The following is a 144,179-nucleotide window of genomic DNA, read 5'->3' as shown; positions in this document are numbered from 1 at the left end:
TTGCTCGAGTTTCATTTTCCCCTCTCTCTCTCTTCATACAGTGGTCGAAGTGGGGAAAGAAAAGTAGGGGAACTGTGGGCGGAGAATCAGAGGGCAGGAATAACCAGAGGATTGGATCAGTGGGCGGATCCAGAGGTGTGGCCAGAAAGAGCAAAACATCCCAATTTTTAGTATTTGTTTGACTTTCACTAACCTGTTACAGCTTATAATGTTAATTAATTCAACCAATGGATACACATAATTATTTAGGGTTTAATATGAGTTATTGACTTTAAAATACATTCACAAAGTGGGACATGTTTCCAATCACAGAATGTGCCAAATATGCTTAAAAGTAGAAGCACAAGCCATTTGTCTCCGAGCCATGCAGTTTTGGTCATACTCACTTTCCTCCCTTTTTCCACCAGAGCAGTTCCAACATGAATAGCAAAATATCCTAGTTTTGAGATACCTGCATCTCCTCCGGAGGACCACGGAGACAAGCGGCGACATGACCGTCCAGGAGGGGACCAGTGGTGCTGAGTGGGCAAAGGAAGAGCGAAACCGCCAGGGTAAACCCCGGCACTAACAAGGTTTTACAGAGGACCTTACCCGCAGTGATGACAAAGGAAAGCCGAGCAGACGGGACGATGGAAGGAGGGAAGGACCTGTGTTGGACATCTGCGGGGGGTCCTGCAGACTGAATAACCCCCCTGTTGATCCCCCTCTAGGTTGCTGGACGCCAGGGATTATTCCTCGGCAGTCCAACTGTGGAAGGAGGGGGAGGCCTGGCCAAGATACTCAGGGGCCGCCGGAGGTGTGGTAAGGCGGACGAATGGGGAGGGGGAGATAAGGCCAAATGACTAGAAATCGAACAGACAAAGACTCACCGGCATGTATAATCTGATATAAATATGAATAAAATGCTGAACAACAACTCGATACCCAGGGGCCCCACAATGTCTCTGCATGCTTGCCTTCAAACATCTACTGTTTGGAGGGCCAGGGAACCGGAAATGGTCATGCTCTTCGAGTGTGTTCTTACACAGAGGCTTCTCTCAATGATGGGAACTCTTTACACTCGTTCTCATGGTTTATGTAGTTTTGTTAAGTGTGTTTGGTGTCGTGGTGCCTCTTTATTCCCTTTTTTTTTCTCTTCTTTTTTTTTCTCTTCTCTTTCGTGGGGGAGGAGTGGGACAGAGGCAGACAGGGACAGGACCACCACAAGGGCATGGAAAGACAAGTAATATCATTGGTAGGTCTCTATGGCACTTAGGTCAGTAACTTGGAACGTCCAGGGACTTAACTCCCTGCACAAGCGCCAACGCTTGTGGAAATATTTAACAGATCATAATATCCAAGACGCACCTCAAAAAATCCGAAGAACACCGCTTAAAACTTAAGGCATACCCACTAATCTACAGATCCTCCCATGCTAACAAACACAATGGGGTGGCACTGCTGTTTCATACGGGGGTCCCCTTCCAGATGCAAGACACCAAAGCAGACAAACTGGGGCAATACATAATGGTCAAGGGAGAATTGAGGGGCAGGCTCTGCACGTTTGCGGTTCTGTATGCACCCAACCTGGGACAACAAGACTTTTTCCTTTCCTTTCTCATGACCCTAGAAGATTTTGCTGAGGGGGATATCCTCCTCTTTGCCGACTTTAACCTTATATGGGATCCGGACCTAGACACTTCCAACTCTAATTGAACGGCAACAGGGACCTTTGGAAAGGCACAGCTCCAATGCCTGGGGCTGATAGATACTTGGAGGGAAGGTAACCCCACTGTGCACAATTATACTTTTTTCTCCCACTCCCATAGAACGTATTCCCGTATTGATTATATATTCCTTAGCCAATCTCTGATACCCTCGATATTGCAAACACACACACCTACATCCGATCTGTCTGTCAGATCACGCCCCGCTAGAACTGACCCTTACCTGGCCAAACACGCGCGATGCAGTAGCGGTCCGTGGAGGGAGTTCGGTGGGACAGTGAGGCGGGGCGGGGGAGGGGCAGCGTGGGGAAATGTAAACACCGGAATATGGATGAACGGTAAGTACACATTTGAATAAATAAAACGAATTTCGTTGCGCGCGCTGCATCGCATTTTGCGATGCACCGCGCGCAAAGGAATTCGTTTTATTCATTTAAATGTGTACTTACCTCCGTTCATCCATATTCCGGTGTTTACATTTCCCCATGCTGCCCCTCCCCCACCCCGCCTCACTGCCCCACCGAACTCCCTCCACGGACCGCTACTGGCGCGATGGTACTTCCCCAACTTCCTATGTCGGGACTGGGTGCTCCGGGATGAGCTTAGACACACTATCAAACAATTCTTTGCGCAAAACTAACCCGAGCTCACATCCCACGCCACCACCTGGGACGCCTTCAAGCCCGTCATCCGGGGCAAATGCATTGAACTGGCTACCACTCTGAAGACCCAACAGAGGGAGGAGCGTCTCCTTTTGGAAACAGAATTGCGATCCGCGGAAACAGCACATAAGACCTCCCCATCGGCCCCCGCACTGAGAAAAGTCACAGCCTTAAAAGGGAAATTGCAGGCCATATATACCAACAGGGCAGAAAAGACTATCTTACGGCTTCAAGCCAGAAACTATACGGGGGGGACAAAGTGGGATCCCTGCTTGCACGCCAATTATGGATCAAGCAAGAATGGGAGTACATCAAGCTTATAGTGGATGATGCTAGCGTCTCCCACAACACAGAAGAAGGGAAGGCACATGCCTTCGAAACCTTCTACCGCAAGCTATATACCTTGGACGACCCCCAGCCCCAAGACCAACTGACTTATCTAGATTCCACAGATCTCCACCAGGTTCCCAATTTGGTAAATGAGGACCTGGCTCAACCTATCGCTCAAGAGGAGGTGCAAAAAGCGATTGACGCACTTAAACTATGGAAAGCGCCGGGACCCGACGGATTCACGGCTTATTTTTACCGTACCTTCGCCCCTGAGATAACACCATTTCTAACTACTTTATTTAATGTTATTGCCTCAACACAACAGGTCACCCCTTCTATGAGGGAGGCGATAGTAGCAGTGATCCCCAAACCGGGCAAAGAACCCACGGCATGTTCTTCGTATCGCCCAATTGCCCTCCTGAATCTTGATGCCAAAATCTATACAAACATTCTAGCCACCCGTCTCGAGTCGGTGCTCCCCAACCTCATCGACCCAGATCAGTCTGGCTTCATTAAGGGTCGACAAACCCACCACAATTTGAGACGCATTACCCATGTTATAGAAAAGGCTCAGAGGAAACATATTCCAGCAGCTCTTCTCTCGCTAGACGCAGAGAAAGCATTTGACCAGGTTGAATGGTCTTTCTTATTCCAAGTCCTTCGGAGATTTGGCTTCCACGAGGCTTTCATTGGGATGATCCACGCCAACTATCACGCTCCCAGTCAATGGGGTTGCTTCTCCCCCATTCCCTCTGGCTCGCGGGATGAGGCAGGGATGCCCGCTGTCCCCACTTCTTTTTGCTCTGAGCATTGAGCCGCTGGCGCACAAAATTAGGCAAAACCCTGCTATCACGGGGATGCAAATCGGATCGGACGATCATAAAATGTCACTATTTGCTGATGATGTGCTTCTCCCAATTACAAACCTGTTGTCTACCCTCCCGGCCGTTCAAGGGGAATTAACACAATTTGAGCAGTCATCAGGATTCAAAATTAATCTGACCATGTCTTTCTAACTTAACTTGACCCTTCCCACTGAAACCTGGCGACAGATAGCGAGAACCTCACCGTTCTCTTGTGTGACTAAGGAGATTACCTACCTAGGCGTCTAACTCACCCCATGCATATCAGATCTTTACAAAGCCAATTTCCCTCTGCTATTGCAACAGTTAAAGAGCGACATGGGCAGATGGAATGCAGCATATATCTCCTGGTTGGTCAGAATCAGCGCTATTAAGATGAACGGCCCCCCCCCTGTCTCCTTTACCTGTTCCAGGGACTCCCCATACCAGTGGACAGTGCCCTCGTCAGGGACCTTAAACAAATGGTAACTAAGTTCATTTGGCAGGGGAAGAAGGCTCGTTTGCTCTACCCCCTGCTGACACGTCCGCGACGAGAGGGAGGTCTGGCTTGGCCTGACTTTCAGGGGTACTACAGGGCAGCCCAGCTTCGGGTGATCACAGAATGGTCGCTTCGTGACTTGGAGAAGCACTGGCTCCATATAGATCGCCAAATCACCGGCCGCACTATATTGGATTTGCTTTGGAAACCCAAAATTGACAGACCGGCTAATGCATACATCAGTACGTCCACCTCCACCACGCTAAGGGTTTGGGATACTCTTACCTCAACACCACAGCTGACCACCTTCCCATCCCCCTACACTCCCATCCACTACAATGCGGCCTTCCCCCCAGCTCTTCATGAGGGTCCCTTTGAGGCAAGGAAAGAGGGAGGATGCCGCACGATTTTTTATCTGTAACACAAAGGAGAGTTCCTCACATTCCAAGAATGTAAGCAGCAGTTTGCGTTAAATAGTAAGGAACAATTTCACTGCTTACAGCTCAAACACTGGGTGACGCAACCTTCTGTGCGGCAGGCCGCCACCAGAGACTTGCTCCCCATCGAAAAACTTGCTCAATCAGGATCTACCTCCAAGGGGTGCATTTCCTTCCTTTACGCACTTATACAAGCCCTAAACCCCCGCACCGCCCCAAGATACAGAAGCTTCTGGGATGCCATGGCAGGCACCCCACCCAGGGACAAGCAATTGGAGCGTCTACACAACGATATCACGAAATGTAACCGTTCAATGTACTTACGGGAAGCGCATTATAAGGTTGTGTACGACGGTATCTATACCCTCAGAAACTACACAGAATGTTTCCCAATACCTCAGACAGATGCTAGAGAGGGTGTGGTCTCCTGGGTGACTTTAGACACATTTGGTGGGACTGCCCCCTTATTCAACCTTTCTGGAAGGAGATCCTCTCCCAAATTAAGCATTATTTTAGGATACCCGATCCCTCAGACCTTTGAACATACCCTGCTAGGGATACGAGACCCCCTTTTAAAACGTCAAACACGAAGTGATCACTCTGTTATGTGGCTGTGCCTGGGGGCTGCTAAAATGACACTTGCAGCTGCTTGGAAGTGACCAGAAGCACCCTCGCTAACCTAATGGCATGCAAGACTGTGGGGGGTATTGGCTCTCGAGTGCATGGCAGACATAGTGGATGACACCAGAAAGGAATTCAAGAATACATGGTCCCACCTCATTAGCTACCTCTCTGAAGGCCTTCTGCTAACCGCCTGCTCACCACAGATTAGAGCTCTCAACATGTTCCTTATCTAGGGACCTAGACGCTTACCACACGCGATCACCACTCGGGAAACACCATGGGAAGCTTAGACATTTAGCCCTCCCGCTACACCTTTCGTATTTTGGTACCATAACACTACTGTTTTTGTTATATTTACTGTTATGTTATAACTTTCATATTCTTCTGTAACGCCCTCAATAGGATGGGCGATTCGTAAGCTGTTGATGACTTGCACACGACAACAAATGATGTATGTCTTTCTTATAGGGGTGTTGCGCCATAGAACTCGTGATGAAGATGATACTCTCAGTTGCTTTCTATAGCTTTTGGCCTTTCCCCTATATCTGTCGTGATTATATGTTGCGTATGTAATGCATGTTTAAGGAATCATTAAAACCAAATAAACAGATTTTGAAACAAAATATCCTAGTTTGCAAATGTTTTCTATATAATTATGTGTCTGCCATAGTTGACACACAACACAACATTTGATACATATTCTGACAATTTTTACTAATAAATTGTTTGTAGCTGAAACGGATCAAAAGTTACAAAATAAATGTGACTTTGGTTGCTGCAAAGTGGACAGCCCTTCACAAAGGTTGACTGATCACTGCTGTATTTGTATGATACACTGGTACTAATAAGGAAAAATCTTTCCACAGACTGTTAGCATGTGTAAAGTGTCAAAATAATAAAGTATCAGAAAATATACTGCATTACGCTGCAGCCTTTTTTTGCTGCATAATTTAATCAACACTGTGGAATACTTTTTTGCTGCATAATTACAGTGAACCCAAAGCAGGCAGGACATGTTTAGAAGTGCTTGTACATGAAGCAGAGAGACTGTGAAGTTTGCAAACTTAGTTTGGTGTGCTTGCAAATCCCGCATTGCCGATCCCTGGTGAGTTGCAGCTACTACTGCTGAAACAAGGCCAATGGAGGTACAAATGGGTGAGGCGGACTGGCCTCAAGGGCAGGGCTGGCTTTAACGCTGGTGGCGCCCTGTGCAACAATGTTTGTAGGTGCACCCCAATGACCTCCTCTGCCATGGATTCCCTCACTACCACCCTTTAACAGTGCCCCTCAAGTCTCCATAACTACATTCTCTCTCAGATGCATTTAATTTGATTTACAGTGCCGCTCATACCAGTGTGGGGCGTCAGAGCACTTTACATCACACACATCACACAGAGACAATCAATTACACTGTATACATCACTATATAGGAAATGTTACATAAGACAAAGGACTACAAGGTGTAGGAGTCACATGACAACCATACTAGTAGGCAATACAGTTTAATAGTGATTGGTCTGGAGAAATACAAATTGAGAATTTAAAATGTAATACCGTGGTTGGAGGTTCTCTTTAACAATCAGAATTGATTTCCTTTTTTTTTATTTTTACATTTCTTTAATTTTTATATCAACAATCAGTCAAACATTGAGCAATATGAGAGAGCTAAAAAGATAAACAAGTTCAAGACAAATTAAAACAAAGGATAAACAAACGGCAATAATACAGAAATAAGGAAAGAAGATACTTTAAATCCAATTAATAATTGGATCCCAAATTTTTATGCCTTGCATTTTTTTCTTTATCCCCTTAAGCCTATACATAGCTATTTCAATGTGATAAATATGAAGTAGTTTACATTGCCATTGATGGAAGGTTGGGGGTTCATTATCGATCCAGCGGGAGGTGATGCAGAACCGAAAAACAGACATACAAATGAATAGGAATGCTTCTTCAGCCATAGATCTTATCCCGGACTGATCTGTTTGAAAACCAAAAATTACCAATTCGGGAGATATTTTCACAGCAATACCTAAAGTATTGTTAATAAAAGATTCAATATCAATAATAAAGCGGGAAAGTTTCTCACATCTGAAATACATATGGATAGAGTCCGCATCCTCCTCCGCACAGCGATTACATCTTGAGTCTCCCCCAGCCTTCCATTTTGCTATCTTAACAGGAGAATAATAGAGATCAAAAATAGACATGTAATGTTGGCTTTGAAGGGATCCATTAAAAAGTACTTTCTTAGATATTTCAATTGATCTTTCCATGTCGATATTTGGTACATCTAGCTTCCTTTGCCATCTATTCTCAACCAAAAATAGATCATCTTCAATTAAAATAATTGTCATTTGATAGACTGGGCCAATTTTCCTTGTTTTCCTAATGATCTCCAATGTCTTGTTAGCATTCATACAGGAATGAGCAAGAAGGCCTTTTGAATCTAGGAAACTCCGAATCTGAAAATACTTTAAAAAGTGATGTTGTGGTAGGCCAAATTTATTCTGAAGGGCGGAAAAAGAGGAAAATTGGGTATCTTGATATAAATCACCAAGAGTCTGTATACCTGAGAGAAACCATACTCTTATAATTTGATCGTGGAAAACAGGTGGTAAAGCAGAATTATTGAGCAGGGGAGAGTAATAGCTAATTGAACCCAGACCAAGATTTTTTTTCTTGAATTGTCGCCAAATTGCAGCACAGGCTAAAATAATTTTAAATTTAGTTTTTTTATAATAACTGGGTTCAATAATTTTCACTAAACATTGGGGGGCCATCTGGCCCAATAAGAGTTCATAGACCGATGGGTAAAGAGAATTTTCAGTGAAAGTATCAGAGAAAATAAGTATGCTGAAAGATCTTATTGAGATAAGCCAATAATACAACCGGAGGTTGGGGACTCCCCAGCCCCCTTTCAATCTGGGTAGAAAACACCATTTAAGCGCTCGACGAGAGCGAGGGTACCCCCACAGGAATCTAGAAATCATCCTATCAATTTTTGAAAAATAGAGTGCAGGAAACAAGAGAGGTATTGTTCAAAATAAATATAAAAACTTGGGAAAAATTAACATTTTAATTATGTTGACACGACCATAGAGAGAGAAATGTAAATTATTTAATCTCTCCAAAGTTTTATTAGAGGAATTCAAGATAGGTTCAATATTCAAACGTACTATCTCATCAACCCTGGGAGAAATCGTAATCCCTAAATATTGAACCTGAGCATCAAAAACTATTTCGTTAGGTCGACCAAAATCAGAGTGAATTAATTGGGTTTTGGCCACATTTAATTTATAGCCGGATAAGAGACCAAATTCTTCCGCAAGAGAAATAATTTTAGGTAATGCAAGTCGAATATCTATGGTGGTAACAGCTACGTCATCTGCATATGCAAAAATTTTGAATAGATTGGTGTTAATTTGTACTGGGATAATATCTGAAGCGGAAGATAAATTGCGGAGGTATGGTTCTAGGTATAATGCGAACAGGAGGGGCGAACAAGGACAGCCTTGCCTAGTCCCCCTAGTTATTACAAAACCCCTAGAGAGAGAGTTAGTGATTCTGATAACCGCTTTGGGGTGAGTATATAAAGTTTTAATTGCATTGATAAATGCGATGGGGAAGCCCATCCAGAGCATAACAGACCATAAAAACTCCCAAGAGACCCTGTCGAACGCTTTTTCAGCGTCCAACAGGGCCACCGCAACTGGAGATTCGGAGATCTGAGCCCAATCTAATAATGCTATTATCTTTTTGACATGGTCTGTAGTATCTCTTTTCGATATAAAGCCGTGTTGTCTAGGAGATACAAGGGTAGGCATTAAGGGATTAAGTCTATTGGCAAGAATTTTAGAATAGATCTTACTATCGGTAGAGATAAGGGAAATAGGTCGATATGAACCTAATTCTTCAGAATTTTTACCTTTCTTTTTAAAGATTACGATGATAGCATGGGACCATGATTCCGGTGAGTTACCTGTGAAAGCAGAGCAGAAAATCCTAATCAGCTCCCGCTTTAAAATTCCTTTAAATTTCTGATAAAATTCTAGAGGAATAGAATCAGGGCCCATAGCTTTTCCAGCCGGGAGGTCAGTAATAGCTAATTCAATCTCTTCCCAGGTGATTGGGATGCTAAGGCATTCAAAGAAATCAGACGATATTCCAGTAATATTGATCTGGTCGAGAAAATGTTTAATCATAGGGCCGGATACTATATCAGCTTGATGATATAGCAATTGATAAAATTCATTGAATGCTGCTAATATGTCAGTTTTCGAGGTTTTGAGTTCGCCATTAAGATCTTGAATTCTAAAAATCTCGTTAGCCGTGGATTTTTGACGTAGCCTTTGTGCCAAAACCTTCCCAGTTTGTTCACTAAGTTCATAACTTTCTGTCCGATGTTGATTGTGATGTGCAACAACCTGGTCGGCTATATGAGCATAAACGGAGCTACGTTTAATCGAGAGATTTTGTTGGGATTCCTCTATATCTTTATTTAATTTGATACTCTCCGCAAGCCGTTTCTCTGCATTCTGAACCATATCGCAGTCATTTTTGAATTTGTTGCGCTTATTCTTTAATTGAAAGTTGGCATATTTTAAAGTCTCTCCCCGTACAACGGATTTAAATGTATCCCAAACTACTGGGATTGAAGCTGTGTCATTATTTAAATCAAAGAACTCCTGAATAACATTGGACATGAATCGGACATAGTCAGGTTGTAAAAGTAAATTCCGTTGAAATGTCCAGGTTGATTTATATGTCAGTCCAGCTGGAGGCAAACTAAGCTTTAAACAGAGAGGATTATGATCGGATAACAATCTAGGCAGAACTTCAACCTCGATTTTATCCAAAAAAAACTGTGATAAAAGAATATAATCGATACGAACAAACTTATTATGTGGGGCGGAAAAAAATGTAAAACCAGGGTCGTCTGGGTGGGTCATATGCCAAGCATCGAATAGAGCATTATCTAACAACAGAGACCTTAACGCCCTAAAAGACCGTGGTTTCAGGCCACTATATCTTGAGTTTTGTCTGATATCAGAATCAGCATCAGAGTGGATATTAAGATCCCCACAAAAAATAATGGAGATATTGCTGAGAGCTAGCTCCTGATTTAAATAATTAAATAATTCGGAGTCATCAAGGTTAGGACCATAAACCGAATAAAGTAAAAACCTACACTGAAAGACAAGCAGTTCTGCCATTGCCCAACGGCCCCAATTATCAGCAGAAATCTTGATAACTGCCCCCAGATTCCGACGCATAAGTATGGCTACGCCTCGTTTAATGCCAGTCTGCCTGGAGGCGGTTAACAAGTCAAATCCAGGAAACTTAAGCAAATCTTTTTTTTCCCAGGATAAATGTGTCTCCTGGAGACAAAGTATATCAGTCTGTAACAGATGAATCATTCTAATCAGCATAGCTCTCTTTTTGGGATCATTAAGACCATTAACATTAAGAGAACATATTTTAATTATCTTATGCATTGAATAAAAAGAAAAAAACCAAAAGAGGAATTGCAGAAATTATGGTCTATCACACATAACTTCCTATAGACTAGGAGACCACTAAAAATACAGCAGAATTCCAATGCTTTATCAGAAAATACATTAATAGAACACAAATCTGAATTAGACTCCGTAACCAAAGAATAACCAATCGAACAATCTTGCTCAACACTGACTGAAGTTGAATTACACCCCCACCACCCCCTCCACCCCCTCCACCCCAACAAACCCTCCCCTAACAGTGTCCCCCCACCCCTACTCCTACCCACCTTATGAGGCACAGGGACAGCCAGTCCCTGGGATCAGCGAGTACCACCCCGCCCCCCTCCCGAATGACCCAAAGAGAAAATAGATCCAAAAATCAACCTAATCCAGCCGACAAACAGTAACAAATTGGCAGTTTTGGCCAAGAAAAAAAAGGCTAACACCTAATACACATAAATCACCTGATACACATGTTAAGAGTGGCAAAAGAAGATGATAAGAACAGTGCTGTAATGACGTTAGCATTCAGTTATAAAGAATCTAAATATTCTTTGGCCAAAATTTCAGAAACAAAAAATCTTGTTTGATTCGTAAAAATAACTTTGAGTTTGGCTGGATTTTGTAAATAAACAGTAGCGACTTTTTCTTGGAAGCCGGCGATTAATTGACGTAGCTGCCATCGCTTGGTGACAGTTGATTGGCAGAAATCCGGCCTGACAAAAAAACTACAACCATTAGCAGAACGTTTTTTGTTGGGTCTGGCCAAATCAGAAATAGCTTCTCGGGCTAAAAAGTTATTAAATCTGACCAAAATGGCTCTCGGGTACTCTCCATCCTTGGGCTTGGATTTACTTTGAAAGGGAAACCGGTGGGCACGTTCAATAACTAGCGGCCAGTCCCAAGAGGTGAGTTCCGGAAATGCAGCAGAAAAAAGATCACAAATAAATTTCCGGATATCTGTACCCCTGAGATTCTCAGGGACGCCTAAAATGCGCAGATTGTTCCTCCTCGAGTGGTTTTCCAACTCAGAAAGCTTGAAGCTGACATCGTCCTGTTGAGCCTTAACCAAGGCAAGTTCCTTTTTTTGTGTAGCAACTTCGTCCTCTAAGATAGAGATCCTGGACTCAACCTCAGACACTCTAGCAGTTATATCAGTACAGAATTTAGTGAAGCGGCGCACAGCATTTTTTACTTTTTGACAGGTACCTTGTGTACGGGCAATCTCCATTTTGGTGTCCGATCTGTGTGCCAACATTGTTTGGTAAATCATGGAAAGAGTCACTACTGAAGAGGGATCAGAAGGATCGGAGGGAGATTCTTCAGGAATGGCTTGCTCATCTAGAGGATCAGGATGTGCAGATAAAGGATCATCAAGACCGTTAGACCTATTCCTGTATGCAGATGACCGCCTGACCCTGTGTTTCTTGACGGTTATGCTAGAGCCTGGAGAAGTCTCGCTTGCCCCCGTCTCATCACCCAGACTGCCGTCCTCAGGGTAATCAGCCCAATCCTTATCCAAGCTTTCATCAGATGTTAAATCGGACATAGAAAAAAATTTCTCAGTGGGGTCCAGAATGATATCTTGAAGAAGAGTTCCAGTGGGAGCGGAGACAGGTGATTCTGTAGGTTTCGCAGGACTAGTAAGAGGAGATACGTTGTCACTTGATTGCTCCCCGCCAATTTCGGTTCCACCTAGAGTGATCGAGGTATGGGAAACTTCAGGTCCCAGAATGCTATGTGGAAGTGTTCTAGGTATAGTTAAAGGATCAGAGGCTTGGATCATAACTAATTCAGAATCGGGGTTTGATGCGATATCATTAACTACGGAGTGTGAAACCATATTGCCATCTCCTTTTTCTGGTAGTGCAGGGGGAGTAGTTGAGGCCAGATGGGGATGTTTGATAGTGTTTTTAACAGCATGCTTCTCAAAAAGTTCGGGCACAGTTTGGGTTATCCCCTTGCCGAGAGGCTCTCCCCGTTTCTTTTTGGCAGAAAAAGTAGAGATAGACTCACCAACTTTGGCGATCCCACGCGTAAGGTTAGTAGTTTCAGACTCCTCTGTATCGTTAGTTGGAGCATGCTTGCTCTTTCCGCTCCGAGTATTCGGAGGTTTCGCCAGCTGATTGATGTTTTTTGGCGGCATTATGTGGAACCGCAAACCAGAGCAGGACACCGAATTTCTGACTCGCCAAAACAAGAATGGAAGACACCGGGTGAAACAGCGAAGCCGGGGGGGCTGGAGGAGGATGAGCCACATGAAGCTTGACAAAAATAAGACGGAGGCAGCCTTGTAACAATCCGGGAAGAATGCAGCAACAGAGTATCAATCGGAGAGAGCCCGGCTCGGCGTCAATGAGGAGGAGCCGAGACCAGCCAGCCGGCCGCGCACCGCAAGCCGCGAGCAGAGAGGAGAGGGAAGCCCAGTCGGCAATGTGGGAGTCAGCGTGGATACAGCAATGAGTAAGTTTGGCGTTTTCCCTTAATTCCTTCTCGGGAGGCAAATAAATCTCGACCCTGAGCCTTTTAACCTGACTGCGAGCCGAGAAGAAGTCTAGATTCATCGGTCAGTCCTCCATGGCGCCGTTTCTCTTCGGGTCGGGGAGCAGAGTTGCGGGAGCGGAGACGACTCACACATCATCAGAATTGATTTCCATCTGAGTAAGCACCTCTTGCAACATTAGGATAATCAAAGATTGGGGAAAAAAACATAACGCTCTAATTTATACCTTGCAGTTTGCATGCAGCTCTTAGATGACAGTTAATAGCTCACTGTTTTATGTTAGGATTTTAACTTATAAGTTGCAAGTATCAAAAGGATCTCTCTGACAAAAGCAGTGACCCTCTGACCTATTTACATTATGTGCACTTTGTGATCTGCATGGTACATGTTCTTTGCAGCAGGCACATTAACCCTTGACACTACCTTTCCATGAGTCAAAACTCCCACTAGACAAAACTCTGATCTCTCTCTCTCTCTCTCTCTAGGAAGAACATTAATCACCAGTGTTATCATGACATTTTTATTGTCTCTGAAAACTTCTGGAGGCCAGTAAGGAGGCAGCAAGTGGTTTTAGAACTATAATATACTTGTAAACAGGATGCCCCCCACCCAAAGTCAGTGCCCGGTGCAGTCACACCGGCCGGCCCTTCTCAAGGACCCTGTGACCTCAGTGACAGAGTCACTGTTGCTCCAGGGTGTGCTGCTTCATAGGCCTGCCCACAGGACTGGAGGTGAATGCATGCGTGCTGATGCTCGACCTAAAACTATCTTCATTCTCCCTTCTTGGGATCGGATCAAGAAATTACGTATATTGAGGAAATACAAGCTACTGTGATTTATTGGACTGAACATGTTGAGACAGCAAGCAATAAACATTAACAGGGAATGATGGATCTAAACAGGACCAATAATCGGATGGCGTGACTTGCGCGAAGAAAGAGGAAGGGAGGAAACCGACAGAGGACTTTGTATTAGGATTGATGGAAACTGTTGATGGACTACTGATCTGGTTGATGTTTGTTCCACGTTGGTGCTGCTGCTTTGGATCTTTGTGCTCTTGGACCTGTAAGCAAACGCTACCTTCTTTAAAAGGAAACGCTACCTCTCACGGCCCCCGCTCCGCGGGAGCCGTTCGCCTGGTGAGGAGTGAGGGAGGACTTCAATCTGCTCCTGGTCACTGACTCCCTGAACTGCAGCGGAACTGCGAGGACCAGCAAGCACAGTGGCGCTGACTCGCCGCAGTTGATCCTCTTCCCGCCGCCGCTTCCTGCCTGGATATAGTGCGTGGTACAAAAGGGGGTGGTGATGGAGGGAGCATCAGAACCAATCAAACACTCACACCCAGTCAACAGATCTGGGTTTGATCCATCACCATTCTTTAGCCCACTCTGCCACCCCAGTTCAGACATGGCCATATACAAATCAGTCTGACCCTGTGCCTCATGGGTACAGTCTAGCCCGAACTGCCAAGCCATGCCTTCCCTGGACCGGAAACAAGCTTCCTAGGACCGGTTTCTGGCATTTCATCCGTCTTCAGCCAGGCTTGCTTGAATACAGTGGCAAAGTGAGCAAGGGACTCACGTCTGAGCATACCCTGCCAACTTATGGCGAACAAAGTGGTACAAAAGGGGGTGGTGATGGACGGAGCATCAGAACCAATCAAACACTCACACCCAGTCAACAGATCTGGGTTTGATCCATCACCATTCTTTAGCCCACTCTGCCACCCCAGTTCAGACATGGCCATATACAAATCAGTCTGACCCTGTGCCTCATGGGAACAGTCTAGCCCGAACTGCCAAGCCATGCCTTCCCTGGACCGGAAACAAGCTTCCTAGGACCGGTTTCTGGCATTTCAGCCGTCTTCAGCCAGGCTTGCTTGAATACAGTGGCAAAGTGAGCAAGGGACTCACGTCTGAGCATACCCTGCCAACTTATGGCGAACAAAGTGCAGCCTGAAAAAACTCTGATCGGTTGATGTTTGTTCCGCGTTGGTGCTGCTGCTTTGGATCTTTGTGCTCTTGGACCTGTAAGCAAACGCTACCTTCTTTAAAAGGAAACACTACTTCTCACGGCCCCCGCTGCGCGGGAGCCGTTTGCCTGGTGAGGAGTGAGGGAGGACTTCAATCTGCTCCTGGTCACTGACTCCCTGAACTGCAGCGGGACTGTGAGGACCAGCAAGCACAGCGGTGCTGACTCGCCGCAGCTGGTCCTCTTCCCGCCCCCGCTTCCTGTTATTTAAACAACAATCTGAACGCGTACGCGGGACACGTGTGGGTCGCCGCGCGGATCGAAGCCCGGGCAAAGGGCGGGCCCTCTAAGGCCCTCATAGGCCGGAGTAGGCTGGGCTGGGGCCTACCCTTTTACATTTTGAGACTGTAATTCATCTTTTTTTTGGTTTGTGTGGGTAAAATGTTGTTTTGTGTTTAGTTGTGTTTCATTGTGAGTAGTTTTCGCACAAGTTAGGGATATTAATAGGAATAATAGCTGCTTTTATACTTCTTTGACAGTGGAAATGACTGCCAAAAAATTAAGGTCTGGGAGGTTGTTGGTGGGCAGAACCTGCTCCAAGACTAAATCTAACCCCCTACGTAATAAGGATGCTCACGTTACGCTGTTAAAAGGTAAATGTCAGTTATTTAGCTTTTGGGAAAGGGGTAAGGAAAAAGTTCCTATAGTGGGGTTTAAGTCAGAAGATAATATTTAAAGAGGTGAAGATGAAGGCCAAATTTCTGTGAGGGGGGATAGCAATCTTGTTGTTTCAAGTGATCAGGCAAATAAGATAGGGGGTGTTTATCTTCCCACTGATGGGGTGGGCGGACCCTTAGCCCCTTTAAAAACACAGGTGCCTTCACCGCAATCCCCCAGGGATAAAATTATAAATGGTATTTTGCCCCTACAAGGCCCACTGGATCCCACGCTTAAAACAGCGGAGGTTTTAGTGCATAGTCACTTACCTCCCCCCGATGAATTATTATCTAAAGAATCTCTCGCTCCGTCTCTGTCTGTGGAAGAGCAAAGTAATGATTTTACGCTCCCAGACTTAGATATGGAGCTTTGTAAGAGATATATTGTAGATGACTCTAGCAAGTCCATAGCTCCAACAAATACCCCAGCAGTAATAGCCCCTACAGGGCTTCAATTATACAGTAGTACCCCCTCTAATAAGTCTCAATTCTTTATATCTCAGTCAAATATTTCTACGAGCCCTGAACTTGATACCACAGATATTCATCTCAATCAGTCTATTAGGTATGATAAACCCGTCTCTGACTCTTTGTCATCCTTAGAACACTTGCTTTCTTCTATTCTATCGTTACTCGAAAAATTTGTTGGTGGTTCCGATTGTGTGTTGGACACTGTAACTCAAATTCTGAAGGTACTTCTAAATAATAAACAGGGGAAGGATTCTAGTTTTAAATATGAGTCTATTCAACCAGGGCTCAAAGGGATGGAAGATAAATTAGTAGAGAATGAGCCTGAGAACGCCCCTCAAGTTTCGGTTCGAAATGAACAAGATGAGAATTACCAACTAACAGATAGAAAGAAAACAGTAGTAACGTTGAGGAACATCCTCGTAACTCCATTAAAAGTTCCTGTAATTAGCTGTGGTATTGAGCCTTATCAAGATTTGGAATTTATGACTGAAGTTGAAAAAAGGTCAGACAAGGAGTTATTCCCTATCTTTAAATCCCAAATAAATGATGGAAAAGAGGGTGTTCTGGATCAACCATATGAGGGGAAAAAGGAAAAAACAGGGAACCCTAAAAAGAATAAAGGAAAAAAGAGGAAACCAACTCGAAGATTTGCAAAGAAAAGGCAGAGGAAAATTAATTTTGAAGAACATTCAGATATTTCCACTTGAAAAGATCTCTTTCAAGGTTCCTTGATTAATACCTCCCAAGATGGGATTCGGCAAGTTAAATTAGATCAAGAGATCCTGTATCCAGCTGTTCAGGGTGTTGATTTGCAGGATCTACCATCGTCCCATAATGACCCACTGCTTAACCCTATACCCCCATATCAGTTGCCTATAGTACTGTAACGGGGGGCTTTCCAACTCTAATCCTTCTGTGGAGTTGACGAAACCTACTAGTTTCATATTAACAGCTCTTAATCCCCTAGCTAAGTCAATGCCTGATACGATTGAAAGAGAAATGGTTCCTGAAAGGTTAAATGACGTCCCTGAAAGGGATAGTATAGATACTCTCCTTTTAGACTTTTTTCCTCTGTTTGATACGGATTGTATACTAAGTAGATCTTCGCTCCTTAAATGTTTTTGGGAGATCGAAGGCCTAAAAATTATACAAACTAACGATATAGATGTAGTAACGACCGTGAAAACAGAGGTTGGGATTTTAACAAGGGTAAGGTTTTATTCCAGACTTACTGTAAATCATATCCTTCAACGGTCAGAAGGCTTTCAAAGTAGAGGGATTCCTCTACTTCCTAGAGAAATCCCAATCTGGAAGATTTGTAAATAAACTCCCGTTAAACCAGGCTATTTTTGATAGCATAGATCGCCCTGCTGAAATTGAAGACCTAAAAATCTGTATTTCTAAAAATGCACGTCATGTGACATATAAAAGTTCCCATTCCTTCCCTACCCAAAGAAACACTGCTGAAGAGAATTCTCAATGGTATTGGTTGCCCGGCGTTTTGTCGAGCAAACCTAATAATAATCCTAAACCATATTCTCGTCTTTTGCAACGATTTGAAAATAATATCGTGGAATGTCGCTGGATTAAACAATAGCCCTGAAAAATTACAATTCCTACACACACTAGAGGCTAATGTGATTTGTCTCCAAGAGACTTGGTGTGTAGAGAATTTATTCGTAGGAAAGGATTATTTTTCGTTGGAGGGTGGAGCAATCTCCTCTAGGAGAGGACTTGCAAGGGGCGGAGTGGCTTGTTTACTATCTACTCAGATAAAATTGAATTTTTCCCACTATATAGATTCTAGTAAACTTTTCCAGGCAGTAACGTTGTTTAATTTCGCCAATACTGAAATCTGTAAACCAATCGTTTTGATAAACGCCTATATCCCCCCAGATGCTTGTTACAATGTAGTTTTAAAGAAGGTTTTCTCCTTTATAAAGAAATTATCTGATAAAAAACCTCTTCCCCATATAATTTTGTTAGGGGATTTTAATTGCAAAATCTCTAACTTCAGTCTAGAGCTATGTAGAAATAAGCACAAAGAGGAAGCCTTGCAGATTCCTCAAGCCCTTTTTCCAGGAAACATCAAAACAAACAACAGAGGGAAATTGCTCCTTGAAGAACTGACAGTAGTTGATGGAATCATAGTAAATGGTAGGCTTCCTTCAGATACTCCGGCGAATTTCACCCACAAATCAAATCAGAGTGAATCTATTTTAGATTACGTGATGGCGGAAAGCACCTCTTTTTCCCTTCTGAAGGATCTTATGGCCTCCTATACATTATATAGTGATCATAAAGTAATAACTGTTACTGTAAATTTAAATCCGCCCATGACGGATCGTTGGTCTTTAAACAGCGAACTTGTCAGTTTTGGAGATAAATCAGGGAGATGCTATTGGAATATTAGGGCAATTAGGAGCTTGGAAAGCATTCTAGAGGTTGCAGTAAAAAACTTGGTGAACTGGAAAGGACTTGAAACAATATGTTTCGCTGATTTCATGAATGCGGTGATCTCCATTGCAAAAAAATCGAATCTAAAAGGAAAAACCAAAGTAGTCCCTAGTTCTGTTCGTTTACTTAATAATGAAATAAACTAATTAGTAAGGGAACAGTATTTGAGTTATTCTCCCGAAAGATATCATAGAATAGTTTTACTAAGGAGAAGGAGGTCCAGGGTGAAGGTTAAATTGAAAAAAGAGAGGGAAGACAATTTATGGATTAAATTGAGGGAGGCTGCATCCAAAGGTCGAGTAAGATTATTTTGGTCACTCATCGGGGAGGGATGTGGAGTAAGATCTAGACCACTTCCAGTTCCCATCGAAGAGCAAATTTGGGTTAACTATATTGAGAACCTATATTCAAGTAATGGAACAGTGGTTGGGGCTAGTAGAACAATTGAGGACAGTTCTTTAAATAGCCCCCCTTCTGAAAAGGACATTGAAATTACTATTAAGGGCTTGCGTTCCTCTGGGGCTATGGGTCCGGATGAGCTTCCCATTTCGGTCCTAAAACAGGATAGTGAACGGTTGAGCAAAATTCTTTTTCCGGTGTTTAATTTTTGTTATTCAAGTAAAACCGTTCTCCCTTCTTGGAAGGGGATTATATTGGTACCCCTTTTCAAGAAGGGTGACCGGGATGCTCCACAAAATTATCGACAAATTGCCCTCTTGGACGCTATAGGTAAGGTCTTCGCAAAATGCCTTTTGAAGTTAATTAATGATTGGGTGGTCAAGGGCGAATTATTACCCCTCGAGCAGACTGGGTTCAGGCAAAGGCATGGTACCCTAGATAACTTAACGGCATTACAAGTTATACCAGAAAAATACATCAAAGTCCGAGGAGGGAAAGTCTATGCAGCCTTCATAGACTTCTCCACAGCATTTGACAAAGTAGATCGTCCTTTGCTGTGGAGGAAATTATCGGACCTGGGTATGCCAACCACGATCCTGGAGCTGGTTCTGGCTCTTCACTCTGCTACCTGGTGTAGAGTTTTATTGGGAGGGGAAAGTTATTTCTTCAGTTAATGGATTAAAACAAGGTTGTCTATTGGCCCCTTTATTATTTTCCCTATGTATATCTGACCTCCCCCATGCCCTGTCCTTAAGTGATGGTATTGCCCCTGTATTAGGGGACAAGCCGATTGTCTGTCTGTTATACGCAGACGATATATTAATATTGGACCTAACTCCAAGAGGATTAAACAATCGTATACAGGCACTACATGATTACGCAGAGAAACACTATCTGAGGATAAATGTGTCTAAAAGTAAAGTAATGTGTATGACGGGAACGAAAAAGCCGAAATATGGGAGCTTTACTTGGTCTGTAGGTGAACAGAAGTTGGAAGTTGTAAAATCTTATGTCTTCCTAGGAAAAACAATATCTGGTAATTTAAGTGATAAGGCCCATATAGCAAATAATATCCGGAAGGCATTGGCACAATGTAAAAGTTTAAGTTCTTTTTATAGATCTACTGGCAGAAGTCATTCTGCCCTTCTGCTAGAGGTCTTCCGTGCCAAAATCCCAGCTTCCCTACTGTATGGCATTGAATTACTTGAATTGGGTAAATGGGGTTTTTTGAACGTTACAGAGGGCAAAATCTTGCGGTATTTTTAACTACGGTTAATACCGCTTGTACCGTGGCCGCTCTTAGGTTAGAATTTGGCCTTCGTAGCAGTTAGGTACAGGGCCTCGCTGGGTTAGTGCGATGGGTCTTTAATATTGTAAAGGGAGAACCCGGTACTCTAAGATATCTTATTCAAAAAGAACTACTGGGATCCCTAAAAGAGCACTCCCTAATTGTAAAGAATTTCAGAATTGCAGTTGATCTTTTACAATTGGATGAATCAGCACTTTTTACACTATCTGCATATCAGCTGAAGTCCACCTTGAAACTAGCTACATGGAAATTAAGTTTTGGGATGGATAGGGAAGCCCTCATCTTAAAGAAAGGTGTTTCCCCGGCTATTGATTCCTGCCTAATAAGGAAAATACAACCCTATGTTACCTGGAACCTTCCTCATGGTGTACACCGCTTTTTGTTTCTATTGAGGCAGGATCGTCTTCCTTTGAATAATTTATTGTCAAGATGGTATGGTTCTTCAGCAATGTGTAATCTTTGTAATAATGCTTCTCAAGATATCACTCATGTACTCTTTGTCTGCCCAGCTCTGCTTTTACATCGGCGTAGGTGGTTGAGACCAATTTGTTTAAAATTAAATATTTTGTCTGCCACCACATTCTTAGACGCCATTTATAATCCCCCCAATGAAATGTTTTGTTATAAAATGTTCAACTTTTTTAAAAGCTTTCTAGATATATACTAGAGGTTCTCAAAAAGTTCTTTTTCTGTTGTTTTTATTTTGATTTTTAATGCATGAAAATGTATTTTCCATGTGTTATCCTTTTATGTGGATCTCATTTGAGTTCCAAAATCATAAATAAATTAATTACAAATTTGATTTGAAATTTGACAACTGATCTGAGAGTCTCCCTGGTTGTAGGGAGTTGTAGTTTTCTGTCGTTATTTTATGCATACTGTGATGTCTCTCTGGCTGCTGTGTGTATTTGTTATAATAAAGCGAAGAGAGAGAGTAGCATAAAAAATAAAAAAAAGACTGGAGGTGAACTTCACTATGGATTGTGCTGGACAGGCATCAAGGTTAACCTACACTTGCCACCGCTAGGGTCCACCTGCTAGTGCTAAGACACCAGGGCTTCTAGGGTCTAGTGGGGCCATCTATGGTCTAGCATGGAAATGTGCTCCCTCAGGAGCGTGGTCTGAGAGACTGGCCATGAAGGCTGAACCTGTTTCCCCAGTTCCAAATCCGGCAGCTCTGACCATAGTGCCACATCCTCTCTTCCACTGAACACCATACTGCCCCACTGAGAGAAACTTGCACTGCCTTCAACTACAACCCAATTGCGCCCGCTATAAACACCTGGATGTAACTCAATTCAAATTACGCCTAGACGAGCAACATGCTGCCTAAAAAATGTAATAACATCCTGGAGAAAGCAAAGTAAAGCATGTGAAATGTAAGCAGGAACAACATGGTTACCAATCCACCCATCAATCAAGCATTGAAGTACCGCCAGGATTGGTGCACTTCCCCACCCAGGGAAAACAATGCTGTTCAAAGAAAAACAAGAAAACAAAAGTAGCGCTTTACTGGCAAACTCTGTAAAGTGGCGCTAATGTTTTTGGGTGTGAATATAATGAATATGGCCACTTTGTGAACATTCTGTCTTGCTTTATTTCGTTTTTTATTTATTTTTCATAGTTTGATCCTTTTATTCCTGAGGCTACACTGTGGAAAACAAAAATGTCAGAAAAAGATGACAAAAGTGTTTTTTTCTGTTTTTGGATCCATTTCACAGGGGAACGAGAGGGTGAAAAACGTTCCTTGAAGTCACAGTTTTCAGTAAGCGAGGAGGAGTGGGGCAGAAAGAGAGGTAATAAGAGAAAGGAAGAGAGGGGGCAGCTGCCAAAGGCAGAACAGAAGTGCACACTGCCCTTGTCTTCTCTGGGCAAGAATGAAAAGAGACCTTTTCCTCCTCTGCCCACCACGCCCGTCCCCGAATGGCCTTCTTTGCCGGCCTTGGCAACTTTGCCGTCCTGGGATGGGATGAATGTTTAAATTAAACAAAGTAGGGGAACGGAATCTACTGCAAAAAAGAATTAGGGGCACCCATGCCCGCCGATCCCGCCCACTTCGACCACTGCTCTTCAACACCACTTTTTAAGTATCTTCTCACCTCCCTTGAACCCCCCTCTATCTAAATTCTTCCTTTCACTTACTTTATTTATTCCCATCCTTTGTCCCTCTTTCTACCTATCCTTCCAACCAGCTGCCTCCCACCTCCATCAGTTTCCTGTCAGCCTCGCTCGCTCTCGTCAGTCACTTTCTTTAGCCCACCCAACTCCCTCCCCCATCTTCTTCCCGTCCTCTCTCAGTCCTCTCTACCCCTTCTCGCTATCTTCCCGCCGCCTCGCAGGTGCGTCCCATTAGTGAGCGCACTAGTGGGCTCGGGCAAGTGCTGTCACCATGAGTCGCCGCCTCCCCCTCTCTTTGAAGCAAAGCGGCAGTGGCAGGCTGAGGCTGCCCGCGGACACCGCACGTTCAGCTTGAGGTCACGGCAAAGTTACTGGGCGTCAGCAGCACCGGGGGCTGCCCGGCTTCCCGCGGCTCGGCGGGCTCCTGCTTCTTTCTGGGGGACGCCACTCGCAAGCGGCCATCATTACTTCGCACTGCAGAGAGGACTTGGTGGCCCTCGCTTCCCGGATCTTCCAGAGGAAGCGCCTGGTCGTTGCTGTGATCGGCATCATCATGGTGCTGGTGCTGCTTGTTGCCATCCCGTTCCTCATTCAGCCCCCCAAGGCTTCGGCTCACTACGAGATGATGGGGACCTGCCGCATGATCTGCGACCCTTATAGCGCCAAGCAGCCCAGCAGCACGGCCGTGGAGGCGCTGCAGGACTTGAGCGCTGTGCCCCCTCCGCCTTTCATCCAGGGACCCAAGGGGGACCAGGGCAGGACGGGGAAACCTGGCCCCAGGGGTCCCCCTGGGGAACCTGGGCCCCCAGGACCGAGGGGTCCCCCCGGAGAAAGGGGGGACTCGGGCAAACCGGGCTTCCCAGGACTGGCCGTTGCCGGGACAACGGACACCACCGGGGGGACGGTGACTACCTCTTTCAGCGGACCCAAAATCGCCTTCTACGTGGGGCTGAAGAGCCCCCACGAGGGCTACGAAGTGCTGAAGTTTGACGACGTGGTCACCAACCTGGGCAACCACTACGACCAGTCCACGGGCAAATTCACGTGCCAGGTGCCCGGGATCTACTTTTTCACCTACCACATCCTGATGAGAGGCGGGGACGGCACCAGCATGTGGGCAGACCTCTGCAAGAACGGGCAGGTGAGCGAGGGCTCCGGGGCTGGAGCAGGAGCGCGCACCGGATGAGCTCGGAGAGCAGCGCCTTGAAGTGCGGGAGTCACAGACGGGGCACTGGGAGGAAGGGGCGCTAGGGCAGAGTCTAGACAGCACAGCAGCAGAATAATGTCCGGACAGTAGGAGTATGAGGCAGCGGGGAGCGCCAAAGTACAGTCTAGAAAGAAGTGGAACAGAGACTGGGTAGTGGGTGTAAGGGCAATGGTGGAACGCTGGGCAGAGGTTCGACAGGAGGAGAGCAGAGACTGGGAAGTGTGAGGAGCAGAGCCTGGCGGTGTGAGGCGCAGCGGCTATAGGAGAAGGGTGTAAGGAGCCCCAAGGAGGGTGGAAGTAGGGGCTGGGGGGCACAGACGCGATTATGTGGAAAGGAGACAGAGTAGGGGGATACACAGGGACGGGGGATGTGTGGAAAAACAAACTAGGTATGTATGCGGAACAGAAGTTAGAAGAGCAAGGCACCGGTAGCAGAGACCGGGGAAGCGCGGAGCAAAGGGCGCGAAGTGGGGGCGGGGTGAGTGGGAAGTAGTGACTTAGGGGGTAAGGGAAGGAGAGACTAGGGAGGGAGGTAAGGGAAGCAGAGGATGAGAGGGTATGGGTAGCTGAGACTGAGGGGGTTCGGGGTGAAGAGACTGAGGGCCTATGGGGAGCAGAGACTGAGCTAGCATGAGGTGTAGAGACTAAGGCGGCAAGGGGATCCGAGACTAAGGGGGTAAAGGGGCACAGACTGAGGGGGTAAGGGGTCAGAGACTGTGGGAGTAAGGGGAGCAGAGATTGAGGGGGTAAGGGGGCACAGACTGAGGGGGTAAGGGGCAGAGACTAGGGGGTTAAGGGGAGCAGAGGCAGAGAGGGGTGACTGTGGGGAGCAGAGACAGGCGGAACGCTGGGAGCAGAGGACGTGATACTATGGGGAGCATGGATTGGGTACGTTTTGGGGAACTGGAGGACTCGACAGCAAAAACTAGGAACGTTTGGGGAGCAGTGACTGATGTAGCGCTGGGGCGCCGGGGGTAGAGAGACTGTCGGAGTGTGGGGAGCAGACTAGGGCAGTACAGAGGCGGAGAAGGAAGGAAGGAAGGTGGGCAAATAGACTTGACTGTAAATTTAAAGTGAGAGAACCGGAAGTCTGTAATTCTGGGGCAGATTTCTGTATAGGCATCAAAGACTGAGAAGGTGGAAACGCAAATCTACTAGAAGAGGCCACAAATCTCTTATCATTAATGGGCCATGGCCCGGGTAGGGGATGCGGCTGAGGTCTTGTGGCGGCGTGGTAGAAGCGAGGAGCTGGAGGCTGAGATAAGAACCAGGTAACTACAACTAAAAAGACTCCAAGGAAGGGAGTCAGAAACCAGTCATCGCTCACATGCTTGGAAGTGAGGTGTTGGTATTTTATATTTTTTTGCTTAATTTCTCTTGCAGTGGCCAGTTGTATTTATAGTTTTTATTTGTAGCAGCAAAGTCAGTGACTTTGTGTTTTGTCTGTAAAAGAAAAAATAATTTTTTTTTTGCTGCTACAAAACAGCATGAATGACTTGAAAAGAAATGGGGCAAATTAGCACATCACTTATAAATATATATTATGGGGTAAATAGGGCCTTGGTGCAATTACCACAATAAAAAAATAAATAGAAATAGCACCAGCCGACCGTGTTTATAATCCAACTCCAAACCCAAATTTAAATTGAAGAGCGCCTATATCTTCCTCTTAATCTTTATTGTAAGATGCAACGAATAACAGTACATATAGGAACTGTAGCATCCCATGGTCTTAGATTTACTAACCTTAATGCATCACCACCACTGGTGGCCTCAACATTTTGAACAGGTGCAGCACCCAGCCTGTGATTGCACACCACCTGGGGAGATCATGTATTACAACTTTTTCGAAGAGGTTGCAACCTGTCTAGAACATAGTTACTTGGTCAGTGGTTGGGCTGTTCCAAATTACAATGACCTATGATTTAATGGCTACTTAAAAAAAAAATGGAACACAAAAGAATCAACACAAACAGCAGGTCTCCAACTGATGGCAGCAGCACTTTCAGAAGGAATGGTGTCAGAATTTGCATATTCACTAATTCATCCACCTATACATTCACCTCAGAAACGTGAGCACCCACTTCAGAAATCTGCCAGCAACTTGCATGTCACTCATGCCTTATCTGTATATGGTCTGTGAGAGAGGCAAGCTGGCTTTTTTACTGCCAGATAGCCCCTGTTTTATGAGGAAGTAAAGCATACACTGCTACTGCCCGATTTGTACCTGTTCTGTGTTGGGAAAGGTTTGTGCGGATGCTACCCCCGCTGCACCTCTCCGCTCAGGTTAAGTAGTTTGCATTGTTTCTGCCCAAAGGGCACCTGATCTATGAAGAGGGAAGTTTCCATTGCTGCTGCTACATCCTATGAAAATCCAAAGGATATTTTGAATGCACTTGCATAACATTCCCTGACCAGTCAGAAGCTTTTGTGGGACCCGGTGCAAACACACCAGGTGTCGAGCCCTAACCCAGAAACGCTGGTTTCAATTATAGCTCCCCAGCTTGTCCAAACTGTGTGACCCTGGGCAATTACTTTTCTTCCCTCTGCCTCCTTTCCCGTGATCATCACAGTTGAGAGCACCTTGAAATAATTCAGTTCAGGATGTACACTGTAGAGCAACCTCTACTGTATATGGTATAATAGACCACAATGCTGCTTCATTAATAACAATAAAGGCCGGATATAGATGGCACTCGACAACCTAATTGCCTCTTGGGTTATCCTAGCCTTGCTTCCAGCACCGGGACATTACTTTCCAAAGTTTCTGTGCGCCTAACAAAAGTTCATTCATTGACTAATAAAATTACTATTTGGGAAAAAGGGGAAATAATGTGACACCACACCAGGTTCGGAACTGCTCAATGTCTAATTAGGAATCCTGGTTTCAATCCTGGCTTCCAAGCTTGACCAAACAATGTGACATTTGCCTCTTGACTTATTCATTAAACTGTAATGGCAGAAAAGGTGTCATCGCTAATTCTAATAGCGGCCCCTCAGTGTGGTGGTATAGTCTAAGGTGCTAAAGTGAAACAATCCAAAATACACTTCGATATGAAAAGGTTCACACCTCAGCTACAAAGTCAGAAACACTTGCAGCAGGTCAGAAGGTCCAGGACGAGCTAAGAGTTGACCTCCTCAGCATCCACTGAGCCGAATTTTCAGACAGGATGCAACACAGATGGGGCTGCTCAGAATTATGGGACCCGGCTGTCACTGCCTCACTATCACTACACTTGTGGTACAGGTAGCGAGGCAGAATATGCTTTGATATTGGACCCACGGCTCACAATCTCACGGCCTATGCACCCCCACTTCCCGCACCCAGTCAGCTGTGAGTATGGCTTGGCAGCATGGCCTGTTTCACAGTGCAGGCTACGATTAAAGTGACTCACCCTGTGAAACATGCTTCGTGTACGGACAGCCTCGCAAATAGCACATTGTGAGGCCACTTCAAGGAGTGAGGCCTAAGAAAATTTGTCCCATCACTCTCCCGCCTTCTTTCTGAGGCTGGTGAACATGCCAAATGAAGCAGGTCTATATTCCTGGGGAAGACGTGTGGCCCACAGGGGCAATATTCAAGCACCGAAACATGTTGATGGAAAGAAGAAGTAGGATCCCTTTCTCTGCCTGCCTGTTTTTAATCATGCGGTAGTTCAACACCAGTAAACATTTTAACTCACCTCATACAAATTTGACATGAGTAATATGTCAACATAAGTGATATAATCGCACCCAAACTAGGTAATCTTTAGCAAGATAATGTGCAAACAGTGAAAGTAGTACTCGTGAATGATTCCCTGTGCAAGATATGCGACCCACTGATGAAGAGTATCAAACTCGGTAGGTGAGTGTTCATCATCCTATATGAGTGCATGAACATATGCTAATTCCATAAGAGGTGTGGCTGTTTCTTCCAAATGTTTTGTACTTCTTGAATGTTTATGTACATTTTACAACAGCCCTTTAACGCCTCTAACTCACTCTTTAGTGTTTTAGCTACCTGTGTTGTAACTGTCCTGTGTGTGTGAGAGAATTGTGTTATTTTCCTTATATTACTGCCACATCTTTAACTTATTATTTGTGTTATAGAAAGTTGAACTGCTGCTATCCTTGTTGTACCTTTATTGTGTGGTGAAGCTACAAAAAGGCCCTGTAAGTGATGCTTGTCGCATACCTAAGTAACCATTTGGAGTACAAAAGTTTTGAGAATAGAGCTGGGAAGAAGGTGATAAAGAAGCTCTTCCATTGCAAACTAATCAGAATATTTGCTGGAAACTACTTAAACACTTTAAACTGCCATGTAAATCAGCTCAGCTCAGCTTTGCACATAGCTCATAGGTGTCGCCAGGTCATCTGTAAAACTGTTCTGAGATTTCACACATCAGTGGTAGGGCATTTGTGTCCCTATAGTTACAATTTAAAAGTCAAACCACAAATCCCAGAATGCATTATGCTGTTGGTAATACTGACAGGACTAACTGAAATTGTCACAGATGTCAAAGGTTATTTGCCAGCATTGCGCACAGTCATTCTATGATCTTCTTTTGAAATATATTTGTTAAACTCACCTGACTTCTGCTGTCTTTTTAGGGTTCAAATGAAAGATATTAATATTACCCAATTTAAGTGTAATTAGACTCTATTAAATGCCTTGGTTACAGAAACCATCACACATGGCTATTGTAAGTTGAGTGCTCGTTAGGACCAGGATGGTGGAAAACGACAACCGGTTCTACTACTTCTATTGCTACTACTTTTACTACTACTACTAATAATAATAAATAATACTACTACTACTACTAATACTACTGCTACTACCACAAAGCATTGGCAAAGCCAATAGGTATGACATTAATTGTCAGCCTTTTGAGTTTGTCATTGTTTTTTTTAGCTTTGTCATGTTTTTTGGGAAAGTTTATTGTTGGAGGAACTACCACACCCTTGCCAGCATGAGATATGGCTAAAAGCAAAAATAAAATGGTTTTGAAAAGCCCACATTGTCATAATAGTACATGGCACTTGAGGAAATTACTTTATTTAGATGTGCTCCTTGTGAAAAACGAAATGCTGTCACTCATAGGTAAATTGGCCAATGGCTTCAGAAAATTGTCCCAAAGCCCCATGCTGTAACAGGTGGAAGAAAAATGTGAAAGACATAACAGACCAGTGGATGATGAAGTCTGGCTGCAAGCCCCTGTAAGTAAGCATATAAATACTGTTAGTAAAATCAAAAGGTCTGGGCTAACAGCAGTCCTGGTAATAGTAGCTACATTTGCAAAATCAATAGGAACGAGCATTGGCAAAGCCAATAAGGCTGCCAGCTTTTTGGCAATTCTTTTGTCATAGTTTTTGCAAAACTTTATTGTTCCGGAAGCTGCCAAGACCTCATTAAATGTAAAAAAGAAAAAGGAAATTGGCTAGAGGTAAAAGTTTTTTTCTGGTCTCAAAAAATACACATTACCATGGTACAACTGGCACTGAAGGGAATGCCTTGTGTGTGGATGTGCTCCTTGTGAAAGGGGAGCATGTTGTAACTCATAGTGACATCAGTCAATGATTGAAGTGGGTTAACATTGCCCCTTGATGCATGCTGGAGTAGGTGTAAGAAACATGTGACTAATTGATGAAGTCTGGTGGAAAAGACCTCTAAGTAACTATGGTATACATACTTTTAGTAAAATTAAGAGGTCTTGGCTAACACCGACCTAAAAAAGTTATCGGTCTGGCTTTGGCTGCTAGCCTCACCTTTGAGAAAAAAGGAAAGAAAGTAAGACAGGAATAAAAAAAAGGAAGGAAGGCAGCCAAAAAGGAGGGAACCCAGACAAAAAAGAAAGAAAGAAGATCAAAAAAGGAATGAAGGACAACGAAAAAGAAGGAAGAGCAGGAGGGAGTCAAAATGAGAAGGAAGGAAGGCAAAAAGGAAGAAAGGAGGGATGAAAGAAGTAAGGCAAAAAGAAGGAACAAGGAAATAAAGAAGGGAACAAGGCAAGAAAGAAAGAAGCAAAAAAGAAAGGAAGAAAGAAGGAAAAAAGAAGGAAAAAAGAAGGAAAAAAGAAGGAAAAAAGAAGGAAAAAGACGGAAAGAGATAAAACAAGAAAGAAGGAAATATAGAAGGAAAGGAAGGAAGAAAGAAGGAAAAAGGAAAGGAAGAAGAAAAGAAAGAAAAAAGAAGACAAAACAGAAAAGAAGAAGGCAACCAAGGAACAACGGAGTGAAAAAGGCAAACATGAAAGAAAAAGAAAGAAAAATAGAAGGCAAAAAGCTAAAAAAGAAAGAAGGAAAGAAGGCAAAAAAGAAGAAAGAAGGAACAAGAAATGTAGAAAAAAGGCAAGACAGAAAGAAGGAAAAAAGTACATAAGGCAAAAAATGAAAATGCAAAAAGGGAAAGAAAGCAAAAAAGAGAGAAATGAGTTAAGGAATAATGAAAGTTAAAGGGAAAGAAAAGAAAAAAGAAAGAAGAAAAGAATAAAGAAAAGAAGGAAATAAAAAGCAAAAATGAAAGAAGAAGGAAACAAGGCAAGAAGAAAAAGAATGGAAGAAGGCAAAAAAGAAAGAAGGAAAGAAAGAAAGAAAGAAAAAAGGAAGAAGGCAAAGAAAGAAGGGATGAAAGGCGGTAACAAATAAAGAAGGATTAAAGGAAAAAGGAAGGCAAGAAAGAAAGAAGGAAAGAAAAAAGACAAGAAAGAATATGAAAGGAAGGAAGGAAAGAGGGGTCACAGAGCAAAATATTGGATACTAAAATCCAAATTATACCCCACCTCAGTTTAAATAAAACTGCTATAAGTGCTAAGCATGATAAAGTTTGGTTTTCTTTCTGGGAAAAGTTTATTGAATAACCATTAGCGAAACCGAGTCCATGAACACAATATGGTATACTGTAAAATAGCAGTCCACTTTGCATGAAATTTACAACAGTATTGGAAGGGGGCTGGAACTGATAAAGCTGGAATGTGCCCTGTGCTCATTTCAAATTCGTCCTACTATCACATAAGGCAACACTGGCACTAAAGGGAAGTACATTGTGTGCCGATGTCCACCTTGTGAAGGAGCAAAATGCAATCACTCCAAGTGACTCTTAAAAAGAGGCTTAAGTAGGCTTACCCACTGCCTCATGCTTTATGCTGTACTAGGCGGAAGCAAAATGGGACTGACACATCAACAGACTAATGGGTAAAGTGAGATGGCTGAAAGCCCCTCTAGGTAAGTATAATACACCTAGACCTAATAATAGGGCCCCCAGGCACTGTTGAATATGATATTGCTGAATACCAGGCTTCCAACTCTTGGTGTCCCCTGTTGCCTTTTTCTTCCAGCACCCTACACTTCCTGTTTCTTTATCTCACACTTGCAGGATGTTATTAATGCCTTTATCACTGGTTTCTTCCCTTTCCCTTTCTCTATTTTCTGCCTTTCTCTCTCTTGTTTTAGTCAGTCTGACGATGAAACATAAGCCCTGGTCCTTAAAAATGACTTCTTGTGACCAACACCGCCAACCACATATACAGATTAGGTACTAATGACTGAACACTAAGCTCTAGCAGGTGGCTGCCCCAGAAACATGTCGAGTTCTGTGAAAATATCATTGATTTCCATTACACTCACACTCCTGATAATGGGAAACCCTCAATCAATATTATTATTAAAACCTGACAGAAATTTGTAATGATTGTGAATTGTAATAACCCAATATCTTTTGTGTGTCTGTTGGGGATGGGGGAGGTTCATTTCTAAATTGCAACATTATTGAAGTGTAGCCTCCTGGTTATGCTTGAAAACAGCAGTCTACAATAAATACAAGGATCAGATGAAGGGAGACAGAGCCACAACTCAAATTTATGTGCATGCAGTAGCCACACCTCTCTACCTAGGTCCTGATTCTGAATGTTCAGGTGCTGGCAAGAGGATAAATTCAATGCAAGTTTACTATTGCTCTGCCGTAAATGGGCACCAGTACCATACACTGACAAGGTAAGTCCCAAGGAATGAAGAATTACCACGTGGTACTGGATTTACTGGTTCAGCAAAGAAAAAGAAGGTCAAGGCACTCAAGACCTGCACCAGTCAGTCTAGTGTGATGTAAATAATCCAGCAGATGGTGCAAAGAGCCGGGAACGTGACCTCCCTACGTCCCCACTTATTGGGAAACCCAAAGAAACAATGAACAAACTGGCTCAGCACACATCTATTGTTATACACAGTTTCTAAAGTACACAATGATAAGTATTAATCAGTAATTAAACTATAACACAGGCATCTCCCAAATGATTCAAATAAGTCATCAGGTTGCGAAAAGTATATTCATCTTTTTTTCCTTTATTGATTTGTTCTGAAATTTCTGTAAAAGCACCACATAGAATTCATAGTCGATGTAACGCGTTTCGTCCCAATGGGACGTCTTCAAGGCTGTGATGCATGTATGTAGTCCACATAAATGTAGCCCAACACACTTGTAGGTATGGTAATTGTTTTAGCAAGGAAAATCTTCACATTTAAAGACGAAAAAAACACGATTGGTGTGTGTCAAACAATTCCAGGAAATGTCCGATATTATATAACAGGACAGTGTGTGGAGAATAGGTCAACAGAATGAAGTAAAGCCGAAATCCCCCAAAACGGTCAGGGATTTACCGGTTGTTAAAGCACACAGAATTCTCAATTCAATGGAGCTTAACGCATACAACTGTATGCCTCTGCCTCAGGTTGTTGGGTGGGTGCAGGGAAGAGGGTGGGTTGAGGAGGGAAGAATCATATAACGTCTGGAAGGGGGAGCATTGAATTAAACTTATTGCCTGGAGAAAAAACCCAGGAGCCAAGGCTTGGCTGCTGCTGTAGTTCAAGCCTCATGCGATTTTACCAGGTGAAACTACTGCCCAAAAAAACAAGGCCATTTTTCCAACACCTGAGAAAACCAGCTGCAGGAGCACTGGCCTACTCTGAACCAGATGGAATGAATTCCATGTGGTAATTCCCCCCCCATGTAACTCATAATTGTCACTCGGTTTTCTGTTCGGGTCCGGAGAGGATATTTCATCAGTTTGAAACAAATCCTCCTACAATGGAGGTTGTTTTGGATGACACTTTGGACTGACACTCTCTTATTTATGGCCAATCCTCGTATAAAGAATGAACACAAATCTGATACACATCGTTCTGTGCTGTGAATAAAACAGTGGGAAGTAGCTGAATGATATAAAGATATCAGTTTGAACCCTGATGAAGTCCTCGTGGACGAAACGCATTAACTGGGCTGAATGATGCAAAGCTTAAAAAAAAATAAAAGAAGAATATACTGACTCCACTCTCTGTTACCCATGAGGAAGGTTGGCACCAGTGCATTTTTGGACATTTTCAGAAGTCCCAGGGCAGACAGGTGTCACTGGGCTTAAATTGTGTCAATCACAGCCTCTGACTTCAGCGTTTTCCCAGCCTGAACACTAAGCCATCCCTTTAGCAATAAACGGGCAGGGGAGCAAAGTCAAACAGTCCAAAGCTAACAGAGGGAAGTTGAGTGGGTGGACAGACTCAGAGCTGGGAGTTCCTGCAACTTTCTTGAATTTTGGTGGGGCCAAACTGCTTGACAAGTTGTTCTATGCTCAGTCCCCGAGTACACTTGGGAAGGACTTCACCCCAGGTCAGGCAACTGGTGCACAAGAAACTCTTTGGTGCTACTGTGGTGTTTCAGGTGAGCTGATGCAGCACCAGTCGAGGAGGTACAGTGTTTATGGCCGCACAGATCTTGCAGCTTTGGCTCTTCCTGATACAAACTCCACCACCAAACAAGCTAATTACTCACTCCTGGGGATTACATGGGTCAGGTGCAGGGCTCTCCATCAATATGGTTCTCCTTCTGCACTCCAGGATAACTTTTGTGATGACTATGGACTGGGGTCTGGTCTCATTTAGCACCTCTTGGCTTCGTAACACCACAGAACTTGGACAGACTTGATGTTTCTCAGTACCTTCTGTCCACAATGGTACACAGTCTATTCACACTTCAGAGATACTTCAGGTTCTCTTGGGTCTCACCCTCAAACTGGACCTCTGCGGTTCATCGTTCATGGCTTTTCCTCTTCATTTGGTCAGCAAAGGCACACCCAATACACCTCGTGAGCATGACCATTCAAAGCTGGGCCCAGGGAGCCTGCACTGGCAGCCTTGGTTGTAGATCCCAGATTTATGGCCCAAACTTGGCAAACAGAGTGGGCCAAGAATACCCAAACCCCGGAGCACAGAGAACTTCTCGTTGCCACTGGTTTTAAAACCTTGGTTTCGGTAGAGAAATCTGGGCATATTGGGTAGACGTTTCTGTCCATCTTTATACTGAAGAATCAAATAGTAGTTGTGTATTCCAACAGTCAGCTCTGAGACTAGTTCTTGTTAGTACAGGCCCTTTTGTTCATTCCTCTCAGGCTCAGCCAAGGTCTTTGTTACAATGTGGTAGAAGGAAGGTGGGAATCTTAGCTACTTGTTGGCCTATGGGGTTAAGTCCTTACATAGAACAATGGGCAGGAAAGGGCAGAGGAAACTCTCTAGCTTTAAAGGAGTTCACTGTCTCTTCTTTTCCACACCCAAAAGTCTAACTCACTGCAAAGGATCCCTGTAATGTCCTGTAGGATTCCTGCAATTCAAATCTAATGTTTGAACTCTCTCCAAAACCCCATGTTATGAACCATTTGGATGTAGCAAATGCAAAATGGATTTCATTAGCCTGTGACCTTGATACACCCATCCTCTAGACATTCTGAATGGTACACTCATGGAACATCCATGCCCCACATGGTTGGGAGGAGGACATTGTGGTAGACCAATTAAAAAGATGTCAAAGGCCAGTAACTAACTCTCTCCTCATTGACAGATTAAAAAGCTTTCTATAATCGATACCGCTGCCAGCACTGTCAGCCATATAGAGCCTGGTGAGTTGATAGTAGTCCGACTTGGTAAGGAGAGTGCACATGGTGTCCTTTCCCAGACCTCAAAGCTCTGCTCTGGGACTCAATTATGTCACAAATGCTTCTAGTGCAGACATATAATTTGCATTTGTGTGGAAGTGTGGGCAAAAATGTACAGCTTGCTATGAAGAACTTTAGGCAGGAGTGCACAATATCCCGAGCCATGCAAGGGACCTTTCTTCCTCCCTCTGTGCATCTTCAGGTTATTTAGGCTATCCTAGAGAGTGCAATGTTCTCCCTTTGATAAGTTTGAGAAAGTGGTAGGATAGGAGCAGAAGAATATTGATTTTGATGTGGTCGTAATTGTGCCCGTTTTATTGAAACTCTTCTTTCAGTATAATACTACTTATGATGTTAGAATTGAGAAAGTGGCAGTTGAAAGGCTAGTGAGGGGGAGGATGTGCAGTCTCCATGAGAAACTATACATAAAAGTTGGTAGTCACAGGGTAAATATTTAAATAATTTCATGAGAATTGCTTGATGAAAACTACACCCAGTCGTGTTCCAGGAACAGGCTGCAGTCACCAAATGGTTAAGGCATTTTTAGAATTGGTACTTAAATTCAGGGCCATTGGAATTATGCAATTGTGCAGCGAAACACAAATAATTATAGATTTGCCACACTTTCCTCATAATCAATCATCTGCCGCATAATCTGCTGCAGATGTTTCTAGCACAAATGGTTCAAAAGTTACTAAAAATGCGGCACCACGTGTTGCAGTGCAGTGGAAGGCCCTCTCCAAACCTGGACTGGTCCTCTTTATGTTGCTTATTGATATATTTGGGTGTTAACCAGGGACAAATAGGGAGCAACCAATGCCCAGAGAGTGTTATCAAGTTTAAAACTGATGAAATAATGAAGAAAAACTATTAGAAAATGTGCCGCATTATGCAGCATAATTTGCCTTTTCGTGCTGCATACTTTTCTCAAACCTGCCACATAATTTGACCCTCTCCTGCCACATAATTCCAGTGGCCCTGCTTAAAATCCAACTGTACCATTAAGAGTATTTAAAATTAAAATACCATAGACAATTCCCTAGAAACCAAACATGAGATTTTTACCTGCTCCCAAACAAAAAATATCTCTTGTTAAATGTAGTAAGCTAACCCAATATTATCCTACGGGTGAGGTAGGTCTCACAGTTGTGAAAAATGAATTTGTCAGTTCTTCACTACCAGGACATGTAAAATGTAAAAGTACATGTCCAACCTTTTAAATACAATGCACCTTGCCCTTTGGGCTATTTGAGGCATACCTTGGGGTGACTTATGTATTAAAAAGGGAGTTTTAGGCTTGGCAACATGGTTATTTTGCCAAGTTGAACTGTTTTAACCCCTTCCCTGCTCATGACGGAACCACTCCGTCATGAGCCATGGGCGCCGTGTGCTTATGATGGAGTGGTTCCGTCATGCTGCGGCCGTTGGCGGCCGCTCCGCCCACGCGGCACTGATTCCCCGCCTGTGCGGGCGAACAATGCAAGTGGGCGGAGTCGTGACGGAACCACTCCGTCATGAGCACAGCTCGCCCGTGACTCATGACGGAGTGATTCCGTCACGGACATGGCGGCGCCGCGCTGACCCCAAACCCCCCTAGCGCCGTGGCGGAATTCGTGCCGCGGCGAAGGGGTTAAAACTGCATGTAGGCTGCAATGGCAGACCTGAGACATGTTTTAAAATGCTACCTTAGTGGGTGGAACCATAAGTGCTGCAGGCCCACTAGTAGCAATAATTTACAGACCCCTGGCTACATGTAGTACACCTTACTAGTAACCTACTAGTACATTAAATGTGCCAATTTGGTGTAAGCCAATTTCACCATGTTTAAAGGAGAGAGCACAAGCACTTTAGCACTGTTAGCAGTGGTAAAGTGCAAGGAGTCCTAAAAGCCAACAAAAACGGGCTCAGAAAAAAGGAGGGTTAAGGCAAAATGTTTACAGATGACCCTGCAGAGAAGGCCAAGTCCAACAGTACAGGACTAAATTCAGTTGAAGGCTCCCAACATTTTACCTCCAGAGTTATTGAGTGCTCCCAGAGTCGTTTGGCTTGCTCACTGAGGTTTAATTCTAAATGAGCACAAAATATAATGGTATAAAACCAATATATTTCAAGGAACTCTAAAATATGGAAAATATGTCATATTAACAGCCCCAAACCACTCTGCAAAGCTTTTCCATCTTCTGCAGAGTTTTTCCATTATCAGATTTGCTAGGCTTATGCAGCATGAAGGACCAAATTAACCGACAAAGTTATTTAACTAATGCTGCAAAAAAATTACAAATTATGTAGTGCATTCTCTGGCAGTATTATTTTAATCAATTTTAGCTACAAACAAGATTTTTGTGAAATCTGCAAATTATGTGGTGCATGCTGTGAATCCATAATTAAGTGATAAATTCTGCAGTCAAAGAACTGCAGAAATCTACTGGCTTTGACCTTTGCCTGTTGTTTTATCAAGAATATATTAAAGAAAGGTAAATAAAACCATAACATTCTAAGAGGATAGGGCTTTTTTTATGTCATCAGTGATGTAACTGACTATGTCATGAGCAATGTAATTTGTAAGATCATTAACAGTGCATTGTGGGGGGGCATAAGTTATAGTTATCTCAGGTAACTATAACTGCAGAATTTCACTGGTTTAGTACGAGGGAAATCTGGGCCTAACTATAATGCCCCAGTAACCTTTGTTTTTTTCAGTGAATTTCAAAGAGCCCGATTCACAGAATTAACTTAAGACAAAATCCTAAACTTACTACTTTTGGTATTCACAGAATGCACTTACTACTTTTGGTATTCACAGAATGGATTTACGACTACTAACTTTACGTCCACACTCGGGCCGGAAATTCCGGGTTGGAGGTGGAGCCTCCAGCCCGGAGGCGGAGCGTCTGTCCCAGAGGCGGATCTTCGGGCACGGAGGTGGTGATTCCGGCCGGTGGCGGAGATTTAGCCATGGCCGAAATTTCCACCTCAGGGCCAGAAGCGCCGCCTCTGGGCCGGAAGCTCCGCCTCCGGGTCGGAAGCTCCGCCTCCGGGCCGGAATTTCCAGCCCGAGTGCGGACGTAAAGGTAGTAGTCGTAAATCCATTCTGTGAATACCAAAAGTAGTAAGTGCATTCTGTGAATACCAAAAGTAGTAAGTGCATTCTGTGAATACCAAAAGTAGTACGTTTAGGATTTTGTCTTAAGTTAATTCTGTGAATCGGGCCCAAAGTTTAAAAAAAAAATCTATTTCCTAACTATAACGTCCTTGTAACCTTTGTCTTTGTTTTAGTGAATATATATATGTATATATACATATTTAGTTATATATTCACTGAAAGAACCAAAGATTACAGGGACTTTATAGCTAGGCTCAGATTTTACACACATAAAACCATAAAAATTCAGTGGTTATAGTTATGTTAAGAAACTATAACTCATGCCCTAAGGTAACTATAACTTGTACCCCGCCGCACAGTTTTCGCATCAATAATTGTTTGGCAAATGTTACACTGATATTTTTAATGATTTAATAGAAGATATCATGACTGATGTTATATGTGGGGTGATTAGAAGTGCATGGCGAAGGCGTGAGTTAAAGTTACCTTAGGGTTTGTGTAATAGTTTCTTGAGATAACTATAACTGCTGGATTTCTATGGTTTTATGTGTGTAAAATCTGAACCTAACTATAACATCCCTGGTACCTTTGTTTTTTGTGCATTTCTAAGGTTTATTTGATTCTATTTCCTAACTACAACATTCCTGTAACCTTTGTTTTTTTCAGTAAATTTCTCTGGTTTTTTAATGCTATTTCTTTCTATACTGTCCCTGTAACCTTTTTGTTAAAAATACATTTCTGGGGTTCTTTAAATGTAAAGTAATATTTAATCACCATCTGCTAATCTAACTCCTACTGTGCATGGGCTGTGGCTGAGTGCAGCGGTGAGTTGGCCGCAGGGCCTAGCCTCTGGCCAGGCCCTGCGGCCAACCCCCTCCATGAAACCAACCCCACACTGCGCACAGCCTTTGGCCATGTGCAGTGGGGGTTGTCTATGGCCAGGCCCTGTGGCCAATCCCCTAAAGGCAGCCCACCTGTGGGCCCCTGGGCGTGTAAGTGACTGCATAGGTCTGTGGGGTATGTTACCAGCTGTATGATTGTGTATGTGGGTGTATGAGTTTCTCAGTGGGTGTGTGAGTGCCTGTGTGGGTCTTAGTGTGGATGTCTGAGTGCTTCTCTGAGTCTGTAAGTGGGTGTGCAAGTGGCTGAATGAGTGTGTAACTGGGTGTGTGAGTGGTTTCTGGGTCTCCGACTGGGTGTGTGAGTGGCTGTATGGGTGTTTGTGTGGGTGAGTGAGTAGTTTTCTGGGTTTCTGAGTGGTGTGGGAGTAGCTGCATGGGTGTGTGAGTGGGAGTTATTGTATGGTAGTGGGTGTGTGTGTGCCTGTGTGGGTCTGTGAGCGGACTTGTGAGTAGTTCTCTGAGTGGATGTATCAATGTCTGTATGGTGTGTGAGTGGCTGTATGGATGTGTGACTGGGTGTGTGAGTATCTGTATGGGTGTGTGGCTGGGTAGGTGAGAGTTTTTCTTTGTCTCTGATTGAGTGTGGGATGTGCTGTATGTGTGTGTTAGTGATTTTCTGGGTCTCTAAGTGGGTGTGAGTGACTGTATGGCTGTGTGAGGGGTTATGTGGGTGTGTAAGTGGGCATGTGAGTGTATGGTGGTGGTGTATGAGCGGGTGTTTGTTAGTGGCTGTATGGGTCTCTGAGTGGTGTGTGAGTGGCTACATGGCTGTGTGAGTGGTGTATCAATGGGTTCACGGTATGGGTGTGCGAGTGGGTTTGCAAGTGGCTGTGTGGGTCTGAGTGGGCATGTAAGTGGCTGTATAGGTGTGTATGTGGCTATGTGAGTGGGTGCATGAGTGCCTTTATAGGTGTGTATGTGGCTATGTGAGTGGGTGCATGAGTGCCTTTATAGGTGTGTATGTGGCTATGTGATTGGGTGCATGAGTGCCTGTGTGGGTGTGTGAGTGGTTCTCTGAGTGGAGGTATGAGTGACTTTATGGGTGTGTGAGTAGGTGTATGGATGTGTGAGTGGTTGTCTGGGTGTGTGAGAGTGGGTCGGTAAGTGGGTGTATGTGTTCTTTTTCATTGGGGTCTGTATCTGCAGATCTGCAGTGGATTCATACAGGTGGCCACACTGAGCGCTGTGGTGGCCGCTGTATTCATTTCCACACACCCCAAAAATAAAATATTTTTTGGACAGTTTTTTGCCCATGAGGCAAAATTGCTCACAGAACCCTTCGTCAGACCCATAGGGACAGCATACTTCTATCCTGACTGCTTCTATCCTATTTAGACTTTACTCCCTCCCGGAACCGTGTTCCAATTCATAAAATGGCAGTTGCAACTTTTCTCTCATGCTGCGGCTAGCCAATTACGGCATTGCAGTTGGCTTGTGGATCTGCGGATCTAGATACATTTTTTTCCTCAATAACTCCAAAACTTCAGAACAAATTTATACCAAATTACTAAAAGCACTTTTCTGGAATAAGATCTAGCTTTCTGCCAAATTTGGTGTAATTACGTTTAGCAGTTTGGGCTGTAGTTGTGTCTAAAATCCTTTTGGGAAATTGCATGTTTAAACTGCATTTTGTGTCCTCCTTTTCTAAGGCCCCCGCTTGACGAATTTCCAGACAACAGCTGAAGTGAGTGACAAACTAGTTTTGAAAATGTTGTGACAATTCGCCAAACGGTGCTAAAGTTATTAGAAAAACAAAAACACTTTTCCTTTGGAAACTTGGGCCTAACTATAACTATATATATGCGCAGTGCTATTTTTTTTGTTTTTTGAATGCATAATCCTAACTCTACCTTAAACTTTGTCATTTCAGGTGGTTGCCAATGTATTGTTATTGTTAGGACTACGTTTACATAGGAAATGTATTTTGTATATTGTAAGTTTGGAAACTTTGGTGCTGTTTGACGAATCTTCATGAAACTTTCTAAGAGAAAGGTTCAGGCAACTCAGTTAATTCATGGAATGTTTTGTGGTGATCCATCAAGTGGGGGCTGAGAAAAAAGAGGGCGTCAAACACATTTTCGCAATGCAATTTTCCATAGGAACTTTAGACAATTCTACAGTTAAAACGACTGAACTAAATTATACCAAATTTGGCAGAAAGCTAGATCTTTACCCAGAAAGCATGCTTTGTCTGATTTGCTATACATTTTTTCAGTATTTTTTGGGAAATTAAGACTCAAAATTTATAGCTATTTAGAGACTTGGGAAAAACTTCCTTTTGGCCTTTGCTGCTGCCTGACTTCACTTCCTTCAGGAAGGGGCTTAAGACTTTGCTATTTTAGATTATCCCCATTTCTCTTGTGCAGCACAGTGCCGAGATACTCCTTCGGTAGCAATTCACACGCAATACCAACTGTCTAAACAAATAAAAATAAATAAATACTGCGGGACCAAGAGACCAAAAGATAAGATCTGACTAGGTGCTGTCAACATCCACAAAGATGTTGCAGCAGTAGTTTTCAGGAGTCGGGGTCTCAGTCCTTTGTGTCCTGAAAAAAAAATATATAGAGGGGTCTGGATAGAGACACCATGACTCCCTAGGCCTCGTGGGGCCATAATAAAAAGAATGTGCAGTGTTGAGGCACCACGGTAAAAACCAAAAATAAAAAATAAAAAAATTAGAAAACCCCAGGGTAGGATAGGGCCTGGGATGTTGGTGCATTCATTATATATAAAAAAGTTGAGGGGTTGGGCCTGTGCAGCCCTCTCTACACCACAAAAAGGCCCATTACCCCCATCCCCCAGGGCTCGCTGACATAGCAATTATTTAGGGAGTTGGTCCCTCCTCCCCGAGTCATGCTATGACCCCCTAGGACTCCATCCTCCAGGGCTTGATGGTAAACAGTGTCCTGGTAACCCTCCCCAGGACACTGTGTTGTTCCCTGCCTGCGAGAGCGCGGGCAGGGATCATTCCTTTGCACCTGCCTGGTGGAAGCTGAAAGGGTCTGGCTGGGCAGGAGCAGAAAAGTGTCTCTCTGCCAGTTCTTTTGCAGGCAGAGAACAAAGGATTGTTCACACCTAGCTTAAGCAGAAAGAAAAGCGGCTTCTACCACCTGGGAGCAAAGAAGTCAAACCGCCTTTCGCTGGCATCTGGTATGGGTGCCGGGAAGGCGACCCGGCAGGGCGGCGGGCCATGGTCTTCGCCTCACACCCCAACGGCTTCCACAGAATTGTTTATCTTACATTTATCATCACACAATATGAAATACAGAGGGTGAAACATAGAGTGCCGAATAATTTCTTTTCCTGTGGATGCAAACAATAATTGACAAACATGAAAAAAAGACTTCACTAAAAGTAAAAAGATAAGGCATGAAAAATAAGGTCTGCATGTCTGTTTTTTTCCCCAAAAATGGTTATAAAATGATGCTAAGTAAGGGTCTCTCTTTTTTTGCTGCAGGTTATGATAGGTACCCCACCCACATTACCCTAATTGGATCTAGTCTCATTTTATTGGGCCGTGCCCAGCTTGGGGCACAATAGAGCTTTAAATAGTAACCAAATTAGCCCATCAAGGGCATTATGGCGCAATTTTTCCTGGGAGCAGTAAATAATAAATGAGTGGCCCGGGCTGCCCATTTATAAAATAATTTCTGCTGCATTGTGCCTTATTGTTTATATTGTTTTGGGTGTCCTGGGCCCTCCCAGGACCAAATTTGCCCAAAACAGGCGTTATGGAGAACACTTTCCTGGGAGCAGTGAAAAATAAATGAGTGGCTGGGGCCACACATTTATTATTCATTTCCGCGGCATTGTGCCTTTTTGTTTAGATTTTTTTGGGTATCCCGGTCCCACCCAGTATGAAACTAGCCCAACAAAGGCATTATGGTGCTCTCTTTCCTGGAAGTAGTGTATAAAAAATGAGTGACACGGGTCACACATTTTTCATTTCAGCAGCATTGCGCCTTATTGTTTATATATGTTTTTGGATGCCCCAGTCCCACCCAGGTCACCCACAGCTTTCATGCTCCTGGCTATCTGCACACATCCCCTTTTATCTAGGTTGACACAGGAGCTGGCCACATTTTTCCTTGGATACCCGGGTCGCACTTAGGTCACCCAACAGCGTTTTAAAATGTTTGGGTCTGATGAAGGGGAGGCTCAGGGCCCCCATAGCCCCACCAGCACCCCTGCCAGCACCCAACCTGGGTGCTGGCGGGAGTCAGTTTGACTTGTTCCCATCTGGCAGGAGCAGTTTTGGTTTCTTCTCCCGCCAGGTTGGAGCACTACTGAGTTCCTTGTCCACAAGACTGTAGGCTGAGAGATATATTTTTGCTCCCACCTGGCAGAAGCCTTTCTGCTTCTACCAGGCAGGAGTAATGAAGTGATCCCTGCCTGTGCTCCTGCGGGCAGGGAACAACAGTGTCATGGAGATGGGATCCCTGGTACACTGTTACGTGGTGTGCACCAAGGGAATGGGTCCCTGGAGGCATGAAATTGTTTGGGTGGTGGTGCCTGATTTACAAAGGTAACTTATACTTTTGAGTAAGTGCACACTATGGAGTAAGTTTACTACTTTCGTATTCACTAACTCTGAGTGTAAACTTACGACAAAATTGTAAGTTACATGTTTCCACCCCCAGAGTAAAGAAATTGGTTTACTCTTGTGTGGGTGGGTGATATTCCTCCCTAAACCAGTACCAGACCCTCCCTAAACCCCTTTTACTCCTCCCTAATCCCTTCCCCTTTAAGAGTTAATCTGCCCCTTTTTCCGCCCACTCCGTGTGTCCCTCCCACATGTACTACTAAAATCTATACTTACATGTGCAGAATCTTCATTTAGGGCACAGAACTCCGCCCACGGAAGTATAGTTAAAACGTATATTTTGTAGTACTTTTTGCTGTGAAGTTTGTGACTCAGGCACCTATGAGTGCCCATATATGCCTGCTTTCAGCAAAATATGGTGTTGATAGTTTACCTTTTCACTCTAGGTTGTTAGGGTGGTATCTCATTCACTGTGGGCATTCACCCTCATTCCAGACTGATTTGCACCATCGTTGTAGTCCTTGTGCAGGGTTTATGGCTTATTATAGAAGTTAAATCCTGATTCAAAATCTCAGTTTCCCATTTCTGACAGGTGATCTGCTTAGTCCCACAAGCACTTCCTGTCTCATGAGTGTAGTTGTCAACCAAAACTCTAAACTGCAACCAATAACGTTTGATATTATGGGTCCTTGAAGTTTTGGTGTCCACTGGAGACAATCTATTAGTGTTCATACACAAGCAATAACAAACAACCCTGCATAATTTTCCAGTTTGTAACCAGCTTAATTCCTATCTGACCTTGGTACTCAGACACTGGCTACTGGAGCACCGTAGCTCCATTGACTTGGCATAGAAACGTTGTAATTTTGGGATATACAATTTTTATTTTTAAGGTTTTGCATATTTTTAACTGTCTTGGCTGAAAGTCTTTGAGTCGTCCCACTTGAACCAACTGTTTCTAAGATACCAAAGCAAAGCTTAGAAGTATCATAGTCAACTTGATACATTGTCACATTCTCATCTTTGTCACATTTACTGAACATAAGCACAGCCCAAAAGAAGAGACTTGAGATGCAATAGTTCAAAAAGACAACTTTCCTTAGAAGGTATTATAAATGTCTTGCAGGACACAATGCCCTGATTATGAGATAAAAGATACAGCGAGAAATAAATACAGGCTCAATCAGTGCTGTATTAACGGGACTTGTCCAGCTGGACAGAGGTCAATTTTTACTTATATGTCAATCAGCAATTATGTACCAAAAATCTTTTTTGAAGTAGGACACAAGCCTGTATCCTGTAAAAACAAAGGAAAGTGTGCAAGGTACAGGAAAAGCAAAAACAAAGGCTCAGGCAAGGGACATGGTTTGTCATAAGAAGAAATTACAACATACAAGGACAAACAAATTCAAGTGAACAACTTTATACTTTTGTAATAAATCAATTTTTAGCATATAGGTTGTTTTTAAGGTGTCGGCGACATTTCGATCCATTGGGGGAATACAAGGATCATCATCAGGACAAAAATTAGTTGCCTGTGAGGTGGAGCCTGAATAACCTAGGGCAACATGGAAAAGAGGGGGAAAACGTATAGTAAGTACAGGAGAGCTAGCTATGTGAAGGACAACTTAACCATTGCTATAATTAGTGAAAAGGAGGGATGGATATTGCGGTGACAAGGAACGTATAGAGTGCTCAAAGGGTTAAAACACATTGAATTGTACGTTGGGCACATGATGAAAAAGAGTAATTTAACAATTATGTGTTAACATTGAAATAGTTAGACACGCTGGTATTAAGGCATGAAACGGTTGGGAGCAAGAGTTGGTCGGCATATATGCGTGACGAAATTCATGCGGCATATTAATTGAAAACAATCGGAACATGCATGAGTCATGAGTATTGCGGTCAGGAATTATTGATGCCATAACGAAAACAGCTCGAAGAAAATTGGAAGGAAGTTAAGGCGGTATAATGGAATACAATTAATAGAATTACTCACTAACCACAGTCTGGAAAGAGGGAGCAGGATAAAGTGATTGAATCAGCGGCAAAAGGGCCTAAAGGAATAACAGAGCAGGGGAGTAATTTGTGGAGACAGTAGAAGTAGGATGAGTAGAATGAGAGGGGAACGCATAGAAAACGTACTGCCTAGGAGGGGGAACAACGGCTCGTCCGATCGGTCAATTGTGAAGGACAGAACGGGGCCCACTATAGAGCTACGAGCTCAGGGGATGAATTATCCGTGCCCGTGAAGGGCAGTCGATCCTGAAGGGAGTGAAGGAAAAGACGAAATAAGGGCCAGGTCAGAGGTGCCGATGAGAAGGAGAAAAACGGTGAAAACGTGAGCTCACCGTAGTAGCGATCGTAGATGAGACAAGCCGGTTGTCGGTACTCTTCGGAGAAGGATAATCAGAGCCAATGTGGGGCGAGATGAAAGGCAGTCGATCCTGTGGGGGAGTGAAGGAATGAATTAATTAAGGGCCAGGTCAGGGGTGCCGATGGGACGGAGAAAAACCGGTAAAGACGTGAGCTCACCGTGGTGGAGATCGTGGATGAGATAAGCCGGGAGTCGGTGCTCTCTATTAGCGGCAAGCTGGTTTCCGTCAAGGCGGGAGCCGAAAGTGGTGGTGGAGATCGTGGATGAGATAAGCCGGGAGTCGGTGCTCTCTATTAGCGGCAAGCTGGTTTCCGTCAGTGCGGGAGCAGGAAGTGGTGGTGGGCGGGAAGATTAAATACCCGGGGTGCAGCGTGATAGGTGGAAAGGGACAGTGTGAAGGATGAGAAACAAAGGAAGGACATTAGATGTTCGGGGATAGAATCCTCCATATTAGAAAGAGAGGAAAGTGATAATGAGAAATAGAGAGAACACATTAGAAGAGACAAAAAAGAAGGCATTTCAGTTTAACATAGAGGAATAGATGCAATTACAGTAGAGCATTTAAAATTCTATACAGACATGACTAGGAATGAATAGGCAGGTTAGATGATGGTGGTGCGGTCCTCAAGACATTTAGGTCCTGTATTTAAACTGTCAGTTTTCAAAATCCATTTCAACTCCTCCTTATTAAGCAGTTTGGCAATGTCACCGCCCCTCGGTGGGAGTTTAACAACAGAGATCACAGTCCAACGTATTTCATCTTCGAAATGTTTACTGTCAATGAAATGTTCAACCAATGGGGCATTTAAGATTTTGCATCTTATTCTGCTGCGGTGTTGGGAAATTCTTAGCCGTACTTTTTTGGTGGTTTGTCCGATGTAAATCTTATTGCATGGACAAAAAATCGCATATACAACATTGTTGGAATTGCAGTTAGTAAACATTGTGAGTTCATTCCTAATATTACCAAAGACAAGCTCCACCTCACAGGCAACTAATTTTTGTCCTGATGATGATCCTTGTATTCCCCCAATGGATCGAAACGCCGTCGACACCTTAAAAACAACCTATATGCTAAAATTGATTTATTACAAAAGTATAAAGTTGTTCACTTGAATTTGTTTGTCCTTGTATGTTGTAATTTCTTTGTATGACAAACCATGTCCCTTGCCTGAGCCTTTGTTTTTGCTTCTCCTGTACCTTGCACACTTTCCTTTGTTTATACAGGATACAGGCTTGTGTCCAACTTCCCCCAAAAATTTTTGTACATAATTACTGATTGACATATAAGTAAAAATTGACCTCTGTCCGGCTGGACAAGTCCCGTTAATACAGCACTGATTTAGCCTGTATTTATTTCTCGCTGTATCCTTTTTAGTTCTAGGGACCACTGTCTCCAAGGGTCCCTGCCCGACCTTCTTTGGGTGCCCTTGTTGTTTAAAATCTGATTATGAGATAGGCATAGTGGTAATTAACGCATGCATTTATTGAATCCAACACATGCAGTTTTTAATTGAAGTAAAAAGTGCATGTGTTAATTAGCGCATGTGCTAAATATCTCATGGCTGTGTTCCATGTGCGCCATTTACCGCATGCACTATTTACCAAATGTGATATTTACCAGATGTGAAAAAAACACATGTGGTAATTAACACCTGATTACAAGTATGAGAGCTCATTAAAACCAAGTGGAAAATACCACCGTAAAATACCAACAGTCAAAAGCAAGTGGTAAAAATTCCTGAAAGCGTAGGAAATGAAAGAAAAGCAGTAAAACAATACAAAAAAACATACATGCACTGTTTGAGCTTAAAAAAACATCTTATGCACACAGGGCCAGACTTACATAAACATCCATGGACAGGTGAAGCTCTCACAGGTTGATTACAGCAGCTCACACTTTCATTCTGCAGTACACTACCATGGCCACAGGACTGCTAGGTCAGTATATCATGCTATGCCAGATCTATGTCCTGTTGCAACAAACCATGCAGCATGAGGATGGAAAATAGGCCATCATTCAATGACCTCAAATGGCACAGTAATGAAGGATGAGAGTCAGGACTGACAGAGTAAGACAGGAACCCATAAACATGAGTCAGCTTGAGACCCAGAGGATGACAGGCTAGATATAGGCACCGCACAAAACATATTTTCTTTTATGGATATCCTGGAGCCCAACATAGGGATCCACTGGCTGCCCCCTTCCTGAAAATGTTAGCAGTATTAAAATTATTTGCAATAGACACTACTAAGCAGACAGCAGGATGCGTGCTTCAGAATTCTGAGTCGAACTTTAGCCAATTCAAAGTGATACATGCCTTGCAGAGCGGGAGTCGGCAGCATATACAGTTCCTCTTAGACACCCATAAGGCCAATGCAAGCAAAGCAAGCATCTATGCTACAGCAGGATTTCTTGACATCCTAGGGTCAATTGACTGCACTCATGTACACCTGATGGCCTCACGTAGACAGGAGCAAGTGTGCTGAAACCGTAAAATGAAGCACACTATTTAAGTGCAAACACTGTGTGATATGGAACTGTGTACGCTAAACTGCTGTGTTAGGTGCTCTGAATGAATCCACAGTGCCATGATCCTGACGAGAAGCAACATTAGTCACACTGTCGTAACACATCACTCTTAAGGTACTGGGCAGACAAATCAACCCTTCATCATCAAGGTTACAGTGCTTTATGATTGCTCACTATACATGTCAACAGTACCAATCGATTGTTTTTAGCCCCTATGACATCACATAAAGAATCAATGTGAATATGTGTAACAAACTAAATTAGTAACTCTTCATAATCATGATGATTCTCAGTTTAGGCAACATTTTAACAACCAATGCACTTCCATTACAACTTTCATGTCCCTTACATTGGTTTCATCCGACCTCGAGACCTTCTTTCATGCCTTCCACTTCAGACATGTTGACTGAGGATGGTAATCATTTATTCTTGACACTGCTTGGAGTACAGCTGACATAGAGAACTACCAGGAGTTTCCATGTTTTAAAGCTTGTGCTTGGCAACTCACTTAAGTGCCTAGGGGCAGATTTATGTGGGACTTGCGCCCCTTTTACGCCACCGTTGCGTCACTTTTGTGACGCAGCGGCGGCGTAAACCCTGTGCCACGTTGCGCCCCATTTACATCGTGACGCATCTATGGAGATGCGGCACGGTGTAAAGCCCTGCGCCACGTGAAACCTGCGTCAGGTTTCACGTGGGCGTTTCGGCACAGGGGGGGGCGTTCCGTCACAGGAACGCCCCTGAAAAGTGACTCGGTGAAATCTATAAGATTTCACTGAGTCACTTTCCCAACGCTGATGCATCAAAACCCTGCGCCTGCTTGAAGCAGGCGTAAGGCTTGACGCACCATGTTAGGGATAGGGTAGGTTGGAATAGTGCTGGAATTGCGTCGCACTTGCGACGCAACTTCAGCACTGCGCCAACCTTACGCCGGCAGATGCGTCACGTATCTGCTTGTCCTTGCGCCACGATGCACCGCATTGTAAATGCGGCGCATCTTCGGTGGCGCAAGGGCAAACTTGCGTGACGCATCTTCCCTGGAGCATCCATGCTGATTTGCATGGATGCGCCAGGGAACATAAATCTGCCCCCTAGAATTTTAAGGTTTGGCACCTGTTTTAAAAAAATGCTTTTTAATTGCGTTTTCCACAAAGAAAGAGATACCGTCAGTACAACCTGTTACATTTTTACAGGCATTAGAGGAGTATACCAAAGATAGCCAGCTATAAACGCAATCCAGTGTCGACATTACTGACATAAAACTGAACCTTACCCATAAATAGAAAAATCACCATGAGACAACTTACTTCATGTGATCTAATCTGTGTCGCACCAATCCCCCTGTGCTCTCACTTCTCCCCAGTGTCTGATCCCCCTTCGGTTCAGGGGTCTATTAAGTGTATAAATGGTCCCCATAAATCCTCAAACTTTGAGTCGATCATGTAATTTATATATACTTTTCTCATTCGAGGCCAGTTTAAATAATTCTGCTGTTCATTCCAAGTGTTTGGGTGCCATCGAGTAGAGGCAGTGGCGTAGAATACATATCTCCGCTACAGTCAGAGCTGCTGACTTTCATCTTTTCCAAGAGGGTGTTGCTTCTTCCACAGTTGACATATCGTGCAAGAGGGCTAGTTCTGCTGATTAGATAAAGGGGAATAGACTGGTAATCAGCAGCGGCCGGTGCAGGTAAGCGCGATGTGACAGGGTGGGGGGGGAGTCGACAGACAATGGAATAGGAATTATTTAGTTATTTTACTTTCTCTATTCCATTGTTTGTTGACTTCTCCCCTCCCTTACCCTCCCTGCCCCACTGCCCTACCGCGCTTACCTGCACCGGACACTGCTGGTGGCAATGGCCACCCAATAAGTGTTAACATGTGGGCAGAGCCATGGAATATGATAAAGATCTCCATCCTGTTACACACATCTCCAGCACCTGTTGTCAGGGGTGAGTCTAGCTCCCTTTAGTTTGTACAGGGTTCAGTATCAGTTATGCAATATTTTGAAGTTAGTAAACTTCAGAGAGTGATTGTGTGAGCCCATGAGCTCTTTCCAGTCCTCCGTATTGAACTGTAAACCTAGCCAGGTTCTGCCAGTAGGTTTTAGTCTCATTTTGTGTAGCGGTGGAGTGCTAGTGGCCAATCAGTCCTTGGTTTAGATTGGAAACTGACCCTTTGGCCGTATCCCAAACCTATATGTATTTGTTAATTGGGGATTCCTGCAGAACAGTCTAATCGAGTACCCACTTTTCTCTCAAACAGTGCAGGAGCTGTGTATATTTCCAGATTTGTGATGGGAGGAGGGCAAATTGTGAATGAAGGACCTGAAAGGATTTGAACACTCCCACTTTATATTAGTCATCTTTTTGGTTATGTCCCCCTGAATCCAAGTCTGCCATCCAATTGGATGCCCTATCATATACATATCAGGCAGTCTGAGGCTTCCCCCTCTTGTGTCTTGTGTATCCTGTATCACCGGTATGGCAAGTTGGGCTTCGTGCTGGCCCTGCTTGCAATACTGCATTCTCAGCTGCAAAAGGGCATGTTCCGCCTTAGATGTAAAGAGTGTATTCGAGTCAATTTTTGCCCTTTCCAGCTGGCATATAATTGGGGGGGATATTGCGTATATCTAGCCCTCAGGTTTCACACTGTCTGCTCTAGATGCTGTTGTCAATCTGACAATTCCCGTTTACAGATCGTGGAGTTGCTTTTCCCGCTGCCCAAAGTATTTGTGTGGAGGATACTGTCTCCTCCTTCTCATCTAGGTACCTGTGTAGGTTGTCCGCAAGTTTTTCTAGAGGTTGTTTGCAAAAAGGCAGATTGAGGTGCCACTGGGTCGACATGTCTAAGATCTAAGTCCAAAACCATGAAAGCGTAATCTGCATTCCCTCTTCCAGGATTGTGCAATAACTAGGACCGCCATAGTAGGGCGGTTCACAAGAAAATAGTCAATCCTGGAACAGGTCCCATGGACCCCGGACACAAAAGTGTGTTCCCTGTCTCAGGATGGGTATGTCACCAGGTGTCTGTGAGGCCATAATCAGACATGATGTCCATCAGGAGTGCGCAATCTCTCAAGTTTGCTTTATCATAGCCTCCCATACTGTCTATGTACAAATCCAAAGTCAAGTCCAGTCCCCTCCCACCACCAGTCGGGAGCATCTTAATTCCACAGTCGTGCCAGAGAAGACAGAAAATCAGCTTTATAAGTATTTGGTGCATATATAAATCACACTACCAGCATTGTACCAATGGTCTTAAGTTTTGCAGTGACATAGCGCCCCTCTGTGCCCACCCAGGTTTTGTGGACTGTGCATTGCAGTGATTTCCTAAGTAGGATTGCACCCCCACTCTTTTTAGGATGCTTGGGTGGACCATGCTTACAGGTGGGGTCAAGTATCTCACCCCCGTAATTTCCACTGATGACCCTACCTACCCAGTCCCACCCCAGTTTGCTCGATTCTGATTGTGAGAGGTAGTCTCTTGTACAAGAGCAATATAAGGAGATTTTGTGGCCATATATGCCCAAAAACCTTTTGCGTTCAACAAAATGAGTACAGACGCTCACATTAAACAACAGGAGTCAAAGTGTTTTGGGCCTGGTATGAGCCATCTGTCCTCTAAAAAGATGACCGCCACCACAAACACTAGGGACCTGTTGTCATTACAACAGAAGAGGTGTGAAGAGAGAACCAGTGGTCACAAAGCTACCAGGGAGTGACTTAAATAGGCATAGGGAAGAGCAAGAAGGGAGAGGGGAAGAGAGACGGAGAAGCACGGCAAGGGTTTCTTGGTGTCGGCAAACCTCCGGGTAGCTGTGCGCCCTACAAATTTAATTTTATAATAATAATAATAATAAAAAGGGCTTCCCGGTCCAGTTGCTTTGATGCTGTGTATTGTGTATCATCAAAGAGTGGCTATGGCAGTAGGCTGCTATTGTGTAACGTAGAAGACTAATGTACCAATATACCCCTGAGGACACTGTAATTCTACCCCTTATTATGTCCAGACTAACCAAAGTAGGGATGACCTCAGTGAATTTATGGACTGTTAAAGAAACGGTGCACCAAACTACTGCAGACAAAAAAAAAACAAAAAGGGGAATAGAAAAATACAAACAATGCTAGAAAAAAGTATGTGAGCAATAGTCTAACCCCGGATCTAACTGTGCATGGCCCTTCTCCTTTACCCAACTTTCCACAGGCGGGCTCCTTTCCAACTGAGGTCCTCCCAGCAACCTGTGGGCCGGTACACATATCACAATAAGTATTTCAAATAACATCGGAATTCCTCTGGCAGCCACTTAAAAAGAAGGAGAAGAGTCAGTGGAAAAGAGGAACAGTCAAATCGGAGCCTGGACATCCTCAAGGAAGAGGTTAAATGTCCCAGGAAGCCTTCCCCGTGTCCTTCGTACCATACAACTGGTTAGGTCTTACCCCTAACAATGGTGAAAAGGAGGACACAGTATCCAGTCCACCTGCAGCTCGCCCCAGGTGTAAGCTACCCATATGCTCTCTTAGGTCTTTAAGGTGGAGCAGGATTTGTCTCTGCCTCTGTGTAGTGTGTGGTTACTGTATCCTCGTGCTGGTACCCCGGCACAAGGATGTCTCGCTCTTTCCATGTGTTCTTTTGAAAAGGGTTCCATGATCGGACACCGCTCGGTGTGTTCCAGGGTTCTGACAACGTTAATCAGTTGTCGGGAATCCTGGTGCGCAGCGGGAACGTCTTGTTGTGGGTGCTGAAGATTTAAGAATAAACTTCAAGCTTCTTGCCATACCAAAGTCTCTTGTCTCTTACTACATTTGGCAACGAGCGGACAAAGCTATGCATCCAGCACCCACCAGCCAAAGCTCTTCCTCCTCGGCATTTCCTCGTTGAGCCTCGCTATTTTTTTTTCCCCTTACACCTCCTCCTTGAGCAGAAGACCACAGGCGGATCCTGCTTCATTCATCATTTCTCCCCGACGATTTCGGAGAAATTACGGAAGCTGCTAGATGATGTCAGATACTTCGGCATTGGTCTCCCTAGCAACGGGAGCAAATCACCGATCTTCATTGACACCCTCTGACGCAGCTTACTGGCGCCGCAAGGTCTTCACGCAAGCGTCTTCACGTAGGTGGCCATTTTAGCTTTTCTGGTTGCCTGGCAACTCATCGCTTCTATTATCCGCGCCATACAACACTGTAAAAGACGCGTCCTGAGCAAGTTAAAGGTAGGATCTAGCCTGTACGCTTTCGTGGTGACAGGCACACCCTCTACGCTTTATTTTAATCTCTCAGCACTTGTAGAATTATTCAGCCTGAACGATTTAACGGTGACAGTTGTTGTCTCATTCTGAGCCTTCTTATTCCGTGATAGGCTCACCACTTTTAACTATTTTGTGATGATTTTAAACCTGTGAAAATTGTTGACATTCTAGTCTTTAAACCATCCATTTACTGCTTATTACCATTTTGTTTATTTGTTTATGTGTACTTTATGTAAAATTTTGTTTTAACTTTAACTTTTTTACAGTGATTTCTCATTATTCATAGTTTATTAGCTCATTTAATCTTCTTCGATGGCTACCTCTCAACAATTTGCGCAACCTCCTCCCTTTTTACAACAACCTGACAAACCCATTATTCCATGGCGTCAATGGATAAAAGCTTTTGAGAACCACATCGTTGCCATTGATGCTGTCAAGTTTTCTCCGGAACATAAAGTTGCAATTTTGTACGGTTGTCTAGGTCTTGCGGCACAGCAAGTCTTCGAGAATTTACCCAAATTTCCTACACCTAGTGGAGAAACAGGTGATGCGGAGCATTGGAATTCTTATAAGGAAGCATTATCTCCTCTAGCAAGACATTATGACGAAGAGTCAAATATAATGCTTGAAAGACACAACTTCTTTAAGAGAAAACAACGTGAAGATGAAACAGTTGAAGAATATATTGCGCACTTGCGAGTTTTAGATTCGACTTGTGAATTTGAGGCGGATCCAGACATTTATATTCGTGATCAATTTGTCTTCGCTTGCTATTCTAGGAAAATACAAGAACGCTTACTCAGCTGCAGAAAACCTACACTTCAAGAAACCATAGATATTGCCAAGAGTATTGAGAGGTCCATCATCACATCCAAAGTTCTTCAAAATGATCAATCTCTCAACTCTTGCAAAACTCCTGCGCAAGACATTGTTAATTCTGTTAATGCTGTGGTTACTAACAAACCATTCAGACAAGTTGTAAAAAAAGGAAACACTTTTTGTTACCGATGTGGATCAAAATCACACCTGGGACACTACCCCATGTGTCCTGCTCTTGGAAAAAGATGTGAACTGTGTAAGAAAATAGGGCATTTTCAAGGATCATGTAAATCTTCTAAAGGACCTACCAGAATCAACAGTATTGAATATTCTAAAACTGTTGATGATTGTACACATCATTTTCAAGATATGATTGTATCAATTGAATGTAACTGTTTTTACTCCTCATTTTGTCAAAGGCCCTATAGGAACCGCATTTTTTGGGAATATAGAGATTCCCATCATGGCAGATTCTGTATCACCATTAACTATGTTATCAGATGTCATGTTTCATGAGAAATGGCAAGGATCCATATCCTTATTCCAAACTGATGTCAATCCAAAAGCTTTTGGCGAGTGAGATAGACATGCTAGGCTACTTCAATTCAAGATTAGAATGTTTAGAAAGGCCCATATTTACAAAGGTATATGTTGCAACATCATTGGTTGGCAAGACCTTGCCAAAATGGGTTTACTTCTTGTTCCGGGCTCCGAAAACCCAATCACTCTTGGTGATCCTCCTCAAGGCTATAGTCCTGCTGGGTCTAGAAATGATCCACACCCCAGAACTGATTGCTTATATCTCACTGATCACACCTCTGACCTTAAAAAAGTTCTGGATACATTTCCCAGACTCTTTTCAAATAAATTGGGGACTGTCAAAGGTTTCCACCACCAAGTTAGACTTAAGCCACAAGCTCAATCCTTTGTCCACAAGCCCCTTAGTGCGAAGGATGAACTCAAGTCTGTTCTTAAATCTTTGTGTGATGATGGTGTTATTGCTCCTTCTGACTCCTCAGAGTGGGTTTCCCCCATTGTCATTGTCCGAAAGAAATCTGGAGAGGCCAGATTATGTGCGGACTTGCACACATTAAATAAAAACATCTTGATTGACTGTCTCCCCCTTCCTAAACTTCATGAACTTCTTGCCAACTTGGGGGAAGCCAAATTTTTTTCAATCATTGACCTGCTTTCAGCCTGCCACCAGATACTTTTAACTACAGATTCACAAGAGTACACCACGTTCATCACACCTTTCGGGGTTTACAAGTACCTCAGACTCCCCTTTGGCCTGGCCTCCACGGCCAGTGTTTTCCAAAAGATTATGGATAATCCTTTTCAAAACATGCCGGGGTCCAGGCCTGCCAAGATGACATTTTTTTTTTTTTTTGATAATTGTCAATCACACTTGTCCAATTTGTCTTCAGTGTTTACTAGGTTAGATGAGGCAGGCATGACAATTAGGGCCGACAAATGTAAATTTGCTATGCAGCAATTGGATTATTTGGGTCATACCTTGTCTCCAGAAGGAATCAAACCCAAAGTATCCCTCATTAAAGTCATCAGCCACACTACTCCCCCCAAAGACAAGGACTCACTTCGATCGTTCTTAGGCCTAGCAGAATACTACGCCCGTTTTGTCAAAGGATATGCTCAAACGGTTGAGCCATTGCGTGCTCTTTTGCGGAAAGGCTGGTCAGAAGTGATTTCTTCATTTGATCAAGTCAAAAAGCTCATTGTCGAAGCACTTGCCCTGCATCCCTTTCATGATTCTTCAAAGTGTTTCATAATGGTGGATGCCAGTCTCACAGGATTGAGGGCTGTTCTTGGCCAATGGGTCTCAGAAAATGAGCACACAATAGCTTTTTTTATCAAGAATGCTTAAACCATCTGAAACCCATTACAGCACTATTGAACGCGAATCTCTTGCCTGTGTTTGGGCTATCGACAAATTTTAAAATTACATTTGGGGGCGTGAATTTGATCTGTTTACGGATCACAAACCCTTCAAGCAGCTACTCAATGGTAATGGGCTTGGTAAAGCTTCAGCCAGGCTTGTTAGACTGCTTTCCAAGTTACACGAATTGCACTTCTCCATAAAACATATTTCTGGCGGGAGAACCTTTAGGGCTGATTGCCTTTCACGCATGGCTTTTTGTGATCCTTCAGAAATTGAGGCTTTAGAAGACACAGAATGTGTTGTCGCTGCTCTAGATGCTGTTAAATTATGTCCCAACATTACTGAACATTCCTGGTTGGAAGCACACAACAAGGATGACAATCTAAAACTTGTAATTGATTATATTGTTAAGGGTTGGCCAGAAAATAGGAAACTTTCCAATGAGTTGAAAGCCTTCACCATGGTTGCATCTGAATTATCCTTGGTTAATGGCATGGTGATGAGATATGATTCTTTTGTTCCCCCGTCCAGTCTTAGAAATGACATCATTAAATTTGCACACCAAGGTCATCATGGAATTTCAAAGACTTCACAACTCAAGTTTCAAGTTTCAAAAGACCTTTATTCGAATTTGTTAAAATTCATAAAAGTACCGACACATCAAAAAACATATACATACACATAATACAAAACAGTTAAATAATTTACATTTCATAGTAACAAAGGAATTCGTACAAAGGTTAAACAGTAAATTCCATTAACTTATGAGGTTTTAGCAGTAGTATTTTTTGACTAGATCTGATTACAGGGACTTTCCATAGTCTTGCGTGCACGTATGGCTAGTCTTAGGAAAGTGCTAGTGCGAAATGTCAGTTCATCATTGTCCAGGGTGAGCAGCAGCATGTAGGATTCCTGAAGTGTAAGAGGTCTGAGCTTTCTAAAATATGGGGTTAAAAGCCATTTGGTATATCTCACATAATATTTACAGAAAAACAGAAAGTGCAAATCGTCTTGAGTGCTTGTACCGTCACAGGGGCAGGGGGTAAGGACAGTATGGTGTTGATACCCCAGAGGAAAAGAGAGCAGAAATTTAACAGTTCCTGCCCTTAGACGAAACAGTAGAGATCGTTCCCAATTTGACATAGGCAGTGATTGGTAGGGTGGCATGATTTGCATACAGAGACCATTACCAATGTATTTTTTGACCCCTGATTTCTGTAGTTCAATTCCAAGCCGTTCATTACGATAAAGTGCATAGAGTGCCTTTTGAACCTCATGTTTGTCCTTTGGTTCAATAGCCGTTGGCTCAGTAAACAAAATACCTCTTCCAATTTCATTAAATGTTTTAAAAACGTCTTTAAACCAGGGGATCTGTATGCCATTATCACTATTGAGGCAGTCCCTAATGATGTTTTGCGTAAGGGCAGCAGCCTCATTCCTCCAGATTCTAATCCAGAAGAGTGCTGGTCTTGCTTTAATAAAGTCGTTTATGAATGGGAGGTTAAGTTCGTTATGACAGATGAAATTGGAAGAGGAAATTGGTGCTCCCAGCAATTTCCTACAAAAACGGTTTTCCTCTCTTTGAATACCAATGCTGCTGGCCGATCCCCAAACTTCGGCTCCATATGTAGCAACAGGGGAACACTGTAATTTAAAAATTTGAACAATAGCTTTAGTGGCGCCAATTTTCTTAGGGCGTGGGAGACTCAGGACGGAGTTGTTGGCTTTCGAGAACTTGCTCGTGGCGTGGGCCACATGCCCACTCCAGGAGCCGTTCGCAGCGAAAACCAGCCCCAGATAAGGGAACTTATGGACAGATTCGAGTTTATCTGTTCCAATTTGAATAGTGCCGAGTTTCCTTTTGCCCGGCCCACAAGACATAATAAAAGACTTTTTAAAATTAACTTTCAAATCCAGTCCCTCGATAAAATTTACAAAACTATGTACAAGCAGACGTAAGGCGTTTGGTGTGCGTGCCAAAAGGACAGCGTCGTCTGCATATAAAAGTACGGGCAAGGGATTTCCTAAAATGATTGGGACATCGGGGGTAGCTTTCTTTAAACAGTTGGACAAGCCATTAATATAAATGATAAACAGCAGGGGTGCTAAGACGCACCCCTGTCTCACCCCCCTCCCTATCTTAATGGCTCCCGATACCTCTCCGCCCACACCAATACGTACCCGAGCTTTCAAGTCAGTATGGAGGTAGGCTAAGAATCTAACAAGAGTGGCATCGAGACCATTTGACAGGAGAGTTAACCATAGCTTGGATCTATTCACAAGATCGAATGCGGATGAAAGATCCATAAAAGCTAGGTAAACGGGGGATGAGCGAGCAATGCAATATTTATCTATTATCAATTTTAAGTTTAGACATTGCTCGACTGTTCCTACCCCACTCCTAAACCCCATCTGGCAGGGGTCTAAAAAGTCAGAATCAGATGCCCATACCAGTACCCTATTATAAATTATTCGTCCTAGTATTTTTAAAGTATTGTCCAGGAGGGAGATGGGACGATAGTTTACTGGGTCAGATCTGTCTCCCTTTTTATAAATGGGGACAATAATACTAGTAGCCCAGGTGGCAGGCATGGCTACATGAGGAAGACTATTAAAAATGTTTAGGAGTATTGGTGTCCAAAGATCAACGTTAAATTTAAGGATGTCTATAGGGAGGCCGTCTGGCCCGGGCTTCACAACTCATTAAGTCACACTATTGGTGGCCATCCCTTGAATCTCAGGTTAAGTTTTATATAGATTCATGCCCTGAATGTCTTTTATCTGACAAAAATGGAAAGTTATGAACACTCCTTTACATCCTGTTCCTTTTCCTAATAAACCTCAGGAAAAAGTTGGTTTAGACTTTTCTGGACCATATGATCTCCTCCCACATGACCTAAAATTTCTCATTTTGTTAATTGATTATCACTCTAAATGGGTTTACCATATGTTTTGTGATTCAGCCAATTCCACCAATGCCATTAAGTTCCTATAAAAAATATTTTCGGTAGAAGGTTCACCTTCTGTTATTGTTACAGACAATGGCACCCATTTCATTTCTGAGAAGTTTATTTCATTCCTAGCTGAGCGTGATGTCGAACATCATAAGGTCGCTCTGTATTCACCAACCTCGAATGGTTTGGTGGAAAGGGCAAACAGGTTAGTTAAGGATGCCATTCAAACAGACATTTCTTCTCATCAAGATGTACAAGATTTCCTTGAAGCCAAGCTGTGGTCTTATAATATTTCCCCTCATTGTACCACATGTGTTTCCCTTTTTTCCCTTTTAAAAACGTAGGACTGTTCTCAGCAGTTTGTGTCCTAATTGGTTAAATAAACAAGTACAACAAGAGCATTGATGGCAATCAAGAATTGGCTTCCAAAGTTTTACAAAAACAAAATCTGCATGACTCTGCAAAAAGTTTTGAAACGCTCAAATTGAAGGTTGGTGATTGGGTTCTCATAAAAAATCTCAAAAGAATAACAAAAGGTTTATCTACATTCTCCCCAACGGTACAAGTCACCGGTGTCAGCAGAGGTTCAGCTTTACTTGGTATTAAAAGATGGTGGAAGAAAAGATCTCTTGTACACCTTTTTGTTTCACAGGCTCGTTAAAGGAATTTGAGCATTGTTACTGGTCTTATTGGTTACATTATCCAGCATCTGATGTTGAAAGTTCTTCCACATCCCAGACTCCCGTTGCACATTCCAGCCCGGTATGTGCCTCTGCCTCTGACACTGCTGTGATCACTGCTGACACCTATTCCTTACCACCGGAATTGGGAGTTTGTTGTAGAAAACTACCTTCCAAATTGAATGATTATGTTTTGTCATGATTTTTATATTTCTTTATAATTTTGTCTGCTCAATCTTCTTTAATAGTTTTTATTTCACCTCTTATCAACGTTCTTTGTTTATGTTTTTGCCTCTTCACTTTGTTCCTTGTGGAGAAGGAGAAATTGTAGTGTGTGGTTACTGCATCCTCGTGCTGGCACCCCGGGACGAGGATGTCTTGCTCTTTCCATGTGTTCTTTTGAAAAGGGTTCCATGATCAGAAGCCGCTCGGTGTGTTCCAGGGTTCTGACAACGTTAGTCAGTTGTCGGGAATCCTGGTGCACAGCGGGAGCGTCTAGTTGTGGGTGCTAAAGATTTAAGAATAAACTTCAAGCTTCTTGCCTTACCAAAGTCTCTAGTCTCCTTACTACACTCTGTCTATAGCAGTGGAAGAAACTTTTCTGCCCTTCTCCCATCACCGGAGAACCAACTCTTGTCGACGACGTTCCATCCCAGACGGCTCAAGCTCCCTCATGTGGGCCTCAGCATCTGGGCCCCTGGTTGAAGCAGAGGCCGTCAACGCTAGTGCACAGCCAATGCATCCATTTCTGCAGTGTGCAGCTGGCCCAGAAATTGTTCAAGTTCATCCAGCTCTGCGAATTCTCCGTAAGAACTGTTGATTGTAATCATCATTGTAGCTGAATCCAGGAGGCCATACAAAAAATCTAATTTCTAAAGGAGAGGTGGCAGGGCCTGGAATTTTTTCCACCTATGTGTTGTGTCCTGAGAGAAGTTGGCAGTGATGTATATCGTTAAGTCCTTAATCATAAATGGTCCATTGTTGCGTTTCACTGCCGTCAGAGCTGTTAAGCCAACTGGTGGCCAAGTAGACAGGCAATGATGGGCCACGACTTAAAGCCGAGTTTGGAGGCATTTAAGCAGATCCTGTGGACCCTCTGAAATTCCAAAAGAGGAGAGAACGTCGGGGCAGTGAATTTTGAAAGAAAGGATAACTGAAAGCTTTCTAAGTTCTCCGCATCTGTACTCTACCAGGAAGTGTACATGTTTGCAGCAACTGCGATCTCCACGTCCACCAGCTTACGCCACAGTTGCCACAATTCTTGCCCCATATCCGGCTCCTTTTCCAGTGTCCCCAGATGGTCATCCAGGACAGTGACTTTCCAGTCCATCATCTTTAGCTGAGTTTTAAACGCGGTCAGATCAGCCCTTTGATCTTGAGTTCGGTGGATGTGGACCTTGCATATTCTTTTACCAAATCCATAATGTGATTTCGGCCATGCCATCTAGGTATGGGATCTGCTTCCCACCCACTGCTTTTGAGAACAATAACTGGAGATAGCTGGGGGGATATCTTACAGGAGATTGAGGGCAGCAGCGAATGATGGCCCCTGAAGTAGGGATCAGTGAGCAGCTGACTCAGCAGCATCCAGGGGAGGTCACTGCCTAATTCCGGCCAAAGTGGTTCAAAGCAGGCCAACGGATGGTTAGAGGTCCAAGTATCAAGATGTAGTTCCCTTGGTCACCCCTGGTAAAGAGTGGCTGCTAGAGTTGAGTCCCCTAAAAGGTTGTTCCACACAGTAAGGGGGGAGAACTGGTCCTACGGCCATCATCCTTGGGATCCAGTAAGGAGCCTCAGAGTTTCAAAAGGAGGAGGTTAGGTAGCCAGGAACATGTCTCACACAAGGGACATCAGAAAATCCTGGCCTGCGGGGGGGACAAAGGTTATCAACTGGGCCCCATGCCCCAGAACCCCCCATTTCTGACCAATGGGCAGCCTCCCCAGCGTATGGAGGGCACCGTGGAGGACTGAGGTCAGAGCGTGGGGGCAGACCAGTCCTCTGACAACAGGGATGAGCTGCACTGAAACGTAACAAACATCTGGGGCCATCAACTGTCAGGGCTGCTCTGGTGCTCACTCCAGTGTAGCAGAGAATCGAGGAGGCATTCCGGGGTGAGTCACAACCTCTGGGGTGCTTCCCATCCTGGATACCATAGCAGTAGCCTCAGTGGCCGCAGCCAAGTACCTGAGGCTGAGGCCAGGGCTCGTCTCTCCTTTGGGCATGGTCACTGGGGGAACAGGAGCACCGAGGCTCCGTGGGCTGGTGGTGCAGAGGACCAACTTATTCCTTGGTCTATCCAGTGAAAGGATCATCTGGCCAGGCACTGCTCCTTGCACCTATTTTTAATATCTTGCAGATATGTTGATTTAATATTGATTTTGTCCCTTATCTCCTTCAACAATCATGTTTTGTTTGTTTTTGGTGGCATCTTCAGTTTGAAATGGAACATTAGACGGACAGATGGGAGGAGGCATCGCCATCATCCACAGGAACACCATCCGTCTCACGACCAGCACCGACAACACCCTGACCAGCACCGAACACCTGCATTTCCAGATCCACACCAACCCGAACACCACCCTCAGAGGCACCCTGATCTACCGACCCCCTGGACCACGCACACAATTCAGCGAGGACATCGCCGACTTCGTCAGCCCGCATGCCCTCCCCTCCGCCGACTACATCCTCCTGGGAGACCTCAACTTCCATCTGGAGAACAACAACGACCGCAACACCAGCACCCTGCTCGACAACCTCGCCAACCTGGGACTCAAGCAACTGGTGTCCACCCCCACCCACCTCGCCGGACACACACTCGACGCAGTCTTCTCATCCAGCACAGACATAGACTTCAGCCACGCCACAGAGCTTCAATGGACGGACCACAGCTGCGTCCACTTCACCTTCAAGAGAACGACGACCCACCAACACCAGCAACAGGCAGCCCGCAGAAGCTGGAACAAGATCACAGCAGACCAGCTCGCCACCTCCCTGAACCAGCACCCTCCTGCCAGCTCAGCGAACCCCAGCCAAGCCGCCGACAACCTCACGAAGTGGATCAGCAACTGCGCGGACGAACTCGCCCCACTGAGGACCCCGCCTAGCAGACCCGGCAGCAAGAAGGCCCCATGGTTCACCGACGAACTCAAGAGCTCCAAGAAGAACTGCCGAGCCCTCGAGAAAGTCTGGAGAAGGGAACCGACACCAGACAACAGGACCTCCTTCAAACTTGCCACCCGGAAACACCACCAGCTGATCCGCGCCGCCAAGAAAACAGCATTCAAAGACCGGTTGGACAACAACGCACACAACTGCAAGGAACTCTTCAACATCGTGAAAGAGCTTTCCAACCCCAGCGCAGGAAACAACGACATCACCCCATCGCAAGACCTCTGCAACTCCCTCGCTTCATACTTCCACAACAAGATCGCGGACATACATAACAGCTTCAACAACCAACCAACGCACACCATGACCGAACAACCACCCCCCACCACCACCCTCCACGCCTGGACCCCGATCAGCACCGAAGACACCATCCGCACGATGAACTCCATCCACTCCGGATCACCGACCGACCCCTGCCCTCACCACGTCTTCAACAAGGCCGACGCTGTCATCGCACCCCACCTGCGAGACATCATCAACACTTCCTTCGACACCACCATCTTCCCTGAGAGCTGGAAGCACGCCGAACTCAGCGCCCTACTAAAGAAACCTACAGCGGACCCCACCGACCTCAAGAATTACCGCCCCATCTCGCTCCTCCCGTTTCCAGCCAAAGTCATCGAGAAGACCGTCAACAAGCAGATGGCCGCCTTCCTCGAGACAAACGGATCCCTCGACCCCTCACAGTCCGGCTTCCAAGCCAATCACAGCACCGAGACCGCCCTCATCGCCGCCACCGATGACATCCGAGCCCTGATGGACAATGGAGAAACAGCGGCCCTCATCCTCCTAGACCTCTCTGCGGCATTCGACACGGTCTGCCACCGCACCCTAGTACGGCGCCTCAGCAACATCGGAATCCAGGACAAGGCGCTGGACTGGATCATCTCCTTCCTCGACGGAAGAACACAGAGAGTCCGCCTACCACCGTACAAATCAGAGGCCTCCGAAGTCACCTGCGGCGTCCCTCAAGGATCATCTCTGAGCCCCACCCTCTTCAACGTCTACATGAGCCCCCTCGCGACCATCGTACGCAAACACAACCTCAGCATAATCTCCTACGCCGACGACACCCAACTGATCCTCTCCCTGACCAACGACCCTGCCGCCGCCAGATCCAACCTGCACGAAGGGATGAAAGAGGTAGCCGAGTGGATGACGACCAGCCGCCTGAAACTGAACTCGGACAAGACGGAGGTCCTCATCCTGGGCTCCTCACCCTCCGCCTGGGACGACTCCTGGTGGCCTCCCGCCCTGGGCACCGCACCCAAACCGACAGACCATGCACGCAACCTGGGCTTCCTCCTGGACTCCTCCCTCTCCATGACCAGGCAAGTCAACAACGTCTCCTCGGCGTGCTTCAACATCCTACGCATGCTACGGAAGATCTTCTGGTGGATCCCCACCGAGACCAGGAAGACCGTCACCCAGGCCCTCGTCACCAGCCGACTGGACTACGGCAACGCCCTATACGCCGGTACCACCGCCAAGCTCCAGAAGAGACTCCAGCGGATCCAGAACACCTCAGCCAGACTCATCCTCGACATCCCACGAACCAGCCACATCTCCGGACATCTGAGAGACCTTCACTGGCTCCCCGTCAACAAAAGAATCACCTTCCGCCTCCTCACCCACGCACACAAAGCCCTACACGACCAAGGCCCGAGCTACCTCAACAGCCGAGTCAACTTCCACGCTCCCAAACGCCACCTCCGATCAGCCAACCACGCCCTCGCCGCCGTCCCCCGCATCCGAAGAGCGACTACAGGAGGAAGGTCCTTCTCCTACCTGGCCGCCAAGACCTGGAACTCCCTCCCTACCGACCTGCGCCTGACCCAAGACCACCTCTCCTTCAGGAAGAAGCTGAAGACCTGGCTGTTCGAGCAGTAGCGGCACCCCCCCCTCCCCCCCCCCAGCGCCTTGAGACCCTACGGGTTTGTAGCGCGCTTTACAAGTGTCACTGATTGATTGATTGATTGATTGGTGTCTTACCACACCTTGGCCAGGGCCTTCAGTTCTACCATGATGGTAGAGTCTGGCATGTTTCTTCCTGTGATTTCAGAGGATGGCAGTGGATTCTGTTTGTCTTGTTTCAAGGTGCTTTGTCCACACAAAATAAATGCCTACCCACTTATACACAGGAAGGAATTGTTGGTAAATTTTCAGGGTGTCCGAAGGTCCTTTTGTATGTTGATCTAGCTGTTTCTGATCTCTGAGAATTAATTTCCTCACTCCAGGAACTTACAATGCATGAACATCTGCACTTCCTGATGTTTTGTGCTTTGTTCTATTCATCAGGTGTGGTATTTACCACATTTGCTAAACAAAGCACATTCTGTATTTAATACATGTGCTAAATAATGACTCTGCAGTGCACTGTATAAACTCATAATCAGTGTTATTTTGCACATGTTATTTAGTGAATCCAGAGGAGCCGCTATTTAGTCTATGTGCAAGTTTGTTGGTTTTTGCCACCAGTGCTTTTCAAGTTTTTAACTATGTGTGGAGTTTTAGGAGCAGTAGCTTTGTGAAAGTTCAGAATTGACGATCTACTCTGATCTTGGTTAATTCCTCCATCATCTGGCTCATTTGTGACTAGATTTTTATTGAAGCTGGAGGGTTAAACGCCACTTGGGAAGCATTCATAACTTCTGCAACATCCTCTAGATTTGCTCCTATTCTGCCAACTTCCATTTTCTCACTCATAGTAGTAAACGTCATACCAGCTCCTCTGGGAGTCTCTCCTCTTTTCCCCCCTGGCATATTTATTTGAGGGGCTTTAATTGAGAAGCTAGCCAGGTCTTAAGCTATTGTCTCTCTGATACAGTGACAGTCATAAAGTTACTCTTATTAGGGTATGAGGATGCAGTGTTTATTGAAAGAAATAGATTTTTATTGATTGATTTGACGAGTTAGAGGCTATTCAAAATGGGATACTACACTTTGTTCTAAATAAAGAACCTCTTTTGTGAGAAGACTTTGATTCAGAGTGATTATTTGAAGATTTTGGGGGCTCTTCACAAAGGGAAACTTCGCATGAGTAAATCAAGATGCGTGAGTTTAGCGTTAGACTTTTGAGCAGATTTATTACTTTTGGATCATCACCATTTACAAGTGTAAAGTTACTCAAAAGTGTAGACTTACATGCCCCCACACCCTGAAACAGGAGCTGCAGTCAGTAGAAATGTTACATTCCATAGCAAAGTTACTACTAGCAGTGACTTCACAACTGTATTTGACATTATGCACACTAGGCACAGACCTCCACAATTGGGGTGGAGATCTCCCTATAGTAAAGTGTAGGCATATTAAAGAAATGTAAATATAAAAGATTATTTGCGAGTTAAATGTTAATAGTTAAATATTTTTCAAAAAAAGCTAGAGCACTATTAACTACATTTTTTAAATAAAAATGTAATTAAGGCATATTAAATTAAAATTATTTCAAAGAAATTATAATAAAAAAGAAACCACACCTAAAGTCAAATGTTTATTTATTGCATATTAGAATTAGTAAAAATTATGTACAGATTTAATTTACATTTATTTAAGAGGGGTGTGGCCAAGATAGCAGCCTTGCAACACATGCTGAGGAATCCTTTGCCTCCCAGAATACCACAACACTGCAATTTGTGGAGATCCAGGGCCCAAAATCCGCCTGCTGCTGGGTTGAGTAATGTGGTATCTCCTAAGCTTTGCCCGGGAAGCTCATATCAATAGAGAGTTGCTGCAATCGTGAGGGATCGCAGGCTCGACATGGGGCAATACAAGATGGTGACTGCGATATGGAGATTGACACTGTCCCCCGCGTTGCTCGCTACGGCATGACTGAAATTGGTACCGGCGCTGCAGAAGGCCGATAGCCCAAAAGAATCATGTCTCATCACCATACATTAACCAAGGATAATTGAGATGCAACCATAGCGAAGGCTATGAACTCATTGGAAAGTTTACTATTTTCTGGCCAACCGTAACAATATAATCAATTACAAGTTTTAGATTGTCATCCTTGTTGTGTGCTTCCAACCAGGAATGTTCAGTAATGTTGGGACATAATTTAACAGCATCTAGAGCAGTGACCACACATTCTGTGTCTTCTAAATCCTCAATTTCTGAAGGATCATGAAAAGCCATGCGTGAAAGGCAATCAGCCCTGAAGTTTCTCCTGCCAGAAATATGTTTTATGGAGAGGTGAAATTCCTGCAACTTGGAAAGCAGTCTAACAAGCCTGGCTGAAGCTTTACCAAGCCCATTACCATTGAGTAGCTGCGTGAGGGGTTTGTGATCCGTAAACAGATCAAATTCACGCCCCCAAATGTAATTTTTAAATTTGTCGATAGCCCAAACACAGGCAAGAGATTCACGTTCAATAGTGCTGTAATGGGTTTCAGATGGTTTAAGCATTCTTGATGAAAAAGCTATGGTGTGCTCTTTTCCTGAGATCCATTGGCCAAGAACAGCCCCCAATCCTGTGAGACTGGCATCCACCATTATGAAACACTTTGAAGAATCATGAAAGGGATGCAGGGCAAGTGCTTCGACAATGAGCTTTTCGACTTGATCAAATGAAGAAGAAATCTTTTTTGACCAATCAAACTTGGAGCCTTTCCGCAAAAGAGCACGCAATGGCTCAACCGTTTGAGCATATCCTTTGACAAAACGGGCGTAGTATTCTGCTAGGCCTAAAAACGATCGAAGTGAGTCCTTGTCTTTGGGGGGAGTAGTGTGGCTGATGACTTTAATGAGGGATACTTTGGGTTTGATTCCTTCTGGAGACAAGGTATGACCCAAATAATCCAATTGCTGCACAGCAAATTTACATTTGTCGGCCCTAATTGTCATGCGTGCCTCATCTAACCTAGTCAACACTGAAGACAAATTGGACAAGTGTGATTCACAATTATCAGAAAAAAACAAAATGTCATCTTGGTAGGCCCGGACCCCCGGCATGTTTTGAAAAAGATTATCCATAATCTTTTGGAAAACACTTGCCGCGGAGGCCAGGACAAAGGGGAGTCTGAGGTACTTGTAAACCCCGAAAGGTGTGAGGAACGTGGTGTACTCTTGTGAATCTGCAGTTAAAGGTATCTGGTGGCAGGCTGAACGCAGGTCAATGATTGAAAAAAATGTGGCAAGATGGTGACTGCGATATGGAGATTGACACTGTCCCCCGCGTTGCTCGCTACCGCATGACTGAAATTGGTACCAGCGCTGCAGAAGGCAGATTCAGCCATAAGAAGCATTGGCTGAATGTAGGGCACAGCAGGCCAGCGGTCATGACCTCACGACTGGCGCGGCCCCATATGCCTACTCGCCACAAAGTGATAACTTGGACACACAGCTGAGAAGCAGGAAGGCTGGGGGGTGTATCCCTCATCGGCACCTGATCATCTGAGTCCTGAAATGCGACTGCCTCTCTGGGGAGGTCTCTGATTGAAAGCCCCATGCAGATCCCTAGCAGCCAGGAGGGAACTCCAGGGAACCATCGCCTCTAGCCCACAATGCTGAAAGACGCTATCAGAGCTGCTAGTGGGACCTGATGTTGACTATCCCATAGTGCAGTTGACCGTTAGCTACATCCCCACCTGGACAGAGGCCTGCAGTCTCAACTCTGATTACCCTCACAATGGTGAGAGTTCAGGTCAAAAAGAAACGCACCGTCCACAACATGCTCATCCACTCCACTAACCTAGCCACCAAAGACCCCACAACAGCCCCACAAGCACCCCAGCAGGCAGTTCTGACAGATGAGGCAGGACAAGACACAGCCTTGGGGCCTTCCTCGCATCTCTGTTTTATTCCCTCAAAGACTTTTGCTAGAGCTCAAGTGAGACCTGTCTCAGGAACTGAAAAAGGTGAGTACTTTGGCTCACTATGTGATAGGGTGTCCACACTGGAAGACAATGAGCAGGCACGGCATGAGGAGGTTGAAATGTTGCAGCAGGAAGCTCTTCGCCTACAAGAATGACAGGCAGACCTCCAGGCCCATGCAGAGTACCTTTAGAATAGATCACACCTTAATAACATCTGCTCGCGAGGAGTTCCAGCAAGTGCTGAGGGGACAGACATATGGAGCTAAGTCCAGGCACTATTACACTTCATCTTTGGCCATGTAGAGAATAGTACTTTGCAACTAGACTAATTCCATCACGTATACAGAGCAACAACGTGAGACCCCCAGACATCCTTGCCTGTGTCCACAACTTCCAGATTAAGGTTGCAATCATCCGGAAAGCCAGAGTCTTGCAAAACTTCCAAGGGTCATAAACTGTTGCTCTTCCAGGATATTTTGACACTCAACTTACAGCCCCTTAGGGACTCAAACCAATTTCAGAATTCCTGCTCTTTAAAGAGATCTCATATGGATGCTGCATCAATTACAGATTGTTTTCGCTGGGAAGGCCAACTCCAGCAATCCAAAATGCTTGTGGAAGCACGTTGCAATCCTCCCCTGCTCCTCACTGGGACCCCCCTCCCCCGGGGCTCCCCCTATGTACTTCTTACTGGCAAAGGTCAGCTAAATTAAGTAGACATCCTCACCCCAGCTGAAAGGAAATCACCCAGGAACATCAAGTAGTCCTGGACAGACTGATATCAGAGTCTTTCAATGGCTCTATGTATCACGGCTGTATCACTGAAGGTCAGCCCGTCCACTATTTACACACACAATGGGACCTTCCTTCATTGAACTGAGCCTGTGGCAATGGTGGAGCCCAGCCCCTCTCCAGTTCTCTGGAAGTTCTTCATCTTCCTGACCAGACCATCTCGGCTTGCTGTTCTCCCTTGTTAATGGACTTCTATTCGATACTGTTATGGTTGTTGTTATGTGTATGCATTTCTTTCACATTTACTCGTCCCACACATGCCACCTACACTGCATAATATGTAGATACCGGGGCTCTGAAGTCCCCGCTCTCAAGCCCTAATTATACTCCCTCCCTGCGTGCCCTAGGTGGGGACAATATCATCGGTTGCACTACTCGCTGAAACCATGGAGGTCAAGCTCACCACTGTTAGAGGCAATCCGATCAAGAGGGTTGCAGTTCTATCTTTCTTGGAGCGTAGCGGCAGTGATATCTGCCTACTCCAAGAGACCGATTTACTGGTCAAGGTGGCGCACAGGATGAGGTCCAGCTGATTCCCTTGCCAATGCTGGTATTCAGGCCAAGCGAAGAAGGGAGGAGTGGCTATTCTGCTCTCCAGGGACTTCCAGGGAGAGGTAGTGGGTAAATTGACCGAGATTGAGGAGCGGATGCTAGCACATCATATACAGATACAAGGATTGCCTCCATTTATGCACCTAATTACTAGCAGGAACACTTTGTTGAAGGGGCCCTGAAACAAGTACCGCAATCCCCATACAAGGTAATTTTGGTGGGAGTCGACCTAAACCTTATCATGAACAATGACTTGGACCGATCAGGCCAGCGATTCTGGCAAACTGGAGCTTTTTCGAGGCAATCCAATCCTACTGTTAAAGACTACACATTCTACTCTGCATCCCACAAAATATATACCCGCATTGACTACTACCTAGCCACCCCCACAATACAGATACAGACATATATCAAAGATGTGAACATTTGTCCCATGTCCTGCCCTTATCAAACCATGCCCTGCTCACACTAGTTCTCCAAGTGGGTAAAGTACGCGTTTGCCCCACAAATGGGAGATTATACGATTGCCTCCTCCAGAACGTGTCTAGTGTCACCACTTTAAACACAGCTATGTCTGCATTCCTTCAGAACAATGACACAAGGGAGACCCCAATGGCTACTATTTGGGAGGCGCTGAAGGTTGTGGTTAGAGGGAAGCTGATCTCCATATCAGAGGTGGATAACCAGCATCGATGGAAGAAATGAGAGCAATTGGAAAAGGCAGTAACAGATTTGGAAGTCATACATAAATGTACAGGGGCTCCAGAGTCTGGTGTGAGCTCGACAAAGCACGAACACACCTTAAGAGACTGGACCTCGACAGGGCAGAGTATGACCTGGTGCATCTACAACACAAATTCTACATAGGGAGCAAAAGATGCGGTCAGATGCTGGCCCACTACCTCCAGTCTAAAACACAATTGGATACCATCAAAGTTATACAGGACACCGACTGGAATGAGATCCATGGCGACACACAAATAGCAAATGTCTTGCATGACTATTACAATGCTATACACGGCTTAGAGTATCCCTCTCAACAGTAATCGCCCCTACTTGGATAAGGATTGAGGAACTACACTTAACCCAGCACAAGCTGATTGCTTGGAGTAACCAGTCAGACTTGAGGAGGTGGTTTCTGCTATTGCCAGGTTGAAACCATTTAATTCCCCAGGTCCTGACGGCTTCTCACCTCAGTTCTGTTAAACATTCTGCCGCATACTGGCTCTGATTCTCACTAGACTCTTTAACACCTTCGTAGACACGGGATAATTACAGAGCTTATGCTGAGGTCTCCACTACCATCATTCCTAAGCCTGGCAAAGGTAAAACACAATGCAGATCATACAGACCTATTTCCCACCTTAACGTTGATGCCAAACTATTCACATGCGTCCTAGGGCATTGCCTCGACCCTCTCATGCCCAGCTTGGTCGATCCTGACCAGGCAGGCTTCATTCCAAATACTTTTGTGGAGACAACACTAAACGTATCCTCCACCTCATTGCCAACATCCACCGGTGCATTGGCCCTATCTAAGTGCAACTCTGAAGCATTTTGGCTTCATAAGCACATTTTGCAGATGGATTTAGAGTGCTTACAGATCCCCAAGGGCCACAGTGAGGGCAAACGGGGTGTTGTTGAGGGCCTTCCCCATTTAGCGGGGAATGCTACAAGGTAGCCCGCTCTCCCCTCTCCTATTTGTCCTTTACAGGGTGTCACTGGCCCAGCATGTGTGTACAGCTCCCAACATCACAGGCATTCCCTTTGGAGGGGCCACACACACTATCAGCTTCTATGCTGACAATGTTATTGTAACCCTCAGAGAGACAATGTAATCGATACCTGCTCTATTGGTGGAACTACACCACTTTGGAGCCATATCTGTGCGCTCTCTGCAATCTCTGCTTTCCATATTGCCTGGGCTTAGTCAACCATACCATTCCTGGGGATCCAACTGGCCTGAACTGTAGACAGGATGGTGGAGGTCAACTACTCTGCCCTTAATCCACAAGTCGAGGCAGACTTGGCTAGATGGCACCAGCTTCAACTCTCCTGGTTTGAAAGGATAATGGCCATAAAGATACCCATCTTCCCCAAAATCCTATTTATATTTCAATATCTACCGTTGACGCCTCTTAGGCACAACCTTCAGTCTTTGCAACTAGCAATCATTAACTTTTCTTGGAATGGTAAAAAGCTCGCCTCCACAAGCAGCTCCTTTACCGTGCAACACTCGAGGAAGGCCTGAATGTCCCAATGAATACAAGATATTACCAAGCAACACAGCTCCGCTTCATGGTGGTGTGGGGCAGATCAGCTATGGAAAAGCACTTGTGCTTTATGGACCAGACAGTAGCTGGTACACACATTTGGAGGGTGCCCAGGTTATCCTGCAAATACAAGGCCTGGGACCTATACTCTTCACTTGTCACTAAATCAACCCTCAAGGTATGGGATGAAGTGGTGCTTCACCCCGTGTTGACTTCATTTCCTTCCCCAATGAATCAAATAGTAGCCAACCCCGACTTCACGTCGGGCCTACATGGAAAGAGCTTCCACAGATGGCAGGAGAGGGACTGCAGGTGTATAGGTTGCGTACTTGAAGTTCACTGAATCATCTCGTTTGACCGCATGAAAATAAACTACGGGTTGGAGGAGGTAGATCGTATCCAGTACTTACAAATCCGACATTGGGTGATACACCTTCCGTCAAATAGCATGCTGAAAGTCCTCTAATAGCCTTTGAGAGATGGATAGTCCTTAAGCAGGATGACAGGCATCTCAGCACTTGCCCATGCAAGACAAGACTGCTGGGCACAGAAGATGGGAGGCAGAACTGGGCCATGCACTCACACCCAAATAATGGGAGGACATCTACTACAGAGCAAGGCACACAGCACACAATATGGCCAGTATGGAAGTAGCTTACAAAATAGCCTCATACTGATATCTAACCCCTGTCCACATCCAAAAATGGAGTCTGGAGCATACAGGGGAAGGCTGGACAGGCTGTGGTGGAACAGGCACTCTATTACATTTACTTTGGCACTGCCCAAAGCTGGTCTGCTACTGGGCGAGAAGACTTCACGATATTGATAGAGCCTTTAACACTCAACTCCTGAGGCCCCCTACATACACCACACTGGGGTTTTCCTATTTCTTGATCTACCTTCTCGATGCATGGGCGGCAAATAGCCCATGCCTTGGGAGCTGCTCACCAGGCTATACTCTCATTATGGGGCTCTGAAAGACCTCTAGATTACATGGCATGGCTGCATAAATGGTGGTTCATTCTGGGTATGGAAAAACTGTTACTCGCAGTGGAGATACCTTTCAAGAGCTGTGGGCTCCCTTTATTAACATTTTTTCCACCAAATTTAATTAGTTTAATTAGTTGACCTGTCCGAGCAATCTCAAGCTGCTACACTTGATCCCACCCTCAATACCGCCCTCTGAGACGAACCACTGACACTTAGAGACAACACCCAAAGCGCAGGGTACATTCCAACTTCAGCCCTTGTTGGCTTGCTAGATGGCATAAGGTACGATATGTATCACAATTTTGCAAGAGTGAAGGGAGAGTTTTTGGGGGGATACAAATTGGGTTTTGTTACAAGTTTGCTACTGCATCATGCTGCTGGCCCGTGGGTTGTAGTCGGAAAACAGTGTACGATGACTGCCATAGTGTATGTTTAATCCACATAAAGAGAACTGATCCATAAATTAATTTGTCTTTTTCAAAGTTAAATATATTTTTACATTGCAAAAAGGTTATTACAATAAGTTTTAATAAAATATTATGCATTTATAATTTACATTTTATTTTTAAACATTGATGTAAATATATATCTATTTTTAAAAATGTTCAATAAGTTAAATTATTCTAACACTATTTCCTACGGAGTTATATTATCGGTCCCTTCATTCATTATTATCTATGGGAGGATGTTGCAGTACCTGTGAGCAACCAAGGGTGGTGATGGGCCTCCCCTGTCTCTGAGCTGGACTATATTTGTTCCTGTTCTGAGTCGAAGTACACTTATGATTGTTTTGGGTCCTTTATGACTGTAGTAACTTCAGAAATATGGTTTGTGAATAGGAATAGGCTTACTCATTAGTAGTGGGCACATGTCCTTCCCTTAATTCCTCCTTAGCTCTCCCTTTACTTCTCCTTAGTCCTCTTTTAAGCCCTCCCCTTTAGTAGTATTTATTCCCTAGTTTCCAGTCACTCCATTGTCCTTCCAGCTTTTACTAATATAATGTACACCTAAGTGGGTGCTGATTTCCACAATCAGAGAGAGATCTCCACACATGAAAGAGAAGAGAGGCAGAGATCTCAACATGTAGGCTTGTGATCACCATTTTGTAGTATTACTAAACATACTATAAAATGCAATTTGTACATAAGCCCCTTTTCTGCATGCTGACTTGAGATCCTGTATTCCCTAAGAGTAGCCACTGCTTAAGTTCTGTATTTCTTTTTTTTTAACTTATGTGGTACAGCTTTAGCTGATTTTTACATGGGAAGTGGAAAGGTAGCTATATCTCATCCTCTTAGCCTCATTCAAGCCATTATCCTCTTCATCAACCTCACGACTATTTAAAGAGTACCTCAAGAAACTGCATCTGCAAACAAGCCTTATCTCAATAAGCCTAAAACGATTTTATTGAATTTTCTCACTTACAATAACGTGGAAGGATGTGTTTAGTTTTAAGTAAATCTTTTTTTGGAAAAATCTGAAAAAAACATTTTTGCCTAGAAATTTCAAAAAGAACCGATCAGAGGAGAGGGGAAAATTATCAATTCATTAAGGAGTTTAGAGGAAAAAGGGGTTACAGGTTTTTCTCAACACTATCTAAGGCTGAAAGTACTTGTTGGTAACTCTTAGACATTTGTCTTTTCAAAACAAGAAGCAAAGAATCTAGTAAAGCAACTAAAAATAACATGCAAATCTTTTTTCCTTTCTACATATTTAGCTCCTTCTTATTTCTTCCTCTTTTCTTTTCTCTATAGTACAAGCTTTTCTTAATTGTTTTCTTCATCACAGCGGGAGTGAGCATTTTTGTGTCTGAAGACATGACAGGTATAGGGGCCCCAAAGACAGAGAGGGTTTCTGTTGTAGGTGATTGAGATAGTAAAGCAGTAGGATAAGGCACTGTGGGGATGATTCTGTTAAAGTCAGTGAGGATCACTAGGGTAGCCAGAGGAAAATTGAGAAAAATGGAATTGGAATCTGTTTATTTGACTTAACATGGGTAACTGGGTCCTTGAAATCATTAACTCCAAGGGCCCTATTAACCGTCGTTCCCTGGTGTAGGAGCAGCGGTCAGAGGCCGCCATATGCTTGGCAGGACCGCCACGGTCCTTCCAAGTAAATTACGAATTTCCTCTCTGCCATGAAAACCCTGATGGAGAGGAAACTAAGGGGGCCCTAGAGAGCCCCCCTGTGCTTCAAACATATGTGGATGCACACAGGGGAGCATAACATATGCCCCCCACATGCATGCACATAGGTTCTTGCCCAGCATGGACTTTCAAGTCCATGCTGTGCAGGAACCATGTAGTGCGGTCCCATTGAGGAGTCTTTTTTAATGGCACACCACCTTTAAAAGAGGCTCCGCCATAGAACAGCCACGCCACCTGCCACCCAGACTACTAAAAAGTTGTATTCTGAAGGTGGGTGGCTCAACCTTTAAGCTCATAATAGGACCCCAAGTGTTTCTGAAAGCTCTTCTTAATGACAATACAGAAAATTGCCTTTAAAGGAGGCTTAGTATTTGATAATCTGCTCATGGAATGTCAACGTCTACTGAGAGCAGCAGAGTTTTATTAATTATAGGGATTTGGGACAAGATATAGTTCTCCTACAAGAGGCTCATACTCCAAAATCACAAATTATTTATTTAAGACTAGATGGACATCTTTGGTTGTAATAGCTGAACAGAACAATTCTATGAGAACTGTTACAATCCTAGTGAAGAACTCTTGTCAGTTTCAGACCCTAAATGTCAGTAATGATGTCTCTAGTCATTGGGCTGTAGCTATTTCAAAAAAAGTAAAACATAAACAGCTTATAGTCGCTAGTATTTATTATTTATTTAGTATTTATGTCCCTAATACAGATGATTACGTATGTTTTGCTGAAATTCAAATTAGATTTGGGAAGACTTATTTAAGAATTTAGGATTAAAAGATCCATGGAAAGAGGTGAAATTCAATGATATTGATGTCAACTTCTATTCAAGATGGTTCCATTCATTCTTCAAATTAAATTATTTTCTAATTTTGAGTTCCATTCCTAATGAGGTCTTAGAATCAGTAAAAAGCCTCAGTATTTTTCTGACCTTGTAATGCTAGAACTACGGATTGAGGAGATCTATCAATTAAGCAATCATACTAGATGTTTGATCTTTAAACAATTGTTATCAGACAATTAATGCATTCATTACATACAGTTAAAAGTAGAGGAATATATTCACCATCATATTGACTCATTTTATCTAGTCTTTGTCTGAGCATTTCAACTGTCTTGAGAGGATTAGCATCAGAATACACAATAAAGTTTGAGACAAAATAGTAGCAAAGAGAAAATAGAACTCCTCGGTATCCTGCAACATCTAGAACAAGAAACAGAGAAGCACAAGGGCCTAACCTTACACAAACCATTCTAAGAGAAATTGACTTTTATAGAAACATATAGGAAGAATGGGTGTCAAAGAACAACATGAGGAAAATATTGCCCTATGAGTTAGAGTTGAATATACTATCTGACAAGTGAAGAAAAGTTCTAGTCTGGCAAAAAGGAGCTTTCCATTTTAAGAACCACATATTAATATTGCGATCAAATGAATAAGCGACAAAAAATGAAATAAAGATTAAAAAAATTGTTTCTGATATGACCCAGATGTATGCCCATCCTGGTGAATTTTACTTGATAAATTGTAAAATGTTTCTGAAAGGAATGAGTTTCCCACTATTATCTTAGGAAGACTGTACCAACTTAAATCAACCAATTACATGTCAAAAGATTCTGGATAACATTACAGAAGCCAAAGGATCTAAAGCCCAGGTCCTGATGGGTTGTCAAGTTAAATATGGAAACTACTATAGCTTTCCAACTCTTACCATATCTATATAAAGTGTGTGAAGAAAAGTGATACGGAGGTGACATTCCCCCATCATGGCAAGAAGCAAATATTTATTTACTCTTGAAACCAGAAAAAGATCTAAGATCACCTTCTTTATATAATGCCATCTCTCTTTTAAATGGCTATCACAACATTAATTGAAAAATCATAGCAAGAGGATTGCAACCGGTATTGGGGAATATCATCCATAAATATCTGCAAGTGCTCATTTGAGGAAAATATTTTGAGACAAATATGTAAGGTTTTCTGTCCTGTATTGCTAGACCCTCAGTAACACCACAACCTGTCCTTTCCTTAGTGCTAGATGTAGAAAAACCCTTTGGCAAGGTTAATTGGTATTTTTGGTGTGTGTTGGAAAAACGTGCTTTCCCCATAATTTTATTAATACAATACAAGTAGTGTATTTCAGTCCCATGGGAAGGCTCATTATAGATGGGCATGTTAGTGATACATTTCAGGTGTACCTTTCTTCAATTGTATTGCTAGCAATAAAACTGATGTTAACTAATTTAATCCCACCCACCATTGCCACTAGGTATTTTGAAAGTAAAAGTTCAATGACATAGTGAAGATTTACTAATTATAACACCTGACAAAATAGCTTATCCTCATGTTATGGAAAGATTACCTAGTTTTGGTATGTTCTCATATTAATGAAGAAAAAACAAAAATCATTACCTGGATCATTAACTATCATGAACAAGACCGGAAAACCTTTGTTAAGCCACACGTAAAGTACACAGGGGTTAAGATTTACTAAAAAACAACATATACTGTAAAGGTCTGATTCACAAAGGTAAACGTACACCTTTGTGCAAGTTTACACTTTTTCAGTATTCACAAAACTGCATTGTAATAGTAAGTTTATGAGTGCAGAGACCTCTCAGTTGGGGCTGAGAGCTTTGCTTCTAAAAAGAAAGGACAGACCTATCTTTTTAGGTGTGGAGTTTTCCGCTCCACTGCGGAGTCTCCAAACTCCTAAAATTACTACTAAGATGCAGTTCTGTGAACACTGAAAATACTTAAACTTAGACAAACATGTAAGTTTATCTTTGTGAATCTGGTCCTAAATAAGCAGATATTTTGGACATGGTGGTGCAAAGACAGAGCATTCATCTTTCGATTATCCGGTAAGTTAATTATGTGACAATGGTGATTTTGTCAAAAGGATTGCTTATATTCCAGCATTTACCAATTTATGTCCCAAATTAATTTTTTCTAAAATTAGAATCCAGAATAGATCATTGTATTTGGGCTAACAAAAACTGATGTATTTCAAGCAAAAGCTTTGATGAGGGCTACACAGAGCTGGCCTTGCAAGACAACATTTTCAGGTGCATTACAGGGTATCCAGGTTATAGCTGAATCAGTTTTTCTTGACCCCTTACAGGTGCCACAACTTAATGCATAGATTTTGGGGTTCTTTAATCAGTCCTTTTTCTGGATGGCCCCTTACAAAATGCAACCACCTGAAGTTTTTTAGACAAATTAGGTGGAAATTAGTTTGTTATACTAAACAGAGGTGCCAGAACAGTAAGAGTTATTCGGAACTCCGTTATATTAACACATATCTGGTCCATGCATTTATTCGCTCTCTCAAGATTCCTAATGATTCATTATTATGTTAGAAATATTGCATAAGGAAAGACATAACAAGGACCCTGTCAAGTACTGAACTCAAGGGTTCATTTACAACTACCTTTTTAGTATATGGACAAATTATACCTACAATATGCACGAGAAATACAAACGAAATTACTGAAGCCTCTGCATTTCTTTTTCAAACTATTTATCATTTTTAATACTCCCAAAAAATTACCTCACAATTTAATGTAAAAAACATAAGATTTGAAGTATATCAGTGAACCTTCTTGGGAGGAAGAACTAATAATTAGCTAGGTGAATGAAAAAGTAGATATCTCACAATTCCCTTTGGCAGATGCAATTCCATTGAATCATTTGACTTTTTCAACAGTAATACGGGAGTGTATTATTTTGAATAATTTATCACTCATTCCTTATAATCCAAAATTATTAAGATATTTAAGCAAATCAACAATCGTTGTCTGCAGTGCAGCTTGTTAATGACTGATCACTTGCACATTTTTGTATGATATCCTATTATCACAAAGATATGGCATGAATTTCCCAACTGAATTAAAGTTAATTTTATTGGAAGTATTCCAGCAGACGAGGAAGTATTAGTGTTTGCTTCAAATATGGATCGCATGGATTTTCCAGTAAAGGCACAGGCGTTACTAACGCTAGTCACTCCAGTATTTTAGCTCAATATTGCTAGCCATTGGAAATCAATAATCCACCCATTATAGTACCATGCATTACTGAGATTAACTAAGTAGTATGGAGTGAGTTGGCACTACCAAAATGTCACACAAATCAAGGTAAGGTCATCTTGTGGCATAAATAAGAAAGATAAGCAGTCCTAGGACTACTGCCGGAGGCCACAGAATTCCTTGTTGAAGCGTTGATCAAACATTGTCTCCTAGAAGTTCTGCAGGTCCCCAAGTCAAAGACTCGTATGCAACGCAAGTCTACTCTGTTGGGACTTGTGTTGACCAAATGTATTGCTATACACTGGACGCACTCTGCACCTCCTTGCCTTATCAAATGGAGAACCGATATGTGTGAGTGGGGTGTGGCTGAGGAGTGCTGCCTACACTTACTTCGCATGGATGAAAATGCTGGACATGGTGTGGAGACTTGAGGTCCATGTTGGAGAGAGTACAGTCGGCTGGGCAAACGGGAGAGGGCATGACAGACTCGACCCAGATCCGGCCTCTGCTTCGCAGATGCGGACACGATGACTGACTCGCTGGCCGACTGGAAGCTACTGAATGAGAAGGGGTGCATGGGGAGTGAGTGCTGTAAGACACAATCTGTACATTGGAGACTGTGTTGGGGCAGGCTATAACCCTAGATGACCTCCATGAGATGGGGTGGTGGTCCCCCATGAGACTGATTTTGGACATGCGATATGCTCTATGTCTATGCCCGCGGATAGATGCCATCTTGACTTGTTGGCCCGTATTTGCAATTCCGCAGACCTATAACTGCGTAAGCCAAGGGTCCACCACGGGCGGGGCAAATTGACCCCCACATACACTCGATCCTGTCTATATTACTTGAAAAATTATAGGATATGTCGCTCACCACCAATCGCTGCCAACATTTTATAACTGTTATCTTTGTTGTTATTATTCATGATTCAGTTAATTGGAATTGTACAGAATAACCGTCACGGAGAAGTGTGCATTATGATGTTGACCACAAGCCACTCGAGGGCACTGTGGGTGTTGGCGTATGGGGGATACTCGGATGTATGTAGGACGTTTTTTTCACCATTCTTGTACACTATAACCATGTGCGGCATAATGTATACTGAGAAATGTGCAATTCTGAAATAAAAACAAGGTGGGAAAAAAACACATAATGGCATTTAAAGGTTTTGGCATTGTCCTCCTCATTTTTTCAGAACTGACCATTACCTTACACTCAACTCATCTTGTCCAAGTGGTTGATCTCAAGTATTGACTTCTCAATACATTGTATCAAACCAAATAATTATGATTTTCCCCTATGCTTCCCCATCTTTTATCCTCTCCAAGCCTTCAGAAGCCCCATATCAGACATAAAGACATAATGTATATTCCCTAGCCATTCAGTATGTCTCAATGGAGATTCTAATGCTTTTCGTCATCATCTAATCTGTTTATTTTGGATACTAAGTCCCTAAAACAAGGATGAAAACAGTACAGTACATTTTAACCATCTGTCAACTGGAATGTCACATAGAAGATTTAAATAAAAACAAAAAAACACATTTTAAAAAAGATGAAAAGGAATTGAGTGTAACTTCCCCAGTATGTTACAAAAACGTCCGGAACTGTTATTTATGTGTTTTTTGATATTTTTGTTATTCGATTTGTCAGTTCTTCTTTGTTGCACTCAGGCCTTGAAAATTTAAGCTATCAAGCTAGACAGGGGACGAAAAACTTGTCAGCTGCTACCAATACACTATCAATGTGTGAAAATCATCATAATGGAATCAATGTGCTATAACGTGATTAAAACAGGTGAATCTAGCACTGAGTATGACAAAGAAGAACTGAAAACTGAATAATAAGAAATCAAAAAAACAAATAAATAACGAATCCAACAGTTTTTTGTAATGTACTGGGGAAGTTACACTCAAGTCCCTTATACCAAGTTGCCTACAAGAGGTTAAGTAGGTCCAAGCCTCAAGGAGTGAACTACCCCCCACTAATTGGGTATCTTCTTCCAGAAAGTGAGTACAAAAAATACCTGTGTTAAAAACTATATAGTGCATTTGCGCAATTTAGCTCAAGAGATGTAAAATACCACACTCAATTCCAAAAGTGCATGTACAGGAATATGAATATACAAAAACGAATAAGAAGGAAACGAGCAGCATGCAGTCTCTAAACAGACCCCTCCTTTAGCTATAAATGAGTCAACTAAATATCACTAGGATGTTTACAAATATTGCAATTAAAAAAATAATAATGTTAATTAAAATCAAACAAGATCAGGAGATAGTAGAAAAAACACTCTTTTTAATCAACAATAACCATTACGAATAAGCCAAGCTGCATGGAGGAAGTTAGCAACAGCAATGCAAACCACTTAACTTGAGTCAGAACGCAGCACTCTTAGGGATACATGCATCAAAATTGTAAATTGCAAATACCTAATAGCGAATTCCTAAGAAAAGCAAAAAGGTAATCGCAATTTACAATGCATGAAACTCAGAGTTTCCTTGGGGACCCCTTACCATTTGTGAATGGGTTACCACCTACTTGAAGTAGGTGGTAATATGGAATGTTTTGCAACCACATTGACGGTCACAAACCATTCATGCATACAGTTAGGATTCGGTATTTGGAAGGGACGCCCTAAACATGCCCCTTCCAAATACCGAACCAAACCCATTTTGTGATTCGGTAATACCGAATCGCACAGTGGGGTTTGCTGCATCTGAAAAGCATTTTTTGCATTCACAAACAGGCCGATTCTGCAAATCGGCCCGTTTTCAAAGACAAAAATGCTTGATGCATGTGCCCCCAAATGCAATAACATATTGCCTGAATCCCAAAAGCGTACAGACTAGTTTTAACTGTTTCTTACTTGAGCGCGTATAAGCTTTACAAAATAACACAAAGTGATGCAGATTTTCGATCTCAAATTTGCATGCTGGGCACCTGTTGCTACAGCTCTTCTCACTCTACTTTACACAAAAATTGAGTAAGGGTAAGATGTCATACCTAAATTTAAGATAAAACTGCTCACCTACGCAAACAGGAAAAATACCAAGAAATGTTTAAAATAGAAGAATTATTTTAAGATTTTAAAAAGTGTCAGTAAAGCTACCCGATTAAACTTCCTTTAGCTCATCCTCTATAAATATACCTTAAGGTGCTCTTTGATTGATGTTCGTGATATTAGGCTTGCTTTGTCAGGGGATTTCCATAAGGAAGGGAGACCAATTTTATAAAGCATGGTTTTAATAAAGGCTAGCCAGTGGATTTTCACTTGGCCATTAGACCTTAGTAGTTCCCTTAAAAATAGCCTATATGTCTCCAACTCCTCAGTAGACCAATGCCTCTGCTAGTATAGTAACGGCCTCGACATTAGAGTGTAATTAATCGGACACATTTCAGCGCCCAAAATTTGAGGAAGCCCTGGTGCACTCTGCGGGAGGTTAAATAACATCCTAATGAACCTGTTTTCAGCCCTTGCAAGTTCATCTGCCCTCCCATCTGCCCACAGTTCGGACCCGTACAAGGCCAAACCTTGTACTTTCACATTATATATTTCTGATGCGGGGATTAGTTTTCACGGCTGACTTTTATTCAACAGCTTAGTCACAGCTCCTGACTCCTGCTGTAATAGTGCTCTTACTGATTTGCAAGGACCAATTACATTTGTTAGACAAACTGACGCCCAAATATAAAAAATCTTGACCCTGCTCAAGGGGTACCACCTGCACCAAGATGCATGTCCTTGCAACTTTGTATGGAGTAAAAGCCATGAAATTAGTCTTGCTGGTATTTAGTTCAAGCCCCCTCTCACTACAAAAAATAAAAAATTGATCAACTATATCTTGCAGATCGCACAAGATTTTAAATTTTAAAAGCGTGTCGTCTACAAACAAGAGGGTAGGAATTTTATGGGCTCCCAGTTTCGAACCATCATTACCAGGGTAGTCCAAGAAACTTTGCTAAATCATTAATATACAGATTAAGTAGAGTCGGAGCCAGGGCACATCCCTGGCAGACTCCAATCTTGATCTTAAAAGAGTCTGTCAGCTCTCCATTATATCCATATCTAACTCGGGCAAAATTTGATGCATGCATTCTTATTAAAACCAACAAGAGATTATCTGGGACCTCCATCTGCCTCAGCACTTCCCATAATTTTGTCCTGGGGATCGAATCAGAAGCTGATTTCAGATCTACGAAAACCAAAAACAAGTGGGCTTTATGCAACACTTCAGTTTTTCAATAGAAGCTGAAAAGATGAAATATTTGGTCCACTGTACTCATCTTTTGTCAGGAAACTCGCCTGCAAATCCGATAATATACAATGTGCGTGAACACTTTAACAGTTTCCCCAAAAGAAAGTGACAAAATAATTTCTGCAATGCATCAATCAAACTGATAGGTCTAAAACTACCGGGATCATCACAAAAGGCCTTAAATACCGGAACTATTTCAGCATCCTGCCAAGACCTAGGAAGGGAACCACCTTCCAAAATTGAATGAAATAGCAGGTAAAAATATAGGCCCCAAACTAGATGTACCTCTCCCTACAGATACCCAGAAATGCAGTGAGGGCCAAGTACCTTCCCTGGGACTATCGGTTTCAAGACCTCTAGGATCTCTTTAAGAGAAAGATTTAGAGGATTTATTATTGTGTCGGCCAATGAAGGTTCTGTGATTGAGTCTGTGGGCTGGGGGAAAATCCTGCTGGCATACAAGCTCTTATAGTGTTGCACCCACACCTCTTGTTGCCAATAAAAATTGACAAGATTTGCACCTTGTCGGCTTCCATGCCCAACTGTGCCCTAAAATGGTTTGTTATCTCCAATCCTGGCTGCTTCCACCAAATCATTTCACACATCATTTTCCCAGTTAGTTTTAGCCCTGGTCAGTGAATCTTTATAATATTTCCTAGCCAAGGAAATTTCTGCTCCATTTCCAGATTTAATTAATCTAATTAAGTCTGTACTTGGCAAGTCTATGCTGATTGTTATGCCAGGTATGTTGTGGGGTAGATTTAATTGGATTTAAATTGCTGCGACCCTTAGTGAGAGATGCTTGTAGTCTATTACACAGTCCAATGTGTAGATTGAGAGTTTGCATAGGATCAGAGCCGTTAGCTCCAGTACCTTTCATATCTTCTAGTGTGTCTGCAACCAAGTTATAGACTTTTGCCAATAAATTCTGATTTCTAGACACAAATGCCCGTTTTAATTACCTTGCATAATTTGAAAGGCATAAATCACCCTGGCCCACATGCCTTCTTAGGGTTAACTTAAGTGCATTATGATCACTGTCATAATGATCAATGACCACTATGTCTACCAGGGAAGGGTAAATGTGAAGAAATAACAATATGTAATCACTACGACTCGACTGTTATAGGCACCAGCATGGTCAGATATAGACCTTCCATTATACGCACTTAAGCCCACAGGGTTTAGATCTAACTGTGGAACAACCCTGGATGCATCTTCTTCCTCCGTTAAATTAAATGCTGTGGTGTAGAGTGGTTCAAAAGTAACATTAACATTACCCGCAACAATCAATGGGCAACCCGGTTTTAAATGATCAGGAGCCTGTTTGAGAATAGTAAGGGTGCTAGGTGACTTATTCGGGCCACTTATCCTATTATAAACATTGAAGATATATAAAGATGTCCCATCCCTCTGAAAAGATAGACCCAAAATACCCAGAGAGTTTAACTTAATTCTACAAGCCAAAGAGTTCTTCAATAAAGCTACCAACCCGCCTGAAGGATGATCACTTCTCTGTTATGTAGCTGGAAAATAAAAAGTCAAAAACCCCGATCTATATACAGGCCCAGTGCACCAAGTTTCTTGAAATAAGCAAATCTCAACATAATCAGCAAAAGGTCCCCACTCAGGATCACCTAACTTACATTTTAAATCAGCGGTGTTCCAGGAAAGAATAGGGTATTTCTCTATGGAAAGTGGAGCAGCAGAGGGGGAATTAAAAGGAGATGGTGTCAGTCATATATCTACTTGTCTAGAGCCCCCAGGTTGTAATGAACACCCATTTTCCCCCACTGTACATCCAACAAGTTCAGTCTGGGTCGCATGGTACTTTAAACACATTTTTGGTTGGATTGGACAAGGAAAACAACCCTCCAGTGCGATAATGCTGTCTGCCGAATCATGGCATAGAAGCCTAATTTCAATATAATCAAGCTCTCCTCCTGGTATTGCACAACATCTCACCCCAACAATATCCTGACGTATAACCGATGGGCATCTACGGACATTATGGAACCAGGGGATCACTTTATTTAACAATGACTCTCGATCTTCTTTAACCCTGCGCAACAACCTGGGCACATTGTGCATATAGATGGTGCCACTAGGTCCAGATCTGTGTGCCCAAGGGGGTATTGGCGCTAGACTGTCACAGAAACACAGGGGCTCTCAGACTGTCACAATGATGCCTCCTTCATAAACCTGGGCTTATTATGCGGTACAATTTTAGGATTCTCAATTCCTGTGCGAATGATGCACATTCCAAAGGAAAACAAAGATCTGAAGGGCAACTATTTTATAGACCTTCAGCCATAGAATAAGTTTTCAACCTCTGATTAATCAACTGAGGGGCTTTGTGTGTACCTATCTTAAAGCTTGCACAGGTATTAGAAGATGATAAACATTGATTACCCTGACATGAGACAAGCTCAGGGTGAGGCATCGGACATACCAAAGGCATTAGTTGAGGATTAGCAGAGATCAAATGATGGAGTAAAGGAATAATGGTTAGAAGTTGATCTATTAAGAGTCTAATCTACACTCTTAGGTCCTTATGCTCCTCCTTTAGATCATCAACTTTCTTAGTCAGGGCATGTATCCTATCAGATGAAAAGCTGGCTATAACATGAGAATCGGCTGGGCCACTCAGAGAAAAAGGCTCACAATGAGGCTCCCAGTCTTCCAAAGGAAAGTATTGATTTTGACAAGTAACAGTGATCTTAAACGATCAGCTCTTTGATGTTGGCTTTGTGGCAGACTCAATATGCAAAGGTTCAGTCATAACACAGCCATTGCTTGTTGCTGGCTTCTTATGAGACTGGGGACCAATAGCTTTGTACGTTTTCCCCAGCTGCTAGTAAAATTTGCGAATGGCTTCTTCTTCCCCTCCTTGTCGGATGAGGAGAAGGGGAGGGAAGTAGGAGCGGTTTAGGCTTTAAAATTGACTCAGCCTCTTCTATCAAAGTGTCAGTCACAGACAAGGTGTTGCTGTTAATTTGTTTGACTGGTCATTTTCTTTGACAAAGACACCCTCATAGAAGTCTCCAACACCTTCCTATTCCCCATACTGGTACAAGGTTCAGTGATCTCCCAAAAATGTAATTCTATCGAAAAGCCTTCTAATGGCCAGGTCCAAACTACAGTGGCCTGGTGAACAAAAGAACAATAGATTTAACCCAGATCTCCTGACTGGGGTGAGTGTGTGAAAAGTCTCAGCACTCCGTCCTTCATCTTGTTGTGTTTGCTATGTTCACCCTAAGTGGCCAAGTTGTGGGTCCCTTGCTCGCTGTGCCACTGGATTCCAGCAGGCCTGGCTGATGAGGGGTGATAGCCTGAAACCGATCCCAGGATGCTTGTTTCCGGTCCAGCGAGGACCTGGAAGTTCAGGCTGGACTGTTCCTATCAGGAGCAGGGTTAGGACTGATCTGCATATAGCTGTGTCCAAACTGGTGTGGCATTGGGGAACAAAAGAATAATGGAATTAACCTAGATCTCTTGACTGAGGGTGAGTGTTTGAAAGGTTTCAGCACTCTGTCCATCATCTTGTTGTGTTTGCTATGCTCACCCCAGTATAGGGATTTTTGTCCACAGGGCAGAATGGTGAGTTTATTCCAATGTGGCCCCTGGTGTGACAGATAGCTCAGTAGGCACCAAGGAAACAATGGACAGAAAGAACGGATCTGGGTGGTGATGTATCCACATTGCATTTAGGGGCCTTTTGCTAGGTTGAGCCATGCAGGTGGGGTAGTGTTTTTATCGATAGAAATTTGAAAAAGCTGGGCGGTAGGAATTTTGGTGATTCCCACACATTCTGAAAGTTTCCATCACAGACATGTAGGAAAAATGTTTGAATTTAGGCAAAGTTTGAGATTTGGATGGCTTTGTGGTAAAATAAAAGTCATGGGATCCACCAAGTGTATACACCACCCTGGACTCCCGTGGGTATCTAATTTTCATAATTGTCTGTGTTTTGTGGGTGTCCCTTTGTGGCTGCTGAGCCCCGGCCCAAATACCGTAGTTATCCAACGTGCCAAAACAAGTAATTTTTTTACAGGAAATGTTGCTGTCTCCATGTTGCGTTTTAGGGCCTTATATGTCGAGGGCACTAGGCTGAGTCACACAGGTGGACCTGCGCTTTTATTGGTCGAATTGTGGGAACTTTGAGTGGTAGGAATTTTGTGAATCCATGCCAATTGCAGACCTTTCTAGTCTCAGAAATACATGGAAAATGTGTGATTTTAGGCAAAGTTTGAGGTTTGCAGGGCTTTGTATGCAGGAAAGCTTTTGTGGGTTCCATTCAAGGCACACTATCCTGGACTCCTTTGGGTCTCTAGATTTCAAAAGTGTCTCCTTTTGATAGGTTTCCTCAGTGGCAGCCAAGCCCAGGCCCAAACACGGAAGCTACCCCATGGCCAATGCAGTTAATCTATTTCACATGAAATGTTGATGTCTCTACAGTGAAATTTGGGGCCTTATATTTTTTCTGCACTAGGCAGGGTCTCACATGTGGGGCAGCAATTCTATGAGGGGGAGTTTAGGAACATTGGGTGGTGGGTATTTTGTGAATCCACACAGATTCCAGAAATTTCTGTCACAAAAATGTGAGAAAAATGCATGGTTTTAAGCAAAGTTTGACATTTGCATGGCATTATGGGTTTGAAAACATCATGGGATCCATGCAAAGGCACCCCACTTTAAACACCTCCAGACGTCTAGCTTTCAAGAATGTCTGGGTTTGATAGGTTTCCCTCAGTGGCGTTTGAGCCAGAGCTCAAATACCTCAGCTTTTCTAATCTCTAAAACAGGGCATTTGTTGACAGGAGTTGTTGATATAGCTACATTCCATTTTGGATTTTTTGTGTCAAGGGTGCTAGACCAAGCCACACAAGTGGGGTACCGTTTTTATCTGGAGGAGTGTGGGAATGCTGGGTTGCAGGAATTTTGTGTTTTCCCACTGATTATGGAAGTTTCTTTCACAGAAATATCAAGAAAATGTTTGATTGTAGGCAATATTTGAAGTTCACAGGACATTGTGGTGAGATAAAATGTGGGTAACAAAAAGTCACGGGATCCATGCAAGGCACCCCACTCTGGACTCCTATGCATGGGTAGTTTTAAAAAATGTCTTGGTTTGCTAAGGTTCCCTTGGTAGTGGCCAAGACCAGATCCAAATACCACAGCTAACTCCTTCACCAAAACAGGTAATTTTTTGCACAGGAATTGCTGATGTCTCTACATTGTGTTTTAGGGATTTTTGTATTGTGGTGCTAGGCCCAGCCACAGAAGTGGGGTAACATGTTTATGGGAATAGGTGTGGGACCACAGAATACTAAACAATTTATTATTATGAATTGTTTCCCTCCATTGTTGGCTTTCAAATGTAAGCCAGTGTGCAAGAAAGATCCATTTTGTAAATTCTGAATCACATGAAACTATGGGTTATCCCAAATTAAGAGGTGTACAAATACCCACTAGTCCTATGCTCAGTATCTTATGCACATTTCAAAACTACATAGGTTTCCTTCACATCCATTTTTAATTTATTATGTTTTGCCATATGAATTGCTGCATGGTCTGTGCACAATGAAAAGCTATTATAAACTGTAGCTCAGTTGTTGGCTCTTGGTATTGCTTTGTTTTTTTGTGTGATATTAGAAAAACCAAGATCTCTGCAACCAGAAGGGTCTGACAGACATAACTGTCTGTTATTTTTATTAATCAGCTATCAGGAAGAATAACCAAAGATGAATACTTTGGGCCAGATTACGATATCGGTCGGATTGCAACCGACAGCCTGTCAGTTGCGATCCGAAAGACATCTGCCGAGGCGTTCCGCCCGCCACAGTATGATGCGGCGGTTGGAGGCAGCTTGCGGAGGGCCCAACCACTGCTGTTCAGGCGGGCTTAAGGAGCCTGTCGGCCCAGTGGTCGGAATGTAATCCCTACAATTAGAGTGATGCCGGTTGAGCCACCGCTGTAGGGATTACGATGTCCCTTTCGTCTGCCTTTCCATGGAGGTTGGACCGCCATAGAAAGGCAGACGGAAACGGACTTTGGGGGCCCCTAGCGGGGACCCCGTCCCTGGGCCGCCTCTGCTAAGAGGCATGGGGGCACCTGTGGTGACCCCCCAAACATCCATTTTCCTAATGCAGGTTGTGCAGGGGCCCTTTTCCGCCCGCTGCACAAGCCACATTAAGTAAATGAAGGTTTGAGACTGCATGCCCAGCAAATATCAGATAATAATAATTCAAATTACTTTATTCAAACAGGTGCCAGTTTACTCCTTTTCTTCAACAAATTTAAAACTGAAATCAAGCTTTGCTTCTTAATTACCTTACAAATTCTTGGCCAATATGCAAAGCTGAAATCAGACACCATTTTTGCATGCGCTGAAAACCCTTTCAACAAATCGCCTTATTTTGTTCATGTAAACGGAGTGGTGTTGTTATGCTGAATATTAATGGGGATGGTTCAGGTAGAAGTTCTTCTGACAACATTGATATGGTCTGAGTTAGTGGTTCCCAGAGATTAGAATATGGAGAGCACTCTTTTTTTAGTGAGCATATATTTACATTTTAATAACTCAAAAGACAACATTGAATTATATTGCCATACATCTTTAATCTCTAAAATTCCTGCTATCCATGATTTCTAAAAACAGAAATTGTTGTTCAATTTTCAAGCCGAATTGCAACATACTGATGTATTATCATACAAAATGATTTTTACACCTCACAGAGAGCCTGCTTCAAAACTTTGAAGGTGCATTTAAAAGTGGGAAACAATGCTTGCTAATTTGGCTACTTTGTTACATTAATAATAGATGACAGGTTTAATGGCGAAATGGAATGCTCTTGAATATAATAATAGTTGGGCATATTAGCATTATCATCTCTATGCCTATCAGGAGATGCTTTTATCAATAAATCGTTACAGCAACTATATCATGATTGGAAACCAAAACTCACTCAGATTTTTTTGATGCACTATTGCCCATGGTACCTTCGATTTTTCCCTGCCCTCCATAGGAAATTACTTATCAATTTGTCAAATATTTTAATCATTGATACATGTAGCAGAAATGAGAGACTACACAGAAAATATCATACGTTTTGGAGAATACACATTATTAAATCATATATCTTCCTGTACACCTTTTGTGCATTATTTCCTATCTCGTTAACTTTAAAGAGAAATGTTAAAAAAGGTTCCTTCCTTTTTACATTTTGCTTATTTTTCTCACAGGTTTTATTTAAGGCAGTCTGCAAACAATTGGAGTGAGACTCTCTCCACATCTTTTCTTCACATCACTATCCCTATCCCTATCCCTGTCATAAACAAGCATTTGAGGAGTGACAGCAGTATATGATTTATGGAAGCAATCTCATTTTTTACAATGTTTTTTGCACATTTAGCCAAAACAAATTATGATTTTGCCCTTACCTCACTCTTCTTGAGTACTACCACTTCCAATTTCCACTATCTTTAATGTAAAAGTCCCTGACGTGATGTTACCTATACCCTTGAAGTAGACATGGTTGCTGGCATTGTTTCTTCCACCACAGTTCTCTTAAAACCATTCAGTTTGCCTCTGCAATGTAATTGTCTTCCAGTGTTTTGGAACTTTAACATCATAGTGTTTATGCCTGTCCTTGTCTAAGGGAGATTTGGGGGGTTGCAAAGTTGAGAAAAAATGCAGGTTGGATGTTGTAGACGGTATAATCATCTTTGAAAAAGGTGGATACAAAAATAGACTGTATAAGCACATAGGCCCTAATTATGAGTGCATCTGTAATACTTGTGCAGTAATTTCCCACTTGGTATAACTCACTGGTAATATTCTGGGAAGTAAAATTACTGGGCCATTATGAGGTTTCCATCATTTTGGGCTGATGAATTACAAGAAGAATCATGGTTCAGGCTAGTTTTCAAGATTACTTCCCCAGCAACCATCCCCTCTGTCCTCATGACTATTGGCCCCCTGCAGACGAATATGGCTCATTACATCGCAATGTATTACATTGCGTGCTTTTACAACGTGATAGTTACAACGACCGGGATGTTAGTACGCGATGCATTTAAATCGCAAATCATTACAATGACATGCACTAGGGGGCGCGCTGAACTTTTGAATAGTATTAATTACTATTCCTACTCCAGTTTGTGCAACAGTAGGGAAGGTGTTGGAATTCCTTTCCAATACCTCTGCACCCCCTAGTGCAAGTCGTTGTAATGATGTAAATGCATCGCGTACTAACAACGCGGTCGTTGTAACGACCGTGTTAATAGTAACGCGATGTAATGACAGCGCTGTTTCCCCTCCAGACACAGAAAGGACGTTTCACAGGAGCAAGTTGTACACATATCCAGTTGTAACTAGTCTTCTGAAATTCATCCATTCAGAGAGCCACTTATTGTGCCTCTGGAAATTCTACATCCTCCAGCTACTTCAAACAAGTTCAATTGGGACGAACCCAAGAATGCCCAGGTGTAGCTAGTCCAATGAAGGAGGCAGCAGCCTTCTCTAGCTGAAGAACATCTGAGGATTTCTATGACAGGAGGGATATCCACAAGGGTTCAGTGACTTAATATCGAGAGACAAAATGTCGACTACACAAAATATCGATGCCAAAATATAGAAGGACAGAATATCGACTCCCTATCTACAAACAGGTAAGTACTAAAATATCGATTCCAAAATATAGAATGTTAAAATATAGTTAGCTAAAATATCGAATTTTTTAAATGTATTAAAATTAATATAAAAGTAATTAAATATTAAAAACAATTAAATAAAACATACATAATATATTATAAATAAGCTTAAAACGGAACCTCCTGAGGCTTGAGCCGGGAGTAGAGCGATTTTGCATATTTTAAATAGAAAGTGACAGAATTTCTTTGGTCTTTTAAAAACTTGCACTCACCTGCACCGAGCACTTCGCGCTTTCACGAGCCCTCTGACAGCTGAGATACAAGCTTCCATTGGCGAGGGTTTGTTTTGGTTTCCCTGCCGCCATTGCCCAGGACATAGGCCACGCCCACCCGGTCAGGCCACGCCCACCCCTACCTTCCCGCGCTATATAGAGAGCGCTGACTACAAGCGCTGCATCTTAAAAAACGGAACCTCCTGAGGCTTGAGCCGGGAGTAGAGCGATTTTGCATATTTTAAATAGAAAGTGACAGAATTTCTTTGGTCTTTTAAAAACTTGCACTCACCTGCACCGAGCACTTCGCGCTTTCACGAGCCCTCTGACAGCTGAGATACAAGCTTCCATTGGCGAGGGTTTGTTTTGGTTTCCCTGCCGCCATTGCCCAGGACATAGGCCACGCCCACCCGGTCAGGCCACGCCCACATCTCATCCCCCCTGCCAGCTATAAATCATGTGCCTATACAGGAAGCGCAGCGGACGAGCGCAGCGGGCGCGACGAATGCGCGCCGAAGGCGCGCATAAGGCAAGCTCGTCTGCGCTCGTCCGCGAGCGTCCGGGACCAGGGGCCAAGGGCCCTGCGAGCCACTACACTTATACTTCTGCTGAACTACAGGTATGGCGCCCAACCGCCACGACGTGTCCACCTGTCCCTTATCACGCAGCTAAACGCATTTCTCACTTAGGTATAGGCAACTCTGCCTCCCTCACGAACGCCCCTGCTCCTGAGTACTCTATGCGCACGACCACACCCTGCTCCACCTACACGTTCAGGTGTATCTATCTTAACACCCGCTCCATGATTAAGCACCAATCTGATATATTTCTGCTACTCATGGACAAACAACCTGACATGCTGCTACTGACGGAGACCTGGCTCACTCCGGACTCACTACCGGATATTTTAGCTGCCCTACCTGCAGACTACTATATTCTATCAGCACTCCGCCCAGGCGGAAAAACTGGGGGAGGAGCAGCAATAATCGTCAATAAAAAGTTCCAACTCAGACAGCTCCCCTCTCTGCCTTTACCTAATACTGAAAATATAGTCGCCAAAATAGACACCCCCAATGGCTCACTTATATTGGTCCTATTATATCGCCCTCCCCAAACCATGGCTACATTCCCTTCTGTTCTAGCTCAGCTACTGGCACCATTGGTTACTAACCATCCTAAACTACTCCTGGTTGGAGATCTAAATTTCTGGTTCGACAATCTATCGTTGGACCCCCAAGCTGCAGAGATGAGCGAACTCTTCTGTGATCTTAACCTGACACAACACATCCACACCGAGACCCACCAGAAGGGCCACAGCCTCGACCAAATCTGGTCTCTGAACCTGCCCCTATCTGTATTAGACATAAAACCCTGTTGCTGGTCCGATCACCACAGCATAAGTTTCTCTTTCCAGCTAGATAAGACAACCCACTTTAAACTACAATCCAGTAAAACCATCAGGAAATGGTCCTCCATGGATATGCCAGCCTTTCTAAACTTCTTGGGTAACTCCCCCCCCCTCGACAGCAACAATGTGGATGAGGCCGATAGCCGGCTCAATGAATGGCTCACTGAAGCGATTAACATCTATGCTCCCCTCACGCATCTCAGCTGCTCAAGGAGCCCGGATGCACATAAATGGTTTACACCCGAACTAAAAACACTGAAATTAGAAGTGAGGCAAAAGGAAAGAACCTGGCGCTACCAGTACTGTCCACTGGCCAAAGCCGCATACTGCTCAGCCAGGAAGACATACCAAAAAACTCTACAGAACCATAAAACAACCTACTATTCATCTAAAGTCCTCAACTCTACCAACAAGTCAAAAGAAATTTTCAGGATTGTGAACGACCTTTGCAACGACGATAGAACTTCCCCCCCGGTAGTTCCCTCACAAGCGTTATGCAACTCCCTGAACGACTTTTTCCGTGATAAGATCTTAACGATTAAGCAGAACATCTCCACACTCCCATCATCCGCCCCAGTGGATGACATCTATTTCAATCCCTCAACTTTACATTCCTATCCCCTTATTGATTTGAAAACTTTCTTGACATTATTGTCTAGAGTCAAATCAGGATCCCCTATGGATGTCTGTCCCCCCCATATCATGAAAGAAATTGGTCGAGCTATGCCCAACAGCATGATATCCCTACTCAACGACTCTCTCACGTCAGGGACAGTACCTAGCAGCTTCAAACAGGCCTTACTGATTCCCCTCACCAAGAAGCCTGGCATCGACCCGCTCGACCTTACGAACTATCGGCCCATATCTTTGCTACCTTTTCTATCGAAAATGCTGGAGGCGCACGTCACCAACTGCCTCTCTAACTTCGTGGAGGAAACAGAATATCTCCAACCCAACCAAGCAGGCTTCCGACCTGGTCACTCCACTGAGGCAGTAATATTGGCAGTCCAGAACACCTTGAGGTCCAACGCTGATAACAACCTTCATCAAGCCTTAGTACTTCTCGACTTGTCCGCGGCATTCGACACGGTTGACTATTCCATTCTGGTCAACCGTGTCGAACAGGCGGGTCTCAGAGACTCTGCCCTAGCCTGGTTAAAATCGTTCATCTCCGAACGCACCCAATCGGTTCGCTTAGGCTCCTTTTCTGCCGCCAAGGTCAAGTCTTTCTGTGGGGTGCCCCAGGGCTCCTCACTATCCCCCTTGTTGTTCAACCTGTACATGCGGCCCCTCCTCTTTGCCCTGAGTAAGCACAAAGTCACTGTATATAACTATGCAGATGACTTACAGCTTATCTTTGTTCTCAATTCCCCTAACGCGGTGGAGGACTTCCAAGCCACCATGACCCTAATCCAGAGCTGGATGTCCTCAAATCACCTCAAGTTAAACCCAGGGAAAACTGAGTTGATTCTGCCCGGCAAGAGCGAAATCAGTTGGAGCCCTAACTTCTGGCCGTCGGACATGGGTCTTCCCCCTAAGAAATCTTCCACTGTAAAAAGCCTGGGGATAACCATCAACGGGGACCTCTCGCTAAAATCCCAAATTGGTACCGTGGTCTCCTCTGGATTTTTCCAACTAAGGAAAATCAGGAAAATCGCCCATTTCCTCACTCCCTCCGCCTTAATCCAGGTAGTCATGGCCTTAGTCCTCTCCCACATTGACTTTTCTAATAGCCTATACCTAGGCCTACCTGCAGAACAACTCAAAAGACTACAGTACCTGCAGAATCAGGCCGCTAGGCTGATCTGCAAAGTACCCAAATGGGAACCTATCAAACCAGGCCTGGAGAGTTTGCACTGGCTACCTGTGGCTCAAAGAGCCGAATTCAAAGCCGGGTGCATTATCTTTAAGGCTCTGCAAGGCAAGGGACCCCTATTTATCAGACAGCTGATCGGTAGATATGTCCCCTCACGGAACCTAAGATCCGCCCACAAAGACCTTTTAGAAGTTCCTCGTTTCAAGAAAAAACGACAAGGCGGCAGCAGCTTCCACTTCCTGGCAGCCACCCTATGGAACTCTTTACCACTAGCCCTCAGACAGAGTAAAGACCTCCTTGCCTTTAGAAAGGCTTTTAAAACTCACCTCTTCACAAAAGCTTATCCGAAATAACTCTTCCGGCAGACTCACCTCTTGTTATGTTTTTTATCTTACCAGCGCCAAGAAGCCCTTGGGCGTACGCGCGCTTTATAAATTTTTAATAACATAACATAACATAACAAAATGTAAACTTAATAAAAGTAAGAGATTTTGTTGCGTAGTGAGAGCGTAAAAATTACTATTCCCACTCCAGCGAGTGCAACAGTAGGGAAAGCGTTGGATAGCGTAGGGGTAAAACTTACTATTCCCACTCAAAAGAGTGCAACAGTAGGGAAAGCGTTGGATAGCGTAGGGGTAAAAATTACTATTCCCACTCCAAAGAGTGCAACAGTAGGGAAAGCGTTGGATAGCGTAGGGGTAAAAATTACTATTCCCACTCCAAAGAGTGCAACAGTAGGGAAAGCGTTGGATAGCGGGAGGATAAAAATTACTATTCCCACTCCAGTGAGTGCAACAGTAGGGAAAGCGTTGGATAGCGTAGGGGTAAAAATTACTATTCCCACTCTAGTGAGTGCAACAGTAGGGAAAACGTTGGATAGCGTAGGGGTAAAAATTACTATTCCCACTCCAAAGAGTGCAAAAGTAGGGAAAGCGTTGGATAGCGGGAGGATAAAAATTACTATTCCCACTCCAGTGAGTGCAACAGTAGGGAAAGCGTTGGATAGCGTAGGGGTAAAAATTACTATTCCCACTCCAGTGAGTGCAACAGTAGGGAAAACGTTGGATAGCGTAGGGGTAAAAATTACTATTCCCACTCCAGTGAGTGCAACAGTAGGGAAAACGTTGGATAGCGGAGGGGTAAAAATTACTATTCCCACTCCAAAGAGTGCAACAGTAGGGAAAGCGTTGGATAGCAGGAGGATAAAATTTACTATTCCCACTCCAGAGAGTGCAACAGTAGGGGAAGCGTTGGATAGCAAAAAGGGAAAAATAACTATTCCCACTCCAGTGAGTGCAACAGTAGGGAAAGCGTTGGATAGCGTAGGGGTACAAATTACTATTCCCACTCCAGTGAATGCAACAGTAGGGAAAACGCTGGATAGTGTAGGGGTAAAAATTACTATTCCCATTCCAAAGACTGCAACAGTAGGGAAAGCGTTGGATAGCGGGAGGACAAAAATTACTATTCCCACTCCAGTGAGTGCAACAGTAGGGAAAGAGTTGGATAGCGTAGGGGTAAAAATTTCTATTCCCACTCCAGTGAGTGCAACAGTAGGGAAAACGTTGGATAGCGTAGGGGTAAAAATTACTATTCCCACTCCAGTGAGTGCAACAGTAGGGAAAACGTTGGATAGCGTAGGGGTAAAAATTACTATTCCCACTCCAAATAGTGCAACAGTAGGGAATGCGTTGGATAGCGGGAGGATATAATTTACTATTCCCACTCCAGAGAGTGCAACAGTAGGGAAAGCGTTGGATAGCAAAAAGGGAAAAATTACTATTCCCACTCCAATGAGTGCAACAGTAGGGAAAGCGTTGGATAGCGTAGGGGTACAAATTACTATTCCCACTCCAGTGAATGCAACAGTAGGGAAAACGCTGGATAGTGTAGGGGTAAAAATTACTATTCCCACTCCAATGAGTGCAACAGTAGGGAAAGCATTGGATAGCATAGGGGTACAAATTACTATTCCCACTCCAGTGAATGCAACAGTAGGGAAAACGCTGGATAGTGTAGGGGTAAAAATTACTATTCCCACTCCAAAGAGTGTAACAGTAAGGAAAGAGTTGGATAGTGGGAGGGTAAAAAATACTATTCCCACTCCTGAGAGTGCAAAAGTAGGGAAAGTAATGATTTATTTTTAAAATAAGATTACATTCATTAGCAATACCAATAAAAAGTTAATTAAAACATATTACCAATTAATAACAATGGATTACCATTGAAATAAAAAAATAGCAATTAATAATAATTAATTACCAATTAATACAAATTAATTACCAGTTCATAATTAATTATCAATTATCAATACACATAAATAAATAAAATATTATTTACTTTATTACAATTAATTTACTTCCCACCCAATTCCCCTATAAACCCACAACCCACTCCAATAATAAAAAATACAATTAACATTATTAGCAATTAACCAATTAATAAAAATTATTTTGCAATTAATAAACATTAATTAGCAATTCATTTAAATTATTTACCCATTTATAAAAATTTTTTTACCAATTAATAATTAATTAACAATTAATTATCAATACACATAAATAAAAAAATACTTATTTACTTTATTACAATTAAATTACTTCCCACCCAATTCCCCTACAAACCCACAACCCGCTCCTAACAATAAAAAATACAATTAACATAATAATCAATTAATCAATTAATATAAATTAATTACCAATTAATACAAATTAATTACCAATTAATAATTAATTATCAATCAATTAATTATCAAAACATATAAATATAATTAATATTTAATTTCCCATAATTAAATTACTTCCCACCCTATTCCCCTATAAACCCACAACCCGCTACGGAATTAAATTATGCAAAAATTAAATTACATAACATTCATTAGTTTAAATAAATTAAACATACATTACAAAAATAATACATTATTTTTACACATATACTACCATACATAACACTAAAAACAAATCGATATTATAGATATCTATATTTTAAAATTCGATATTGTAGTAATCTATATTTTAACATACGATATTATGGAATTCTATATTTTTAAATTCTATATTATGGAAATCGATATTTCGTACCCCAATTTCGATATTGGTTCAGGCCCCTGAACTGTCTGGATGGATCGGATTATTTTAGAAAATTCCGACCCCAAAGGCGACTGCGGGAACTGGCCTATAAGGAAGTTAAGGGCCCCATGGTACACTCAGGCCTTAACTGAGAGCCATTTACTTTGTAGAATTAGAGAAAGGAAGTGGAGGAAAACATATGATGAGGTCTCAAGAGCCCTTTATGTTCAGCAGAGGAAATTATACCTCTCTAGCATAAAGGCTGCTAAAAAGGAGTATTACACCAAAGCTATTAATGATGCCCATCAGAAACAAAAAACTGTTTTCTCTATAGTTAAATCCTTTACCCACCCCAAAGCCCTCCAGCCCGAAATTCCGCCCTCCGAAAGTTTGTGCAACCAAATTGCGGATTTCTTTGAGAAAAAGATTGTAAACATCCAAAAGGATTTCCCGCCTCCTTTGTCTTCTCCTACTTTAGGCCCCCAAAAGCTTGTAGCCGAAAATAGCCATTCTCTTGGAACTTTCCAACCGGTCTCCCTCCAGCAGACCCGCAAGGCGATTTTGGCTTGTAAGTCCGGAGCACCTACCGACTCCTGTCCCCCCTGCATTCTACATCATCTAGTTGAGGTAGTTAATCCGACCATCAATGCCATCATTAACGCATCCTTAGCATTGGGGATTGTGCCTAATGAATGGAAAAAGGCTATTGTAAAACCCCTCATGAAAAAGCAGAACATATCGCCAACTGATCTGACGAACATGCGTCCCATCTCACTCCTGCCTGTTTTAGGAAAGATCACTGAACAGATGGTGCATCTGGAACTAAAAACATATGTCGAGAACCATAACATCTTGCATCCCCAGCAATCTGGGTTTCGCCCTGACCATTCCACTGAAACGGCCCTGATAGAACTCTCTGACTCCATCAAGTTCCTGCAGGATGAGGGAAAGCAGGCTGTCCTCATCCTGCTCGATTTAACAGCAGCTTTTGACACTATCTCCCATGTCATCTTGAATGACAGGCTGCGAGAGATCGGCGTGACAGATACGGCTTTGGCATGGGTCACATCCTTCTTGTCCAATAGGTCGCAAACTGTATCTTTGGGTCACTACCTATCCAGCGACAAAACCATTACATCTGGTGTACCGCAGGGATCCATATTAAGCCCACTTCTTTTCAACATCTATATGGCACCCCTCCTCGCTGTGATAGAGTCACACGGGATCCTCATTACGTCATATGCTGACGACACTCAATTGGTCGTCTCCATTGACAAAAACCGCACGGATACAGAATTGCGTTTTCAGAAATGTCTCACTGAGGTATTTCAGTGGTTAAACAAAAACCACTTGAAGTGCAACAGTGAGAAAACTGAAATCATACCATTAGGCCAGGATCTACTTTTCCGCCCGAGAGATTGGTGGCCCAAAGACTCTGAGGCTCCCCCCAGTGCTGTGTCTTCTGCGCGCAATCTGGGCGTACAATTTGATGCTACCTTATCTTTTGATGATCATGTTAGGATCACGGCTGGCAGCTGTTTCGGTCTTATTAAATCCCTAAAGAAATTTTTCGACTTCCTCCCCATTGCCTCTAGGAAATCGGTCGTGGTCGCACTGATACTCTCCAGACTCGATTATTGCAATGGGTTGTGGCAGGAGTGAAAAAGTCCACTTTGAAGAAGTTACAAAGTGTACAGCACGCGGCGGCACGGCTAGTGTTAAAACTTCCCAGGAAATCTTCAGCCTCAACTGCATTGAATTCTCTACACTGGCTGCCACTGCATAAGAGAATCCTTTTTAAACTCTTACTCACAGTTTTCAAATCTTTGAAAAATACAGGCCCTAAATACCTTGTTAATCGTTTCATTCATTACGATCCTGTACGATGTCTGCGATCCTCAGGGGCCAATCTTGTTATGATCCCGAGGCATAAATATAAAACTAGGGGCGGAAAAACGTTCACAGTTCTAGCAGCAAGGGCTTAGAATAACCTACCCGTAAATCTTAGACTGATTGGGTCTGAGTGTCTTTTTAGGAAACAACTGAAGACCTGGGTCTATCAGCAATCTGATACCTATGTATTGGCAGCTATCTAGATTTTTTCACCACATATTCTTTATACGCATGCTCAGCGCCAAGATGCTCCTTCCGGAGCGAAAGTTGCGCTTTACAAATACCCTATTAACAATAACAATAACAATAACAATATTCTGACCTATCTATATTTTGATAATTTGATATTCTGTCCACTCTATATTTTAACTTCGATATTCTGGGTAGTCGATATTTTGTAATCGATATTTAGGGTGTTCACCATCCACAAGGTTAAGCAGGTTTCACTGGCAAGACGTGGGCCGCTTTTGTCCTGTGGGTTAACAGGAGTCTGGTACATCTAGCTATTAAGAAAATGCAAGAGCAAAGGTTGCTAAACAAAGTGATTGGGAAATGATTTTCTCCAGTCTTCAGGTAATCAAGCAGGGAAGGGATCATCGGCAATGGAAGAAGTCTTCTTTCTTTTTCCCTTCCTGGCAGAGGTCTCCTTGCAGTTGGTCAACGGTGTATTTTAAAGGGTAAACCAGTCAGCTATTGGTGATAAGTTTCTGAACAATTTAATTAAACTATCAGACTTCCTCCTCTCTGATGTTTAGCAATGTGACACATTTATTTTACTAGTAGCATTCGTTATGGCAATAAAACCACCCCAGAGTTTCATGCATCAAAATACTAAGATGGCAGTCCCAGCCTAAGCTGTGAGGAGCTTGCTCTGCTACTATGAGTTCACCTTAGGTTTGATCAATTTAGCTCACTATGCTACAAAGAACATCTTCCCTGATATCCCATTTGGTCCGGGTCTCCTGTAGGGCATGGCTCCAGGGTTGCTGGGCAGACACCATTTCTTAATAGGAAATGTGCTGTAAAGGTTTTTGACACCCCACACGTCTAACAGGGCATTCATATGTGAGTTCTCCTCCTTCCAGGCTACTGCTGCTAGATCTGTTGAAGTAGCAGATGGGAGGCTAGGGTTCTCCAAAGGTGTAAAAGATGTGATCTCAGGCAGAAATTTGTAAGTCTTTGGAATGTTTTAATGTGAGCTAAGGCATTTTGTTTTGTCATAACACACATATTATAAAGCATTGGCAATGCCAATAGGTTGGACTTTAAAAGAATGTTGTATAGTAATGTGAAGCATTACAAGTAAATAGCCGGGGAATGGATATGTATTGGAGTAGAAGCAAAGATCTATAAAATAATATTGGTGTAGGTTAAAAGATCAGGTGAACGTTGCACTGCCAGGCCACACTTACATCAGTAGAAGGGTTAGTGACTACCCTCCTCCCACATGTGCTACTTTAAGGAAAAAAACAACATCAATTACTAGTTATCTAGGACACTTTACTAGTGTGCCTCTGAAAGTCCAACTCAGGCGTCTGGATAAATAAACCAAAATGATCACAGCTGTGTGGAGGGCAAGCAATTTAATTTTTTGTGTGGAAGCACTCTACATCTGTCTAGCTAAAACACGTACTCCTGGCTCCCAACTTGAAGGAGAAGCCAAAGCACCCCTCGTGTGCTCACATGATTGCCTGGCAACAGCTGTGCTGTCAAGCCAGACCATAACAAGTAAATCAGATGTCACCAATAATATTTTCAGATCACTTTGCCTCAATGCTGTGAATATTATATTGTATTCTAGTTTATTCTTTATGTACTTATAATATGGTTCAGATACCTAAAGTTCAGATATTAAAAAATAAATATCACTTAATTTTCTAGAAAAATTATAAACTCCTGTCACAGGGCAATTGAAAAATGTAAATTTTTTAATACTATGGATAATGTATTAAGCTGCAGTTGGAGTGGTATTAACTTCACTCTTGCAACCCATCGTTGTACTCTTTGCAACTGCACATGAATCATGGGCATTGATAGTTGCCACACCAGTGACAGAAATAGAAACTAAAACAGTGTGAATCTTTAAACAGAGTAAATGTGAATGTGCCCCGTTAAGAAGCTCTAGGCGCTGCAGGCACTACAGCTATCAAATAACAAATTACCATATCAAAAATACAGGCAGTCATGAAAAAAGATGGACTTCCTTACAGTATCCAGGATCATTCATGTCACAGTAAAGTAGGTATAAGGGTCAGCTTCGGAATGCATGATTAATAAGTATTGGTGTGCAATGATAATACACATAGGATCTGGAGCCTCTAAGTAATTTGTTCCACTTCAGCAACTGTTTGACATTAAAGTCAGGGTTAATGTTCGTTAAAAAAAAGTGCTAGTAGCTTCCTAGCACAGAGAAAATTAATAAGTAAATATTCAATCGTAATGTAATTTAAAATAACCCTTACATAATTTACGAGCATACTTCCACTTTACTTATGAGTATCATTTTGGGGCATAAAGCCAGATGAATGGATAAAAATGATGGCCTGGAATGCGGCCCAGCATATTTACCAGTCACTGAGATCGAGTGGAGCATTCCATTAATAAAATATTTATTTTATGTTTTGGTTCTGTCTTTCTATTGGCTAACCCTGGCAAAAAAAAACTAAACTAGCTCAAAGACACTTTTGGAATTTAAATCGTAGTTTCATTGACTAACCATCTATTACAATTTGTTTTCTACCATTTGTTTGGGACAACCCTCAAATCTTCTAATTTCTCCCCGTCTCCACCTCCTAACTCAGGCATGCCGCAGATGCTATCGGTTCCAGGAGGACACTATGATGCCTAATGCTCAATCATTCCCAGAGATATTCTTCCTCATATCCTCCATAGCATCTTAAAATATTTCCCCACAAGATCTTCTTCCCACCACCACAGATCAACATGTAGGACTTCTATTGACAGTAAGATGTGATAAATCTCTGTCACCACCTTGACTGGAGACCACGTTTGCCTGCTCAACAAGCAAAATTACCCCGCTATTAGATTTTGGAGATCCAGATCCCTACCCATCACTTCCTACATAAAGTACACTGTCACCTATCTCTGATAGAGATATGCTATAAAAATGTGAAATAAATACATACTTTGTTGCCAAAATTCTAAACATTATCCTAATCAGCAGCAAATGGACCTACCGCTGATGTATTTTCCTGGTCAACGTCTTAAACACTGCTTTACGTACGTTGCAACATTCTGAGTCTACTTCCTTCTCAACATACAGACAGCACATGGATTAAATTAATAGGTACCACCACATCATATGCAAATCATCATTCCTGGAGTTCAAGTCACTCTATGGACTATCTCACCCCAATACATCCAGCTAATGCTGTAGCACTGTATTCTTGCTGCCTTCTCCGTTCTCTAACATTACACAATGTATCAGTCCAATGAGTCCCTTGCACAGTCTCATGCCTTTGATAATTTTCCTCACTAGCTCCCTGCAGTGGAAATCACTCCCAAAATATCAAGTCCTTGGGCTCTCAATGAATTTTAGGCAATGCTCAAGTTCAGCCTCTTCCCCTGTGAAGGTACACTGGACCACCCTATACCAACAGTGAAAATGGTGATGTCACCATGGTGGCTCTACTGAAAAAATATAAAACACTGAATCTTTGCCTAGAGGGTCCCATGTTTGTTTCACTCACTCAGCAGATTTCGTTTGGTTTCTCCGTAACAAGCTCCCTAAGCTACCATTTGGTTTAGAAAAAAAAAAGATTATGTTCTGTTAGCGGGTTTATAAAGCGCAACAGCTGCCCCGGCAAAGAGGTGTCCCGGCGCTGAACAGCAGTGAGATTACCAACTCAGACAAGGGCTAGGGGAGACCTACGGAGTGGGGAAGAGAAAGGTTTTTATGGCTGTCCTGAACTCGAGATAATTATTAAGCCCCGAATGTAGGCCGGCAAGGAATTCCAAAGGATGGTCGCTCTGTTCCGAAAGGAACGACCTCCGGCGTGAACCCTCCTAATTCGGGGGATCACCACGAGGTGTTGTCCCATGGAGCGAAGCTGGCGGGAGAGGACATAGGGTAGAAGCAGGTCAGTCAGGATTTCTGGGGATGCCAGTTTCAGGGTTTTGAAGGCTATACAGAGAGCCTTGAACTCAATTCGCCTAGCCACAGGCAACCAGTGGAGACGGCGAATGGCGCTAGACACTGAGCAGAATCTACTCAGACCGAGGAGAGATCTTGCGGCCGCATTCTGAACTCTCTGAAGCCTCTGTATTTCAGCTTTGTTAGCACCCAGATACAGTGAACTGGCGTAATCAAGTCTTGACATAATCAGGGCCTGGATGATGATCTGCCTGGTAGGGGCATCAAAGAAGCCCAGGATGGGTTTGAGTCCTCACAACAATCTGAAGCAAGTTCCCGCTACCTTTTTAGTTTGAGTCTGAAAGTTAAGCAAAGCATCCATCCAGACCCCAAGATTCTTCACAGCTTGCTTGGGGCGGGGACAGTGCCTAGGCTCTTGGGCCACCAGTGCTCGTTCCATAGACCATGGTCCTTTCCCACCAACAACTCCTCTGACTTGTTGGCATTCAGTTGGAGACAGTTGGCGGTCATCCACTCAGCAACTGTTGTGAGATCACCTTGCAATTTCACAGCGTCCTGCTTGAAGTCGCTCGAGAGAGCCATCACCAACAGTGTGTCGTCGGCATAGGAGACCGTGGTCAGCCCTCTGCTCTTGGCTACTCTGGCCAGAGGTTGAACGTAGAGGTTGAAAAGCAGAGGGCTCAGGGAAGGGCCCTGTGGTACCCCTTAACTTATTGGAAAGATGCTAGAGGTAAAGGGGGGAGCTATTACCTAAAACATCCTGTCTGCAAGGAAAGATGCCAGCCACTACAAGGCTGCGCCAGAGACTCCCACCTCCTCCAGGCGTCGTAGCAAAATGGAGTGAGACACCGCGTTGAACTCGGCAATATGATCCAGATCACGGCCAAGAGACTGTGGCTGCGGCGAAAACCATTTTGGGAAGGGTCGAGCCTGTTGTTGGAGTTTAGATATTCCGTGAGGAGAGAGTTAATGTAGGCCTCCGTGATCTTTGCAGGGTAGCAGGGAGATTGACCTGAAGTTTTCTGGCTTTTTGGGGTCTGAGGAAGGCTTTTTAAGCAGGGGTATCACCCTGGCCTGCTTCCAAGCAGTAGGCACGACCACTGAGCTGAAGGACCCATTGATCACCTGTTCCTAAGGACGAAGGGTAATGGGTAGGATTCTTCGAAATTGGTCAGGCTTCAGAGGATCGACTGGAGAGCCCGACTTGACTTTAGAGCAAAACGTGATCAATAGATCCTGACGAATAGGAGAAAAAGCCTCAAGTGAAGCCTTGATGTGATTGCAAGATGCCTCAGGGGGGCCGGGTTGGACCATAGGGAAGCATTTATAAATGTCTTCTACATTCCTAACAAAGTAGGCAGCAAGCTCTTCACACTGCTGATTAGAGGTGATCAGTGGGCCTACAGCGTCTCTCTGGGTTTTAAGGTCAGAGACTATCGAGAAAATTCTCTTTGCCGGGTTAGTACTCTTGCTGATTTGCTCAGCATAAAATGCTGCACGCTCAACTTGGATGGCCCTGTGATATCTTCTAACGGCAGCCCGGTAGTACTCCTTAGAGGTCGGGTCATAATCCCTTCTCCAAGTTCTCTCCATCTTTTTGCAGTTTTTGCGCAAAGCAGCTAATTTAGTGTTGTACCATGGGTTAGATTTGGAGCGACGATGCATGGACAATTTAGCAGGAATAAGGCTATCCAAGGGCTGACTAATCCAGTTGGTAAAGACCGAGTTAGCCTCATTGGGGTCGGTCGGGAAAGCTGGGTAGGTAGCGGAGAGGTGACTTTGGAATTGGTCCCAATTCAGTTTATGCCAGGGGCGTTTCAGAGAAAATGTTTTCACTAAATTACGCGTAGGCGTGATGTCCAGGATGGACATGGGGACTAGATAATGATCTGACCAACCCATCGGGACAGGGGGTCGGGCGGTGAGGGTAGGTATATTAGTAAACACTGGGTCCAATAGGTGGCCAGCTGAGTGCGTTGGACCTGAGACCTGTTGATCGAGGTGACAAGCTGCAAGATCGGTCAAAACATTATTCACTTCGGGGTCAGAGTGATTGTCCAGGTGTAAGTTAAGATCTCCAGTGACTGTAAAATTAGAAGCATTGACCGCTAGGGTATTGACTGTCTCGGTAAGCGCTTCCATGAACACTTTAGAGGGGCCCGGGGGTCGGTAGATGAGTAAACCTGTCATGGTGTAGTTGGGATTAAGGGTGATTTTTAAATGGGCACATTCGCAACGGCAACGGGTTGCTTTATAAAAGTGCAAAGGTAGCCGGTTTTGAAAATAACCGCAATACCCCCGCCTCTCTTTACCCTGTTGAGGGTATGTATCTTATAGCCTTCCGGGAGTGCGAGCACTTGCTCTTCGACCATGTCCTCCGAGAGCCAGGTCTCTGTAAGAAACAGGATGTTGGGGGACTCTGCTTCCAGGAGATCATGGACATCGGAAATGTGTTTGGCTAGAGAGCAGTTAAGGTGGAAAACAGTCATGGAATTACTCAGAGGGGGGCTGCTGGGCTTTGCCGGGATGGCAGACACAAAGCCACAACATGTGCAGCCAAAGGGACCCTCTAGTCCATACAGATTAAATTGTTTGCACCTGCCCAACCGCATCCTGATTGTAAGCAGCTCATTCCGAGCGTAAGTGTACCTCATTTTATCTGAATTGGCAGAATGTCGAGCGTCCGGCGACGAACTGGCGCAGATGGGCCGAACACTCATGCTGCTCATGTAGTGCCCCCGGTAGCAGAAATTAGGGCAGGGGGGTGGAGCCACGTCCCTCCACACAAACAGCAGAACGCTGCGGTGGACCAGGGACGGCGGGAAACGTATGAGAAATGCTCAGGTAAGCTTCGGTTTTAAAAAGCAATAAAACAGAGAATACAATTCTTAAAGCCAAGGTTTTAAAAATACAACAGTGCAAATCAGGTTTAAAACAATGGTGACCTTGCCGAGTGGTGTGCTGTCACCTCACGCTGCACAGCCGGACACTCATGCTGCTAATGTAGTGCCCCCAGTAGCGGAAATGAGGGGAGAGGGGTGGAGCCACGTCCCTCCACACAAACAGCAGAACGCTGCGGTGGACCGGGGACGGCGGGAAAAGTATGAGAAATGCACAGGTAAGCTTTTGTTTTAAAAAGCAATAAAACAGAGAATACAATTCTTAAAACCAAGTTTTTAAAAATACAACAGTGCAAATCAGGTTTAAAACAATGGCGACCTTGCCCAGTGGGGCGCTGTCACCTCACGCTGCATGGCCGGAAACTCATGCTGCTTATGTAGTGCCCCCGGTAGCGGAAATGAGGGGAGGGGGGCGGTGCCACGTCCCTCCACACAAACAGCAGAACGTTGCGGTGGACCGGGGACGGCGGGAAAAGTATGAGAAATGCGCATGTAAGCTTTGGTTTTAAAAAGCAATAAAACAGAGAATACAATTCTTAAAACCAAGTTTCTAAAAATACAACAGTGCAAATCAAGTTTAATACAATGGTAATTTTGACGAGTGGCGTGCTGTCACCTCATGCTGCACGACCGGAAACTCATGCTGCTTAAGTAGTGCCTCCGGTAGTGGAAATGAGGGGAGGGGGGCGGAGCCAAGTCCCTCCACACAAACAGCAGAACGCTGCGATGGACTGGGGACGGCGGGAAAAGTATGAGAAATGCGCAGGTAAGCTTCGCTTTTAAAAAGCAATAAAACAGAGAATACAATTCTTAAAACCAAGTTTTTAAAAAAACAACAGTGCATATCAGGTTTAAAACAATGGTGACCTTGCCAAGTGGGGCCCTGTCAGCTCACGCTGCACGGCCGGACACTCATGCTGCTTATGTAGTGCCCCCGGTAGCGGAAAGGAGGGGAGGGGGGCGGTGCCATGTCTCTCCACACAAACAGCAGAACGCTAAGGTGGACCGGGGACGGTGGGAAAAGTATGTGAAATGCGCAGGAAAGCTTCAGTTTTAAAAAGCAATAAAACAGAGAATAGAATTCTTAAAACCAAGTTTTTAAAAATACAACAGTGCAAATCAGGTTTAAAACAATGGTGACCTTGCCGAGTGGCGTGCTGTCACCTCACGCACACATTATTGGTCAAGACACATTGGATGATTTCTCTCAGCCCAGGGGGATAGGGGTGTATCATCTCTCCTTTTTATATTTGAGACCGCCAGGATTTCCCTGGCAGTCTTGAAAAGCAGAAATGTATGTAAGAATGACCATCATACCTTGGGCACGCGTTCTGGTGCATATTGAACAGCAGCACTTTGGCGGCTGAGCCATTGTATAAAGGTTTTCGCCATCAGACCTTTCCAAAGATTCACCATCAGTAACCAGGGTCTTACCCTCATTCTAAATACAGCAGAGGAACTACAAGTGTGGAGGAGTGAGAGTATCCCTGATTTACAGGGGTGCCACCGCTGTGCCTTTGTGCTACTAAATGTACATTGTCCAGTCTATTTCCTGCAATGACTAACACATTGCTTAGCCCACAAATGGTTTAAATATTACACACTTCCACTGTTTTTATATACCGCCAAACTGAAGTCCGTGTAAACTGTTTCTCATCGAGATAGTATGCGTCCTGAAAAATAAACATACTGGGGTGGACATGTGGCCTAATTGCTAGAACGGTTGACCTCGAAACTGAGGAACTGGGTTCGAGTCTCGGCAGGGACGCTTAACATATTGTGATTCTGGGCAAATCACTTAATTTCCCCTGCCTAACAAAATGAATGTGTCTGTCTGTAAAGCAACTGGTAAAGCGCTCTCATGCCTTCAGGCAGGGCTGGACTGGGAACAGCAACCAGCCCTGGCAGATTGCTGCTAGGCCGGCCCTGGGATTTTACCTCATAGGTTATGTTTGGGTTAGGTGGAAAGTTTGGGTGGAAACTGTGCCATAATTTGGATAAGGGTGGGGCACTTAGAACATGTGATGAGCAGGAAGACCCATAATACTTTCCTTTGTTCTGTGAGTACTAGGTCCAGAGGGATCACTGACATAATATCGACTACCAAAATATAGACCTACAAAAATATCGATGCCAAAATATCGAATGCAAAAAAATCGAATTCCTATCTACAAACAGGTAAGTCCAAAAATATCGAGTCTAAAATATCGTTGTTAAAAATATAGTCAGTCAAAATATCGAATTTTTTTAAATGTATTAAAAGTAATGTAAAAATAATAAAATAATAAATATAATTAACTAAAACATATTTAAAAATAATTAAATACCCTTAAAAATAATAAATATTTAATGTAACTTCAAAAAAATAAACTTACATTTTTATTTTTTAATAGATATATATAAACGTAATATTAATACAAAATAATCAATATTTTTACCGTAGGATAGCGGCTGGGTAAAATGTACCATTACCACTCCAGTGAGTGCAACAGTAGGGAAAGCGTCAGATAGCGTAGACGTAAAAATAACTATTCCCACTCCAAAGAGTGCAACAGTAGGGAAAGCGTTGGATAGCGGGAGGGTAAAATTTACTATTCCCACTCCACTGAGTGCAACAATAGGGAAAACGTTGGATAGCGTATGGGTAAAAATTACTATTCCCATTCCAAAGAGTGCAACAGTAGGGAAAGCGCTGGATAGCGGGAGGGTAAAATTTACTATTCCCACTCCAATGAGTGCAACAATAGGGAAAGCGTCAGATAGCGTAGGGGTACAAATTACTATACCCACTCCAAAGAGTGCAACAGCAGGGAAAACATTGGATAGCGGAAGGGCAAAATTTACTATTCTCACTCCAGTGAGTGCAACAATAGGGAAAGCGTTGGATAGCGTATGGGTAAAAATTACTATTCCCACTCCAAAGAGTGCAACAGTAGGGAAAGCGTTGGATAGCGGGAGGGTAAAATTTACTATTCCCACTCCAGTGAGTGAAGTAGTAGGGAAAATAATAATTTAATATTTTTATTTTAAAAATTTAATTATTAATACCAATACAAAAATTATTAAAATGAATTCCCAATCACAAAATATTTATTCATCAAATAATTATAAATACCAATAAATATTGTTTATTTAATTAATTACCTATTAATAATTAATTAACAATTACTTTTCAATACCAAAAATGATTAAATACAAATAATACGAATTAATAATTAATTAATAGTAAATTAATTATCAATATACTAAATTAATTTCAATAATTAAATATTTAAAATTAAATTACTTCTCACCATATTCCCCTATAAACCCACAACCCACTACAAATAATAAATTAAAACAATTAACATAATTATCAAATAAACAATTAATACAAATGAATTACCAATTAATACAAATTAATTACCAATTAATAATTAATCAACAACCAATTACCAATTAATACAAATTAATTACCAATTAATAATTAATCAACAACCAATTAATTTTCAATACCAAAAATTGATAAATATTCAAAAATACCAATTAATAATTAATTAATAGTAAATTAATTATCGATACACAAAAATATTTTTAGCAATTCATTCATTACAATTAAATTAGTACCCACCATATTCCCCAATAAACCCACAACCCACTACAAAATATAAATTATTACAATTAGCATAATTATCAATTAAACAATTAATACAAAATAATTACCAATAATACAAATTATTTTCCAATTAATAATTAATCAACAACCAATTAATTTTCAATACCAATAATTGATAAATAATAAAAAATGCAAATTAATAATTAATTAACATTACATTAATTATCAATACCAATAAATAAAAATAAATATTTACTTAATTATTATTAAATTACTTCCCACCCTATTCCCCTATAAACTCACAACCCGCTACGGAATTAAATTACGCAAAAATGTATTAACATAAAATTCATTACTTTTAAAAAATTAAACATACATTACAAAAAATATTATACACTTTTAACACATATACTAACATGCAAAACACTTTAAAAAATCGATATTAATAACAATTCGATATTTTTTCATGCCTATATTATGACATTCGATATTACTTACCTGCAATTCGATATTTTTAACGACTATAATATGTCCATTCGATATTGTGTCCATTCTATATTTTAGATTCGATATTATGTCCATTCGATATTTCTTTTTCGATATTATGTCTAGTTACCGGTCCAGAGAGAATGTGGGCAGATAGATGCTGGGTGGGGAGGAAATGGGTGGATTCAGAAGTGGGAATTCAGAGGACATCACAACTGTGGGACACATGGCATTATGAACACCTTGGCCACAAGGGTAACGGATCTTTGTGAAAGAACAGGATAAAGTAGACGGTGGCAGCTTGCTACAGGGCAGCAGTGACCTGTCTGTACGGGCTCAGGGGCCATGACCACCACCTTTTTCCAGGCAAGTATAGTGCCTGTCAGGCTGAACTCACGTCGACCTGACAGACAAACTTCTGGTTCAGGTAAGGCAGCCAGGAGCTAGCCATGGTCTAAACGCACAATCTCCTGGCTGCCTAAGATGGCCTCCTCAGCCTGGCAAAAGTGCCTCGAGGCCCTCCTCCTCTGACGAAGGGATGCCTCACTGATTGCCTTGGACCTGGGCGCTTCAGTTTTAAGCCCTAAAGTGTCCAGGGATGAGTGTCAATCAGTGACACCTCATCACAGATTGGGGTAGGGTCAGCAGTCTCATTGACCCCATCTCACTCTATGACAAGATTGAGACTGCTGCCTTCCCTCATTGGCTAAACTTAGGTCAGCCAATGAGGGAAGGCAGCAAACCCAACCCTCCTTGGACCTCCGTGGCTTGATATTGCTGCCTTTCCCTAAGGTCAGTAAGTGAGGGAAGACACGGTTTCAACTCTCCTGAGACATTCGAGGCTTGGGACTGCTGCCTTCCCTCATTTGTTGACCTAAGGTCAGCCAATGAGGGAAGGTAGCAATCCCAATCCTCCTGGAACCTCCTAGGCTTCCCTGTTCTAGAGCTGCTGTTGAGGTAAGGTTTATGTTTTTATTTTGTTTGATGTGTGCATGCAGTATGTATGAGTATATGTGTCCTTGTTATTGAGTGTTGTGAATGGGTGTGTATTTGAATGAATGAGTGTGAGTGAGGTGCATGTATGAGTGTGTGCACCCCCTCCCTGGTAAAATAATCATCTGCAACTGTTACAGGGGTCGGAATGAAAGCCAAAATCTGCACCTGCAATAATATCCAAACCTGCGCCACACAGCAGGAGGCCTTGACTAGAACAGGGACATAGGGACACGGTTCAGTAATGGTAGACAAATCTGAAAGCAGTTTGCGAGCTGGCAGTCTACTGTGGAAATACCAGAGTGGCACAATGGTAGGGTGCCCAGACGTCCCGGATTTGCCAGGACAATCCTGGTTTTCACCCGCTGACCCGACAGATTTTTATACAGTCTTTATAGGGTGTTGACTGAAAACAATGAGAGGCACTTTTTTGGGTGTTCTACAACTGTGCTAGTTACCAGCTGATATAAGTAAGCCATTTAATTAGTAGGTATGATGTTGGTTGTAGAAATTGCATTTTATTTATTTTCTTAATGCATCTTCTGTAATCCTACGTTGATGAGAGCTGTCATTCTGCGCCATTCAGTGGATGAAAAATGGTAGTCCTTCTTCTATTTTTCCAATACGTCCCAGTTTTTGGTTCTCAAGATCTGGTCACCCTACTCAACGGCCGGTCTGGCCCTCAGTAGGAGTGTATTTAGAATGATACTTTCCCTAACAGGGAATACCTATCCTCCTCTCCTCCTCCTCTTACACTTCTCTTTTTGCCTCGCAGGTCCGCGCCAGTGCCATCGCCCAGGACGCAGACCAGAACTACGACTACGCCAGTAACAGCGTGGTGCTGCACCTGGACTCCGGGGACGAGATCTACGTAAAGCTGGACGGTGGGAAGGCGCACGGAGGAAACAACAATAAATACAGCACCTTCTCAGGTTTCATTCTTTACCCAGACTGAGGCCAGGCCGCAAGGACGTCCCTACGTATTGTTGACACTGCCTCCACGAGTCACGTGAGCTCGTTGTTATTATTTATCGATCCATTTTATGGTTCAAATCATGGATGGAAAATACGTCATCCCTTGTGTCTGTGAGCGTAGTCGTCAAACATCGGCTTCTGCGACCGGATCTGCTCATTAATGAGCGATGAAAATGTTTTCAAGAACAACTGTAAAACGTGGATTGTCAGATTGCCATTTTTTTCTTAATAAACATGTTTTTGTTTTTTTATTCATCCAGTGGGAATCCCGATATTGAATTAGAAAACGGCGCATTGAAGCTTCCCGTGCTTGTTTGCTCAAATGTATTTATTTTATGTGAACAAAAATCCCTGTGCGGTTGATACGATATCATTGGAGTCTCGTTTGATGTCTGCAGAAAACATTAAATTTAAGTTTTTAGACAATTCCTTTTGTAATCGTGTCTCTGAATTCCACTAATCACCTGAAACGCGAGCGAGCACGGTGTGGTGTCTTGAAATGTGCAGGCAGTGAATTGGCTGGCAATGCAGATGTCCCACTGCAGGGAGTGGGACATGAAGACATTTAAAAATGTTAGCTTGATTTTGATTAAAAAAAAAACGACGTAAAATAACAGTGTTTGAAAACAGGAACGGTACTGTGTCAGATGTATATTCATTTCCAATTAAAAGTTAAAAGAAGACCTTACATTTGAATAGCGAGTCTATGGTTTAAAAGAACATTACCCCACATGATGTTTACAGGTGGTACAATAGATGAGTAGGTTGAGCGCTTGCTGCGGAGATTTGTGTGTATATGCGATTTGTATACTCGAATGCAGACAAGGCCTACTCGAGCTTTCATTATTCAGCGTTTGATACAAATGTTCGGGGTAATATGTAACATCTAATTTAAATTGGCAGCTGTTGTGACTCAACACTATAGGTTTCTGGTTACCACATATTTAATTCATTTACATTGTCCATTTAAATGCATAGGCAATATGTGCTATACAATTGGTATTAAACACCGAAAAAGACCGATATTTTCGGTTATTTAGGGGAGTTATATATCGAAATTACTGAAGTGCGCACCTCGATTGTAGCGTGCTGTGGTGCAACATAGATGCATATCAAATTTCCCATATCTGAAACAGTTATGCACATTTTTAGGTCTCGCCTGACCCAGCGCATGCGCTGGTCTGGCGAGACTTTTTGAGAGGGCTCCAAAAAGTGCTACCAGGCCAGCCTAGAGCTACAGTGCATGTGCGCGGGCGCGCGCGCCGCACTTAATCGCGATCACTTTCGCGGCCGCACGGCCACTTGGCATAGGCAATAGGTCTCGCTTTTGGGACCTTATAAGTATTTAGTTATGCAACTGTTGCATGGCTAAACACTTATAAGGTCCCAAAGGCGAGACCTATTGGCTATGCCAATGCTTGTTTTCATGGTTTGAATGTAGAGGAGCGAACACACGCAAAGTGGGTGGTTTTATGACAACATCTATGGCTGGATTATTTTGTCACCATTACTTAGAACAACAATTTTATGTAAAATGTGTTTTGCACTATTCTATCGGTTCTCATACCTGTTAAAAATGCAACTGCCCTGCCATCTATGTGCTCGTACGTAACGTTTTTTGTCAAAATAATATTTTTTAGCACAGTACAGTGCTTTGTAAAGACTCAGACTATGATCCCCAATAATCAGTGGTATAATAAAACCTCAGTGATATGTTATCAGATAGATAGATAGATAGATTCTGAAAAAGTACAGATAACATGTTTTTGTAGTTTAAAAGAGCCTGCTTTATTTGTCAACATATACGCATGGTGGTGATGTAGGGGTATTCTCCTATGAAAGTTGGAGTGTAAAGTAAGCACAGCATTGAAGCTCAAAAATAAAGTTATGTGAAGTACTATATAGCTAAGACTGACTTCAGTTATTTGATTGTGTAAGTAGGTATGGGCCTCTACTACCAAATTCAGGCACTGCAGAACAATTAAATTAAAACACAAAGCGCATAGAAGGTGAATAAGCAGTGTATGTGGGGTGTGTCGGTGCTGTCAAAATGTAAACTGCTCAAGTCTGTATTAACATTTCCCTGAGTCCTGGTAAACGTCCTTAAATAATGTAAAGATTGCATATCATTACTCCGAGTCCAAAATATTCTGTTACACAGTCCTTAACACATAATGGCGGATCTTCACATTCCCTCCCTGGAGATAGGCAATTTAAAAAAAATCCGAAAAAAACCATGTTCCATTTTATTAAGGAATACATAACTTTGTGTTTTAATTTAGCCTCAGACACTGTAGATATTATGTGGTTGGTGACCCTCCAAAGAACGTTTGGTTTCTGGCAGGTAGTAGAGACATTACAGCTTGGGAAGACAGGAAGTAGGATTGTGAAAAAAACATAACTAATTGATAATCTGAACATTACCACCTCAACTCCCTTCCTTATCACAATCTTTAGAACATGAGGATATATATGACAGTGCCTGAGTCTTAAAAAATGCTTACCGATCTTAAACTACTGCACATGTGTATTTTATGCATATCAAAACTGACTTTATTTTCGACAGATTTTTATTTTGTATTTATTTGTAGGTTTTATATAGCGCCTGAATCATCCCCGAAGGGGTATCTCTGCGCTTTGGACTGTGCTGCTAGACAGGTTGACGGGCATTATTAAAATAGAGCGGTCTTAACAAGTTTCCTGAAGCGCAGATAGTCGGGGCATTGTCTCAGGTGAGTGGGGAGCTGGTTCCAGTAGATAGGAGCGAGGTAGGAAAAGGATTTCCCGCCTAGCCTTGTTTTCCTAACCCGGGGGACTGAGAGAAGTGATTTTTTTCCTGACCTGAGGGACCTGGTAGGGGCGTAAGGCTTGAATTTCATAGAGATGTAGAGAGGATCTTTGTTATTCAAGGCCTTGTGGACGATGCAGCAAACTTTAAATTTAATACGCTTGTGGATTGGAAGCCAGTGGAGCTATTGAAGAAGAGGAAGGGAGGCAGTTCTCGGTGGGGCATTCATAACAAGGCGCGCTGCAGTATTCTGGACCACCTGCAATCTGCTAAGCGAGGACTCATTGGCTGAGACCAGGAGAGCGTTGCAGTAGTCTAGCCGGCTCATTACCATAGTCTGAATGAGGGTTTTATGAGTGGAATCCGTAAGGAGAGGAAAAACTTGTCATAGCAGGCCCAGCACTTAAAAGCAGAAGCCGGCAATGTGGGCAGCATGATCCTTCAAGGAAAAGGCGCGATCAAGGCGAACGCCCAGGTTTTTAACAAGGGCCTTAGGGCCGGGGGGAGCCAAGGGCTACCGGCCACCAGTCTGGTGACCACAGCAAAGGTGCATCTCTGAAGAGCATAATCTCCGTCTTCCCTACTTTGAGTTGGAGAAAATTGCTTTTCATCCAACTTGCGATAGCTGTCATTCCCGCAGAGAATGTGGACTGAACCGATATGGCAGATTTGTTGGATGAGAAGAGGAGCTGGGTCTCATCACGTATGAAATGGGCGTAAAGCCACAGGATCTGAGAAGGTTGGCCAAGGGAGCACTATAGATGTTAAACAGAGTAGGGCTCAAACATGAGCCAAGGGGAACTCCCTTGGTCAGTTCCATCGACTTCGACCAAAAAGGGCCAAGATTGACAGTCTGGGAACTCGAGGACAGAAAGCTCGTCATCCACTGAAGAGCAGGTCCTCTAAATCCAATTTCCTCCAATCTCCGGAGCAATATCTGGTGGGATACTGTGTCGAACGCAGCAGAGAGGTCCAACAGCACGAGAATCGTTGAATGGCCACTGTCTAAGGTCATCCTGATGTTGTCTGTGACCTCCAACAGGGCAGACTCCGTGCTGAATTTGGGCCTGAAACCAGATTGAGAGGAATCCAAACTACCTGTATTCTCGACATGGTTAGATAGCTGTTTATTAATGTATTTTTCCATTACTTTGCTCAGGAGAGGTAGTAAGGAGATGGGGCGGAGATTGGAAAGCTCTTCCATAGGAACCTTGGAGTTCTTATGGATAGGGATGACCTGTGCCGCTTTCCATTCCCGGGGAAGGTAGCCCTCTCTCATAGAGAGGTTGAGAATTGTGCCTATGGGCGAAGACAGTTGTTTGGAGAGGGAGGTGACTACTTTAGCTGGAATAACGTCAAGGGGGGAGCCTGATTTTACTATGTGAAGTGAGGCTTCCACCTCCTTGGCAGATATAGGGAGAAAGCTCTCCAGCAGTTGTGTTATTACAGATGCTGGTGGATCAAGAGGTGGAGCATCCGGCTGCTGGCTCCAAGAGAGGGAGATCTTATCATAGATAAGTTAAATTTTCTGTGAGAAATACTGTGCAATATCATCAGAGAGAGCTTGGGATAGGGTCTCAGGATTGGGACAGGCCTTAGGACTAGTAAAGGATTTAAGTATCTAAAATAGGGTTTTGGGGGCATTCTCTGCCTTAGCTAGCTGTAAGGCAATAAAAGCTTTCTGCGCTCCCTTTATATTTTTATGGTAGGTGGAGAGGGCTCTCTTAAAACTGTCCCTCACCTCCAGGGACCTACACCAACATCTCCCCAGATTTTTGCACTGCCATTTTTTGGCACTGAGCTCAGGGGTGAATCAGGCTGTCTGAGGGCGCCTGGCTGAGTTAGGTAATGGTTTGAGGGGCGCAAGCAGTTCAATGGCACTTTTGACAGCAGAAATAAACTGGGCTAGGCCATCCTCCGTGTTAGAGGGTTCAGCTTCCCAGGGTGCTGGAAAAGCAGCCTGGAAAGTATCCGGGGAGATCTTATGCCACTGTCTGCAGACCCTGTGAGAGGCTAAGTGGGGAGCAGCAGCCACCCTGGGACCTTGAATAGTGAATTCAATAGAAGCATGGTCTGACCATGTCAGTGGCCGGGGGGGTTCACATGAGATGCTAGAAGCGTTGGTAAGGATGATATCAAGTGTGTGACCAGCGGTGTGAGTCGGGCCATCGTTAAGCTTTGTTAGGCCTAGGAGAGCAAGGTCTGCTAAGAGTTGCGACGTGTCAGGGTAAATGATGCATTCGCTGTGCACGTTGAAGTCACCTAGCAATCAGAATTTATTAGTCGAGATTACATGGAGAGCTATTATTTCCGTAAGCTGGAGAGAGAAGTCTGCCAGTGGGCTGATACACTAAGGTACCTTTCCAGCTAAGTTGCGGGAGGAAGTCAATGCGGAAGACTAGTATTTCAATGTTAGCGTTGCATCGTTGCTCAAGTGTAGAGACTGAAATACCGTCTTTGTAAATGATAGCAATCCCACCACCCACTTTTGTTTGTCTATGCCTTAAGAACCTATAGCCGGCTGTCAGAGCAAGGGTAATGTCGGGAGTCGAGTTGGGCTTAAGCCATGTCTCGGTCAGGTACCCTGATTTTCAATCAGACAGAATCAGTTACCCAAACTACTACCATAAAACCAGTGGAAGAAGAAGAAATATGAAGTTTGTAGTGGTTAATGAATGTATTAGTGGTTGCCAGGGTAGCTTCATTAAAATTTATAAGTATCGAACCTGCTAAACACCCCTCCCAAGATGGCTTCATTAACCTGGGAGATGGATCTTGGACCCTTTTTGGGAGATCCTAATTTAACAGACCATATGACAGGGTAAGGGCAAAGCAGACCCAAAGGCTATGAGAAGGAGTATAAGTCTTGCAGTTTATGTGGCCTGGACAAAAAGTAAGAACACCTCTCTGCTCAAAGAGATATACATCTTTACCGCCCTCCTCCACTCTAAAAAAGCCAAGAACATCATCCGCTGAAGAATCGCAGCCAAGTAGGGAAGGACAATGCTATGATTTAAGCTGAAAAGTAGCATAACGGCCGGTCTCATACAATGATGTATGACCAACCCCCTTCCATAACAAAATCAAGTATGGCTTTTTCAAAGTGAGGCTTCCAACCTTTCTACACCCATGGTCGCAGTATTAGCAATCATTAAAACCATTGTGGATTAGAGGAGCTTTAGGGAACTTTCTTCTAGAAGTTCAAAACGCACCCCACTGAAGCCTGTCAAGAATAAGACTTGGATACAGGAAGGAGAACTGATCTAGCCCTTGGTCTGGGGCTATCCAAACCATGGAGAAGTCTGAAATATTCACCACTTTCCATGGTTCCCCGAAAATCCTAAAAGCTGCAAGTTTGCCCCTCAGGGTGACGATAGACAAGCCCAGGATAAATCAATTTCTCTGACAGTTAAGAAACATGAAGGTGTCACAAGAAAGAGTAATAAAGAATCTAGTGCAACAAAATACGGAAAAATCCCCTACTAAATATGACTCATCCATGGGACTTTTCAGCAACTAAGGCTGAAGCCATCTTTCTCAAAATGCCTGTGGCATTTGACTGAGCTGTTCAGATTCGGTCCATCATCTTTTTGTGTTGCTATAGTCACCCCAAGTGGGAAGTGTATGCGCAGATGTGGGTCCCGGGATCACTATGCCATTGGATTCAAGCTAGCCTGGCTGATAGGGGTGATACCACAAAAATGGTTCCAGGATGTTTGTTTCCGGTCCGGAGAGCACCTGGTCTGGCAGTTTGGGCTGGATCAAGACTGGAATGGCATGGTGAGCTAAATATCAATGAAAGTAAGCCCAGATCTCTGTACTGAGGGTGAATGTTTGACAATGTTCAGCATTCCGTCCATCATCTTTTTGTGTTTCTAAAGCATGACTTTCAGGCACTTGAGGTTTTGGTGGCACTGGACTGCCCATCAAACAAAAGATGATGACAGGAGAATAGACCATTCCTTCCTTGCTGCAGAATGCCAAAAAAGCTGGAACCATAATATACAAACCCAACTAGGAAACACAAGTATCATATTAGTCTCCGCCCTCCTGTTTTTGTGAAGTACCATGGTGTCAGACATTATGGAGAAAATGTAAATGGAAGGTCATACAGACCAGGGAATGTCACAGAACTCCCCACCCTAAGCACCTACTTTTCTTCTGGAGCAGTAAACTATCAACATGGAGTTGAACTTGAATGTTAACATGTCCATCCATGGAGTTTTGAACCACCTGAAGATCTACTGAAATATTTGCATGCTGTGTGTGGATTTTAGAGAAAAGTGAAAGATCTTCATCACGGATTTGGCCTACACATTCTGCACTCATGGAATCTAGGAAGTCCCTATGATATGCAGGTCCTGTTTGGCGAAGTTAGAGAATTTGGCTGTCTCTCCCAACACTTTGGGCCTCCTTCCCCTTTGGCACTAGGTTGTCTGTACTCATCAATAAATCTTGCCTACTTATAGAGATTGCAAAAACCTGTGTAGGTATGCTACTATTTGTTCAAGATTGCCCACAATATCCTAAGGACGGCTACCATATTGTTAAGACCATCATTATTCGAGGAGTGGACACTGTAGAGTTAGGGATTATGCCTCCACAACCATTGTACTAAGGCTGAACACCATATTGTTAAGGATGGCCACATTAGGCCAAGGATGGTAATCATTTTGGTAGTGATGGCTACAGTTAATCCAAGGATGCTTATACTATTTCAACGTTGATCACCATTATGCTGTAGTTAGGCCAAGGATGCCCAAAATAGAGCAGGGCCATCAATACTCAGGGACCAATGTTATGCCAAAATGAGCCCCAATAGGTGACTGGATGGTGTTTATGGTTTCAGGTGGCAAGGATTGCAATCAGGGAGTGACACTGTCCACTGGGTGCAACACCACACCAAGTACACCTACACACACATAAACACATACACACCATGCCTACACATCTGCACATGTGTGCACATTCCATACCCATCCTCTACAAGGAAAACATTACTTGCTAATCTCTGTTCCCATTTCAGCCCTTCTACTCTCAGCTACTGGGAAATGCTTAGTTAGCAGACTACCTCTTCTCCTCTAGAATCCTGCAGACCCGTGCTCCCTGACAGTGGGCGTGTGTGTCCCTGCAAATCATTTGGTCATCTACTTCCTCTGTAGCAGATCTCAAGTAGTGGCCCTACTTCCTTGTCTCCCATCCTAATGTCTTTCCTTCACAATCCCTCTTATTTCCCCCACTTAGGTCAAAATGTACTTTATCCCCTGATCTCTATTATCTATTCCCATGGCAGTGCTTATTTCAAGTAGGCTGATGGCTCACCAATCATTTTAAATATTAGCAGAACACCCCCTTTCAAACCTGACTGCCTGTGCAAATTCTTTAATGAAGTGGATGGTTAGGTGACACTCAGTGTTGACTTCCCAAATTGATCCATCAATAAAAACAACCCTCTTTCACCTCATAGACTGAGGTGAATATTTTCTTAACCTTTTTTCCACTAAGGAGTCCAAATGACCAAGGTGGTGTTTTTAATCATCCTCAGTGGCGTAATTAGAAGTTAACTAGGAATGCCAGCCCACCCAGTAGATGCCTAAATGATCAAAAAATTGTAGCAAGACTCTTGCTTCTGCTATGCTTCAGAAACTATCTCATCAAAAGATTGTTTTAATTAGTTTCCACTCTTTTATCACATAAGGTCCAAGAACCTCTACTTCTCCTACAGTGCCTTATGTGCCATGAATCCAGAATCCAACAGGCCAAGCTAGTCCATTATCAGTCCACGCATACAACTGCAATCATATGTTATAATTTCATTTTACAGCACACTGCTACCACTGTTTATTTTATGCTGATGTAAGGGAAGGTTTGCAGAGTAACTGCAAAATTATCAGTTTCCTCAGTGTAATCCTACATCATTAAGTCTGGTCCAAGGTATACAGTTATCACAAGGTCATGCAATAAATGCTTGGGTAGAGAAGGATCTGTACCAAATCTGATTCTGACAATAACTAGGAACCATCAGAAACCAGCATGGCTGGGATCTGTAATTTACACAAGACTGATGGAGTTCAGCCTTTCCTATAAGAAGAAAGTGGCTTGATGAATAACACAGAAGACATTAAACTGAACTCTGGTTTCCACAGGAAGCCAGGGAAATGAGCCAGCAGGCAGCTAGCAAGAACAAAGTTGTCATCCTCAATAACCATGTAAAACATGGAATTTTGAATCAAGTGCCATATTTCCAAGAGATATTGAGGAATGTTAATGTATTGGACCTTTCCATAATTGAGTCTGGACCACACAATTGTGGGTTCTGCAGTTTTCTGTCTGCCCACGGCGAGAGATAGACTAATAAGGGGTAGAATCTTACGAAGAAAGAAGTATACCTAAGTATACTAGCATTGAACTGAGACTTCAATGGTAAGTCACCCTCTGTTTAGACAGCCAGGTTTCTAAATTCAGCTTTACGTGGTTGTACCCCAACCATGGTTAAAACTCATGCCATTGTTTCACAGCCTCCATTTAAGCTAAGAAGAATATTCAAATGATTGGCATACATGTAAAATCAAATATTCAAGGAATGGGAAAGGTGGGTGATAGGAACCACCATATAGATGCTGAAAAAGCCCAGGCAAATAGTCTGATTATTGGGATGAAGGCGTATACACAATAACTTATTGGTGGAACAAAGGGACATGGCAGTCAGGAAACAATAGAACCACTCAAGGGAAATGCTTGCAACACCAGTTTCCTGTAGCCAACCAACAACAATGTTACGGCCAATAGAATCAAAAATTGCTGCCAAGTACAGCAAGACCAAGGCTCCTAGACTCCTGCTGTTCACTGACATTGCATGTGGATAAAAGGCCACTTGGAACACATGCAAAGCTCAGTGCTGGACTTCAATGTTTACCTGTACTTGAATAGACAGAATACACTCCAGTATCTTAGCCAATATTAACAACAAAGAGAGTCAAAACCTGTCTGCTAATGAGGATTCAATATAGGCTTCTTCAAAAGTCAATTTATAATTGCTCTCCAGATATCAGAAGGCACCACTCCAGCAGGCGTAGTGATTTTTCAACCATAAAGTGCTTTAGTACCAGATGTCGAAGACACCCATTGCCTGAGTGTTAGGTGGAGTGAGATCTTTTTTGAATGATGCCCAGGGTTGTGTGGATGATTGTTTACATTGTGCCATAGACAGTGGTATGCAGCTTTGCTGCATTTTACTATAGAAAATGCTGGCAGATTACATAACCTAGAGTTTTTGGGTGTTCTAGGTGGGCTAGGAGTCAATGGGCGGGTGGAGAGTTTCATAGCTGGGGGCCTCTGAATACTAACATCTATTTCATTTTCAGTGTAGTTGGTTCCTTGGCAAGTACAGTAAATATCTGTTCTAGGGAGATATGTAGAGATTTTTCAGAAGCCCCAGATGGATGCCAGATTTTGCAGAAAAGTTTAGTCCGACATACATGTTTAAATCTGGGACAAGACAACAAATGATAAATGGAAATGCCTCTGCCTACCTTACATCATCACTTGGATTTCCTCTAAATAGTTATCCAATTTATTATTTCTACCTTGTCTGTACCATTGCAGAAAAGAACATACAGAAATGAGGCATTGTTGCTGATTTTAAAACATTTATTTAGTCTTATGTCTAAAGGCATAGTAAATTCAAGTATGTAAACGTACTATCAGGCACACTATCTATCCAAATCTCATAAAATATTAAATTTGCCATTAAATACAAACCTTAGTAACAGCTTAAGAAGGTATATCAAGATCTTTCTACTTTTGCAACACCGGTTGCTCTATACCTTAAACTGTCAATTTCCTTAAGATAAATTATAATAAGGGTATCAACATCAAATTCAATGTAGGTCTTGCGACTAATTTAGAATATAAAATGTAGAAATTATAGGAACATTAGTAAAGGTTCAAAACAAATTAAACAACTCTAAACATGTCTTAATAACAAATGCTGAGTCTGTAACATACTGAACATACTTACAGCACAACTAGGAGTGGGGTCCTATGTAATATATGTCTTGCAAAGTTCAAAATAAGCTTTCCATGTCTTATCTTAATTGTTTTTAAGACTGTAAATGAACCTCTCCATAATCAGTTTATTCATTTTTGTAATCCAATGCCATTTTTTTGGATTCATCATTTTACCTTTGATGGGGCTTTACTAATTTATTTGGTATTTCTTTGGATGATTTGCTCTTAATCTTTTAGCTGGTAAAAGATGATCTGAGTATTACTTTAATCAATGTATTCTTCTAAGTAGTTGAATGCTTGACACTATTTCATTATATAGTCCATTTACTAATGGACAGTCAACACCAAAGAGAACTTTTTTAATTTTTACATGTCTAACATCTGCCCTTTGAAATCAGTGTTTATTTATACATTAATGCAGGTCACCAGGATTACCTGAAATACATTAATTGTTGCATTAACCAATGCTGTATATTGGTGTTCACGCAAGGCATGTAACTCATTATTTTCACATATACATTCACTGTAATAGGTATCTCTACTCCCTTCTCTGTCAATCTTACATTTACTGAATAGATGTAATTTCTCCATTTGGATAGTCTTATAAAACAAAGATGTACTTAGCCAGCCTCGTCCTCATCAGATTATTTGAGTCAATGTATTGCTTTTCCGCTCCTTATTAGAGCTATGTTTGAATAAAAATTATTTCCAATAGACTCTTTAGAATTGGCAGCTCTGAATCTCAGAAATAGGCAGATGGTATTTTTTTTAATAAGATTCTTAAAGGATGATATGCTACCTGATTGTAGAACTCAGTCAATTCTAAAAATGATTTTTTTCCACCCAGATATTTCAGCATGCTCTTTTGGGTGAAATAGTGATGCAATTATTGTTACAAATATGTACATACTAAGCGTTATCAATATTAAAGGTTTGATACTTTCTATTTACTTTCTGAAATATTTTTCTGGTCCAATACATTTAACACAACTTATTTGTCTCAGTTAACATGCCTACATTTTGTGTTTCAGATATGTCTTTTGATAGTAGTAGCCCAATTAATTACTTCCTCTTTATCACTGTCACACAGAAAACCCGTTGCACAAGGATCTGACATCTGAAGTAATCCTTAATGTGCGACATAACAAAGACTCCCTTTCTTGCTGAAACGTGTGATCGTTGCATGGAGAATATAGATTTCTTTAGTTTTCACACACATTTTTAAATCAGTTTGTCAATGTCGATTAACTTTTTCTGGGACAGGTTAAGGTGTTTATTACTAAGTACATAAAAAAATTGTGTCAGCAAATTGATTTCCACAATGTTAACCGTATGCCTAGCTTGAAGCCCACCATCTGTTCATATCCTCTCTAATTTATTAATAATTTAAGATTAATTTCAGTTAGAGTATCTAGATTTCTAGGGATTGAATCCCTAAAGAGCAAATTGAATCTCTTGTCTCTTCCCTTCACCATCTGCCACTATTTGAGTTGATTATATCCTCATTAAAACTCATTATCTTAGTTTTTACAAATCAACCAGATCATCTGAAAATCAAAAAAACGGATTGACAATTTTCAAAATCACCAAGACCGATATATCAGTTTGGCCACTAAAAGGAACATATGATTTGCATCCATAATTATCTTATTTTCTATTCTAAAAAGCGAAAACCAACTGTAGCTCTCATCTTCCCTTATCACTTTGCCAAAACTTCAATTCCTATAATTAAACTGTAAAGCTCCATTACCACAAAAAGATTGTCCCCAAAACACTGACAAAGGCTCTCTCTGCATCAAGGTTCATAACTGCTTCTTGTTTGTCATACCCTAGCTAGATTCAGCAAGTGTTCTGTTATTGTACGCCTCCTCCATTTTTATGAAGATGGATTGATCATTGTTAATCACTTGTTGTTAGAAATTGGATTTCTTGTTGGCAGAGTTATGCACCCTGTCCAAGCAGGACCCACAATACTAATCAGGGTAAACTAGATACACACTAAAAGATAACCTGTGCTTACCTTCTGGTAGTTTGGCACAGAGCAGTCAAGCTTATCTAAAGAGGAAGGTGAAAAGTATTTGTGCAACACACACACAGTAGCAAAATGAAAACATCACAAAAAGACTCCACACAGGTTTAGAAAAATAGAAAATACGTGAATAAATAAATCAATAAGTAGAAGTCGGGTTGTGAATTTTTAAAGAATAAAAAGAGTTCTAGAGCTTAGAAGCAGTAAGAACCAATGAGGGTTATCTGGTCATGCAGGGCCAGGGCAAAGTCAACAGTTGAGGCCGACTGTGATGGAGGGCAGGCCAGGGACAAGAGCCACACAGGCCTGTTGAACAGAATACCTTGATCCTGGTCGCAACAGAAAGATGCCGGGTGCAGATGAGCAGTGCATCGATGTTGGGCCTGCAGCCGAGGTGATGCATCAATATTCTTCACGCAGTGGTGTTGATGTGACAGGTCCGTTTAGCAAAGCGCTAGATACGAGTGCGGCAGTTCGGAAGACGATCCACTGGGTTAATCCACACTGGAGGGGCAATGCACGATCTTCCCCACACAGCGGCGGCGATGTGTTTGTTCGGAAGCAGTGGTTCCAGAAGTGTGATGCGCTGATTCTACTCTCGCAACAAGGTCAATGTGCCAGGTCTACTACATGCAGACTGGGGATGCATCTATTTCTCTGGTGAAAGTATTTCGGTCTACTTACAGTGAACCAGGCACAGGAGCAGGGGTAGGGACTTTAATAGGACTGCGTCTCAAGCAACAGGAGGCAAGCCAACAAGCCCTTGGAGTCCAGATCACCCTCAGCAGGATAAGATAGCAGCAGGGCTGTACAGTAGAAAACCAGGTCTTCCAGTGTCATCTCTTGATGCAACATGGCAATTCTTCTGACAGAGGTTCATTACAGGTTCAGGAGTGTCTGATTTGGTGGGGTCAGGGGCTCAGTACTTATACCCAAATGTGCCTTTGAAGTGGGGGTGGCTTCAAAGAAGGGTCTTTGAAGTGCACAAGTATCCTATTGTCCTCAGCCCTGGCTCCAGACTATCTTTGGAGGGTAATCAGATTTTTATATGGGGTCAGGCCTCTACCTATGCAGATGTGAGTGTCAGCCCCTCCCTCCATTCTTGCCCAGGAAGAGACATCAGAATGCAGATGAATGCTCCATATTTACAAAGTGGTGTTAAGCCTCTTTTTGTGGCTTAACGACGCTTTGTAAATATGGTATCTTTTCACGAAGGTATCTGCATGAGAGGGGCATGCAATGGGTGTTGCAAGGATTGTAAATCTGAGGCAGCGCTAAAAACTAACACCATGCAAAAGCAGGCATTCAATTGGCCCAACGAGGAGACATACTTTTATATCTCCTCGTTTTGCTTTAAGGGCAAAGCACCATTAATGATTGTTTATTTGCATGAAGGTGTCCTTTCATCCACATTATTTTTATGCATGAAGGTGTCCACTCATGCACAAAAACAATCATTAAATAATTATGATTTGCTACTTCTATATGTGCTGCAGAATGCAGAAGACATAGAAGTTACAAATTGCCTTCCTGCACATAAACATTCACCCCTGCAACATAGGCACCCTTGCCCTATGGCGCAAGGGTGTCTATGTTGGCGCTAAGCAGCTATTTTTAGTGCCAGTGCTAGAAAAAACATAGGATTGTGCTGTATTCTTGTAAATATGGTGCATCCCTATGTTTTGGAAATGGCACAGTGCGGCACTGCAAACGTATCCGCAGCGCTGCGCAATTTCCTTGAACATATGACCTTTAGTTTCTTGCGATTAGACACTAAGAACAGCTGCTTTGCATGCATTCTTGGAGATACTAATTGGTCAGCACAAGTAGCCTGGAAATGTGAGTGTAATCCCTATGCCAGTGATGCTTAACGTTGAACCATATAACAAGGTCATTCACCGTCATCAAGCAATTTTGGAAAAAACACTAGCATGAACCCATAAAAGACCATGCATATTAGAGAGCAGTGCACAGATGAAAAATGGCCTAGTAATACAGAGTTTCTTCTAACAGAAAAGAATGAAGAGAACAATCTTCAGCCAGTTTTGAAGTGTTTGTTTCCAAAGTTAGTCTCTCAAGTAGCACTGAACTTTAACCCCTTCAATGCCACGCCCTTTCCCCCTCCTGTGCCGGGCGTTTCATTAGTGGGTGGGGTTCATGACGAGATAGTCTTGTCATGGGCACAGCGCGACCGTGCTCCATGACGAGACTATCTCATCATGGGCACAGAAGAGGTTAAAGAGAGTTTCTAGGTCCTCTTCCACCCTACCACGAGTGACATCCTTTAGATCTAATGATGAAATTTGAATTTGCATTAACTGCCATTAGTTGATTCAGAGAAACTTTGCAGCAATGCAAGGACCAACCTGTCAAACATGTCTTTTCAGGCTGGTGCAAGCATAGAACCTACATGTTAGTAAAATATGTTTTTTCAGAAAAGGCCTCACCATACCAGTTTCATAATTTTTGGTAATGGAGCTGTAGCAGGTGTATATGAAAAAAGGAAAGGCATTTTCTCAAAATGTTTTAAAAAGCTTACCAGATACTGGGTCTAGTGCTACTTCCCTGGGGTTGATGATCTGGGGGAGAAGGAGGAACTAACAGTTTGTTGCACAACTGATACAATGCAGAGGGCAGTGTATTTTGTAAGCTTTTGTGTTGAGCTGCCAATTTCCTGTTGTGTTATGAGAATATTCCCATTACTAATGCACAATATGTCTTACAAAGGTTCATAGGATAGTTGCTTGATGACGGGATAATTTGCAGGTCCTGATTTGGTGGATTAAATATTATTGAACAATGCATTATAAGAAAGCAAGATAGCACTTTACCCTCACATGATATTTTGTTAAACATATTCTTCTGACAATGCTTCATGAAGCTGGCAACACCATTGCTAGCTAGTTGTACTGTTTTAGAAAATTGACATTTCACCATAACTATGCAGCACAGTATGCCTTTTGATGTCCTTTTGTAGGTCCAAGAGTAAAAAGGTAGTTAAGAGAGACAAATTAGTCAAGATTGGCATATCTGATGCAAAAATAATGTAGAATTGTCAATCACTGAATACTGTGCTGCTCAACATTTGTCTAACACAAATGTATTTCCTTGCTGACCCCAGTCCCTCTAACAGGTATTTTCATGTAGCCCAAAATCTTGGCTGAAGTAGTCCCCTTTATTGGTCTCTCATCATCAATGGTCCATCCCAGCGCCACAACTGATTATTGCCGTAGGTGGCAAAAATCACCATCAAAGCTACCTGTTACGGGCCACCAGATCCAGCCCATCCACATCCCCAGTGCAGCCAGACAACTCTCTCATCCCATAGTAAGGAATAGTAAAGATTGTTAGGGTACAATCAGTTATCTAGTGCTCAACAGCCTCATGTAATTTCCCTTATCTGCATTTTGATGCATCCGGTCCCTTAAATTAATTATTTGATGAAGGCACAAAAACTTTGCTCATCTAGATTAGATCTAACTTAGACAAAGCATTTCTAAGCCTCTACAAATCTAAGTTTTACATAGATCGTTACATTTCAAATCAGAGGTTAATTTATTAATTAGTTATAGCACCAGTTTTCCTAGCATTCATTTGATCACATTGCACTTGGTGATTACTTACAGACCTCCACATTTCTTTCTTTCATAGTCTTGCTAGTATGAAACTACATGTTTTACTTCTACTGGTTTGGGTTACTCTAGGATGCTTTTGTTAAGTGAATTTCTTTTCATCCCATTCTGTGCCACGTCTCACTGCTTTGACTGTCTTCATTCCTTTCCTGCTGCCGTCGGCCATTCTCCCTTTTGGTTGGCCCATCATGTAACATAATCAACCTAGCTACCATCCCACCACTCACAATGTGACCTGGCTATTTCTGTCCCAAAGAAACAATGCACATCATCAAGGTACCATGTCAGAAAATGTTTCTCCCTAAGAGAGTGGCCTACAAAAAGGTATCCTTGTCCCTACTGCTTAACTCATCTGTTGCTGTTGACATTCCTCCTTGATGTCCACTCCCATATTCTTCTTCCAGTAAGCGCCACAGAGCTACGTTGCAGAGGGGTGTAAAACTAAAAAGGGGTGTGGGCAGGACCACCTCTCTGGAACGCAGCACAGTGGCACTTACTGGAAGCACCTGGTGGGTTAGTTGGCCCCCAGGGGCCCTCAGGATTGAAAGGGAATTAATTCTTCAACTTTAAACATGCCACAGGGCGTATTTGCACACATGTCACCTCAGGCCCCGCCCCCTCCCGTCACCACTGTGCAGACACGTCCCGTGGCACGTTTTAAGTTGGGAGATTAAGTCCCCTTGAATCCTGAGGGTCCCTGGGGTCCAACTAGGCCACCAGGTACCTCCAGTAAGCGCCACTGCGCTGCATTGCAGAAAGGTGGCCCAGGCCACGCCCCTTTTTACACCACTCTGCAACACAGCTCTGTGGCGCTTACTGGAGGTACGTGGTGGGCTAGTTGGACCTCAGGGACCCTCAGGATTGAAGAGGAATTAATTCCCCATCTTACAACGCGCCAGGGGGTGCGTTTGCAGAGTGCTGCAGGGAGGGGGCAGTGTCTCTGGCGCAATGCCGGTCTTTTTTTTTTTTTAATTAATTTTTTTAGAAGGAAGGCTGTGTGGCCCCCCTTCTGTTCCTATTTTTGGGGTCTGGGGACACCAGCCCCCAGGGTCTGACCCCTATTTTTTTAATTAAAAAAAAAAAACCAGAAGAGGGGCTGCGTGGCCCCCCTCCTGAGGCCATTTTTCATCCCCTGGGACCCCATCCCCTAGTGCATGGCCAGTGTTTTTTTTTGTTTAAATATTTGGAGGGGGGCTTCATGGAGCAAAGCAGAGTTTGCAATGACAGGGCGGGAGCCGCGAGGCTCCCGTCCTGTCATTGCAAACAGCAGTGTCCCGGGGGTGGGCACCCAGGGACACTGCAGAGCTGGCCCTGGGGGGTGGCGGTCCCCAGGGCCATGAAGGGCTCCAGGAGGGGGGCCGTGCGGCCCCCCTCCCAACAATTGCACAGTCCCAGGGAGGTGGTGGTCCCCGGGGCCGGGGGTCCATTATGGACCCCCGCATTTAAATATTAGTGTCCTGGGAGGTGGCAGTCCCTGGGGCGTGGGGTGGGCTTGAGCCCCCCCCACAAAGGTCTATTTTTTTTTAAAGCCCTGGGGGGTGGTGGTCCCCACTAAATAATTAATAAAAGCCCCGGAAGGTGGTGGTCCCTGGGGCTTTGGGGGCCTCCAAGGGCCCCCATAGATTAAAAAAGCAAAGCCCCGGGGGTGGTGGTCCCCGGGGCTGCAGGGGGGCCGTGTGCCCCCACAAATATTTAATGAAAGTCCCGGTGGGTGGCGGTCCCCGGGGCTGCGGGGGCCTGCCTGGGCCCCCACAATTTCAACTTTTCACTGCCCTCGGGACTTGGCCCAACCGGGAGCTAAATAATAACGAAGCACGGGAGCCAGCGCCTTATTTTTTTAAATTTTTGCTTCAGGATCCGCGGGTCCTCTGCGGATTTTGCCGATTTAAAACAAAAAAAAAACTTTTTTCCCCCTGAGCAGGCCCATGGGGTCAAGGCATTTCTATGTTTTGCACATTTGTTTCACTGTTTTCTTGTTCCTCGGTTCTACCGAGGCACAAGATGGCTGCCAACACTTCCTGGTTTGAAGTGTTGACAGCCAAATTAGAATGCAGCTCATGATCGGCAGGGTGCGCAGATCCACCGCGGCCATAGATATCGAACCTTTTATTTTTTGATTTTCTCAGCAACTACTGAATGGATTTACATCATTTTAAAAAAAGGGCGCTTTCTGACCCAAGCACTATCTTTTTGCCAAATTTGGTGTAATTCCGTTCAGCAGTTTTGGCTGTAACCGTGTCTTAATTTCCTATGGGAAATTGATTTTTTGACCTCTATTTTTTTATTTTTTCTGCAACTACTGAATGGATTTACACCACAAGTTATTAGGACAACAAAAAACGCTTTTCCTCTGGAAACTAGGTCCTAACTATAACTACCTACTGGCGACCGCCAGTCGGTATTATATACACAAAATAGTGTATATATAATCCAAACTAAAAGTCACAAAAACCTATACATATTTTCTCTCTCCTATTTCACATTTCCACACCAAAGACTACAAAAACAGACTTACTTCAAAAAAAACCAAGGAAGAAAATAGAGAAATGCCAAACCGGAAAATCTCCACACCCAAAAGACAAGAATTGGGAAACAGAAGTTAAAAATTAGCAATGTACTTCTTTGCATATACTATTGGAGTGTAAACATAAAACATAAATAACACACTAAACTAAAACTTTTTCAAATAATTTTAAATAACATAAATATCTGCATATGCCCAGCAAGTACACTTTAACTACCTCTCAAGAAAAGGAAACCCGGCTAATGTACCCAGTCTACACCTAAAGTAAAGAACACAGTAGTACAGAATGTAGCCACTGGAAATGTACACAATACTACTTTAGTGAGTGCTACTGAATTGCCACAACATTAAATATGAACTCAAAAGTCACCAGCCAAATTTGGCAGAAACTGAGTGCTGTAACGTGATTGCGGATTTGAAAGAGGTCTCAACAAGTTCCACTGCTTGAAGTAGAATCATCTTTAAAAATGTGTCAAAGGCACACAAATCTATTTTGGAGCATGCATAGCAGTACTACTCTACGAACTCCAAAATGCCATTCAAGGCCAGAGGTCTCTACCTCTCCTATCTTTTGGCAGCAGAGATCTTCCCGACCGTAAGTCTAGGTTTTTGTAGTAAATATGAAAGTGATTTAGGGCAGTGGTGGGTAAATGGGGAATATGACAATATGGATGGGATTAGAGGAATTAAAGGCGTAGTTAATGGAGAGACAAGCAACAACAAAACACATAAAGAGAGCAGAACAAGACAATTGCTATTCTAGATATAAAAAAGTAGTAATACTGACAAAGCAGGCTCGACTTTACTCCTGCCCAGCCTTTGAGTAAATCAAGCACTAAACAAGAAACCACCGGTAGGACAACACATTCCCATAGAATTCAATGCAGGCAAGCAATAACAACATACAGGGAAACAGATAAAACAAATTAAATAACATTTTAACTTAGACTTTATTTAAATTATGTTTTTCTTATTAAATATTGTTTTACATAAAAAAAATTAAAATTTACTTTTTGTACACATAATATCATTTCATTAAAACATGTTTTAAATTTTTAACATTTTATATCACAAATAAAATAATACATACCATGGGGCAGATTTATAATAACTGGCGCATCCCTGCATATCAGCAGGGATGCGCCAGTTATTGTGCGCCGCAGCTCCGCCACCATGAATGCGCCGCATTTACAATGCGGCGCACCATGGGGCAAAAATGGCACAGGTGCGTGACGCATCTGTGCCGTAAAAGTGGCGCATTGCTAGAGTTGCGTCGCAAGCGCGAAGCAGCTCCAGCAATGCTTTGGGGGGACCTATCTTCACAATGCTGCGTCAATCCTTACGCCTGCTTCAAGCAGGCGCAGGGTTTTGACGCAGTATGGGCTCAAAAGTGACTGAGTGAAATCTTGTAGGTTTCACTCAGCCACTTTTAGGAGGCGTTCCTGCGACGGAACGCCCCCCCCTGCACAGGTACGCCTACTGCTGGCGCAGGGCTTTACAACGTGACGCATCTCCCAGATGCGTCACGTTGTAAATACCCCGCAGCATGGCGCAGGATTTGCGCCGCCGCTGCGTCACAAAAGTGACGCAACGGCGGCGTAAATGAGGCGCAAGGGCCTCATAAATCCGCCCCATAGTATCCAAGATTGTGACACTTTCAATAGCAATTATTCTGTAATAAACGGATGATGGAAAATTAACATTCAATAATTACATTTAAAATACCATTTAAAATTTACATAAACCAATGAATTAAGTAAAAAATTATTACTTGTGTTATGTTTTATAGTAGGTGTGTTGTCCCTGTTACTGTGGTAGTACTAGGTAAATAGGAGTAAGAGAAATGTGTTTTAATATAATGTAATTATTAAAAATAATCTGATCTTTTTAAATTTAAAGATATTTTTCTTTAAATTCCCTATTAGTTGCTGTAGGTAGATCTCTACCCTGGTGCCAGAGCTCATCATAAACAGGTGGAAGGTAACTGATAGTAACTTTTCAGTCATAAATTAATCCGTAGGAGTCGCCACTTGCTCATTTGTGGAGGTGGAGATTTGTAAATCTACATCTAGGCACAAATCTACACATGCCAATTGAGAATTTCATCCATGAGGAGATTACACCCAGATGTAGATCTAAATAGGACAAAATCTACCCAGGCAAACTTAACTTTGTGACTGGGGCCCTCTTGCTATAAAATTCCCACTCACATCATAAGCCAACTGACTCTGTGTCCAATTTGAAAATGGCTATATCTTGGAACAGAAGAACAGAATGAATTGTTCACTCTGCACAAAAGACATTTTCTGACATATACATCCCCTGACATATAACATTCATCTATACTAAGAAAGACTTGATTTTACTGATAATTTAAATAATAAAAAAATTATAATGATTTTTGCAACTGCCCTAAACTGATTAACTCTTGCCCATTCACTCATCTTGCTCATGGATAGTACTTTTAAAACCTATCCTTTAACCTGCTCTCAAATATACAGCATTAATGGACAGTAACAAAAACAAAACCATTTCTCTCATTTTTGCTATATGCCAAACAAGGAAAGTACCACTGTTACCCACAGTAATGGAAAAAAAAACATTTAGCCAACCGAAATAGATTCACATCATATCAAACGTGGACTGGATGGAAATGCAGAAAAAGAGTGCTCGGCCAACAGTGACCTGCAATTTTAAATAAAAAAAATCTTTGCCCTAGGCTTTGTCCCCAACACCTGACACAAGGCACCACGATTTATGCATAGATTCTGCATTTCATAAAATTGATGATGAGAAACTAACACCACTCCTCAACTATCTTGAGAATACTTGAGCTAGCCATCTGCAGCACTCTGGACACAGAAAGAAAGCCTATAGACTGGTAGAAGGTATAACACAGCACTCTAAATAAAGAGGCAGACACAAATAAAGCCAGTGCAGAGTAGCACAATTTTGTCTGGGGCACAATTGGAAGATAGTACACTACACTCTACAAATGTATTGAAATCCTTAAAAAGCACCAATGCTACTAAGGGGCTGATTATGAGTTTGGCCCAGCGGAGCTGGTGCAACGCCACCTTTACTGCACCACCCTCATGCAAAACCGCCCAAGGAACGCCACTCCCCGCTCAGCATATTGCATTGTGGAACTCCTGCACCACCGCCAGGGAATGCCTGTTCCCTGGTGCAGCCGACGGTCTACCACTGCATGGACTTTAGAAGTCATAATACTTCAGACAGTGGACCGCCACTGCTGCGTCACCGCAAGTCTGGCTGTCGGAAGACAGGCATACTTGTAATCAGGCCCTAAGATATTAGAATAAAATAAAACCCAGACAAGGCCCTAAAAGTCAAACTTTCAAATCAAATTTAGTATATGCATCATGCAGAGTACCAAAGTACAATGCTATCCCAAACTTGATGGCATACCCTACCTGTCAACAATGGCCTTCAGCCTACTGTAGTAGTATCTAAGTTGATCATCAATTTCCTACAAAACCTCATGCAAAAAAATGAAACTCTGTACAATAACTCTTAAGAAAACCAAACAGAAACCTTCTAAAACTATTTTTATTATTATACATTGTATTTTGTATCATACTTACATACATAATAAAAAATATACCTTAGCAAAGCCACCTTTTATAAAACAAACAACTGAAGCAAAAATGAGGGTGCAAGGAATCCAAAAACAGGCTTGACTGAAGTCTCCTCACTCATGTGAATAAAATAGCAACAGAATTCCCACCACCAGCCTAAGCACAAACATTTGATAATAATCCTTAAGTCAAAATACATATAATGAAAAGTACATGTAACGTATTAATACAATTTCATACATAACAATACTTCTTAGAAAACACTAACGATACAACCTTAACACAGATCAAACTAAATACATAACAACTACGTCCCAATATCTAAACATACACATAAAAATCTCCATTACTAAAATCACCCCTAAACCATTACTTTTTGTTAAAGTAAAGTTACTTTTTCCGACAAACTGTAATTCTGTGAGGTTAGTTTACCTCGCTGACCATCGTACAATCAAGAAAAAGAAAAAAGAAAACTAAATCTATTTAATGGCAAAACAAAATGGTGGCTAAATTACTTAAAAAACACTTTCTATAAATGGGTTTCCATATTACAATAATGATAAAGAATTATATTGTTATGATGTCCTTAGCTATATTATAAATGTCATGCATAAAATATTAATTAGTATATATATTTAAATTATAATATTTTTTGTTCAATATGAGGAAAATATACTGCAAAATATACAGTATTATATTGTTTCTAATTTACTAAAAACACAGCAAATGCTACTTCATTTCCAATTAAGCCTTTTTCGTAAATGTTTAACTCCTTCGCAGCTAGGCCTTTCCCCCCGTGCTAAGCCTTTTGTTTGGCTATTTGGGGTAGTTTGCACTTAGGCCCCTGTAACCTTTTGACCACATAAGGTATCCATACCAAATTTGCGTCCTTCTTTTCCAACATCATGGGGATTCTAAAGGTACCCAGGGTTTGTGGATTCCCCTGGAGGGGACCCAGAAATTAGCCAAAATACAGCAAAATTTTGTATTTTGGGGGAAATATTGGAAAAAAGAGCTACAGATGAAAGCGTCTGTTTTTTCCCCTGCAAATGGTATCAAAAAAGGGGTTATTGTGCTGAAATCACAATTTTCCCAGCTTTCAGGGACTAGCAGACTTTTGTCAGAAAACCAAAAGTTTTTACACAGTTTTGGCATTTTCCTGGGACATAGCCTATTTTTGCCATTTTTGTGCTTTCAAGCTCCTTCCAGTTAATGGCAAAAATGGGTATGAAACCAATAATCAATCCTGGAAAGCTATACATTGTAAAAACGTAGACAAAATTCTGAATTTGGCAAGGGGTCATTTGTGTAGATCCTTCAAGGTTTCTTTATAGAAACTAGCCGTTGAAGATAGGAAAAATAGAAAATTTGTTGAAAAAAACAGCCATTTGTGTCAACATTTTCACCTGTAACTTCTTCTAATTATGACAGCTGTTTGAAAGCAATATACCGTTATATCCACTGGACCCTTCTGGTTGTGGAGATATATAGGACTTGCAGGTTTCACCAAGAACCCGACGAACCAAAAGCCAATAACAGAGCAGCGTCTTGCGATGGTTTTTTATTATGTGCCGGGTAAATAGAAATTAATTTGGGAGAATATATCCATGGAAAAATCGGTATGAGAGACACCTATGTATTTCTGAAATTGGAACAAAATATAGAGGTTAGAAACGGTAGATATTTGCACATTTCCAAAATTGTGAGTGCCCATACTTTCATGAGAATTATAGGTCATTTTTCAAAATGACGTCTTTTTTACACATTGTCTTTCATTTGGAAGGCAGAAATGCATCGAAACTCAATAGGTAATAACAGTTGCTCACAATTCTGTGTTACCCTAGGTCTCTCGATAAAAATGGTACCTCACTTGTGTGGGTAGGCCTTGTGCCCGCGACAGGAAACGGCTCAAAACGCAACATGGACACACTTTATTTTTACAGTGAAAACTGACCCTTTTTTTGCAAAGTGTCTAGCTGTAGATTTTGAACCCTAGCTCTGCCGGCACCTGCGGAAACCTGGCTCTCACCAGGTTCTATTAACCAGAATCACTTGCAAACCTACAAATTTGTAAACAACACCATATTTTCCTCACATTTCTGTGGTGGAAAGTTCTGGAATCTGCGTGGATCCACATAATTTAACCCACCCATGTTCCCCAAAGGCTTCCAAGAAAAATGGTACCTCACTTGTGTGGGTAGGCCTAGTGCCCGTGCCAGGAAACGCCCCAAAATGCAACGTGGACTCACCACATTTTCACAGTGAAAACAGATCCTTTTCTTGCAAACTGCCTAGCTGTAGATTTTGAACCCTAACTCTGACAGCACCTAGGGAAACCTACCAAAACTATACATTTCTGAAAACTAGACACCCAGGGGAATCCAGGATGGGGTGACTTGACTGGCTCTCACCAGGTTCTGTTACCCAGAATCCCTTGCAAACCTAAAACTTTGTAAAAACAAAAACACATTTTCCTTACATTTCTGTGGTGGAAAGTTATGGAATCTGCGTGAATCCACAAAAGTCCAGCCATCCGCGTTCCCTAAAGTCTTCCGAGACAAATGGTACCTCACTTGTGTGGGTAGGCCTAGTGCCCGCGTCAGGAAACGGCCCAAAACGCAATGTGGACACACCACATTTTCACAGTGAAAACAGACCTTTTTTTGGCAAAGTCCATAGCTGTAGATTTTGAACTCTAACTCTGCCAGCACCTAGGGAAACCTAGCAAACCTATACATTTTTTAAAACAAGACACCCAGGGGACACCAGGATGGGGTGACTTGACTAGCTCTCAGCAGGTTCTGTTACCCAAATCCCTTGCAAACCTAAAAACTGGTAAAAAAACACATTTTCCTCACATTTCTGTGGTGGAAAGTTCATGGAATCGGCTTGGATCGACAAAATTCCACCCACCCTGCATTTCCCAAAGTCTTCCAAGAAAAATGGTACCTCACTTGTGTGGGTAGGTCTAGTGCCCGCGACAGGAAAAGGCCCAAAACGCAACATGAACACACCGCATTTTCACTGTGAAAACTGACCCTTTTTTTGCAAACTGCCTAGCTGTATATTTTGAACCCTAGCTCTGCGGTCACCTAGGGAAACCTAGCAAACCTATACATTTTTTTAAAAACTAGACACCCAGGGGAATCCAGGATGGGGTGACTTGTCTGGCTCTCACCTGGTTCTGTTACCCAGAATCCCTTGCAAACCTCAAAATGTGTCCAAAAAACCACATTTTCTTTCCAATTCTGTGGTGGAAAGTTCTAGAATCTGCGTAGATCCACAAAATTCCCCTCACCCCATGTTCCCCAAAGTCTTCCAAGAAAAATGGTACCTCACTTGTGTGGGTAGGTCCAATGCCCGCGACAGGAAACGTCCCAAAATGCAACGTGGATACACCACATTTTCACAGTGAAAACTGACCCTTTTTTTGCAAAGTATCTAGCTGTAGATTTTGAACCCTAGCTCTGCTGGCACATAGGGAAACCTAGCAAACCTATACATTTTTGAAAACTAGACACCCTGGGAAAGCCAGGATGGGGTGAATTGACTAGCTCTCACTAGGTTCTGTAACCCAAAATCCCTTGCAAACCTCAAAATTTGTCCAAAAAAACACATTTTCCTCACATTTCTGTGGTGGAATGTTCTGGAATCTGCGTGGATCCACAAAATTCCACCCACCCCGCGTTCCCCACAGTCTTCTGAGAAAAATGGTATCTCACTTGTGTGGGTAGGTCTAGTGCCCGCGACAGGAAACGGCCCAAAACGCAACATGGACACCCCACATTTTCACAGTGAAAACTGACCCTTTTTTTGCAAACTGCCTAGCTGTATATTCTGAACCCTAACTCTGCTGGCACCTAGGGAAACCTAGAAAACCTATACATTTTTGAAAACTAGACATCCAGGGGAATCCAGGAGGGGGTGTTTTGACTAGCTCTCACTAGGTTCTGTTACCCAGAATCCCTTCCAAACGTCAAAATGTTTCCCAAAAACACAGTTTCCTCACATTTCTGTGGTGGAAAGTTCTGGAATCTGTGTAGAGCCACAAACTCCTACCCACATCGTGTTCCCCAAAGTCTTCCGAGAAAAATGGTACCACACTTGTGTGGGTAGGTCTAGTGCCCGCGACAGGAAACAGCCCAAAACGCAACATGTACATACCACAATTTCACGGTGAAAATGGACCCTTTTTTTGCAAAGTGACTAGCTGTAGATTTTGAACCCTAGCTCTGCTGGCACATAGGGAAACCTAGCAAACATATACATTTTTTTAAAACTAGACACCCAGGGGAATCTAGGATGGGGTGACTTGTCTGGCTCTCACCAGGTTTGGTTACCCAGAATCCCTTGAAAACCTCAACATTTGTTAAAAAAAACCAAATCTCATATTTCTGTGGTGGAAAATTCTGGAATCTGTGTGGATCCACAAAATTCCACGCACAGCGCATTCCCCAAAGCCTTCCGATAAAAATGGTATCTCACTTGTGTGGGTGGGTCAAGTACCCGCGACAGGGAAGGGCCCAAAACCAATTGAGGCAACATCAAAATTACCCATCACAAAACAACTTGGTTTTGCAAGGTGGGTCCCATGAGTTTTTGGCCCCAGGGTCAGCGGGCATCTAGGGAAACCTACCTAACTCACACATTTCTGAAAACTAGACACCTGGGGGAGTCCAGCAAGGTATGGCTTGCGTGGGTCCCCCAACATTTCCCTACCCAGAATCCCCTGTCAACCTCAAATTTAGCTGAAAAAACCCACTTTTGTCTCAAATTTCTGTGTGGGAAAATTCTGGAATCTGCGTGGAGCCACAAATTTCCTACCATCCAGCATTCCCCCAAGTCTTCAGATAAAAATGTTACCTCACTCGCATGGGTGGGTCAAGTACCCTCGACAGGCAAGTGCCCAAAACCTATTGAGGTGACATCAAAATTGCCTATCACAAAACAACCTGGTTTTGCAAGGGAGTCCCTTGAGTTTTTGGCCCCGGGCTCGGCGGCCATCTAGGGAAACCTACCAAACCCACACATTTCTGAAAACTAGACAGACAGGGGAGTCCAGCAAGGTATTGCGTGGGTCCCCCTACATTTCCCTACCCAGAATCCCCTGCAAACCTCAAAGTTTGTCGCAAAAATCTATTTTCTTCTCACATTTCTGTGTGAGAAAGTCGTAGGATCACCGGGCTGACACTAATTTCCTACTATCCAGGGTTTCTCCAGGTCTCCCAATAAAAACGGTACCTCACATGTGTGGGTAAGGCATAGTGGCTGCAACAGGAAATGGCTCAAATCGTACTGTGGAGACTTCAAAATTACCTATAACAAAACCACCTGGTTTTGGGGGGGGCACCTGGTTTTTTGGACTCGGGCTCGCCGCCATCTAGGGAAACCTAACAAACCCACACATTTCTGAAAACTAGACACCCGGCGAAGTCCAACGAGGTATGGCTTGCATGGATCCCCCAAAGTTTCCCTACCCAGAATCCCCTGCAAACCTCAAATTTAGCTGAAAAAAAAGATTTTCTACATATTTTTGAGTGGTATCACCGTGCCGGCACAAATGTCCTTCCCCCACAGCGTCATTTTGATGTCCCCTCAATACGTTTTGGGCTCTTGCCTGTCATGGGTACTTGACCCACCCACGAGAGTAAGGTATCATTTTTATCGGGAGACTTGGGGGAACGCTGGGTGGCAGGAAATTAGTGGATCCACATAGATTCCAGAACTTTCCCACACAGATATTTGAGAAAAAATGATTTTTTTCTGCTAAATTTTAGGTTTGCAGGGGATTTTGGGTAGTGAAACGTTGGGGGACCCACGGAAGCCATACCTTGCTGGACTTCCCCAGGTGTCTAGTTTTCAGAAATGTGTGGATTTGGTAGATTTCCCAAGATGGCTGCCGAGCTAGGGGCCAAAAACACAGGTTACTCCCTTGCAAAACCAGGTTGTTTTGTGATAGGTCATTTTGATGTCTCCTCAATACGTTTTGGGCCCTTTTCCGTCGCGGGTACTTGGGGCACCCACATGAGTGAGGTACCATTTTTATCGGGAGACTTGGGGGAATGCTGGGTGGTAGCAAATTTGTGGATTTACGGAGATTCCAGAACTTTCCACCACAGAAATGTGAGGAAAATTGTTTTTTTTTTTACAAAGTTTGAGGTTTGCAAGGTATTCTGGGTAACAGCTAGGCACTTTGCAAAAAAAGAGTCAATTTTCACTGTGAAAATGTGGTGTGTCCACATTGCGTTTTGGGGCATTTTCTGTTGCGGGCACTAGGCCTACCCACACAAGTGAGGTACCATATTTCTCAGCAGACTTAGGGGAATTCGTGGTGGGTAGAATTTTGTGGATCCATTCCGATCCCAGAATTTTCCATCACAGAAATGTGACGAAGATGTGTTTTTGTTTGACAAATGTTGAGGTTTTCAAGGGATTCTGGGTAACAGAACCTAGTGAGAGCCAACAAAAAATCCCCCCATCCTGGATTCCCCTCGGTGTCTAGTTTTCAAAAATATATAGTTTTGCTGTGTTTCCCTAGGTGCCGGCTGCGCTAGGGCCCAAAATCCACAGGTAGCCACTTTCTGAAAAAAAGTCAATGCCTATTGGGCTTTCTGCTGCCCTGGGGAGGGGGGGGGGAAACGGGGGCTATTGCCCTGATATGCCCCCAAGGGGGGCAGAAAGACTGTGGCTATTCTGTTGGGGGTCTGTGGCATTGGGATGCTCATTCTGGTCAACCCCCACCCCTGTGTATAAAAAAGCCAGCTTAACTGCTGGCACATAGTGGGCTTTCTGCCCCATCGGGGAGGGGGCAGATGAGGGGCTTCTGCCCCATCTGCCTCCTGGGAGGGGCAGAAAGAGTGTGGCATCTTTGTTGGGGTGGGTGGGGATATTGGCATGCCCATTCTTGGCAGCCCCAACCCTGAACTTTAGAAAAAAAAATCCTGGTGGCTAGTGGGCTTTCTGCCCCCCCAGGGGGTGCAGATAAGGTGCTATTGCCCCATATGCCTCCCAGGGGGGCAGAAAGACTGCAGGTTTTTTGGGGGTGTGTGGGCATTGACATGTCCATTCTGGGCAGCCCACACCCCTTCCTAAATATGAAAAAAAATCCCTGGCGCTTAGTGGGCTTTTTGTCCCCCCGGGGGCAGATCAGGTGCTATGGCCCCCATCTGCCTCCTGGAGGGAGCAGAAAGTTTTTTGTTTTCTTTGGGGGGTCGGGTGGGGGCATTTGCATGCTCATTCTGGCCAACCCCCACCCCGGGCCTATAAAAAAAAAATTCCCTTGCATCTAGGGTACTTTCTGTCCCCCGGGGGGCAGATTGGGGGCTACTGTCCCATCTGCACCCTGGGGAGTAGACTGACTAGAATTTTGTGGGGGGAGGGATGGGGGCATTGGCATGCCCATCTTGGGCAACCCCCACCCCTACATTCATCGGGGGAAAAAACCTGGTGCCTAGTGGGTTTTCTGCCCCCCCGGAAGGGGCAGATTGGGGGCTGCTGCCCCCATCTGCCCTCCAGGGGAGCAGAAAGACTGTAATGTTTTGGGGGTGGGGGCATTGACATGCCCATATTGGGCAGCCCCACCCCTAATTTGCATTTAAAATAAAATCCCTGGTTTCT

General features: G+C 43.2%; 1 protein-coding gene across 1 annotated transcript; it reads left to right on the top strand.

Moving 5' to 3' along the window:
* Positions 1-22,697: 22,697 nt before the first annotated feature.
* On the top strand, positions 22,698-114,406 carry C1QL2 (complement C1q like 2). The gene is made up of 2 exons (XM_085647470.1): positions 22,698-23,686; positions 113,781-114,406. Exons 1-2 carry the CDS (start codon positions 23,099-23,101, stop codon positions 113,958-113,960), a joined length of 768 nt encoding a protein of 255 aa, XP_085503596.1. The 5' UTR covers positions 22,698-23,098; the 3' UTR covers positions 113,961-114,406.
* The last annotated feature ends 29,773 nt before the right edge of the window (positions 114,407-144,179 follow it).

The sequence above is a fragment of the Triturus cristatus genome, chromosome 3_2 (assembly GCF_964204655.1).
Source record: "Triturus cristatus chromosome 3_2, aTriCri1.1, whole genome shotgun sequence".
Lineage (NCBI taxonomy): Eukaryota > Metazoa > Chordata > Amphibia > Caudata > Salamandridae > Triturus > Triturus cristatus.
The sequence above is the reverse complement of the archived record's forward strand: the minus strand, read 5'-3'. Positions and strand labels throughout refer to the sequence as shown.

What these genes read in the sequence shown, in the direction of transcription:
- C1QL2 (XM_085647470.1), top strand. Translation starts at nt 23,099, where the DNA reads ATGGTGCTGGTGCTGCTTGTTGCCATCCCGTTCCTCATTCAGCCCCCC. An exon ending in ACCTCTGCAAGAACGGGCAG is followed by an intron (nt 23,687 to 113,780) that starts GTGAGCGAGGGC and finishes TTTGCCTCGCAG; the next exon opens with GTCCGCGCCAGTGCCATCGC.